General features: G+C 34.3%; 2 protein-coding genes across 2 annotated transcripts in view; both read left to right on the forward strand.

Moving 5' to 3' along the window:
- LOC149534549 (uncharacterized) overlaps nt 1–1,552 on the forward strand; it is a 2,175-nt gene extending 623 nt beyond the window's left edge. The window contains exons 1-3 of the mRNA XM_089804931.1: nt 1–387; nt 827–999; nt 1,299–1,552. The exon at nt 1–387 is cut by the window's left edge and continues 623 nt beyond it. Coding sequence (XP_089661057.1) covers nt 1–387; nt 827–999; nt 1,299–1,371 — 633 coding nt within the window. The 3' untranslated portion in view covers nt 1,372–1,552. The remainder of the gene's footprint in view (nt 388–826; nt 1,000–1,298) is intronic.
- Nucleotides 1,553–15,241: 13,689 nt separating this feature from the next.
- Nucleotides 15,242–86,054, forward strand: LOC149534550 (uncharacterized). Its single transcript, XM_089806034.1, has 7 exons — nt 15,242–15,499; nt 23,616–24,004; nt 24,107–24,209; nt 24,295–24,523; nt 24,952–25,009; nt 25,370–25,437; nt 85,804–86,054. Exons 1-7 carry the CDS (start codon nt 15,242–15,244, stop codon nt 86,052–86,054), a joined length of 1,356 nt encoding a protein of 451 aa, XP_089662160.1.
- The last annotated feature ends 46,313 nt before the right edge of the window (nt 86,055–132,367 follow it).

The raw sequence follows: 132,367 nt of genomic DNA on the forward strand, positions 1-132,367 counted from the left end.
GGTTCTTTTAGTGAAGGAGAATATAAAAGACCAGCAACCCACAAAATGAATCGTGTGCTTCGTGTAGAAGATGAGAAGCCAGCGGTGCGTGAAAGAATATCTGAGAATCTGATGATGAACGGTTATTCCAGTGTAGAAATTGGGGAAAAAGGAATGACTCTGGTTTGTAGTGAGAGAGGTTGCAGACCTGCCGTTTTGGGAGAAGAACAGAGCATAATTGAAGGCGTTGACGATGTAGATGCCGGCGTAGAAGTTGTTCGTGTTGGAGGTAAAAGAGGAAGTTCTTCAGCAGATTCCATCAGCACAGAGGAGTATTACCAGAAGATGTTGGAAGCAAATCCTCACAATCCCCTTCTCCTGAGAAATTATGCCAAATTTTTACACGAGGTAAAGAAATTAATTTCATGCTTTGAGTTTGTGAAGAAGCTCAATTTGGTGGGGATTGCTTTTGTTTTTATATTTCAAACATGGACCTATAACTTGTGACGAGATCGATGTTTAGATTCTTGATGCACAGATAATGCCCTACAAGTATATTCAATAGTCAAAAGCACTGGTGTGAAAAAATCAATGACAGAGGATTATACCCTAATGTAGAACTGCCTTATTCTTGCCAATCTTAAATAAAGAAAACAGCCAATGATCTTAGATTGCTTAGTACCCATTTCGGTATCTGATACTATTATTGCAGTTTTGTCCCCTGAGCACTGATTCCTGTGTTCAGGTATTGTCATTTATACCAGTGTTGGTGTATTCTGAAGAATACTATTTATGCAACGTTGTTTAGCGTGGGGCTCATTCATTTTTACATGATTGGCGTCATCAGGTGAAAGGAGACATGGAGAGAGCAGAGAAATGCTATGGAAGGGCCATTTTGGCAAACCCTGGAGATGGAGAGATCCTCTCACTTTATGCCCAATTCATTTGGGAAACCACCAACGATACCGCTCGAGCAGAAGCATACTTTGAAACAGCAGTGAAAGCGGCCTCTGAAGATTGGTAAGTGGCTCTTCCCCCAATGCTTTATCATTTTCTGGTCCAAATGGATTGTAGTTCCTTTGATTATATGTTAATGTGGCATGAATGCCATTGACATATCATGTTGTTCAGTGTGTGCTTTGAGCACCAAAACCTGGAAATTCATTGATTAAAAAGGGTTCTTCGTAGTCTGTGTTTATGTTGATGGAATATTTCTTTCTCTCGGCTACACAGAATGTCTCTCAGTCTGGTCCCTTTCTTTGTTCAGCAAACCAGAACATCAATTTCGTAACTGACAATATAGGTTTTTGGTCTTGCAGCTATGTTCTTGGAGCTTATGCTAATTTCCTATGGGATTCAGACAATAACGAGGATGAGAATCACTCTCTGTAGAGCATAACATGGCAAATCCCAACAATTGCAGTGTTACAGCTTCTGCTACGGTCTGAAGCTGCAACAATGGCGTGCAGAATACAGCATTCCTCTTGTGGAGGAGATGTAAAAATTGAAATTCGGCACAATGTATATAAAAGATCAGTGTTAAATAATATACATAGAGATTTTCGGTTTTCAAGATTTAAGTGCAGCTGTAATAAATGGGAACTAATGAGCACTTTTTGAGCCAAAAAATTGACCTCTAAAACCTCCAAATCTCCTTCCATACATCTTAGACACACAGGCTTCGGTGGTTTTATCATCTGAAATAAAATAGAAAGAAATATGGGGTCACAAGCTCAAATCATCTTAAATCCAGGGTTAAAATGAAATGGCAATGTAAGCCGTGCAGTTTGACACTGGAGTCATTTTAACCCTAGAAACATTTAGATGTTTTTATTTATGTGATTTGAAATAGTTGCAGAGAACTTGTATTTTCAAAATAGGGTCATAAGTTTAAACTTTACAGGGGTGTCTTGTTCGTAGAACAGGTATGGGTTCATTGTGTACTGTCCAATATCTATTTCTATTTCCAATTCTATATTTGTTTGGAACTGTACCTAAGACTCCAGACTATCACATATCCGACCAGTATAATAAAATCAGCGTACAAAAGAATTTGCTGTTCAGTCCTATGCAAAGTTATAACATGTCCATTAGGTTAACCAATGAGATGTACCAAAATATTACCATGTCTCTGCAGATATAATAGTTTCAGCCTAATCTATACAATGTAAAGAGAAGAGTATTAAAATATACAGAATATGCTCCATATATGGTTCTGGAAATCTATCATTCATTCTGATAAGAAAAAGAAACAAATCCTTTTTATTAGAAAAATAGAATGGCGGATTTAAATCAGAGAAAGGAACTTCCAGTTTATTATTTTTCAATAATAGATGCATATTTATACAATAGATTGACCCACCGACAGTCTTAAATAACTGCTAATTAGATTGACAACAAAATATTTCAAAATTGACAATACACACATAAATTTGATAACTAATTGGAATGTATGGACGCCTAACTCAAACACATCTACAACTAGTCATTGCTGACAACTAATTGGAACCTATGGACACCTAACTCAAACATATCTACAACTAGTCATTGCTTACAACTCAAACTCTATGACTCACACCTCAAGTGAACTTATGTGAAGTAGGAGATTTTTACATTTTTGAGTCAAACTCGTTAACCCATATATCATGAGCAGTGATTCACACATGAATCCATCTCTCATGAGAATAAATGGAACAATTAGCACTCATTGAATTTAGGTAATGTTCATAGAGGTGAAGCACTCCGACTTTTCGGGAGGTCACCCATCCCAGTATACTCCAACTTGAGTGCACTTAACTATGGAGTTCCCTCTATGGTTAAACTCACTCTACTTGCAACCTCATTTGCAAAACCTTCACCAAGTGTTGTGCCCTATAAATCATTCATTAGAAAGCCCCTTAAACTCATTAATTGATAAGTAGGAGATATTTTCTACAAGAAGTTAAATTGTGATATTGCTATTAGGATTCAAGTGTGTAGCTTTTGAGTCAAATTCATTAATCCATATATATCATTAGTAGTGATTCATACATGAATCCATCTCTCATGAGAATAAATGGAACACTTAGCACTAATTGGAACACTTAGCACTCATTGGATCTAGGTGATGCTCATAGAGGTGAAGCACTAAGACTTCTCAGGAGGTCACTCATCCTAGTACTAGTCTAGCTTGAGCGCACTTAACTATGGAGTCCCCTTTATGGTTAAATCCACTCTACTTGCAACCCCATTTGCAAAACTTTCACCAAGTGTTATGCCTTATGAGCCATTTATACCAGTAACTCAAATAAGGTTTGCCACATGTGCAACAATCATTTATTTACTACTATTGGAACATTAACTCCAACAACCTACTTAATGTGACAACTAAAGAAAACATTATGTAAAAATTACACTATGAAAATAGGTCATAGAGGAAGAAGACTTCCTCAAGTTGCTCTCAATTGCTGGTATAGTCACGCACCTATCATCTAGCTTCGAAACACCACTGGACACACCATCTCCACATGAAATGCCTCATAACCCTCATAAAGGTATGATGCCAAGCTTTTAGATTTTCAGATCTCCCTGAACTATTAGACACCAATCCACACATGTGTGTCTCATAACCCTCATAAAGGTATAGTTTCTTCGATCCTATAGCACCTCGAACTATTTGAGCATCCATCTGACCTTGACCACATCTTTTCCTATTTTAAGAGCATAAACTTCTTCATAATCAAACAAATTCTTCAATGAAATCATAGTCATCTGGTGGTTCTTCTCTTGACCTCACCTTCTTAACAACTTCTTCTCTAACAAATATAACTTAATAGGAAGATAACTCTGATACCATTTTAAAAAATAGAACAACAAGAATAGAAAACATAAAATAGAGCAAATGAAAAACTCTCTGATTTTTTCTATTGAGAACAATATAAGTAATGCATATTTATACACAAACTACAACTAACTACTCTCCTATAAAGCTAGAAACAAACTCTATATCTGGTTGTGACTAATTGACAACAAACTTAGCTTTATTGACAACAAACTAGAATTGTTGACAACAAACTAGAATTGTGAACAGATCACTGGTTCATTACATACTCCTATTTGAACTTCTGTCATGTCCTCATTTAAGATAATTTTAATAATAATTAAATAAATAATGATAGTAAAATCATATTCAAGTATAGAAATAAGAAATAAAAATTACACATATAATATATTATCAATGAAATAATACTTAGTTTAATATTTAAAATAATTAAATAATAATAAATTTACAATGAATAAATAAAATTAAATACAAGAGAGCATTGTAGAAAGTATGCTATCTTTTTAAACAATATTTAATAATAAATTATAATAAATATAAAATAGATAAGTAAACAAATAATATAATATAGATTAGCTATATCTAATAAAAAAAGTTAAGAGATGTAATAAAAAGTTGAGACTCTTTAAAATTAAGGTATAAAAGGGAGGAGAGTTCATTTCTAAGAGGAAGGAAGTGGAGAAGAAGAGAAGAGTTAAAGAATGATTATTAGAAGAGGAATGAGAAGAAAATAAGTGGTATTTTTTCAAATATTTTCAGTGATGAAATGATGTGACTCTTTGAAAGGGTTGTAATTATAAATGGTTGTGACTCTTCAAAAAATATTTTAACAAGGGTTCTAATTATGAGGTGTAGTGACTTTTCAATAGACTTTGATTATGAAGTGTTATGGCTTTTCCAAAGGATTGTGATTATGAAGGGTTGTGACTTTTCAAAAGGATTGCGATTATGAAGGTTTGCAACTCTTTGAAAAGAACACGAATAATAAATAAAATATGGGAAGATTGAAAAACAATTATGGCTAAGAGAGTTGAACTACATCAGAGTAGAGAAAGTAAATAAACTAAACTAATATATATTGAATGTTGGGAATTGAAGTTACACACACACACACACATGTTTATTTCATAAATAAATATGAATCATTTGGTAGATAAAATTATCAACATCAAGGATAGAGATGAAAACTTCATAGTTCTTATAGAGATCAAGTAAGAACTTGGTAGAAGACATTCATTAGAATGTCGAGTTTCTTTTAAGAGAACTCAAAAATTAGAGAACATTCTTGATTGAATGTTGGGATTTCCAATTGGAACCCACAGAGAGATTTGTAGAGAAGCTCTTAGAGATAATATATATTGTAGTGGTCAAACATATATGCATATGTTAGAGATAAGAGACTTGGTTAGAGGTGGGATCTCTAAAAAGTAGTGTTACCAGAGATCCCAAAGAGACCTAAGGAAGATGTTCTTTATATGATAATTACCTAGAATCAAGATACAATTCTCATCAGAGTGTTAGGTGACTTGAGAAGGATCTCTTCCAAAGGATTAAGAAGGGTAGTATTTAGATTAATATTTAATCCAATATTTTTAATGTGTTTCACATACAAATTTTCTATATTATACTAACAAATGGTTGCATGTTACAACATTCAAATTTAATCCAGAAGAAGGGACATTATAGTGCTATTAGAGCATGATCCTGCCATCCTATAGGGCAAAAGAGGAGGAAAATAATTCATATGAAATGCTTGTTTATTTGTCAAATAATTTAAATTTTACTCATCCACATAATCTAGATGGCTATATGATAACATAACATTTTTATATGTTATAGACATAGACACATATGGAAAATAATATACCTACTAAACAAAAATATATATTATAAAATGAAACTCATTGATCTATATATCTCTAATTATTTCCACCTTCCATTTAGTAATTCATTTTAGTTTATGCTTTAATAGTTACTATATTTTATTTAATTAAAAACTATACTAAGATTGAAAATAGATTACAACATAATTATAATTTTATTGATATTAAAATGAGAATTTAAAATTGTATTATAAATTCTTTTTTCCTTTATTAGGACACTTGTTAGTATGATCATAAGAAATCAATAGGTAAATAAAGTTGGAGAAAAAAGAGTAATATTAAAACAATCAAGAACTTGAAAGTATAATGATAACGAATCATATTATAAACTTTAAAAATTGATAAGTAGACCAAAACATTTAGTCATTAATTTTAATATGGAAATTTAAGTATACTTTCTTCTCAAATTCAATAGAAGGTCTTTAGATTATAAGCGGTGAGCAATAATATCTGAGATCATGTAATATAATTTAGTAAGAAATATAGAACTAATATAAGGATAAAATAATTAATTCAAGTCAATTAGACCCTTTGATTTTAGAAAATGTAGAAGATAGGTCAGAGCTTTATTTATAAATATCAGTGTCTAAGTAATGGAATCTTAAATTAACTTAATATGAGCTAGGTTCTTAAACATCAAGTTTAAAAGTAGTCCTACATTAGATCTAGATTTCATTTTTTTAAAATTAGAAATAGATTATTTATTGATAGAAAGTACTAACATGTAAAAAAATAAGTGTTGGGTGTTTCTTGGTTGCAGCGAATCAGTAAGAAATATTTCATCGACAAAACATAAAGTATAATAGAAATTTGAGAGGATGATCATGACCTTGATTAGATACACTGACAATTTTGTTTTTTTAAATCCATAAAAGATGAAAAGAAAGAATGCTCTTTCAAAATATAATTGTATCTGAGAATTAGTTATCGAATCATAGATAAAGGAGTAATTTAGCATAGAAAGGTTGTATCATGATAATCAAACTCTAAAACTAGGGAATGCCCCTTTTATTATGTACTTTGTAAAGGACTAAGGTCCTGAGAAAGACTAGATATTTTCTTTTCTGTTCTTTCCTACTAATGCCTGTTTGAACGAACACATTTGAAATTTTATCTTTATTAATATCTAGTATATAAGGCTTCGACCATCTATTCATCAAATTTTTTTTTTTAAAAGTATTATAAATGAAGTAATATAATTTGTTCATTTTCTTCAATGAATTTCATTTATCTCATATAAGAATATATATGTTTTTGAATAATAATATGAAAAATTCTTACAATTTATATAGGAATCTAATTTATGTTGATATTTCTTAAGTGCAAGATTTTTTTGTTTGATGAATACTTTCTATTAATATAAAAAATAAAGTTACTATTTTGACTAATCTTGTACCATACAAGAACAAATTGATATAGCTAGAGAAAAATCCATTTTATTTAAGAAGTCCAATTTTTTCTTATCAAGCAATAAGAACTAAGGTCTGAAACGAGAGGAATCAGGGATGTTCTCTGAGGGCTCACACCTATCTTATTTTGTTTGAGAAGGGTATTTGAAGGCAAAATTATGTTCATTCACACATTTTTTCATCATTACCTTAATTCCTAATTCTTTCTAGACATCATTACTTTGCACAAATGACATCTCCCAATTCTTTGATTGGTTTCCTCCTTCCTAATGAGAGGGATCATTACACCACTTGCTAAAAGAACCCTTCTAAATGTAGTAGATAACTAAATTGCAAAAGGGCATGAACATTTATTAAAACTAGCACACCTAGAAAATTCATACTTATATTTGCTCAAACTATAAGAGAGTAAAAGAAAACTAGGACGGCCCATCAAATAGGAAGAATATCTAAACATCATTTCAGCAATACAAATATGAGGTGACAAGGTCTTTCTAGGTTTCAAAGTATCGTTAGAGTAAAGCATCTTCAACTTAGACTTGAATCCCACAAGATAAACAATGTGAAACAAAAATAGACTCTATAGATGCTCTTCCTTCTAGAGGAATTTTATTTTCCTACTTTTTGTTTTATCCTAGCGGGAGATAACCACAGGGTGACAATGTTACTAATTTTTTAAAATGCGGACTGTTTAGCTCATTTAGATTAGTTGGGACAAAAACTTCTTATTTACTATTGCACTATTCTTGGTCATTTCATTTTCTCTCTGAATGTTGCCTATTTCCTGTACAAACAATACTAACTCTTCTAGTGACCTAAGAAGAGGACACTAACTAAATAGTCAAATATTTGCACCCATGTCGTTAGTTATGGCCACAAAACACACCACTTTTGACAGTCTATCAAAAATTTAAAACATATTTATGCGCATTCCATCACTGTATAAATGATAACTTTGGTCATTTTCAAATTTATGCTAACTTCTTGGGAATTGTGGGAGATCATAGTTTTTAATTGAAAATTGAAATCATATTATGTTTTCTTCAATATTGTAAATGATAAAGTTTTAAATTTATGTTAAATTAATTAATTTAGATCAAAATTTTCTATCTAAAATTGTTATTATTATATCATGCAATAATAGTATGAAGATAATGTAAATATGTTCTATAATAATATGAAGAAAAATGTAAATTCAAATGAAGTTAAAAATAATTTTGAATATAAAATACTTATTGATTTGAAGTAATTTTTTTGAAATAGATGTGTTTGTAATAAATGAAAGAATTTTTAAATCTTACAATTAAAAGTTATTGAATTTAAAATGGATTCTAATATTTGTTTTGAGTAATAAGTGTTACTGTGATCTATTTAATAAGTTATATATATTGTTTACTTTTATACAAAAATATAAATTTGTTCTCTGTTAAGAATTTCAAATTTGAAGTCTTTGTTTGCATTTTTTTTATATGTTGGATGAACACTATAAATAATTGCTATATTAGAATTGTTAATATGTCATAAGGGAACATGTTATATTAAGTTAAATATGTAAGCCTAGTTTTATTTTAATGTATCAATTATAATGTACAAATACAAAAGATTCTATAAAGTTTTCATATGATTTCTAAATAAGTATAGATCCACCTATAGACACATGACTTATTGTACGATCACTAAAACCACATTAAACTATCTATAGAAATTGAAATAGTAAGGAATAGAGTTTGCTATAGAGGCAATATGTGTGAAAAGGAATAGAGGTTGTTGGAATAAAAAGGTTGTCTACAAAGGAGCATAGATTTGTTGGGTATGATTTTTAGGCACCTTTGCATTATATTATATTTTTTTAATCTTACAAATAAGCTTTTTATTTCAACCATATTAGAATTAATATTTCAAAGATAGTATTTTAGTAAATATCTTATTTATGTTGTGGGAGTGTAAAAAGGGATAGAGATTAGCTAGTTATGGGAGTGTAAAAGGGAATACAGATTAGATATAAGTAGAGGATGTCTTGATAGAGACAAAAGTTAGTTACGTATAAAGACTTTTTCTATCTTATATTTATGACCAATAGAGTAATTATATGTGATGTTTAAGTAATTTTGGATGAATTTTTAATTGATAATAATATTATTATTTCAATAATAAATTTTGAATTATTTATTTATTTAACTTTTTATGAGATATATTTATATTTTTAAAATGTAAAATTTGATTTACTCTTACATTTTTCGTTTTCCCCTTTTATATATAAAATCATCTTATTTTTAAATATATGAGAAATAATATTTTTGTATTAAGTATCAATTTTATTATTATTATTTGATATATTCAATTATAATAATTGTTTAAAATAAATAATTTATTATTATGAAAAAATTTATGAGATTTTTTTGTATTTATTCAAAATTTAAATTTAGTTTGTTGTTATGTTTATTTAAAAATCAAGAAGAATCAACGAATTAAACATAAATAAGATTTTAAATTCATATTTGAATTCTAAAATAGTTTTAATAATTATTCTTTATTTAAAAATTTAAAAATTATTTCAAATTTAATATTATATTATAAAATTAAAAAAGTCATTTATTATAAATATACTTCATTTAATAAAATAATCCTATTAAAATTGTAAGAATTGTAACTAAAAATGAAAATAAAAAGGCCTTGAACCCACTACTAAGAAAATTAATAGGGCCCACACAAGCCACACAGTGCTTTGACTATGCAATTTAAATTTCTATATGTACTTTTTATAAGAGGGTTCAGAAGTAGTACATTTTGTGATAAGAACACATGATAACTAATGACACTGGCTAAGCTGGTGCAAATATCATGAAATGGCTATCCAACCAAAAAAAAGGTTGCATAGCCTCAGATGTTTCTAAGGGCCTTCCTGAGGTGATTTGCTTGGATTCCCCGAGGGGTTCTTGGACACAATTGTTGGATTTTGAGGGTATCCCTTTTCGTTGCAGGAGTTGTCTCTTGACGGGTCATATTGCTGCTCGTTGTGCTAGTGGGAGATCCAAATCTAGGCAACCACCTTCTTGGTGGTTAGGGGCCTCCTCTGAGCACTACACAGTAAAACATCCCCGGGTTGCTCCTATGGATTCTAAGACTGAGGCTAGCATCCGTTCTGAGCCGGTGGTTGAGGTGGATGCTTTGGTGGAACATTCCTTGGATGCTCCTATGGTTTTTGTGGCTGAGGATAGCATTCATTCCAAGCCGGTGGTTGAGGTGGATGCTTTGGTCTCTTCCCTTGTTTTGGATGTTCCTCCTAGGGGCCAAAAGTTGTTTGATTTTCATAGGGAGTTTGTTGTGGATTCTGCATCCCTTGGGTTCCATGGGTCTTTGTCTTCTGAGGATTGGGTTGCTAAGGTAGCGAAGTTTGAGGATGGTTGGATTGCAATTAAAAGGAAGAAGACTAAGTCTTTTGCTCCCCTTTTAGATATGATCCTTTAGTCACGAAAGGAAAATTTCAAATCAAAAAGAAAATCCTATGTTCCCTTTTGCTGACTGGTTTTTCTGTGATGGTGAACTGGATGCGTTTCTAGTTTGTTGGATACTAGTTTGGGTGGTTTTTCAGGCTGCTCTGCTCCAGTTTGTTGACTATCCAGCTTCCAGTGTTCTTATGGTTGTTTTTCCTGGTCACATCTATTGGTTACAAGTCCCTGTAAAACCTGATTTAGTTGTTTCGCTAGTTTCAGGTCCTTTTAAAACTTGGTTGTGCTTATTGGTTTATCTCTCTCTTTGATGTAAAGGGTTTCGGGGCCCCTTTACAACCTGCTTTTACCTTAATCTAAATTAAAATGGTTGCATATTATAATTTATTAACCATTTGAAATTTATAAAATAATCAACTTATAATTTTAATTTAATATTAAATAATAAATAAGTACCCAAATATTGGGAGGTAGTGCCTTATAGGAGCATATGCTATAATTTATGAAAATAATTAAGTGATCCCTTCTCTCAATTTGGAGAGATGATATCTTTCCCTAGAGCTTAGAATATTTTTGTATTAAATATTGAAATGAAATAAAAGTTTTTAAGCAAGGTAGTCTATGAGATTTCAAATGATAGCTTTAATCAACTTTATTTTTCTTCCATTTTTTTTATAACATATAATTATATTTTTGATTGTCTTTTATTTTATCATTCTTAATTTTTATTTTTGATTGTTTTCTATTTTACAATCTAAGATTATCAGTGCTATCTGAGTACATTTTTAGCTACATCTTTGATATTTGTGGATATCTAGGGAACTTTGACTTTGGCTTCTAGAACAAATTAGACTTTACTTTCAAAAAATCACAAATTTGATAAATAAATTCTGTTGATTCATATATTTTAAGATTCTATTATATATAAATACATGTTTTATCCATGTTTTCATATAAATATTTAAATTTCTCCATCCCCAAAATCAACAACATTCCCATTGTCCCCGTCCAGAAACTTAGAGAAACATAGTAAATTACTATTCTTGATATAATAAATCAAATGATCAATTGCTCTTGTTAGTCCCTGCCTATTTATAGGCAGGATACTAATGTTTTTTTTTAACCCCCCCTCTATTAATTTTTTGGAGAACAATTACTCTATTTCTAAAGTTATTCCTAAAGTTCAACAAACTTTCTATTTTAAAATTAATTTATATTGATTTATTACCTTTTTCTAATTGGTCCATTGCATTTTTGGTGGGGTTTATTTTATTTTTCCACTTCAAAAAATACAATATTTTTTAACATGCATTAATGAATTCATTAATTGCACTCTATCTTTTACATATTTGTAACAAGTTCATTATTAATTACAACTTTATCTTTTGCATATTTGTCACAAGTTCATTAGAGTTATAAAATAATTACAACTTTAGCTGTTTTGTCACAAGTTGATTAAATTTATTAAAAAGTCATGTTTTTATCTTCCACAACAAAAACAATGTCTTATCAATATTTATATCACAATTTTTAGTTTTGAATATAGTATTTAAAAATGTTAATATATTTTATATTATTTTAAAAATTGGTTTTATATAAATAAATAATTACTAAATTTGATTTTTTATTTAAATATATTATTGCTATTAAGAATTGTATTGTTATATATATATAAACTTTAGTATATATTAATTAAAAAAATTAAAAACAATTAATCTCTAAATTTAACTTATGTAATAAAATTTTAAAAATCTTAAATTTTTTAGTTAAAACTCTATTCTTTCAAATCTCACAATTTTACAATGCATTACATTATGTTGTATATTTTTAGACAATGGCTAGTCGCCACATTATTCTATAAAACTAAAATTTAAAATATAAATTTGCTAAAATTTATAACTTCTCTTTTCAAAACCATAATTTTAACAAATATTACGTCCAATTCGTTTCCCTAAAACCAAGGGACTCCAGCTCTCAAAGAGCTCTTGTTATCTACTTATCTTTCAACAAGATCCTTGTTCTTTAAGCTAAATATCTTCTCAATTCATTCATATTATTACTCTCTTCGATTGAATTATTTAATTCACACGAATATTTTACGCTCTCTTATATATCATGTTTTTCCCCCGGAGCATTTTTCTATCTAATTTGTCCTCAACTATTATTTCAAACCCGTCCATAATCTCCTTCCTTCAATATTCCTAAATAAATCATTAAAAATTATGACTTTCTAGTAAGAATTTCATTTAAATAATAACAATTCAAGACTTTTATTTCTGATTTATCTTCTATTTTCTTATTGACTATGTTTCTTTTGTCATAAAGTCTCACGGGTTCCTGTTGATTCTATTTTTGTATTAAAGTATTATAATAACTGGCTGTATGCTATACAGCCAACTTATAATGACATTTCATTTTATATACCCTTACCAAACCTTGACAAAATTGACAAATCTTATCAAGCCACTCTTCTTTGGGCATTTCCCAATGATAATCTTTGTCCTCAAATAAGAGATGAATGTTGAGAAATATGCGTTGCCATTTGTCCAGGAGTCTTTCAGTTCAAAGATTCCTTCTTATCACTTCCTGCACCCAACTAAAATATCGACCATAAACTATTATTCGTATATATTTTAGTAAATATATTATTCGTGTTGTGCGGGTGTAAAAAGGGATAGAGATTAGATAGTTATGGGAGTGATAGAGATTAGATATAAGTAGACGATGTCTTGATAGAGACAAAAGTTAGTTACATATAAAGACTTCTTTATCTTATATTTATGACCAATAGAGTAATTATATGTGATGTTTAAGTAATTTTAGATGAATTTTTAATTGATAATAATATTATTATTTCAATAATATATTTTAAACTATTTATTTATTTAATTTTTTATGAGATATATTTATAATTTTAAAATGTAAAGTTTGATTTACTCTTACATTTTTCCTTTTCCCTTTTATATAAAAAATCATCTTATTTTAAAATATACTAGAAATGATATTTTGTATTAATTATCAATTTTTTATTTTATTTGATATATTTAATTTTAATATTTTTTAAAAATCAATAATTTACTATTATGAAAAAATTTATTAGATTTTTTTTGTATTTATGAAATTTAAACTTAGTTTGTTGTTATGTTTATTTAGAAATCAAGAAAAATTCAATAAATTGAACATAAATAAAAATTTTAATACATATTTGAATTGTAAAATAGTTTTAATAATTATTCTTTATTTAAAAATTCAAAACTTATTTCAAATTTAATATTTTATTATAAAATTAAAAAAATCATTTATTATAAATATACTTCTTTTGATAAAATAATCCCATTAAAATTGTAAGAATTGTAACTAAAAATGAAAATAAAAAGGCCTTGAACCCACAACTGAGCAAATTAATAGGGCCCACGCAATTTAAATTTCCATACACACTTTTTATAGGAGGGTTGTGAAACGGCTATGCAACCGACAAAATGGCTGCATATTATAATTTATTAATCATTTGAAATTTATAAAATAATCAACTTACAATTTTAATTTTAATATTAAACAATAAATGATGACTTTGCGCTGCGGACCTGCGTTTTGCATGGCTAGGGCCTGCGTGCCCTAAGCATGCTACTCTCGGTGTTTGCTGCGGTCTGGAGCCGTTATTTCTGGTTTTCGCCTGCGTGTTGGGAGTAGGGTCTGCTTAGTAGGAGTGGGGAGCTACGAGGAGAGCATTGATAGTTTATGAGGAGTCAAGGCCGACCAAAATTTGGCGCTTAGATAGGGCTTTCTTCCCTCAGTGGCATGGGGAGCACTATAGGAATATAGTGGGTCTGGTTTTAGAGTTAAGCTTGGAGATAATGCCTTGAATCCGAGCATGGGGCAATCAAAGGCCCCTGGGGCTCAGATTTTGACTGAGGATCTGGACATGGCTGATACATCTTTTCAGATGCAAGGAGGGGCTAATGGCCAGATGGACAATATCCCATCTGGAGAGAACATGGCTTCATCAAAAGGTTCTATCCAAATTAAGAAGACGAATGGGTGTTTGGAGAGATCTGATGATCGACTAGTGCTGGTTATTCAACCGGAGCAAATTTTAGAAGATGTAGAATATTGGGGCAAGCATGCACTCATATGCAAGTTTTTGGGTCTCCGACTCCCTCTACCTATGTTGGAATCTTCGGCTCATCAAATTTGGAATCCAAAAGGGGATATGGAAATTCCACTAGCGGCTAACAACTATTTTATGGTTATTTTATCAAGCATGTCAGACAGGAGCAAAGTATTCGAAGGAGGCTCATACTTTTTTAACCAAGTTGGGCTATTCATCAAACCCTGGCACACTGGATTCAATTCCATTGAGGAGATCCCGTCTCGGGTCCCAGTGTGGATTCGGCTTCCACGTCTACCACTAGAATTTTGGAGAGAGGATATTCTTCATTCAATATCTCTTTTGCTTAGGAAACCAGTTGGGGTGGCCACCCAAACCAAGGATCAAAAGGTAATTTCATATGCATGAATTTGTGTGGAGGTTGATCTTACTAATCCGCTACCGATTCTATGGAAATTTTCTTAGGCCCTTGTTCATGGATTCAGTAGTTGGACTATGAGACTCTACCCTTCAAATGTAGGATTTGTCGTGAGTATGGGCACTTGCAACACAAATGCCCCCGAAATAAATTTTCTCAATCATCAACAACCACGATGCTGACCCCTAAGGATGACAAGGGTAAAACCCCTATGCCAACTGGTCCCTCTGGAGATAAGGAGGGTTTTATCCTAGTGAAGCCGCATAATAAAGGAAAGGGGCAGAAGAGAACTTGGACGAATAGACAAAGGGATGACACCTTCAACAGGTTTAATGTGCTAGAGAACTTGATACAGAAGGAAGGTATACCTGTTGAGACACCCCTAGGTGATGACTCTCTTTTGGAACCCCAGCTAGAGGAAATTGAGAATCTAGTACAGATTCTTGAGGAAGTACAAGGCCAGACAGTTGGCTCAGATGGATTGGTTCAAGAGTTATGTTGTGATATTCTTGGTGGCTCACATCCTCATGATAGTCCAAATATCACAGCCTCTACCCATCCTGGCAAGAAAGGAGTGACTGACAACACAAAAGGCTCTAAAGCTACATCCATTTGAGGCTTACGGTAAAAGCCCTTTAAAAAAGGGACCTCAGAAAAATCTGCTAAGAGTGAAAGGAAAATGGATCAAGAGAAAGTCAAGATGATGGGAGAGACTTTGGTTGAAGCAGGGTTTGTGAAGCCCATTGACTCCCACTTCTTGCAATCTTCTAAATGATTGTTGTTTCATGGAATGTTAGGGGGTTGAACATCATCCCTAGACAAAAGGTTGTTCGTAGATTGATACATTCTCACTCTCCAAATGTTTTTTTCATTCAGGAAACTAAACTTTTAGTTGATGAATTAAATAGTTGTGGGCCAAAGTTATGGCCCCATGGTAGCTGGTAGGCAGTAGAGGCTCAAGGAAACTCAAGTGGTCTTGCTTGTCTTTGGAATCCTAAGAAGGTGACTCCCCTGTGGTGGGTTACGAGAAAATCCTCCATCTCTTTTATGGCTTCTCACTTTGAGACAGGTGAAAGGTGCTTGTTTTCCAATATTTATGCTCCTAATGATTTAGTTGGCAAATCTCTTATGTGGTCACATATTATATTTGTCCAATCTTTAGACCCTTTCCTTCCTTGGATTGCTGTTGGAGATTTTAATGTAATTACTAATCTAGAGGAAAAGAGGGACAAAATTTCTCAATTGGGTCCTTCTTCTAGAATGCTTAGAGACAACATTAGTGCTTTGAACCTTATTGATGTTAAACCCGCTTCTAGCTTATTCACCTGGAATAACAGAAGGAGTGGAATGGAGGCTATCTCTGAAAGGCTTGATAGGTTCCTAGTATCTTATTTTTGGGTGAATATTAGATGGGCTACCAGTTCAAAAATTCTTGACTGGAGAGGCTCTGACTACTGGCCTATCAAGCTCTCTGTCACTCCTTTCAAGACCTCTAAGAATCCCTCTTTCAAGTTTTAGCTGATGTGGTTGAGAGATCCTTCCCTTCAGGAACTTATGATAGCCTGGTGGTATGAGGGTAGGCCCCCTCATGGTACTTCCATGTACACCTTTGAGAAGAGGCTTCAACATGTGAAATTCAGGTTGAAATAGTGGAATAAACAATGTTTTGGAAACCTTCAAGAGCATTTAAGGGGAGCCCAGGCCAGGCTAGACAGTGTCACTTGCCAGATCAGGGACCAAGGAATGACTCCTGATTTAATGTCTGAAGAATCCTCAGCTTTGAGGGAGATTCAAGAATGGGAGCTTCGTGAGGAAATATTCTGGAAACAAAAGTCACAGGTGGATTGGTTGCAGGAGGGAGATACAAACACTGCTTTCTTCCACAACACTGTTAAAGCTCGCAGGTTTGGAAATTCTATTACTTCTCTTGTTTCTTCTTCTGGAGATCATCTCTTTTCCAAGGAGGCAATTTCTTTAGAGGCCACTAATTACTTCTCTCGGCTCTTCTCTAAGGAGGAACCTATTTCCTTGATGGAGACAAGAGCTATTTTAGATTGCATACCTCATCTTGTGTCTGGCAGTATGAATAGAGATCCGTTAAAACGTGTTATGCTCAAAGAGCTGGAGAAGGTGGTATTTGGTATGAAGAAAGGTAAAGCCCCGAGCATAGACAGATTTCCCATTGAATTTTTCCAGGAGTTTTGGGAGATTATTAAATTTGATCTTCTAGAAGTTGTTCAAGAATGATATCAAAATAAACAAATGCTCAAGTCCTTGAATGCTACTTTCCTGACTCTCATCCCCAAGATTGATGGAGCTAACAGGTTGGATCAATTTAGACCTATTGTTTTATGTAATGTCACGTACAAGATTATCACAAAATTAATTGTTGAAAGGCTTAAGCCTTTTCTTGCCTCTTTGATTTCTGAGGAACAAGGAGGTTATGTTGGTGGTAGACAGATTCTTGATGGAGTGGTTATAGCTTTAGAAGCTATTCATTCTATGGCTATGTCCAAGGAAAAGGCTATGTTTATTAAGCTGGATTTGGCTAAAGCTTATGACCGAGTTAGTTGGGATTTCTTGGGTCGTGTGCTTATTGCTTTTGGATTTGATATGGAGTGGGTGGATTGGGTTCTCAGCTGTGTGAATTCCACATCCTTTTCAATCCTTATTAATGGAGAACCTACTGATCTATTATTTGCTTCTCGGGGGCTTTGGTAGGGGGATCCTATCTCTCCTTATCTGTTTATCATTATGGTAGAGGCTCTGGGTAGATTTATAAAATCTCAAGTAGAAAAGGGACTGATTCAAGGGTGGAAGTGGCACAATGATATTCCAGCATACACACACCTCCAATTTGTGGATGATACTGGATTGATGGGTTTGGCTACCATAAATGAAGCAAGGAACTTTAGAACAATTTTGGATACATATTTGAAAGCTTCTAGACAACAAATTAATGAAGGTAAATCATCTATTTATTTCTTTAATACTCCTTATTCGATTCAGGTCAGGATTGCTAGAATTCTCAAGTTTCAGGTTACTTCCCTTCCTTTGATTTATCTTGGAGTACCACTAGCCCTGGGAACTCAGCTAAAATATTATTGGCAAGGTCTGTTGGAAAAATTTCGTAGCAAGGTGCGTCACTGGACTCATAGATGGCTCTCCTCAGCTGGAATGGTCACCCTCCTCAAGATTGTGATTCAAGCTCTTCCCATTTACAAGTGTCTGGTGCAAATTCCTCCTATTGGAGTTATGAAAGATTTTGATGCTTTGTCATGACAATTCCTTTGGTCAGGCAATCTCCTCTCTTCTAAATGGAGCTTGGTCAAGTGGGACACTGTTTGCTTGCCTAAGTTTGCTCAGGGATTAGGCATTAAATGTATGGCTCTTGGTGTCAAAGCTCTAGTAGCTAAGTTATATTGGAGATGGTACAAGAATCAAGATCGAGATTGGGCTAAAATTTTGGCCCATAAGTATTTCCTAGGAGAGGATCTTCAGGATATTCTCAGACTGGAGCTAAATGGTAAGGGATCCTTTATTTGGGACACTCTTAAAAGAGGTGCTCCTCTCATCAAGGACGACCTCTTCTAGATATGTAATGAGGGATCAAGTGTGTTATTCTAGCAAGACTCCTAGGATGGCTATCCTCCCATTCTCTCTAGTCATCCACATCTTTAGCCTCTATGCTCGATTTTCTCAGCTGCAAGATGGACCAAAGTTGTTCACTTCAAAACTATGAAGAGATGTGGTTCGATGATTGTGGCTAGTTGGAAAGATCCTCAGGACTAGCCCCCGGGGGGCTCCTCGGAGATTCGGGCGGAGTTGGCCAATCTTCTCTCTCTTAGGTTGTGCAGTTCTTCTAAGGACAAAGATATCCTGGCTTGGGGTCCTAGCCGTAAAGGTATTTTCAATGTTGCCCAGGGGTATGCTCTGCTGGATAGTCAATGTAATGAAATTCAGGAAATTCCTTGGTGGCAGAAGGTTTGGAATAGATTCTCATGGCCTAAATGTAATTTTTTTCTATGGATGGTTGTTCAAAAAAAGTGTCTTATGTGGGATAACCTCTAGAGAAGAGGGTTTCAAGGTCCTTCGCTCTACCCCCTCTATAGGATGCATGGAGAAGATATTTCTCATTTATTCTTCTTATGCCCTCTCTCTAGAGAAATCTGGCATAAGTGGTGGGAGGCATGGTGTCATGGATGCATTCATGCTGAATCTCTTATTGAGTTCTAGGATAGCTTGGGGAGACCCCCTGCGAAAAGCTCATTCCTCCAGGTGGCTTGGGCTGTTGGACCTTCTTTCATTCTTTGGAATCTTTGGCTGGAGCGTAATCGTCGTATTTTTTGTAACTCCAACCTGGGAGTCACTAAATTATGGCATGTGATCTTGAGCAGGCTTTAGGAAACTATCGGTGCTAAATGTGATATGATGGGGCCAGTGGATCCTGATGACTTCAAGATAGTTTGGAATTTGGGATTGGTGGACAAAGAGTTGGGAAGTAGAAGTAGTAAAAGATCTCAGCCACTGAAAAGAAGAGTGTGTAGGATAGGGAGATGGAGACCTCCACTAGATGGTGTCCTAAAGATTAACACTGATGGCTCCTCCCATGGGAATCTTGGACAGGCTGGTGTGGGGAGGATTGGGAGAGATGCAGATGACAAGGTTTGTTTCATATTCTCTGTTCACAAAGGAGTTCATTCCAATAACGTGATGGAGGCCTTAGCCATTAAGGAGGCTATGGAGCGAGCTTGCTCTCTTGGATGGAGGAGAATAGTGTGTGAATTAGACTCTCAGATTGTTGTGGACATGATAAGTAACCAGAGAATAGAGGACTGTAACTGGCATATTGCCTCTCTTGTTAGAGAGATTCTTCACTTGAGTAGCTTTGTAGATGAGATTTCCTTTTGTCATATTCCCAGAGAATGGAATGGAGTTGCTGATGTCTTGGCTAAATGGGCTTCGGAGAAAGGAACTGGTTGGGATATTTCCAATACGAAGGATCTTCCTGCTGATTTGGTGGGGATTTTCAAGCATTTAGTGGAAAAAGATAGAACTTAATGGTTTTTGGTTAGTGGTTCGTTGGATTGGGCCTGAGGCCTTTGTAATTTGGCTTTTTCTAAAATAAATTTTTACCCCTTTTCCAAAATAAAATAAAATTAAACAATAAATAAATATCCATTATGTCTGCTAGATAGACGCTTTCCAAATATTGGGCTACTTAGCTAGTGCCTTATAGGAGCATATGCTATAATTTATGAAAATAATTAAGTTTTAAAAGTTTTTAAATAGGGTAGTCTGTGATATTTCAAATGATAGTTCTAATCAACTTTATTTTTCTTTCATTTGTTTTATAACATATAACATATAAATCAAATGATCAATTGCTCTTGTCATCTACTTATCTTTCAACAAAATCCTTTTCTTCGTTTAACTTCTACAATTTTTTTAATATGAATAAGCTAAATATCTTCTCAATTCATTCATATTATTCACCTCTTTGTTCTACATAATTTATTTTTTATTCTAGTATAATAGGTTTTTCCCCAAAATCACATGGACACAATTTTAAAAAAATTACTCTCTTTGATTGAATTATTTAATTCACATGAATATTTTACGTTCTCTCTTATATATCACGTTTCTTCCCCTAAGCATTTTTCTATCTAATTTGTCCTCAATTATCATTTCAAACCCTTCCATAATCTTCTTCCTTCAATATTCCCAACTAAATCATTAAAAATTAAGGCTTTCTAGTTAGAATTTCATTTAAATAACACTTAAAAACTTTTGTTTCTCATTTATCTTCTATTTTCTTATTAGTCCCTGCCTATATATAGGCAGGGTACTAATGTTTTTGTTTACCCCCCGCTAATTTGTGCAACTCAAAAAAATACTAAGTTCTAAAGTTCAACAAACTTTATATTTTTAAATTAATTTATATTGATTTATTACCTTTTTCTAATTGGTCTGTTGCATTTTTGGTGGGGTTTATTTTATTTTCCCACTTCAAAAAATACAATATTTTCTAACATGCATTAATGAATTCATTAATTGCACTCTATCTTTTACATATTTGTGACAACTTCATTATTAATTACAACTTTATCTTTTGTATATTTGTCACAAGTTCATTAGAGTTATAAAATAATTAAAACTTTATCTTTTAAATATTTGTCACAAGTTGATTAGATTTATTAATAAAAAATCATGTTTTTATCTTTCACAACAAAAATAATATCTTATCAATATTAATATCACAATTTTTAGTTTTGAATATAGTATTTAAAAATGTTAATATATTTTATATTATTTTAAAAATTAGTTTTATATAAATCAATAATTGCTAAATTTGATTTTTTATTAAAATATATTATTGCTATTAAGAATTGTATTGCTTTATATATATAAACTTTACTATATATCAATTAAAAAAAATAAAAACAATTAATCTCGAAATTTAACTTATGTAATAAAATTTTAAAAATCTTAAATTTGTTAGTTATATTCATTCAAATCTTGCAATTTTACAATACATTACATTATGTTGTATATTTTTAGACAATGGGTAGTCGCCACATTATTCTATAAAATTAAAATTTAAAATATTAACTAAAAATCTAAAATAAATTTGCTAAAATTTATAACTTCTCTTTTCAAAACTATAATTTTAACAAATATTACATCCAATTTGTTTCCCTAGAGGCAGAGACTCCAACTCTCAAAGAGCTCTTGTTAATTACAAATTTATCTTTTGCATATTTGTCACAAGTTCATTAGATTTATAAAATAATTACAACTTTATCTTTTGCATAACTGTCACAAGTTCATTAGATTTCTAAAAAAAGTCATGTTTTAATCTTCCACAACAAAAATAATCTCTTATCAATATTAATATCACAATTTTTAGTTTTCAAAATAGTTTTTAAAAATGTTAATATATTTTAAATTATTTTAAAAATTAGTTTTATATAAGTCAATAATTATTAAATTTAATTTTTTTAAAAAATAAATTATTGCTATTAAGAGTTGTATTGCTTTATATTTATAGACTTTATTATATATTAATTAAAAAATTTAAAACAATTAATTTCTAAATTTAACTTATGTAATAAAATTCTAAATTTTTTAAATTTTTTGATTAAAAATCTATTAATTCAAATCTCGTGATTTTACAATGCATTACATTAAGTTGTATATTTTTAGACAATAGCTAATCGCCACATTATTCTATAAAACTAAAATTTAAAATATTAATAAAAAATCTAAAATAAATTTGCTAAAATTTATAATTTCTCTTTTCAAAACCATAATTTTAAATATTACGTCCAATTTTTTTCCCTAAAGACAAGGGACTCTCGCTTTCAAAGAGCTCTTGTTCTTTCTTTTGTCATAAAGTCTCACGGGTTCTGTTGATTCTATTTTTGTATTAAAGTATTATAATAACTGGCTGAATGCTATACAGCCAACTTATAGTGACATTTCATTTTATATACCCTTATCAAACCTTGACAAAATTGACAAATCTTATCAAGCCACTCTTCTTTGGGCACTTCCCAATGATAATCTACTTGTGCACTTTTTGCATTTTAATTCTCCCACATGTTATCTCTTGTTTTTAAACCAATCGAATCCTTCCATGTTCTCTCTTTTCCCTCAAATAAGAGATGAATGTTGAGAAATATGCGTTGCCATTTGTCCAGGAGTCTTTCAGTTCAAAGATTCCTTCTTATCACTTCCTGCACCCAACTAAAATATCGACCATAAACTATTGAATGAGATTTTCAGCGTTCCATCACAACATTTGTGTACGTGTCGAAAAGATGACAATAACCAAGCAATTCACACTTGGCAACACGGCTTTGAAATTTCTTCTCGAGTGATGGATACGCTCCACAATATGGCTTTTTACTACCTTTATGTAATGATAGATGTATGCCACCTTGTCTAGAACGTGATAGTTTATTAGTTGTGTTTTGCTTTATTCTACAAATTCCAAAGTATATTATGTGACTGAGAATTTTCTAAATGTGTCTCAATTTTCTTTCTTATTTTTTTAATTATCATTGATTATTGTAGAAGAGGAAAGACCTGGATGAGTGTTCTAAGATCACTAAATAGATGTAATCAATATTATGTTCGATGGATAGATTTGTCATTTGATAATTCTAATATTTGAAAATTATGAGAGTTCTAGGATAACTTCAAAATTGAAGAGGGAATTTGATATCATTATTAGTCCCTGCCTTTTAAAGGCAGGGAACTAATGTTTTCTTTTTACCCTCCTCAATTAAAATTTGTGGCTGAGCGTTCACATATTATAAAGTTTGAGTGCAAATATTAAAAAACTCTATTTATCAAATGAAAAATCTCAATTTCCTATTGGCTGGACATATTTTCCTGGGGTTTTTCTGATTTTTTGATTTTGAGAATTTATAATAAACAGCTGTCCAGGAATAGTAAATAGGAGTGCAGATCAAGACAGGTGTGGTTCGCCGCCATTCTGGAAGCTTCCAAGTCTAGATGTTTGTGGAAGCTTTTAGTGAGAGATGGTTGAACGAATGACGAGCTCAGTGAAGAATGACGGTGACTGCGAGCAAAATTCCACCATTTTTGTGTCGGTGGAGAAAGGGAATGAAGATATTATACAGGCTTCTACTCTGTCGAGCCAACAATTTCACATGAATGGAAGCGCCAAGTCAGTGGTAGCGCTGGGAGAGAAAAACAACCCAGGCAATAGTAATGCTAATGAGGATGTTAGAGGATCGAGCTCGGAAAATGATAAAAACTTGGCGAGACCATTTTGTTTGTTTCCAAATCCTGCCGGCATTGGTTCACTTGAATCGACTTGTGGAAATGAGCAAAAACAATTTACACGCACAACTATTCACCCTTGGTTATTTCGTGGTGCCATGCCTCCTAGTTCTCCGACGTATTGGTATGCTCGGAACATGTGCTTTTAATATTTATGTAGATGTTTGTTGACAGAAAATACCCCGCTTTTTGTCTCCATCTTATTCAAGTTCTGTTGTTATTTAAGCTCAGTTTCTGCACCGTCCCAGAAAACTAAGCTTCCCACGACACAACTGACTATTTTTTATGCTGGAATGGTAAACATTTTTGATGATATACCTTCTCACAAGGTAGGCATTTCTTACATTGAGGTAGCCATGTTTTTCTCATTTGATATTGATGATACTTAAAAGGTGATTCATGTTTCAATTTCAGGCGCAAGCAATCATGCTTCTTACAGACGGTGGGAATTCTGCAAGTAATATGTTTAAGAAATTTTCTCAACAGATTCCAATTAATTCATTTATAAGCACCCCTTCAAACTCCATGTTAAGAGCACCTTCATTTCCATCTGCTACTGCTCCTTGTAATAAAGAAGTCTCTATTCCTACCCTGCCTCTGCCAGGTCGTCCCAACCAGATCCAACCCTCGCACTTGCAATCTGGTAAAGTATCTCATGTATTATAAAATGTTGGTCTATGTTTTCAATTACATTATTTGTAGCTAGCATTTTGTTGTTCTGGGTAAAAAGGCTTTTAGGGTCTAGTATTTAACACTCTTAATTTAAATATGTACGTTTTTGTTTATATTGGGAAAGGGTGTCAGATTTGAGGTTGAGGTTGACCCCTTACTTTCTGTATGGTACAAGTTTCCAATTCTTTTGAATTCATATGCAAGAGTGGAATGAATAGTCATTCTTTTAATTACTAAAATGCTCCCTGATCGATGAGTTTTTCCTACAATTGATTACTATAGTCAAATTTTAAATCAATTTTCTGTTCGATCAATTATTTTATTTATTGTTTATTTTTGAGGTATCATTACATCATTTGCAATGTTTAGAATTATCTCAATGGTGTTGTTTTATTGCAGATCTTCCCATTGCCAGAAAACACTCTCTGCAACATTTTCTTCAGAAACACAAGGACAGGTATCTCATCAACTTGTGATTTTATTTTTTTCTCAGCTTGTTAGATATTTTTTAATATCAATAGATTCATGTAATTATGAATTTTTTCGATATATAGAAAATTATTGTTATTTTTTGATTATTGACTTTATTATTATATTAAATATTAGTATTTTGATTATTAAATTAGGCAACTAAAATTAAATAACATATGCTATTAAAAAGCTTTGAAATGTAATTCAAATGTAACAGTAATACATTTGTTCAATTTATATTTTGACTGGGGAGCACGACCGGATTATGAGCCTCTGTAAGATGGTTAAAAGTTTGTTTTTCACACTTTACAACACATTTTCTGATGGGTCATAATATGTTTTTCAGCAGTGTTCCCATAAGGGTTGAAGCGGGTGCAAACATTTTACCTATTTCAAAGATGGAAACCAAACCAGGTATCGAATTTAGCTTTGTGGCTATTTTTCCAACACAACAACTGCAGTGGCAAAAACTTGTTTGAGGTTAGACGAATCATTTGCAGAGGCTAGCTCCTTCACTAATCTATTTACTGAATTCTTAGTATGAAATGCCCCATTATTTCTTAATGATTTGAAGGCCTTCTAGGCATCACTTAGTTTATTTTCATCCAGTGCTATTTGCATATCCTCTTGACATACACAAAATTGAAACTAAAAAATAATTTCCCAAACAATTTCTACATCTACAACTCCATTATGACCCCAAAAGGCAGGGACTCCAGCTCACAAAGAGCTCTTGTTGTATAAAATTAATTTATTACTTTTAAAAAAATAACTTTTTAATTTGATGATTCTCTAATATGATATAATAAAAACTTTTTAAAACAAATTTTTGAATGTAAGTCATGACTACTTATCATTATGTCATAAGTTCAATAGTGCATATTTTGTACACCTTTTTTTGGGTGGTTTTAGCCTATGGTTTTGTAATATCGTTTTGGGTTTCATATTTTATATCTCTTATATATTAGACAAGTGAGATGCATTATAATGTATTTTGAGATTTTGATAGATGTTCAATTTCCTACGGAACAACAACAAAAACAACCCTCAATTGCTACTAATTTGTCTTTATTAAACATCAATTCTTGACTTATTCCACCAATCACTTTCCATTTAATTTAGAAGCGATGATTATAAAACTCCTCTGTTCACCAAGATGATGACAAATAGATATCACACTTCATGTTTTCTCATGAGAGCGTTTAGCTTCCATGTCTAGGGACATCCCTAAACCTAGACCTAAGCCTTGAAGGTTCACTCCTGATGAACCTACCTATGTATCCTCTTGAGGAAGTTAAAGACTTCATAGTTCATAGTTAGAGTGATCTCACTCTCCATCTTGGCAAGATCTCTAATCCCTCTTAGCCATGACTTTAATTAAGTGTAATCTTATAATGTAGTCCATTATAATTAAGATACTCATTTTCATCAAGTATTGGTTCCATAACCATCATTACTAAGAATTAGTTACACTATCTTACACATATTCATACGGGTCATATCACAAATCACACACACTTGGAAATCCTAAGAATACACCACATATACACAAAGGACTAACTCATGCACATTGCAAGTACACAAGATATATTACAATACAATACATACACAATAAGAAGCTCTAACACACACAATGACCAACTCAAATTCACTAGCTAGCCTCTCTAGCTTTTCTTCATTGTCCTTGATACACTTAATTACATCCTCAACATATTTAACTAACCTAGTGCAAGTGACAAAGGCTTTCTTTCCTTCATGTAAACATCCTCCAATATCATTGATACACTCATCAATGACTTGAATGCCATTAGAAATATTTGCACATACTTAATGAAACTAGTATTAATTAAATTGCTTTTCTTCTCTAACCTTAGCTGATTTTGATAATGAAGTAATAATGAGTATCAAATTCTTCACTTACCTTTCTTAGATTCTCTACAAATGTTATTGCCTTCAAGTGTATTGGTGTTGGTAAGGTCTTATGTAATCTATCTAATGCCTTCTCTAAGATCTTTCAAATGTCTCTCTAATATTTTATCTATGTACTATCCCTGACATCAGGGTTATCTTGGGACAAGTAATACCTGCAAAATAATTGTTATAATAATAATAATAACAAAAAATATATTCACATTATTCTACCTTCTAATTTTACCCCAACCTTAAAGACATTCCTAAATCAGTTTTCCTCACCCTTAGTCATTCATATGTCTTCTCTGGAGTGCACCTCCTACAATTCTTCTTGGATAGGCATCCTCTATCCAAGGCCAATCGTATATGCATATGTTAACATCATCAGAATATTCTAGCCATTATTTAATTCTCATCTAGTCATTCATAAAGGGTTATCTCTCACACTGGCATGATAACCATTCATACGAGGATCCCACTTCCTACACTAGCACTATGAAGTTCCATTTATTACTCATCTCTCGCACTAGCATGATAACAATTTATATGAGGATCTCACTTCCTACACCAACACTATAAGGTTTCATTTAGCCATTCATATAGAGATGATTCCAAACTCTACATTGGCACATAACAAGTCATATAAATGTGTGCATAGTCTGTATGATGGTACTAGAGAAGTTTTAATCAATTACTTAAATCCATATAGAACTATATTTATATCTTTCAATATATCAATAAATTATTCATATATGACATAATATCAAATTACTAAACATCATCCTTTGAATTAAAATATTATTCAAAAAATTTCTCTCTCTCTCTCTCTCCCCCCCCCCCCACACACACACACACATATACATATATACACACATACATATATGTATGTATATATATATATATATATATATATATATATATATATATATATATACACACACATACATACATACATACATACATACATACATGGGTATGTGCAGGATCATGGTGTGCCAAAAAGTGGCGATGTGAAAAAAAGAGAGTTTGAAGACGCCTAAAAGTGCTTCAAAATCCGCTCTGACTTTTTTTCACCTATCCAGGAACCAAACTTGGAAGGTAAGGCCGAGCCTTATCGGATATCCGATTTTAAATCGAATAACCGACATGTGACACTATTATTATGCCACTATTATTAGTATTGTTTAATATTATTATAATAATTATTATTATTATCATATAATAGTATGATATATTATTTATTATTATTATTATTATTATTATTTAATATAATATTATTATTAAATAATAATAAGATATAATAATAATATTATAATGTATTATATTATAATAATATAATATAATATTTAATATATTATAATATATAGTAATGTAATATTATATATAAAAGATATTTTATAATGATAAAAAGTAATATCTTATAATATAATATTTAATAAAAAAGTATAATATATTATAAATTATAATAATATAATATTATAATAATATTATTATATAATATAATATTTTATATTATAATATATAGTAAATTAATATAATATATATAAAATATAATAAAAAAAATAAAATGTAACATAATGTAATATATATTATATGTTATATGTTTGGGAAATATCGGATATCCGATATAATATCGAATATCTGATATAGTGTCGGATATCTGATACCTGCGCATTGGATAAATAAAATCACAAATCCGCGGGCCCTCATTTTACGCGAATTTGGGGCCAGTATTACCACTGTGGATCGAACATCAGATACGAGATCGGATATCAGATATTCGAGTATGATTTTTTTCCCCCAACTCATTTTTAACCTAAATTTAATAGATTTTAGGATGATTTTATTTGTTTTAGTTGAATGTAGGGTTTTTTGACAAAAATGGTTAAAATTTAGATTTTTTTTTAATATATATTACGTTTTGGAATTCAATAGGAATGGCTGATCAAAATGATGACACTGAGGCAGGGAATAATATTCCTCATAACCCACCACCAAACGATCCAGTATCCCCACAAAACCATCCACCAAATGATCCTCTACCTCCTCAAAACCCTCCTCGAATCGAGGATTTGATAAATGAAAATCTCACCGAGTTGAGAGGTTTGCATAGAACATATAATAATGTACCTGCACTAGCTCCTATGTTATCCACGTTAAACACCATAGTGGATAACATTGAAACCCTTACGAACCAACAAAATGCCACTCTTCGTTGGCGTGATGAAATGCACTAGATGTTTGATGATGGTTTGGATTATGATGAGGTTGCGGCCCTCAACATAACCAAAGATGATTTGGCTAGCCTTTTTGCTAACCCAAAAACAGGTATACCAATTGACCCAAAAAAAACCAAACTATCGATTAAATGGCGCACAAATGATGCCATACGTGCAAATTTTTGGGATCGTTGGTGGATGGTCTTTGATATCCCTCCACATGGCAATTTAGACATACCATTTTATTTCTTTAGAAAATTATATGCAGAATTTGTGTTGAAACTTAAAGTGAACTATTGGAGCATGAAGCCCAACATGGGCTTAGGATAGGAGCTCCTCATGATAGACCCTCTTCCCAGTGGAAGAAACTTGGCACTTTTGTTACCCCCCCCGATATCTCCCCCCCTCCTTGAGTGCAGCATCTAGATATTATGGTAGAGGCTAGCTCTCAAACCATCAGAGCCATTCATAGGCTGAGTAGCCTAATGATATCTCAGGCTAGGTCAGTCCTGCCTCCTCATGTTGATGATGTTGGTGCCAGTTCATTATCGGGCTAGCTCATCACACATTTGTGTGCCTCACACTTGCATTACATGCAAGAATATTTGTTTGGGTCCCATAGGTGATCTTCCTGAGTATCATTTTGTATTAGATGAGGATACACCAGACGCACATGTAGAGGCTACAAACCCTAATTTGAGAGAGGAGGGGAATGCAGAGGCATCGACTCCTTCGGTGTCGGTATGTGTATACATTTTTTTTGTTATGACATATGCGATTTAAAGTTAATTTTTATAATAGAGTAATTTTAATTTTTAAGCCATACTGACTTTTACATGTATGTGATCTTCATTCATGTTTAGTTGATGACCGAGGAGGAGCTCAGACAGATAGACGATGCTACACTCTCGGCCATTTCATTTGGCCTTGAGACATCTACAGTACATTATGTTGTGTTTGCATTTTTTTTTTTTTTTGATATTGTAGCATATATGGTTGCTAATCTTTCTTTTATCTTAGAGATACCACCTGCCCCGGGGGGACAAAGTGCAGGGGGTGAGCCAGCATGCACTAACAAAGGAAAGGTAATTAGATGTTTTCTAATTGATTAAATATCGATGCATTCTTGTAAAATGTTTGTGGTAATCTCATTTAATCACATTCTTTATTGTATATAGGGTGTGGCTACTGGCGATGAGCCTGTACAGATTTGGCGTCCTAGATCATCAGGGATTTCCATTCGCACAGAGAGCCCCATTGTATGTATAAATATCACTTATTTTTTATTTTTCTTATTGATGCAGAGGAAAGTATGATTGTTGTTCCGTACAATTTTTGTGATTTTTTTCCGTACCAATAATGATTCATGTCTTGCATATGTTCATTACAACTTAAATAGGCTTATATGCACCTATCCAACCGACCAAGTTGGTTACAAAGGTTTATTTAATCAAACAAATACCAAATTACTACTTTCCCTCCAAAACTAATATGATCGTTTGAATTTGAAATTCAAATTTCAAACTATAGTTTTTATGCATTCCCTAACTTTCTAAACTATTCCATTGACTCAAAATTGGTCATATGGATTTATTAAATGCAACTAAGTATGAAACTATCCTAAGACTACCCTATATGGCTCTTTTGGCCATTTTACATCATGTTGCCCTTAGGTCCTTACTAGGACTTTTATAACTTTTGTCTTTCAAAGTACATTGTTTATTACATAATTCTATTATTGGTTTTAATATATCCCAATTAACAATCAATGATGTCTTTGATCCTCTATCTTCATCTCGTACCAAGGCTCTCTTAGATGATTTAATAGGTGCCCCTGCACCAAACACCCCACTTCAAAGCAACTCTTGTCCCAAGAGTTAAGGGGTACTATCTTCTTTCCTCCCATCCTTCAAGAGGGATGTTTGCAACTTTGCACCTGTTATGTATTACCGTGCACACCTGCATACAAATCATTAGAAACAAAAAGCATTGGATCCTTGTTACCAGTCATGGTAACCTTACTGCCTGCTGATTGTGAACAGTCATGTTTTATCCTTGACAAAGGCTGAATAACTTGTTGTCTGAGGTCATGCTGACCCTATCTCTTATCCTCCATGGATATGTTCACTTCTTTGTTCACTCTCGTCACCAAAGGACACCATACTATTCCTATCATCACTCCTTTTGTTGTCACTGTCTGCTTGTAAGCAGAATTCTGAGTTTTGTCTTGAACAATCTCATCCTTCATAACCAAAAGAGATGGCTTCAGTGACAGATCTGTCATATCATGTTTACTCTCCCTCTGCTCCTGCAAGTCCACAAACTCTTTCTTGCCAAAACAAATAACTCTTTCCTCATCATGACCAGTGAAAGGATTTAGCTTAAATTTCACACCATCTTTGTGTACTATATAAACATTTGACAAGCCAAAATGAATAGTGTTCCTTGAGGATTGCCAAGGCCTTCCAAGGATTACATGGCAGCATGTCATTAGAATGACATCACATATAACTTGATCTTTATATTCTCCTATAGAGAAATCCACTATTGCTTGCTCCCTTACAACAATATTTGTGCATCACTGACCGAAGATGCCCTATATGGTCTATCAATAGGATACTTCTTCAATCCTAGTTTATTTACCATTTCATAAGACACTAAATCATCAAAGGAACCAGAGTTTATTATCATCTTAAAAATCTTACCATGGCTCATGTAATTTGTCCTAAAAATGGATGGTCTGGTCTCCTTTTGTTGCTGCATTTGTGGTCATCTTCTCACCATCAAAGATTCTCCTTCAAGTTCAAGGTTTGCATTATCGTACTTCTTTTCTTCCTCTTCTCCTTGGGTCAAGGTGACTCTCCTCACCTCCTTCCTGAAATCCACACCTTTCTTAGGGCACTTTTAGGATTGATTGCCTACTCCTCCACATGTGAAGCATTTACCTGTGAAAACACTATTACCTCTTCCACTTCCAAATATTCCTCCCCTGAAACTTCCTCTTGTCTTAGATGTAATCTCTTTTCCTTTATCTTTGGCTTGATTTTTTGAAGTGTCAAACTAACTTCTTACACCTCTTCCTCTCATTGTTCCACCTTCTCTCTAATTTGCTTGCCTCTCATTCTTTCTTTTCAACTTCTCCTCTGCTCAGATTGCCAACTGAAAACATTCTCCAAGTATCCTTGGTCCATTTAATCCTATTTCATCTTGAATATTGTACTTGAGGCCATTAATGTATCTAGCCACCTTCTCATCTTCATCTTCCAATCCTCCCCTAATACTCAGGGTATGGAATTGCTCAGCATAGGACATGACATCCATATCCCTCTATTTCAAATTGTTCCTTCTTATCTTTATTTGGATTGCTAAATCAGATGGCAAGAATTGATTTCTCACCATGGTCTTCATTCTCTCCCAATCTGAAATCTTATTCAATCCCCTTTTGATGTAGAGTTTGCAGCAACTACCTTCCACAAGCCAATAAATGGCTGTCACAATCCAACTTAGGATTCTAGGACTTCTCACAAGTCCTCTTACCCACTCCGGGTATACTCAACCTCCAAGCCAAACAAGGAAATCCCACTTCAAAAGCCTCACCAACTATCACCAGAAATGGAGACAATCATGGACATACTATTCCAACCCAAAATCATCAATTTCTTTGGTTCCACCAAACTCTCAACACACCTTTGCACTTCTAGGCCTATAAACCTTATAGCCTTCCAATTAGCTTCTTTGCACTTTTCTCCTAGTATCCCTTAATAGCATAGGGACTTCTCCATAGGTACAAACACCCTTCTTGGCACCTACTAAGAATCCAAAAGCTTTTGGGCTGATCTTGCTCCAGCACCCTCCAAACTACTTCTTGGTACCTAGGCCTAGTTGATCAAGTTAAGTTAGGGCTTCAAGGAAGAATGGGAAAGGTGGGTTCCCAGGACCCAAAAAACTTAAGGAAATCTCCAACATAGTCAATGCATCTAACTCCAACACTCAAACTGATCAGAAGTGCCTGCAACCATGACAGTCACCAATTACCTTGCAAAAACCGATCAAGCACATGGGCTTGCTTGACCTAGGGCCGACTTGGAAAAATAGTTGCCCTTCTCTCTAGGCCTCCAACCTATGGCATTATGTTGCCTAGTCTCCTAACTTGCATATCCCTCAGTTTTAGAGGGTGCCACCAGTGGGAATGCAAGTTAGGGATGCATTTGTGGAAGGGTCTAGGAAACAAGGCTTTTCAAACCACCTTCTACTAAAATGCAGATAACTTTTAAACCCCAACTCCTTTTTGAGTCAAACCAAAACCAAAAGTTTCCTAACTCACCCTTGCAACTATTTCATACACTTAGAAATCATAAAATTTCTGTACAGATCCATACCAACGTAACGGCCGAGCGATTACCAGTAAATTTCCAAAAAATTAAAGTTTTTATTATTTTTTCTCCAAACCACCGTACACTCTGATCTCCCCCTTTCAAATGAGATCACATATGACATATATAAATGTCTACATGACCGTTGGAACAACCATATAGGCGTTCCCAACCATAAAACAAACAAACAACCACTTTTTGCTAATACTGTTTAGACTCTAAATACCCTATTCTAAGGCCTTTTGGTCCCATGGAGTCACTTGGTTTATAACCACACCAAAATTCTTGTGGGCCTTACATGTGCCTTTATTACAAAACATAGACCAACTTGTAAAATATAGACCAAACCTTTATTCCAACTTCCTAATCTGCTTGAATCCTCGCTTTCATGGAGTGGCAAGGTGTCCGGCAACATAGATACTTATTCCCCCCTACCACATAGGTTAGGTGCCCTGCACCACTTTTCCTCTCTCTCATTCTGAACACTAGTCCACCAATTGAGTTGTGTTCCTCTCAGTCTTGCTTTTGCTACTTTTACCTTCTTATCTACCTCTATGTCTTCAAGATCAAAGTAGTTCTCAAGGGCCTCTATCCACCCTAGCACTTCTTCACTATCCATTTTACCCTGGCATATTGGCAAATCAATATGGTTCTTCCCACCATTACCTTGTACTACCTTAATGATTCTCATAAATCTCCTTTCTTCAGGATCATCTGTTGTCTCATGCTCTTGCCTTGCATTACCAACCTCTTCTTCTTCATGGTTCTCTCCATGATTTCTTCCTCTAACCTCTTCTCCTCTAGGTTCTTGCCTTTCCTTTTCTAAGGATTCTATCCTTGCAATAAGCTTCAGCCTCTCTCTTCTCATCTATCTTTCTTCCCTCACTCTAGATGCTTCAAGTTCTCTCCTCTCTCTTTTCTCTCTTGCCAACTCTTCTCTCAATTCTTCAAGTTCTCTAGCCATTTGATTTTTAGGAGGCATTTTCACAAAAAAATTTCTTCCTTCCTAAGGGCCAACTCACTAATTATCTTTCTTTCCTCGCCAAGAAATCTCTGGACACCACTTATGTACCTTTCAACTCTGGGACACACAAGGAGGAATTAGACATGCCAAGGCTTCAACAAAAGGACCAGCACACTAAGGATGACAAAGACTCCTATGATGACGAAACCTACAACTTATCTACTCCCAAAAGACCTTGTTGATGCTCTGATACCATTTGATGCAGAGGATGGAGGATCTAACCACAAACTTGCAAATTCAAGCACAATATGGACCCAACCCCTATGTTTCAATGGTGTTCCCAAATGCACACAATGCCACCAAAGACTCCAAACTTGAATTTACATTCACCAAGTATTCCCTCCACCTCTACAAACCTTAAAAAACTTCAACCAACATGTTTCTAAGGTTTCCAAACCCACAAATCTTTAGTAGATACAAAAGAGACCAGTTTTGCCCTTTTCTAGGTTATTTTCTTCTTTGGATCAGCAAACCCTGTTTTCTTAATTTTTCTCCCAAACTTTCCAAAGCACCAAGAAAATAAACTATCTTTTCAGATACCCTTTTTTTAGTTTTATAACATATCCAAAAATTAGATATCACTCCTTTGGAAAGATTGTACGGAACAAGGCAGTTTGTCTCAGAATTAGGCCTAATTAGACCACTTTTACAAAGCAAGTACCCTTCAAACTTGCAATATGACTTAATCCTTTTTCATAGTCTGTATTAATGATCTAAATCAAATTATTTTCAAGATTATAGGTCTTGGTCACACTCCTAAACACCCAAACTTCAAAACCCTCCTTAAAATGGCTTTAAAACTAGGGCCTGCTTGTTCAAACCCCAAAACTCAATTCTAGAACTTCTCCTTCAGCATTCACCATGCATTTACATATCTAATATGATATTATCACTCATTCCAATATCATAAAGCATTTACAAAACAAAGGATTCTTCAAGTTGCTCTTGAAAACCAAGCACTTTTATTCAATTTTCTGAGATAGTCCATACAAATATGACCCTCCAGGCTATACAATCACAATTTATAAGTTTCAAGGGATGGTTAGTAACCCCCTCAACCACCTCCAATCGGTTTCATTTGTTAACTCTTCATAAAATTTAAATTATGGAGTTTCCCTCCAAAAAACACATAACCGTTACTATTCAAATTTCTAACTATTAAACTATGCTTTTTAATGGGCTTATTGAACGTTTTGACTTGTCTAATGACAAGATATGATCATGAAAACCTACATGAACCTATCAAATGACTCATCTACCATATGAAATCCTAAAATCCTATCTCATGCCCAATTACAACTTTTTTCCACATATGAGTCCAACATTATAACTTTGTATGCTTCCATGAGCCATAATTGGTGCAAGGATTGCCCAATTGACTTCAAGAGATGCTCCATGACCTCTGTAATGCCTTGGATCTTCAATATTCCCCTGATGAGCATGGGATGCTTCTGCATCACTTATCTTCATAAATAAATTCAAAACTAATTTCTGTGATATTAACAACTACTATTTTGTATCTCATAGGAGACTCCTAGTGCACATGAGGTCCGATGGGATAGTTATGTAGATTTGATGATGCGGCCACTCACTCCCGAGGAGGAGCCTACAATAATAAGTTGTAGTTTGAATTCATGATTAAATATGTTATAAATTTAGCATGCTATGAATTATAATGTTATAGTTTAAATTGTAGATTCATTTGACAAAGGTATTTGAACATATACAACCCACAATCAGAGAGGTACCAGCATTGCCAAGGGCATACAAGAGGACTCCTGACCAGCGCAGGAGGTCGACGAGAGAGGTATTTATTATGAAATTTTGATAGTATTAATGTCCATTACAAAAAAGATCATTATGCATTTGAGTAATTCAATGTTAGATATGTAGAATCATATAAATTTAGTAGTCTAACTTTGGGTTTTCCTTTTTTTTTTTTATGTAGGAGGCATCCGATCCACCTAGTGTAGCGAAGAGGCTGCATTTTGATCATCCACCAACACCCTAGGATAGTATAGTTTTCGTAGGATGCATCATGAGACATTTTGAGATGGCATATGCCACATTGTATACAAAAACATTGATATTATACACATTCTGATGGCATGATCAGCCACATTTTGTATATGGATCTATGTATTTTGATATATATTTGAGTACTTTTTCTATGGATACATGATCTTTGATATATATTTGTGTAAAATTTTGTCTATGGATACATGTATTTTGATATATATTTTTTTCATTTATGTGCACAATGATATACATATTAATTTAGTATCTAGTATTGTTGAATTTATCGTGGATCATGTGTCATGCCCTAAATTTTACTAGTAAAAACACAACAAATTTTTATTTGTTTTGTAGCTTATGAAGTCGCATAAGAAATTACATATTGTAAAACAAGGTTATCATTGAATAGGAGTTCAAGACTCATGTGGATAGTGTCATCCGGTTGTAACATTTTAGTCACAGGTGGTTTTCAAATAGATTGGATGATAGTCTAGTTCAAGTTAGCATCACGAATCAAACGAGAAAGTTCAAGATACAACACTCATAAATTAGTGAGGTAATTCATGTCCTAACAAGCCTCTGATACTAATATTCTATTAGGGTTTGTCAGTTGTATCATATGGACTATGTCGTGATTCTAGCATGTAAGGAAAGGGGATCAGAATTACTTATTATCCTCATTACCAATGTACACACATTCATTAATCATTACAATATATATTAATGTGACAATTATTATATGGTGTGGAAGTGTAGTATATCTTAATCGATTAAACACATGTATCTAGAGAATTTAGATTTAGTACTCATCACATGAGCACCCTTAGTCAAATAAGAAAATGTGCACTTATCTACCACACTATATCGGATCTAACCATTGGAAATTAGAAAAGATATGCCCTAAAGGTAGCTTCGAAGTCTACATGATGGAGAAGGGGCCACTTGCATTGATAGTATCCATCATTCAACACATTAGTTACACAACTTATGGAATAAACAATTTGTTTTATGTGCCAAACGTGTATCATGTGCTTGCATCCATATCTTACTGGTTACATGTCCTCTCGAAGATTGGACTAATACCGAGTCATTTTCTCCCTCTTTACTCTATTTAGTCATCCTTGTGCATTCTATCAACATTGCTTCCTCACCAAACTAGCACTCACTACAGTTTCCTAAACACAGAAATTACTATTTCAATACATAAATTAAACTCACTCTAACAAAAGACAATTACTAACTATCTAGCTCATCAACTACTAACTAATCTAGCTACATTGCCATGCTTTTACATTTACTATTTTAATTACTATAATTACTATACTATTACATTTACTTTTTACATTATTACATCTAATTATTCACCATAAGCTCACTTTCTCACTATCAATATTATTATTATCAAAGCATATTAAGATTCAAAGTAGTTTCATAGTACGAATTAGTAAGCACATAAAATGAGGAACTCTTAGTAAGTCTACGGGCCAATTCAAAGTACTTAACTCAATAATAATTCATGATCTGTATTTAAACACATCCTACTACACCATCGTATTGAGTGTGTCAATTTAAATTTGTTAGATGAATTGTTTATGCAAGGATTAGGTGCAAGCGTATAAATAAGGTTTGAATATAACATAGCTTGTCATTCTGACATATATGTATTCATCGTTTCATGCAAATAACATAGTAAAATGTGGTGTACATGAATCATATTATCATTAATTATATATAGGATACATGAGCTGACGAGCTACCTCTAATGACATGCCTATTGACCCTTATTACATACTAGCTAACTAATGCTTTATTCCTACACTACATTTTCAAATTGGTATTTATATTCTATCAACTTTGATATTCTACTAATATCTTCAATCGAATCCACAACATTCATTATCTAACTAACATTCCCTCAAGCCAAATATAAAATTCACTTGACATTAAATCCAGCATCTACACAGGTTTGTCATGCATTCAATTCTATCTAGTAACTCTTATCTATCAATGTGCTTTATTGACTAGATAAAACTAGATTTGAGTTATTATTTTAATCCATCATCCATCCTTATCCTTGATTCTCCAATCCCATCATTCCAACAACTTACTTCATACTAACCCTATTATATGTACATCCAACTATCCTAATTTATAATCTTAACACTAATTTAATTAAACCCTCCATAATTAACATCATGTTCAATTATATATGCATTCTCGTAAACTTATTTATTTCATTTAATTTATTTTCCTATATTGAGCTTTTCCATTACCATATGGTTTAATTGTTACATGTTTCTAAATGAGCCCCCTGATATAAACATTACCCTTAAACTAAGCTCAAATACACTAAGTGTCATTATCCTCTATTCAAGACTTGAAATGATTAAATAATTATCTGATAAAAATAAAACCAAATCTAAAGGGTGAATCTCCTATCTATCTTAAATCATCATCATTCCCTAACTCTTACCAAGGCTACATTTCTTCCTACATGTGGTCCCCACAAGGTCCCACGTGGGTCATGTGCAGAATTTTGACTAATCCAAGCCTTAGGACATCTTTTTCTCATTCCTCCAATCAACAATCCTAATGTGAACAAGTCATATTAAATGTCAGCTTCACATTCTCCTAAGTACAAATCCCTTGGGATTGCTATCCCACTCCCCCTTAATTTCAATTCAACTACCTATGCTTGGGAACACATGACCACTGCTGCAAGAAATTTCAAGTCGACTACCTATGCTTGGGAACACGTGACCACTGCTGCAAGGAGGGGACGACTAGTGCATAAGACAAGGATGTGACATAAACCCTTTCTCCTATGCACCCAAGTATATTAATGGGAATGAAACCCCTTTTCAAGGAGGCAAGCTCAAGGATAAAATTTTTGACATGACATGTCAGAATGAATGTCAGATTTAACAATATGCCTTGGGGAGTGGAGAAAACTTTTTGCATTATGATGGCTTAGGAAATGTTGGGGGCTACTCTAGAAGGGCAGTCAAGATCAATCTTGGCTTTTATTTTATTTTTGAGTTAAATATTTAAAATTTTCATATTCTCTAACATGCACACTAATATGCCTTTATTTATTTAATTACTAATTCATTATTTAAGAGTTGGATGTGACTTAGAGGTCACAAGATTGTAATGTGTACCATTCTGTCAATTAGGAAATATATTAGTCTAGGAAACTCATTAGTCTCTATATGCTATTATTATTTTTATTTTTATTGGATAGCAGTCTAGAATCTGGGAATATTCTTTAATATGTTATTGCTCTATATTAAGGAAGGGATTTATTTGCCTTTACCATACATTTTCCAAAGAGGAAAATGCATGCCTACAGCAATGTATCTCATAGATTTTATTATGTCTTCTCTTACAACAAACTTCATTTTGTTATATCATGAAATTAATGTGATGATTTCCTTGCTTAGAATTGCATTAAGCTTGGTAATTAAAATCAATGTTATCCATGCATGTGATATGAACATAAAATTTTCCTTCCAAATTATTGAGTGCACAACAAGATTGTAAGCAATCTACTAAGTTTTAAATTTATACAATCAATGGTATCACATAGCATCTATGGATTGTTATTATCAACTAGTCATTTACAATACCACAAGGAGAAAACTTTCTTTCACATTTTCAAATGATAACAATGATGTCAAAGAAAATTTGTGACTCATACCAATGCTTTCATAACAATATAAACTCCAAATGAAACATGCATATACAACCTTATCAATTATTTCCTCTACACGTACATTAGGTAACAATGATACAATCTCCTTCCATCACAATGGAGCAACATAAGGGACTTTTCAAAATCATAAGGAACATGAACATTGAAAGATATGGACAATGAGTCACAATACAACAAGATGCACAATGGTGTCACACAAATCTACGTGGAATGAACACCATTCAAGCACTCACATGAATGCTACTCCACAATGCAATGCAATGCATACTCCATTGATAAACTCCACACTTGCATATTTGCTTAACCATGCTAAAAGAAAGAAATGGAAAAGAACCAAGTTTGAGATACCAACCTTGGTCCAAGCTACGGTAAGGATAGTTATAGTACAGCTCCCCTAACCTCCCTCCAAAACCTAACTGTCTCTAAAATTAGAGAGTGGGCAAACACCCCACTAGTTTGGCCAAGACCCTCTAATAAAGTCTTCCCACTAACTTATTTTAGCAAAAACACTAAGCCACTCCATCCTTACAAACTTGTCTCCTCTAACAGTTCATTGATAGCCCTCACAAGCTCTGAGTTATGACCCTCGAAGGATCGACCTCAAAATGCACTTAGAGCACCTTGGAGACTCCTCGGTACGAGGTGGCCGCAAATGATGGATGGTCTTTGTGGCCAGAACAAGGGTGTGACTAGGGTTCACCTGCCCATCCGGAGCTAATGGAACTAACGATTTGATGCCAAGATCAGTGGTTTTAAAGTTACGCTATCGTGCACCTATGAACTGAGGCACACTATGGTTTTGGCATCGAGCGAGATCGCTATGCTAAATCCAAATGAAATGTGATCTCTCAAAAATGAGATAGGTTATTTTAGGCCTCAATATCATTGTCCTGTAGCATTTGACAGTTCATTGATAGCCCACACGAGCTCTGAGTTATGACCCTTGAAAGATTGACCTCAAAATGCACTTAGAGAACCTTGGGGACTCCTCGATACGGGGTGGCCTCAAATGATGGATGGTCTCCATGGGTAGAACAAGGGTGTGACTAGGGTTCACCCGCCCATCCAAAGCTAATGGCACTGATGATTCGATGCCAAGATCAGTAGTTTCAAAGTTACGTTGTGGTGCACCTACGAACTGAGGCACACTGCGAGTTTTGGCATCGAGTGAGATTGTTGTGCCGAATCCAAATAGAATGTGATCTCTCAAAAATGAGATAGGTTATTTTAGGCCTCAACATTAGCGTCTTGTAGTATTTGATAGTTTATCGATAGCCCTCACGAGTTCAAAGTTATGACCCTCAGAAGATCGACCTCAAAACACACTTAGAGAACCTTGGGGACTCCTCGGTATGGGGCGACCATAGATGATAGAGGGTCTCCGTGGTTTGAACAAGGGTGTCACTACGGTTCACCCACCACTCGGAGCTAATGACACTGACTTGTAGCCGTTAGGAGTTAGATTTGGAAAAGTTGTCAAGAAAGGTTGACCCCTTTGACTTGTATCATGAAAGGTTGCTTTGTGCCTTGCTTGATTGTTTGAAGACTACTCCATGTGTCACTATCTTTCTTGGAAAAAAAATTGCTTTTGAACATCAAGCTTGCAATATTATCAATTATTGTCAAACTTTTTCAACCAAGTCAAAACGTCAAGTGCAAATATTTGTTTGCATTTTTCGCTAAGGGGAGTTTCATAAATTGACTTTGATTTTCTATGTCTCTAGTGCTTGAACATGCTTAAAATGGCTCTTTGGTCTTAGAGCTATTGGTATTTTCTAACTTCATGGTCTATGATATGCATACTAAGAATTTCTTTCACTAAATGGTTTCCTTGATCTATTGACTACACTTATATTTGTTCACTTGTCATCTCTCTTTCTTTATCTACATTGCTATTTTGGATTTTTTCGTAGCTCTTTACTTGAGTCACTAGTGTTGTAACCTGCTTGGAAAATTTGTTTGACAAGTCACTCATTCATTTCTACCTCTCTTTGACATGTGAACACTCTACCTCTCTAGTTTGGACATCAAGTTATCTTGTTTCACCTTATTAGCTTCCTCTAGTCTCCTTCATGCTTTATTATCTATCTACCACTATGGTATTAAAACCTTGTTCTACCAAACCTCAACCAAATCTAGATGCTCATGATATCCTCCATGCCACTAAAGAGTTTCAAGATCTATATGTTCAATACAAAGAGCTAGAAGAGACAAATAATCTTTCTTACCTTCATCTCTCTAAGCACATGATAGAAATCAATTCTAAACTTGAGAAAAGGTTAGAGGAGAATATTGCATTCTTAAATTAATCTCCCTTAAGACCTTTACATACACACGGGTCATATTCTTCAAGGTCTACATATTCTACACCAAGACATCAAATATCTTCATCTTCTAGATCTAAAGACCTCTTTAGAGAACAAGCAAGTGATACCTCCTTTGAGCCTATGCCAAACTTTCATTTTGGACCTATCTTTGACCAAGATAGTGATGAAGACATGGATGCAATCTATTCACTTAATAAACAACAAAATTATCATGGAGAAATTTTTGAGAGAACTTTTACTCCATTGGAAGATTCTCATGATAACATCTTTCAAACACTTTTTGATAATGAATCCATCACATTACTAGACAAATCTAGACCTTATGAACCCAAAATCAAACCTCCATGGTGGAGAAATTATCATTATTGCCACTTCCATGGAAGAAAATTTCATAAAACTAAAGATTCCATAGTGTTGAAACATAAAATCGAAGATCTCATTTATGATGGGATTGTTGATACCTCTAATGACTCATGTGTCACAAGATCATGCTAATGAACCTATGTCAAGTGCTGATTTCCTTGACACCTTCACTTCTTATAACACTAATGAACCTCCTAAAGTGCCAAAGCTTTCAAAAATGCCTCCACCAAACAAAGAACCTAATTCATTCCATATAGACCATGCGTACCCTCAAGGGCTACAACTAAAAGAAAATCAAGCTAACCTTCACTTGTCTGCAAACCTTTTCCATGCTACTAAGACTAAAGATCCTCAGAATTCATGCAATACTATGATTACTATGCCCACATTAGCTAATCCTGCATTATTGCTTTAAGATTCTATCATGCACACCTCACATTTTCCCTTGTCCTTAGAAGGTGCTCCATATCAAGATGACTCTCAAAAGGAAAAATATATAAATAAAGATCAAGATCAAACACCTTTTCATCTCATCCAAAATTTCACCTTTCTATATCCTGTGTGTTACCCACCTCCTACATATGATGAGGATACCATTTCCACTACCTCCATTGAGCTTACTGAAACTTATGGGAAAAGTGATATTTCTATGCTATACAAAGAAAGATGTCAAGATCAAAGTGTCCCCTCATGTTCTACTTCTCCATATCCAATTCAAAACTATGCTCAAGATTCAAACACTCCTATCAAAGGTCTTTCTCCTATAAAAGGTACTCATGAGTCTATTGATGACTTTGGTCATGCTACTCACTCTAAAGATGTTGAAATCCCTAGTCACTATCCCTTTGCATTTCGTAATTCTATCCTTGGTCCTTATCCATCTAATCTAAAGTCTTCAAACCTTCTCCTACACTTTCTACTTCTAGCTCTCCAAAGTCTCTCTTGAAAGACTTTAATACTGAACATAAATCTAAGTTGACATTCAATATTCCAAAGGCTTCCACTCCATTTTCTTCCAAACATCTTTCTCAAAAGCTTACAAATATTCCACTCAATCGTCTTCTAACATTGTCCTACCAGCTCATACATCTAAACCTTGATCCATTTCCTCCATAATTCGAAAACCCTCCAAGGTGTGTGTAAATGTTGATCTTCCCCACTTTGTCACCTACCCTTATGCAATGTTTTCAAAGCTACACTTACCTACTATCCATACTCATACAATCCTTCCAAGGAATGAACTCTTATCCTACTATCATCTCACTTCCTTCACCCTATCAACATCATTGAGCATACTTATCTATGGTCTTGGCTTATCATAACTTATCTTTCCTTTAGGAACACTATCTAACTTGAAAATAGTTGACCTATTTCTAAAATTTTTAAAAAAAATAGAAAAGAAGATAAAAAATGTGCCTTGGTGAAAACCATTATCTTATCCATGAGATTCTCTATTTTACTTTCTCATTCACTCATAGCCTTTATATCCAACTTCATATCATGTCATTATGCATGTGCTATCTTTCTTATTGTCTTTAATTGCGTATCCTACATGCTATCTTCTTTCATGGATTTCATGGCTTATCCCAAATGTGCTTCATACAACTTTTTAATATGAAAGTCTTTCAAAACATTATACAATATTATGACTCTTTATGCTTTCAAATGCTATGATTGGTTGCAAAATGGAAGAAATCAAGTATTCTAATTGTTCATCCATACTTTCAAGATTTTTCTTATTTGATTAGTTTGATAAAAATAGTTTTAATAATCATAATGTCAGCTTTATGTCAAATAAGGAAAAAACCAAATTTGTGATAAGATATCCACATGCAATTATCTTTCATATAGTTATAAATGCTCTTAAAATTGTCCTTATAGCCTTGTATCACATGCAAATATGATTTGCAAGAACTTGTTCAATATCTTCCTCTTATAATTCCTTACAAAGAACCTACCAATATACAAAAAAAGTACACATTTTACATCATAATACATCATAAATTTTAGAAATTCTCCCCAATATCACCCCCCTCCAACTCTTCATGATGTACCTACATTCCAATATCATTAAAAAATTAGTAACTTATTGTATTAAACAAGATAATCATCAATTCATTAAATCATTATGAAGAAAATAACATAAGAAGTATATATACCTAGTCGAGTATTTCAATAGGGTCCTCTCTCTGTTTTAGGGTCTCCAACAGGGCTTCATGATTAGCATTAGCAATAGTAAAAAGTTATTTTACTTTTGGTCTTCCTTGATGCTTCAATAACTTTACATTTGTTGCTATAATAAGATGCAAATATATGAGAATTACTTTGTTCTTCTGATAGTCTTCGAATGCAGGAATTTTGTTCCTTCTAAGCATGTATGTCCGTAGCCATGTTCCAACAACAACCACTGAATCAGTAGGATATGTGAATCCATCATCATCTGTGATCAGTTGTGCAAGTTTTTGTTTGCCTCTTACACAATGTGCTAACCAATAATCGGATTTCTCATCATTCCGCTGTGGTGCAACCAATGCAAAGATATGTCCTGGCTAAAGTAGATCTGATAGATGGTTATGCTCAAGTAAACTTTCCATGTCATCATTTTTGATAGAGGGTATGATAGACAATGGAGTAAGATAATGTGGAGCCCATGCGTCCACCCACTCAATTGACTCATAGTGATCCCAATCACATTGAAAATAATTACGACAAAAACAAGCTAGTTGTCATGTCCAAATGGTCCATGTACTAGAATCAGAGCTTCGAAATGAATGCATTTTTTATGAGTCTCTCATTGTAGCACAATCTGATCTATCACCTATGGACCCTTCCTCAACCAACCAAAAGAACCTGCTTACCACTGAATCAAGAGTCCCCCCCTATGATAATGCTAAACTACACAAATCAACAATGCTACAAGCATCAAGAAGCTCTATTGTTGAATTCTTCAGTTGATCCTTAACTAGAGCTCTCTTCACACATGCCCCTACTCCATCATGTTCCCCTTTTCCATGGCCAGACTCAAAAAAACTCCAAATATGAGGCACCCCTCTCTCTATGTGCATCCTACACAACCAATAAAACATGCGAGCATTTTTGAATTGACCTGTACAGTTATCTGACCAAATGATATGTATATCCATAGCAATTGCATGCTCATGTAAGAAATCAAAAAAATTCTCAAAACAATGTTGCACAAACTCGTGAGAGTGAGATCTATCATCACTCATAAAAAAATGATACTCTCTAATAATCTTTTGATTGTCTTCCGCACTATCAGGGGCATGTCTATATGTTATGCGAACAAAAATTGCAATCTAAATAGAGTTGTAATACTGAGATTGTGTCTCATTTTGAGGTTGCAATGTGTAGTTCTCAGCAAAATCAACAATTGATATAATAGTGCCAATGGGAAAAGTCTCCTTACACGTTTTAAATTGTTGATCCAACCACTGAGACTTGTGACTATGTCTTGCATACTTATAAAAAAGATTTGCCTTGAAATCTGAAATAAAACTAGCCACACTGATATCTTTTCCAACCAATTCACATCTAGAGCTCTCACTCCCACTCTTCAATGTGTATTTCACCATTTCATATACCCTTTTTTTCAGTATTGTCTTTCCAAGATCTTGTGCGCACCCCTCATGGAAACATGTGTCAAACTTGGATAAGCCACCACATTCTGAACACTTCTCATTTAAGCAAGAATTTCTATAAAAGGAACAACCATCAACTCTACGACATAAGAGTTGATCTAGCAAGTCTCTTGACGATTTTGGAAGCCCACTAGCCCCACAATCCTCCAACATTTCTTTACTATGCAAAGTAGAAAAAATGGAGCGTAATAGTTCATGGTGCATAGAAGATTCAACATGATATTTGCAACAACATGTATTTCAAATTTTGAGTGGCACACAATAAAATGGCTTCAAAGATTCAAAAGCCCTTTGTGATATATGAAGACTTGGATGACTCTCTCTAAATTGTTTGAACAACATAGTTAGACTTACCTCTAAATGGTGTTTAGGATGTGGCGTGCGGTCTCTGATGCCAATTCTCAACTTTAAGACATCTTTAGCATTGGGTGATACTCGTGAGTTAGAGTGCCAAAATTGTGTAATTTCTTCCTTCACATTTTCGGATAGCTTCTTATCAAAACGTAGAAGTCTCCCACCAAATGCCCATCTTTCATTTTGAAGAGGATCATCAATTTTCTCTCGTCGACTAAGTGCTCTTCTCAAAGTAGTACGATTTAGATTCAAATCAATACAAGTTTGTCTCATATATCTACCCTGTCTCAAATGATGACTTACCAAAGAGGTTGTAATGACCCTTCGAGCAGCTCTATTATCCTTCTCTCTGCTATTTTTCCCAATGCTATTGAGAGCACTGAAAAGATTCTTCACGATAATGGCATTTCTTTCCAACTTTTTATTGACACGAATCTTCAATTTGGAAAGCATAGGTCTCATCTTTTGCATCTTTAATAAGTGCATGAAAAGCTGACATTGCTCTACCACTGTCTTGTTGCCGAAAAAAATCTGATATAGTCTTGAAGCCCATAACCGAATGGTTCTTTCTGATTTTTTTCCTTCCAAACTAGTAATAATCATTTCATCTATTTCAATTATCCATTTTGGTGTTTTAGAACCTTCATGTCGATTATAATTAGGAGATATGTAAGGTTCTTGTGCATTAGGTTCCTATGCATTGTCATCTTCGACATGGTCAATTATGCAATTTGGATTATGACTTGGTGGCATTTCTTCTTCAAAATTTTCATTCTCCAAATTTTCAATTTCGGCATTATCGTTTTCAATAAGTACATTTTCATTCCCCAACTGTACATATTCATTATCTAACTCTATGATTTCACCTTCGATTAATTCATCATCAACTTGACTGATATTTAGCATACCTTGTCTTTTTCTTCGGTGTTCCATTTTGTCCCTTTCCCTATATGCCACAATGTCTTCATTGGATATCTTCCTTTTGCATTTATCCTTTCGACGACTGCTACTCCCCATTCAGATGACAAATTCAAAAACACCTCAGGTTTATTTTCGAATTTTTTTTGATTAGTTGGGCCCCAAAAAGTGACTTTTTCCAAAACCTATGAAAATAGAAGTGAAAAAGTGATGTTGTCGGGTTTGCAGGGACAGGGAATTATTGGGAATTGGTGCCAGTAAAATCGGATATACAATTATGTAAAATAAATTTTTGGGGGAAGAACTTGCTATAATTTCCCTCCTTTGCCATAATTATATTAATATTATGAAAATCATTGGAGGGAAACCGACTTTGGTTTATTATTAAGCTAATAGTATAGTAATATTAATATATAATAGTATCAATAGTATAATAGTATTAATATATAGAAATATTAATATATAGTATTAATATAGCTATAGTATCAATATTATTATTATACCCATAATAGTATTAATATTATTACTATAGATATAATAGTGTAAATATTTAGTGTTTATTTATATTATTATTATTATTATTATTATTATTATCATAAAATAGTATAAATAGTATATATATCTTTTCATTTTTTAACCCATATACATACGAACGATTAGAATATGTCCCTATGGGTCCTAAGACCCTTAGGGACATATGTCGTCGATTAATGGGTCAAAGGGGGTCATAGGTCACCCTATGACCCCCTTTGACCCATATGAACGATTCCAATATGTCCCTAGGGGTCCTAGGACCCCTAGGGACATATGTCATCATTTAATGGGTCAAAGGGGGTCATAGGTCACCCTATGACCCCCTTTGACCCATAGGAACGATTCGAATATGTCCCCAGGGGTCCTAGGACCCCTAAGCACATATGTCGTCGTTTAATGGGTCAAAGGGGGTCATAAGTCACCCTATGACCCCCTTTGACCCATATGGCCCATTCGAATATGTCCCTATGGGTCCTAGGACCCCTAGGGACATATGTCGTCATTTAATGGGTCAAAGGGGGACATAGGTCACCCTATGACCCCCTTTGACCCACATGAACGATTCAAATATGTTCCTAGGGCTCATAGGAACCCTAGGGACATATGTCATCGTTTAATGGATCAAAAGGGGACATAGGTCACCCTATGACCGCCTTTGACCCACATGAACGATTTGAATATGTCCATATGGCTCCTATGACCCTTAGGGACATATGTCATCGTTTAATGGATCCCCCTTTGACCCACATGAAAGATTCGAAAATGTCCCTAGGGGTCCTAGGACCCCTAGGGACATATGTTGTCGTTTAATGGGTCAAAGGGGGTCATAGGTCACCCTATGTCTCCCTTTGACCCATATGAATGATTCGAATATGTCGTTAGGGTTCCCATGACCCCTAGGGACATATGTTATCGTTTAATGGGTCAAAGGGAGTCATAGGGTAGGTCACCCTATGACCCCCTTTGACCCATAGGAACAATTTGAATATTTTTTTAAGATTCCTAAGACCCCTAGGGACATATGTCGTCGATTAATGGGTCAAAGAGGGTCATAGGTCACCCTATGACCCCCTTTGACCCATAAGAACGATTTTAATATGTCCTTAGGGGTCCTAGGACCCCTAGAGACATATTTCGTCGTTTAATGGGTCAAAGGGGGTCATAAGTCACCCTATGACCCCCTTTGACCCATATGGGCCATTCGAATATGTCCTTAGGGGTCCTAGGACCCCTAGGGACATATGTCGTTGATTAATGGGTCAAAGGGGGTCATAGATCACCCTATGAATCCCTTTGACCCATAGGAACTATTCGAATATATCCCTAGGTGTCTTAGGACCCCTAGGGACATATGTCATCATTTAATGGGTCAAAAGGGGCCATAGGTCACCCTATGATTGCCTTTGACCCATATGAACGATTCGAATATGTCCCTATGGGTCTTAGGACCCCTAGTGACATATGTCATCGTTTAACGGGACAAAGGGGGTCATAGGTCACCCTATGACCCCCTTTGATCCATATGAACGATTCAAATATGTCCTTATGGGTCCTAAGACCCCTAGGGACATATATCGTCGTTTAATGGGTCAAAGGGGGTGATAGGTCACCCTATGACCCCCCTTGACCCATAGGAACGATTCGTATATGTCCCCAAGGGTCCTAAGACCCCTAGGGACATATGTCATCATTTAATGGGTCAAAGGGACCTATGAACCCCTTTGACCCATATGAACGATTCGAATATGTCCTTAGGGGTCCTAAGACCCCTAGGGACATATGTCGTCATTTAATAAGTCACCCTATGACCCCCTTTGACCAATTTGAACAATTTGAATATGTCCTTAGGGGTCATATGACTATTAGGGACATATGTTGTCATTTAATGGGTCAAAGGGAGTCATAGGTCACCCTATGACTCCCTTTGACCCATAAGAACAATTCAAATATGTCCCTAGAAGTCCTAGAACCCTTAGGGACATATGTCATCGTTTAATAGGTCAAAAAGGGTCATAGGTCACCCTATGACCCCCTTTGATGCATATGAATGATTTTAATATGTCCTTAGGGGTACTAGAACTCCTAGAGACATATGTTGTCATTTAATGGGTCAAAGGGGGTCATAAGTCACCTTATGACCCCCTTTGACCCATATGGCCCATACAAATATGTCCCTCGGGGTCCTAGGACCCCTAGGGTCATATGTCATCGATTAATGGGTCAAAGGGGATCATAGGTCACCTTTTGACCCACATGAACGATTCAAATATGTCCCTATGGGTCCTAAGAGCCCTAGGGACATATGTCATCATTTAATGGGTCAAAGGGGGGCATAGGTCACCCTTTGACCCTCTTTGACCCATATGAACGATTCGAATATGTCCCTAGGGGTGGTAGGACCCCTAGGGACATATGTCGTCGATTAATGGGTCAAAGGGGGTCATAGGTCAGCCTATGACCCCCTTTGACCCATAAGAACGATTCGAATATGTCCTTAAGGGTCCTAGGACCCCTAGAGACATATGTCATCATTTAATGGGTCAAAGGGGGTCATAGGTCACCCAATGACCCCCTTTGACCCATATGTATGATTCGAATATGTTCCTATGGGTCCTAGGACCCCTAGAGACATATGTCGTCGTTTAATGTGTCAAAGGGGGTCATAAGTCACCCTATGACCCTCTTTGACCCATAAGAATGATTCGAATATTTTTTTAAGGGTCGTAGGACCCCTAGGGACATATGTCATCGTTTAATGAGTCAAAGGGGAGCATAGGTCACGCTATGACCCCCTTTGACCCATAGGAACGATTCAAATATGTCCTTAAGGGTCCTAGAACCATTAGGGACATATGTCATCGTTTAATTGGTCAAAGGTGGTCATAGGTCACCCTATGACCCCCTTTGACCCATAGGAGCGATTCGAACATGTCCTTACGAGTCTTAGGACCCCTAAGGACATATGTCATCATTTAATGGGTCAAAGGGGGTCATAAGTCACCCTATGACCCCCTTTGACCAATTTGAATGATTCAAATATGTCCTTAGGGGTCCTAGGACCCCAAGGGACATATGTCATCGTTTAATGGGTCAAAGGGTGTCATAGGTCACCCTATGACCCCCTTTGACATATTGGAACGATTTGAATATGTCCTTAGGGATCCTAGGACCCCCAAGGACATATGTCATCATTTAATAGATCAAAGACCCCCTTTGAAACATATGAACGATTCGAATATGTCCCTATGAGTCTTAGGACCACTAGGGACATATGTCGTCATTTAATGGGTCAAAGGGGGTAATAGGTCACCTTATGACCCCTTTTGACCCATAGGAACGATTCGAATATATCCCTAGGGTTCCTAGGACCCCTAAGGACATATGTCATCATTTAATGGGCCAAAGCCTTTGACCCATATGAATGATTCTAATATGTCCCTAGGGGTCCTAAGACCCCTAGGGACATATGCCATCATTTAATGGGTGAAAAGGGGTCATAGGTCACCATATGACCCCTTTTGTCTCATATCACCGATTCGAATATGTCCCTACGTGTCGTAGGACCCTTAGGGACATATGTCGTCATTCAATGGGTCAAAGGGGGTCATAGGTCACCCTATGACCCCCTTTGACCCATATGGCCCATTCGAATATGTCCCTAGGGGTCCTAGGATCCCTAGGGACATATGTTGTCATTTAATAGGTTAAAGGGGGTCATAAATCACCCTATGTCTCCCTTTGACCCATATGAATGATTTGAATATGTCGTTACGGGTCCCATGACCCCTAGGGACATATGTTATCTTTTAATGGGTCAAAAGGAGTCATAGGTCACCATATAACCCCCTTTGACCCATAGGAACAATTCGAATATTTTTTTAAGATTCCTAGGACCCCTAGGGACATATGTCGTCAATTAATGGGTCAAAGGGGCTCATAGGTCACCTTTTGACTGCCTTTGACCCATAGGAATGATTCAAATATGTCCTTAGGGGTCATAGGACCGCTAGAGACATATGTCGTCGTTTAATGGGTCAAAGGGGGTCATAAGTCACCCTATGACCCCCTTTGACCCATATGGCCCATTCGAATATGTCTTTAGCGGTCCTAAGACCCCTAGGGACATATGTCGTTGATTAATGGGTGACCTATGACCCCTTTTGACCCATAGGAACTATTTGAATATGTCCCTAAGTGTCTTAGGACCCCTAGGGACATATGTCATTTTTTAATGGGTCAAACGGGGCCATAGGTCACCCTATGATCGTCTTTGACCCATATGAATGATTTGAATATGTCCCTATGAGTCTTATGACTCCTAGTGACATATGTCATCATTTAACGAGACAAAGCGGGTCATAGGTCACCCTATGACCCCCTTTGACCCATATGAACGATTCAAATATGTTCCTATGGGTCCGAGGACCCCTAGAGACATGTGTCGTCGTTTAATGGGCCAAAGGGGGTGATAGGTCACCCTATGACCCCCTTTGACCCATAGGAACGATTCAAATATGTCCCTAGGGGTCTTAGGACCCCTAGGGACATATGTCATCATTTAATGGGTCAAAGGGACCTATCAACCCCTTTGACCCATATGAATGATTCGAATATGTCCTTAGGGGTCCTAGGACCCCTAGGGACATATGTCGTCGTTTAATCGATGAAAAGGGGTCATAAGTCACCCTATGACCCCCTTTGACCATTTTGAACAATTTGAATATGTCCTTAGGGGTGCTATGACCCTTAGGAACATATGTTGTCGTTTAATGGGTCCAAGGGAGTCATAGGTCACCCTATGACTCCCTTTGACCCATAGGAACGATTCAAATGTCCCTAGAAGTCCTAGGACCCCTAAGGACATATGTCATCGTTTAATGGGTCAAAGGGGGTCATAGGTCACCCTATGACCCCCTTTGACCCATATCAACGATTTGAATGTCTTTAGGGGTACTAGAACCCCTAGAGACATATGTCATCGTTTAATAGGTAAAAGGGGGTCATAAGTCACCCTATGACCCCTTTTAACCCATATGGCCCATACAAATATCTCCCTAGGAGTCCTAGGACCCTTAGGGACATATGTCGTCGATTAATGGGTCAAAGGGGGTCATAGGTCACCCTATGACACCTTTTGACCCACATGAACGATTCAAATATGTCCCTATAGGTCCTAAGAGCCTTAGGGACATATGTCCTCATTTAATTGGTCAAAAGGGGACATAGGTCACCCTTTGACCCCCTTTGACCCATATGAATGATTCGAATATCTCCCTAAGGGTCATAGGACCCCTAGGGACATATGTCGTTAATTAATGGATCAAAGTGGGTCATAAGTCAGCCTATGACCCCCTTTGACCCATAGGAACGATTCGAATATGTCCCTAGGGGTCTTAGGACCCATAGAGACATATGTCGTCATTTAATAGGTCAAAAGAGGTCATAGGTCACCCTATGACCACCTTTGACCCATATAAATGATTTGAATATGTCTTTATGGGTCCTAGGACCCCTATGGACATATGTCATCGTTTAACGATGACCTATGACCCCCTTTGACCCATATGAATGATTCAAATATGTCCCTATGAGTCTTAGGACCCCTAGTTACATATGTCATCGTTTAATGGGTCATAGGGGGTCATAGGGCACCCTATGACCCCCTTTGACCCATATGAACGATTCGAATATGTCCCCAGGGGTCCTAAGACCCCTCGGGACATACGTCGTTGTTTAATGGGTCAAAAGGGGTCATAGGTCACCCTATGACCCCCTTTGACCCATATGAACGATTCGAATATGTCCCTATGAGTCCTAGGACCCCTAGGGACATATGTCGCCATTTAATGAGTCAAAGAGGGTCATTTGTCACCCTATGACCCCCTTTGACCCATAAGAACGATTCGAATATGTCCCTAGGGGTCCTAGGCACATATGTCATCATTTAATGGGTCAAAAAGGGTCATAAGTCACCCTATGACCCCCTTTCACCCATATGAACGATTCGAATATGTCCCTATGGGTCCTAGGCCCCTAGAGACATATGTCATTGTTTAATGGGTCAAAAGAAATCATAGGTCACCCTATGACCGCCTTTGACCCATAGGAACGATTTGAATATGTCCCTAGGAACATATGTTGTCATTTACTGGGTCAAAGAGGGTCATAAGTCACCCTATGACCCCCTTTGACCCATAAGAACGATTCGAATATGTCCTTAGGGGTTCTAGGACCCCTAGGGACATATGTCGTCGTTTAATGGGTCAAAGAGGGTGATAAGAGACACTATGACCCCCTTTGACCAATTTGAACGATGTGAATATGTCCTTAGGGGTCCTTGGACCCCAAGGGACATATGTCATCGTCTAATGGGTCAAAGGGTGTCATAGGTCACCCTATGACCCCCTTTGACATATTGGAACGATTCAAATATGTCCTTAGGGGTCCTAGGACCCCCAAAGACATATGTCCTCATTTAATAGATCAAAGGGGGTCATAAGTCACCCTATGACCCCCTTTGACACATATGAACGATTCAAATATGTCCCTATGAGTCCAAGGACCCCTAGGGACATATGTCGTCGTTTAATGGGTCAAAAGGGGTAATATGTCACTCTATGACCCCCTTTGACCCATAGGAACAATTTAAATATATCCCTAGGGTTCCTAGGACCTCTAGGGACATATGTCGTCATTTAATGGGTCAAAGGGGGTGATAGGTCACCCTTTGACCCCCTTTGACCCATATGAACGATTCTAATATGTCCCTAGGGGTCCGACATATTTCGTCATTTAGTGGGTCAAAAGGGGTCATAGGTCACCGTATGACCTCTTTTGACCCGTATGAACGATTTGAAAATGTCCCTAGGGGTCGTAGGACCCCTAGGGACATATGTCATCATTCAATGGGTCAAAGAGGGTCATAGGTCATAGGTCACCCTATGACCCCCTTTGACCCATATGGCCCATTCGAATATGTCCCTAGGGGTCCTAGGACCCCTAGGGACATATGTTGTCGTTTAACTGGTCAAAGGGGGTCATAGGGTGACCTATGACCCCCTTTGACCCATATGAACAATTTGAATATTTCCTTAAGGGTCCTAGGACCCCTAGGGACATATGTCGTTGTTTAATGGGTCAAAGGGGGTCATATGTCACCCTATGACCCCCTTTGACCCATAAGAACGATTCAAATGTGTCCCTAGGGGTCATAGGACCCCTAGGGACATATGTCATCTTTTAATGTGTCAAAGGGGGTCATAGGTCACCTTATGACCCCCTTGACCCATATGAACGATTCAAATATGTCCCTATGGGTCGTAGGCCCCTAGGGACATATGTCATCGTTTAATGGGTCAAAGGGGGTCATAGGTCACCCTATGACCCCCTTTGACCCATAAGAACGATTCGAATATGTCTTTAGGGGTCCTAGGACCCCTATGGACATATGTCGTCGTTTAATGGGTCAAAGGGGGCCATAGGTCACCCTATGACCCATATGACCCATATGGCCCATTCAAATATGTCCTTAGGGGTCTTTGGACCCCAAGGGACATATGTCATCGATTAATGGGTCAAAGGGGGTCATAGGTCACCCTATGATCCCCTTTGACCCATAGGAATGATTCAAATATGTCTCTAAGTGTCTTAGGACCCCTAGTGACATATGTCATTGTTTAGTGGGTCAAAGGGGGCCATAGGTCACCTTATGACCCATATGAACGATTTGAATATGTACCTATGGGTCTTAGGACCCCTAAGGACATATGTCACCGTTTAACGGGACAAAGATGGTCATAGGTCACCTTGTGACCCCCTTTGACCAATATGAACGATTCAAATATGTCCTTATGGGTCCCAGGACCCCTAAGGACATATCTCATCGTTTAATGGGTCGAAGGGGGTGATTGGTCACCCTATGACCCGCTTTGACACATAAGAATGATTTGAATATGTCCTTAGGGGTCCTAGGACTCCTAGGAACATATGTCATCATTTAATGGGTCAAAGGGAGTCATAGGTCACCCTATGACCCCCTTTGACCCATACGAACGATTCGAATATGTCCCTATGGGTCCTAGTACCCCTAGGGACATATGTCGTCGTTTAATAGGTCAAAGGAGGTCATAAGTCACGTTATGACCCCCTTTGACCAATTTGAACAATTCGAATATGTCCTTAGAGGTCCTATGACCCCTCGGGATATATGTTGTCGTTTAATGGGTCAAAGGGAGTCATAGGTCACCCTATGACCCCCTTTGACCCATATAAATGATTCGAATATGTTCCTAGAGGTCCTATGACCCATAAGGACATATGTTGTCGTTTAATGGGTCAAAGGGGGTCATAGGTCACCTTATAACCCCCTTTGACCCATATGAACGATTCAAAGTTGTCCTTAGGAGTACTAGAACCCCTAGGGACATATGTCGTTGTTTAATGGGTCAAAGGGGGTCATAAGTCACCCTATGACCCCCTTTGACCCATATGGCCCATACAAATTTGTCCCTAGGGATCCTAGGACCCCTAGGGACATATGTCATCGATTAATGGGTCAAAAGGGGTCATAGGTCACTCTATGACCCCCTTTGACCCACATGAACGATTTAAATATGTCCCTATGGGTCCTAAGAGCCCTCGGGACATATGTCGTGATTTAATGGGTCAAAAGGGGACATCGGTCACCCTTTGACCCCCTTTGAACCATATGAACAATTCGAATATGTCCCTAGGGGTCGTAGGACTGCTAGGGACATATGTCGTCGATTAATGGGTCAAAGGGGGTCCTCTTTGACCCATAAGAACGATTCAAATATGTCCCTAGGAGTCCTAGGACCCCTAGAGACATATGGCATCGTTTAATGGGTCAAAGGGGGTCATAGGTCACCCTATGACCCCCTTTGACCCATATGAACGATTTGAATATGTCCCTATGGGTCTTAGGACCCCTAGGGACATATGTCATCGTTTAACAGGACAAAGAGGGTCATAGGTCACCCTATTACCCCCTTTTACCCATATGAATGATTCAAATATGTCTCTATGGGTCTTAGGACCCCTAGGTACATATGTCATCGTTTAATGAGTCAAAGTAGGTCATAGGGCACCCTATGACCCCCTTGGACCCATATGAATGATTCGAATATGTCCCTAGGGGTCCTAGGACCCTTCAGGACATATGTCATCGTTTAATGGGTCAAAGGGGGTCATAGGGTCTTTGACCCATATGAATGATTTGAATATGTCCCTATGGGTCCTAAGACCCTTAGGAACATATGTCGTCGTTTAATGGGTCAAAGGGGGTGATATGTCATCCTATGACCCTCTTTGACCCATAGGAACTATTCAAATATGTCGATAGGGGTCCTAGGACCCCTAGAAAGATATGTCGTCGTTTAATGGGTCAAAGGGGGTCATAGGTCACCCTATTAGGAATGATTCAAATATGTCCTTAGGGGTCCTAGGACCCCAAGGACATATGTCATCGTTTAATGGGTCAAAGGGGGTCATAAGTCACCTTATGATCCCCTTTGACCCATATGGCCCATTCGAATATGTCCCTAGGGGTCCTAGGACCCCTTGGGACATATGTTGTTGTTTAATGGGTCAAAGGGGATCATAGGTCACCTTATGTCTCCTTTTGACCCATATGAATGATTCAAATATGTCGTTAGGGGTCCCATGACCCCTAGGGACATATGTCGTTGTTTAATGGGTCAAAGGGAGTCATAGGTCACCCTATGACCCCCTTTGATCTATAGGAACAATTCAAATATTTCTTTAAGATTCTTAAGACCCTTAGGGACATATGTCATCGTTTAATGGGTCAAAGAGGTTCATAGGTCACCTTATGACCACCTTTGATCCATATGAACGATTCGAATATGTCCTTAGGGGTACTTGAACCCCTAGAGACATATGTCATCGTTTAATGGGTCAAAGGGGGTCATAAGTCACTCTATGACCCCCTTTGACCCATATGGCCCATTCAAATATGTCTCGAGGGGTCCTAAGACCCCTAGGGACATATGTCCTCATTTAATGGGTCAAAGGGGGTCATAAGGGTCATAAGTCACCCTATGACCCCCTTTGACCAATTTGAAAAATTTGAATATGTCCGAAGGGGTCTTATGACCCTTAGAAATATATGTCATCGTTTAATGGGTCAAAGGGAGTCATAGGTCACCCTGTGACCCCCTTTGGCCCATATGAACAATTCGAATATGTCCCTAGGGGTTCTAGGACCCCTAGAGACGTATTTCATCATTTAATGGGTCAAAGGGGGTCATAGGTCAGCCTATGACCCCCTTTGACCCATATGAACGATTCAAATATGTCCTTAGGGGTCCTAGAATCCCTAAAGACATATGTCGTCATTTAATGGGTCAAAGGGGGTCATAGGTCACCCTATGGCCCCCTTTGACCCATATGAACGATTCGAATATGTCCCTAGGGGTTATAGGACCCCTAGAGACATATGTCGTTATTTAATGGGTCATAGGGGGTCATAGGTCACCATATGACCCCTTTTGACCCATATGAACAATTCGAATATGTCCCTAGGGGTTCTAGGACCCCTAGAGACATATTTCATCATTTAATGGGTCAAAGGGAGTCATAGGTTACCTATGACCCCCTTGACCCATATGAACAATTTGAATATGTCCATAGGGGTCCTAGGACCCCTAGAGACATATTCGAATCGTTCATATGGGTCAAAGGGGGTCATAGGTCACCCTATGACCCCCTTTTACCCATATGAACATTTTGAAATGTCCCTAGGGGTTCTAGGACCCCTAAAGACATATGTCCTCGTTTAATGGGTCAAAGGGGGTCATAGGTCACCTATGACCCCCTTGACCCATATTAACGAATATGTTCCTAGGGGTCTGAGGACCCCTCGCGACATATGTCATTGTTTAATGGGTCAAAGAGGGTCATAGGGTGACCTATGACCCCCTTTGACCCATATTACCCATTCGAATATGTCTCTAGGGTTTCTAGGACCCTTAGAGACATATGTCATCAGTTAATGGATCAAAAAGAGTCATAGGTCACCTTGTGACCCCCTTTGACCCATATTACCCATTCGAATATGTCCCTAGGGGTCCTAGGACCCCTAGGGACATATGTCATCATTTAATGGGTCAAAGGGACCTATGACCCCCTTTGACCCATATTACTCATTTGAATATGTCCCTAGGGGTTTTAGGACCGCTAGAGACATATGTTGTCGTTTAATGGGTCAAAGGGACCTATGACCCCCTTTGACTCATATGAACGGTTCAAATATGTCCCTCAGGGTCCTAGGACCCGTAGGGACATATATCGTCATTTAATGGGTGAAAAGTGACCTATGACCCCCTTTGACCCATATTAACCATTGTAATATGTCCCTAGGGCTCCTAGGACCCCTAAGGGCATATGTCATTGTTTAATGCGTCAAAGGGGGTCAATGGTTGACCTATGACCCCCTTTGACTCATATATATTAATATGTATACATATTTAATTTAATAGATATGTATATTATTAACATATATAATATACCTATGACGTTATTATATATATTTATTACTTTATTATATTTAATGGAAATATTATGTTATTATATATATATATATATATATAACATACATATTAATATATATATATAATTATAATACATATTATATATTTATATTTAATATATTACGTTATTATATATATATATATATATTATTATTATACATATTAATATAATAATATAATACATATTATATTTAATGAAAATATTATGTTATTATATATATATATTAATAACATACATATTAATATTATAATATATAATACGTATTATATATATATATATATATATATATATATATATATATATAAATTACGTTATTATATTTAGTAAAAATAATAATAATAATATAAATTATATTTATAGATTGTAATAAGATTAATATAATATATTATTATATATTTCTAGATTATATTTTATATCTTTACATTACGTTTATATATATATATATATATATATATATATATATATACGTCTTTACATAGTAATATAAGTGAAATAATTTATAAATAACAAGCTATGATGTTTAAACCCAATTTTCCCTCCAAAATGGGTTGGGATTTTTAATTTGCCAATCGCAACATATCGGATATCCAATTAGGCTTGCTATTTACCAAGCCTACCCAGTCAACCCAAAAGACGTGTTTGAAGAGGGTTTTAGTGATACTCAGACTTCGGGTAGCCGTCTAACAATGATATTTTGATCGAAATTGAATAAAATGAAAAGGGTTTTTTAATATCGCTCTCTAGATTCCATCTATATAATTTTTGTCAAATTCTGAGTTCGATAAATATTTATTAGTTAATTATCAATGAAGATAATTGTAAAGTGCTGATTGACATACTGATTGAAAAATAGCTATAACTTTCAAACGGTATAACATTTTTTAAATCTTAAAGTTGCGTCACATTCTATACTTTGGCTAGTATAGAAAAAAAAAAAAAAAAATTTGGTAAAATTTTCTATTAGTTAGGGTGGTCAGACACGGGACTTTTTTTTTCCAAAAAAATTTTGGTAGAAAATTCATATTTACGTATTTATTTGGAATAAAAATACCGAAAAATATGTGTCACATCCGAGCATGAGTCTACTTTTCATATCTATAATTATATTAAAAAAATATTATGATTTGATTTTGATTAAGGTGGTCAGACATACACCTACTTTTTATTTTCGCCCTAAAATTTTTCTAGTACTGCATTAAAATTCAAACTTTTGACCAGTTAATTATTATTATTTTCTTATAAGGCCTAGTAGTTTAGAAACTACATTCAATTTCTTACAGATTATTTTCTTACAACTTTTTGATATAAAGTCCATAACCACTTCAAAAACCTGATTTGTTGATTTTTCATTGCCACTTAAGGCCATAGTTTGGTACACCATGATCTTGAACACACACACACACACACACACACACACACACACATATACACACACTAATACTTATTAATATGCCTATAGTATATTTCATGCATAATAATGGGAATGGAAAATATATACAAATATAATAACATTAATATAAGTAAATTACTTTATAATATTTGAAATTATCATTACCTCCACTTACCTTGGTGGTGTGTCCCCCTAATCCTTGTTGTAATATGTATTTTTGTGCTTTACTTTGTTTCTCCCATTTCTATGTAAGTTCACTGATCACCTCATTTTTAGTGATTCCCCATAATTTTAGGATTCCTTGAGCTTATCTTCTTATTCTCATTTCCTTATTAGAGTACCATGAGCTCTAGTAAAAAGGAAGATGGTGCATTTCTACTTTTTTGCCTTGTCTTCATAATAACATGATATTTATAGTCCACACACCTCAATGACGTGTCACATCTCTTGTCTTGTGTGCGAGGTGACTAATTAAAGGATTAGGTTTATTTTAGAAATGTTTATTTTAGTTTACTTTAAGGAAATTACTAATGTGAAGCTTAATATGATAAAATCATAGTTTTATTAATGTATTTTTAGTTGACCATTAATAGTTAGTTGATCAATATATATTGTACAGTATTTACATGGATTGATATTAATATTTAGTCTATAGGATATGGGTAAGTTCACAAAGATGAGTCTCAATTCCGTGGAAGTTCATTTTGCAGAATGAGACTTCTTCAGAAAAGGGCATCTAATTTTTTAGAACCAGGTATCCGTTATGGTTTGGGTGCCCAATCAATAATAAAAAATTGGGCACCCAATTTTTTAATATGGATTGGGTGCCAAGACGATATTTAAAAAATCGAGTGCCCAATTCTTAAAAACATAAAACCCTTTTTTTGGGCTTTCTTTTGTCATTTTTGCTATTGGTAGTGACTTTGGAGTTGAAAGCCTGATTTGAGTTTGAAAATAAGAGCCCAATTTGAGTTTTCTACTGACACCATATTGATTTTTCACTCTTCCAGGTATTTTAATTTGTTTTATATTATTTTATTTCATTATTTTTAGTCATTTGTTTTACAATTTGGTCAATTTATTGGTTTTTTGTTCATGATTAATAGTTTTATAAATGTAAAATTCTAGATTTTCATTGTAAATTATTGTTTTTTATGGATTTGATTCAAATTATATTTAGATTATGTTTTCTCTCATCCCTTACTCTCTCCATTCTCTTTATCTTTCATCTCTTCGTCTCTCCTCCCTTGAATCATCTCCTTCTTTCTTCTTTCTCTCTCATCTCTTCCTCTCTCCTCTCTTTCTCTCTTCTCCCTTTTTTGATATTTGGATGTTCATTTAAATTTTTTTTTTGTGGATGCTCATTTAAATTAATATTTTAGATGTTGGATGTATTTAATTTTTATATGACACATAATTAAAGTTAAAGTGATGGATCATTCTAGATGCATTAGATGTTTAGATTGTTTAAACATGCATTTACATTGATGTTTTCGATTTATTTCAACTAATTTTTTGTTTTGTTTTTGTACATATTAATTATTAACGAAAGTTTTTGTATAGGAATTGTATAAACCCTATACTTGAACCTATACTTTACACTTAAATATATGTTTATGAAATATTTTTCTAAACCTAATACATTAACTTATTACCATATTTGTATCCCTAATTCAATTATAATCCAAATCTTAGGTATATATTAGACCTTGAATTTAATAATCAAACTCTAACCATAATCTTGAACCATAACTATAATTCACTTTTTGACCTTAACTCTAACTAGTTCATATTTTCCTATAATTGAACCATAATTTTATTCTAACCTTAAGTCTAGTAAAAATTATTCTTCAACCATAAGAGGAATTGAACGATATAACTCTATTCTAATACGAATCCTAACCATAATCCAATCTTAACTAGAGCCATAGTAATACTGAGCCTAATATGTACATCCTAATTGAACCCTACCTAATGCATAATCCCAAACCCTTAGTTTAGTCCTAAAACTAGCTCTAAACTATAAATGCCTAGCTAGATAATAAGTTAAGTTTCAAACCTTATATTCCTAACCTACCATAGACACTATATTCTAAGCATAAAAGTAAACCATGATGTTAGCCCATATCCATACCTTAACACTAAACCTAATCAAGTTTTATGTTCATACCCTAAAATGTTATTTTTAAAACTCAACCATAACCATAATCCTCTAACCTTAACCCCTAAAATGCTTCTTTTATACCTCAACCTAAACCCTAACCCTATATTCCTAAGCCATAATCTCCTACCTAACTCTTATCATAATTCAAATACATTATTCCAAAACCTTTTTTAAAAACACTTCTAATCCTTAGCCTAATCTTGACCCTAATCTAAATATAATTTTAATTCTAATGCATACTCTAACCCTAGTCCTTTTTGTAATAATAATTTTAACTATAAGCACAATCATACTAATGTAAGCCATAACCTTAATAATAATCCATTATGTAAATTTAATATCTCTCCTCCTCTTTTTGATATATTCAAGTAGTTAAATATGTATTAGATACAAATATATAGTTATAAAGATGCATTTATATTCATATTTTAGATTTATTTTAACTAAATAGTAATTGTAATTTAATTTTATGTTGTACATATTAAACAATAACCAAAGTTAAGGGTTAGAATTTACTTAAACCATATACTTAAACCTACACTTTACAGTTATGCATGTTTATCATTCAATATTTCTTTACCCTAATATATGAAATCATTAGCATGATTCTATCCTTAATTCAACTATAATGTAAATTGTAGGTATAAATTAACCCTTCAATTTAATAACCATAATCTTCAATCATAACTATAATTCACTTCTTGACTCTAACTCTAACTCTAACTCTAACTCTAATATTCCCCTTTACTTGTACATAGCCCTTTTCCATCCTTAGGTCTACCACAAATTGTGCTTCAACCATAACAAGATTGAACTGTATAAGTCTATCCTAGTTTGAACCCTAACCATAATCCAATCCTTTAACTAGAGCCACCATAACCCTCATTGTAATATTGACACTCTGAGTAAACCCTGACTAATGCATAATCCCAAAACTAACACTAAACCTTATATGCATAACTATAATAAGTTAAGTTTCAAATATTATTCCTAACAAAATTATAATTAATGCAAAAATTGAAGATTTAAGCCTAACCCTTAAATCCTAAATGCTAAATTGTAACCTTGATTCTAAATGGCAAAATTTTAATAAAAAATATTAAATCCTAAATCTTAACCAACATATATTAATGCTTAATCTAGTAAAACCTAATTTTGTAAATGTTAAGTTCCATATTTTTAAATCCTAAGCCTAAAAGTAAATGTCAAGCCCTAATTATAATTTCATAATTTAAAAAATTAATCTTAAATGTACTAATCCTAATTATCATTTAATGATCTAGGATTAAGATTTAGAGTTTAATATTTACGATTAGGGTTTAACATTTAGTAGATCATGGATTGTATTCAATTTTAAAACCCTAATAGTTCAAAACCTAAAGTCTAAGCACAATCATAACACTAACTATACTAATAACTCAAATAATAAACATAATATAAATACATAAATTATATGAAAATGTAGACATTAAAATGCAATATATAAACCCTAACAATTTAGAACCAAAAGTCTAAGCATAATCATAATACTAACTATAATGCTAACTTGAATCATAACCCTAATCATAACCTAAACCCTAACCCTAGCACTAAGAATTAGTACCAACCTATCTATGACAAATAGGTTTACATTACATAATTGAAAATCCAAGTACCCTAACTATGACATGTATTTTAAGATGTTTAAATAGCTTTAAAGACATATAATTAGATTTATATGTTTTAGATTTTTTTAATTAAATAGTAATTTTGTAAATTTTGATGTTGTATACATATATGTAGATTAAATTTCATGGACAACATATTTGATAAGGACCCACCCCTACCCCCATCCCCGACCCTCCATCTCCACCCCCACCTCCATAACCACCTAGTGCTCCTCTTCCACCACCTACCCTAGAGGAGTTGTGCAAGAGAATGAGGCACAACCTTCATGACCTCATGTAAGACATACAACCTATTAGGCATGAGACCCATCCCCCCTCACCTACTTCACCTTGTAGATAGCATGCAAGGAATTGTACAGTTTATAGAGGACTTAGACTCTAACATATATAGCTTCAGAGCATGGAGGCAAGACATGTGTGCCTTCTATTCTAATAGCTTGTCTTATAGACATGTCCACAAACTGAAAATAAATAAAGGAAATTTAAAAAGATATTTTGTGAACTAGAATATGGGTGAAGAGATAAGTGGCAAGAAGCCTCATATATCTATTAGATGGTGCACACACCCTCGCACATCATTACACTTTTGGGAGCGGTGATGGATGGTATTTAACCATCCACCACATGCTAATCATGAGGTGCCCATGTACTTTCTTAGTAAATTATGGGAGGAGTTTGAAACATAATTATTTTGACATAAAATTATTTCAAGGGGTTGGTGGAGGGACGCCTTAGGATAGTTCTAGGAAAAATCTCAGTGATAATACAAGGAATCACTAATGTCCCCAACCTCTTGTTCCTCTTCCTAAACTAGTTGTTCTAGCGCCTCTCCATCGTCAAGCAGTGTCATCTAGTCTTAGTTCTTTGAGTGCCCTTTTGGGTAATTTAGTAGATCAGTGGATGCAAGCAAGGGATATTTGTCCCCTTGGACATGTTTGTACTAGTTTTGAGGGGTATATGTAGAGGCCCCTAGAGTGATGTCATACAACACAAGATGCCCATGATGCCGAGGGTGGTAATTTTGACAATAAGGCATATGATGCTCATGGTGGTGCTAGTGATGATATTGATGTGTTGTCATTTGTTAACCTTATTTGTGGGGAGGGAGATAGTTAGGAGCAATAGGTAAAAATTTTATTAAAATTTATAAAGTACAATATTATTTACTTTCTATATATATGCATAATTGTATTAACCATATTAATGTATGTTGATTTTCAAATTAACAAAGGATGGATGATATTGTTCCTTCTAGCAAATAGTGTAGTCTTTATTCAACACCTTCAGATGTTTGCATCTCTAATACGGTATGCACTTTTATTTACACTTAAAATAATGTACATTGGAACTCGAATTTAATAACATGTGCTCATATATTCTTTTTTTCTAATTTTGTAGGGATTGTCATTAGTTACACAATTAGATGCTTGTAAAAGTCTTGATCCATCAACCAATGAGGCACAACCTCAAATACTTATGGTATGAACTTGTCAAGAAAAATACCTTTTTACTATTTTTTATGTACACATTGTTATTATCTTCAACTTTGATTCATGTATGATAATGTATGTTGGTTTTACGAATAGGGGATGGATCATATTTTTCCATCTAGGCCTCATTATATTCTATTTTTGAGTCCTTCATCTTTTGACCATTTCAAACATGTCAATGCTTCTAATAGTGAGGCTTGGCCTCAAATGCATACTATGTGTACTTTTTCAAGATTTTTTTGTTGCATATGTATGCTTACTAACTCATATCTAAAACTCTAATCCATAATTCTATTTTGTAACTGTAGGCCATTGTAGTACGTGATCATCATGGTAGCATATCTCTTGACACATCTATGACACTATCTAGTACTCAAGTATGATATATATGTTTTTATTTCAATAAATTGTAGTGTAAATTATGTACTTTTTAATTCATGTATACATAATTTTGACTCCAGGTTTATGTATCCATGATTTTAGGATGATGTTACCATGAGTGTTGGTTGGACTATAGGACTAAGCTAGATGGAGATATAAACATCATCCTTTGAGGTCAGTATTGTTATTTATACATAGTTCATTATGATCTTTATCAAAAAAATTAAAATTATGTATTCTATTATAGGACCTCACCATTGCCACATTTGGTAACAATAACAGTGCACCTCCTCCTATTACAGAGGGACACCTATCTCATATGGTATTATTTTAAATAAGTACTAAATATTTTATTTTATTTGCAAGCTAGATTTTGAAACCCATTTCAATTAAACATGTACCTATTGTCTTCTTAGGATGCCACAAAGGATGTGACACACAATTCCCCACATGATGAGACACATCATGTTATATAGGATGATCCATCTAAATCCTCTTCACATAGCATAAAGAGGAGTGGAGTTCAGATAGATTAGGTTTTTTGGCACCTTTACATTGTGTTTTATGACACATTTGTTTTTATGATACACTTTGTATTAGAACAATTTATTTGAAACATAAGAGGAGTAACTGAGAGGGGTGGGGTGAATTAGTTACTAAAAATATAAATCCCAAATCCCTTAAATATCAATACAAATCAAAACTCTGATTAAACTATATTTTTCTATAACTTAGCAAACACACATGCACTCAATTTACATTAGCAAATATTGTAACTCGACAATAACTAAAATAACAATAGTAACTTGGCAAATGAAAATCATAAGATGTTTTATGTGATTAGCCTTAAGATTAACTTAGTTTCATACAAATAAAAGAATAACATGAACACAAGCGACACCAAGATTTAATGTAGAAACCCAATTTGGGAAAAACACCAATGGCAACTAGTTTCTAATTTTCACTCTTCTGAAGTGAGCCATGTTAGGAGCTTGTATGTCTAAATGTGAGCACACTTCTATGAGTCATTATATCCAAGATTGCTCAAGAATGAGGTCTCAAATGGCAGCTCATAGCTCTCTATTCATGGAGTGCAAGGGTTTGTAATGGAGGCCCTTAGTTTGACCTAGTTTGTGCCCATACAAGTACACCATAAAATGAGGGATTCAAAGATCCAATATGCAAGAAAATGGAGATGAAAGCTAATCTATATGATAACAATGCAAAATATTGCAAGATCTAATCTACGAATGCAAGATCTAATCTATCAATGCAAGTTCTAATCTATGAAAGCAAGATCAAAGCTAATATGAAAATACAAAGATGGATCATGATGATGGAAGCCATGGATGCATGAGAGAAGAAGACAGAAGTTTTTTTACAAAATGATTTAGTATTCAAACTCCTTCAAAAATTGCTCTCCAAACTTGCAGCATAACAATAGCCGAGAGTGTGTGTATGTAAAATGAGGAGAGGGCTCTCCCTTATAAAGAAGAATAGACGATTAAAATTAAGAGGCAAAAAGATTTAATCAAGGGTGGAGAAAGAATGATTCGTGTGAAATAAAGATCCACCAATGAGAAAATAGGAAAATAATTAAATGGAATCCCACTTAGAAATATGTGCATTTAAGTGCAGAGGAATTTTTATTTTTTATTTATTTTATTTCCTCTTTAAGTGGGGATTCATTTAATTAAAAGGGAGCAATTTCTTTTAATTAAATAGGAAATATTTAATTAAATTAAAAGAGGGGTTTTTCTCTTAATAAATCAAATGTGAATGAATTATTTAATTAAAAGAGAGGTTTTCTTTTAATTAAATGGGGACTTATTTTATTTAATTAAAAGGGAGATTTTATTTTAATTAAATAAGACGTAGGATAAACCGATCAACCTTAGAAATGAAATAATTGAATTTGATCAAGGAAATTGATTTGATTTGATTTAATAAAATATTGCAAACCATTGATTCATAAAATTGATAAATTGATAATTTGAACAATGGGTGCCCATAGTTTGGGTGACCATTTTAGGGTGCATACATCTGGCCCTCTTTGACTAATGTGTGATCGATTTGGGAACACATGTAGTCAAAGAAAGAAATTGAAGTGTGAGGTCAATTCAGGATCACAAAACAACCTAGATGTATGGTCGATTCGAGAACACATCAGGACAAAAAAATACAAATAAATTTTGACTTTAAAAAGTCAAGGATAAAATTGATAAAATTGAATCAAGGATTGAAGTTGATAGGTATTTTCCCCTCATGATCAAAATCGAAATGAGATAGAGGAGAAACAACAAATTGAACAAAAGATAAAGTTCTTAATGTAAGATGAAAGATATAAGGGTCGCAGGGCCAAGGTAGATCATCAGGCATGAAATATTATGCTCCAAAGTTGAATTAGAAGAAAAGAAGTGGGGTGAAAGCGAATGGAACGTAAAAATTTGGAAGATATGGAAAGAAACAGAAAGAAGAAAAGAAAATTTTTCATAAGAAATAGAATGCCCCAAAATCAATCAACTGTTGAAGATAGAAAATTTTGATTGACATCATGAAAGAAGATAAGGAAATGGAGATCAAAATGCAACCACAGTTGAAGAAAAATCTAAAAGAAAGATGAAGGGAAAACCCTCTCAAACTCGTAATGTAGCCTAAAAATGCAAACTAACATGAAGCCTACCAATGCAAGCTACATGAAAATGAAAAGGTGTACTTGTAATAGAACAACTGTAACATATGATTTTGTGTTCATCTTTCATTAGAGAATGTAAAGGAACTTATTTTCATCTTTGGGCCATTATTAATAGACATCAAAAAATCACACAATCATCACTAGTCACAAGTGCAACTATAAAGATAGGAATGTGATTTATTTCATATTAGAATGTGGAAAGATTCTAACATGTAAGCATCAAAAAGATAAAGGTCAAGATGACTTCAATGTTAGCTTACCCAATTTAATGTAGCAAATAAAACATATGCCTCATGCCCCAAGTCCTCTAGCTGTGTATCCTAGAGAGACTTAGGAACACTTAACAAAAATCAATAATAGTCAGCACACAATGAAAAGATCATGACATAGCTCAAACATTAAGTGTTTATGTTTAAAAATTTAAGTGTGTTAACTGATATCAAGTTCAAAGGATAAGGATCAAATGCTTGCAAATAGTAAGATTACATGAGGAAACTGGGTAAGACCAAAGTAATAAGTGTTGAAAAACACTCAATATCGGGGTTGTATTGAAAAATATAATTGAGGTGGTGTTTAAAAACACCATTTGTGAGGTGTCCTAAAGACTAATGCATCCAAGAGACTGAAGCTAACATAGTTATGCCCCCAAAAAAGAGACTAATTCCAAACCAAGACGACAAGGAAAATGTATGATGGAGAAAGGCTAAGTGTCGAGGATGTGTGCTAAGAAACAGGAGTGCAAAGGCCTCAAGTAGTGTGAGTTTCCAGGTTTTCACCACTTAGATTTTTTAAATTTTTTTTACTTTTATTTTCTTAAGACTTTTTTTTCCAAGTTTTCACCAAGGCACTTTTTCTCTATTTTTTGAATTTTTGAATTTTTGAATTTTTTTTGTATTTTTGGAATATATAATTCTTTTTGGAGATACATCAAAGTGCCTATTGCTAGGTTTTCACTAAGATGATCATCTTTTTCAGGACATTTTCCAATTTTTAGAATTTTCACTATATAACATTTTTTTTTATTTTTGAAATACATCATTTTTTTTGTATTTTTTTAGGATCAATAAACATGTACAAAGATGCCCCTAGAAAAAATGAGCATCACTTCAAACCAAGAGCACATCATTTAGTCCCAATTTCTAGCAAGGTAGAGGACATGATGGAGCAACAAGCTCGTGGATATGATGAATAAGCAAGGAGTGTATGAAGCAAGTGAAAGAGATCTTCAAATACTAACTCCTCAAAAGTACCCAAGCTATGGAAAGATAACCATATAAAGCATGTGTTGGATAAGAAAAGAAAGGCCAACATAGGATAATTCACGAAAGCATAATGTAAAAGTGGGAAAGATGCAATCCAAAGGAGTAGGCATGTCAAGAGGCTTCATAGCATCATATTTTACTCTTTTTTTAGTAGATCAAGACCAAAGGGCTAAATGGGAAAAGGATAGTGAAAGACTAGAATGAATGGAGAAAAATAGATATGAAGGGAAAACATGAAAGGAATAAAAACAAGATCATCATAAGATAGCTCACAAGATAGCCAAATGTTTGTGTATAGGTCAACATTGTCAAGATCAAAGAGAGAAGATAGAATGAAAGAAGAAAGATGTAGAAGAACTGCACACGATGCCTGATTGTCAAGTTTTCATCATGGTACTTATCCAAGGTTCCATAAGGTACCAATTTTCACCATAGGATGAATTTATTTCTCTTTACTTTTGCTACCAAGGTGCCTGATTAGCAGGTTTTAACCAAGGTGCATTTTTTTTACTTTCTTTTTAATTTTTTTTTTCTTTTTAAATTTTTAGAAAGAGTTCAAGTTATTTTAATTTAAATAGTGCTCCTATAGGAAACATGATTCATGATAAGCCAACACTATAGAAAGGTATGCTCAAATATACTAATAGACTGATGGAAAGGAGATGGTAGATAATGTATATGGAGGACAAGGTTTTATGCTTTGGAAAGATAGAAGGAATATGGATAGTAGGTAAGTATAGGCTTGAAAATATTGCATAAGGGTAGGTGAGAAAGTAAGCAAGATCAACATTGACACATAACTTGAAGAGCTACAAAATGATGAAGTAATCATGGAGGAAATAGTTTAAGGTTTAGATGTATGAGGAAGTAAGAGAATTTTGGAAGGAGATGGAGTGGAAGTCTTTGGAAGCTTCTTAGGAATATTTTTGGAAGAAGATGGAGTAGAAGCCTTTGGAAGCTTGAATGCCAACTTTGAAGTATTTTCAATATTCAAGTCTTTCAAAAGAGACTTAGAAATCCATATAGCTTTAGATTTTTCTTTTCCTTTGGATGATTTAGAATGCATTTCTTGAATCATAGGTTTAGGAACCCATATTTTCTTTGATTTAGCTATATGGGTAGTATACTTTTGTGGTCTCTTGAATAATTGTTCTTTCTTTTCATTCACATGTTGATTAGATGGGACATAGTGATATTCATTTTTAAATGGATTCTTATGTTTGTTTTTAAATTTATCATCCAAATTGCTTCCAAAAGACTTGGGATTTGTGGATGAATAAGGATTATATGATTGGTTCATATGGATAGATGAATAACAGTTCATCAAGGATGAGTGTCTTTGTTGATCTTGAGGTATGATAGGAGAGATAGGAGATGAGATAGGAGTGAAAGGAGGACATGGAGGAACATAAAGTACCAATATAGATGGAAGGTTTGAAGGCTTTATCTTTGATGGATAAGGACCAAGGATAGATTTAGGAGAGGTGAAGGGATAGTGAATAGGGATATTAGCATCTTTAGAGTGGGAAATGTGACCAAGGCCATCAATAGACTCATGAGTATCTTTAATAGGAGTATTTGAAGCTTGGGCATAGTTTTGAAGTGAATATGGAGAAGTAGAACAAGAAGATGGAAGACTTTGATCTTGACAAGTTTCTTTGGATAAAATAGGCATAGAACTTTGTCCACGATTTTCAGTATGCTCAAGGGAAATAGTAGAAGTAGTTTATTCATCATACTTACAAGGTGGATAAGACATAGGATATGGAGGGGTGACATCTTGATCTTTCTTGACATTTTTATTTTTATCTTTTTGAGAATCCTCTTGACATGGATCCACTTCTAAGGACAAGTGAGTATATGAGGTTTGCATGATAGGATCTTGAAGGGGTAATGAAGGACTAGCTGAAGTGAGCATAGTAGACATAGCGTCGCATGAAGGTTGAGATTATTTGGTCTTAGAAGCATGAAAAGGGTTTTCAGCCAAGTGTAGATTTGCTTGAGTTTCTTTAAGAAGTAGCCCTTGAGGATAACTATAGGGAACTACATGAAAAGCATTAGGACCTTTGTTTGATGGGATAATGTTGGTTAGCTTTGAAGTTTTGGGAGATGAATAAGTATTGGAAGAAATGGAGATATCAAGGAAACCATCACTAGACATAGGTTCATCAACATTATCTTGCTCAAGAGAAGCATCTTCATTACATAGGTCCTTAGGAATTTCAACATCAATGATTTTGTCATCAATAAGATCTTGAATTATACATTTAAATGCAGTATAATCTTTAGTTTTATGACATTTGCATGTATGCTAGCCACAATAATGATCATCTCTCCACCAATAAGGGTTTACCTTAGGTTCATAAGGTGTAGAAAATTTGTATGATAATGTAATGATCTTTTTTTACAACTAAGGTCTCAAGCACCATGTCATATGAAAATCCCAAAGGAGTAAAAGTTCTCTCAAAAGTATGTCTAAGACCATTTTTGTCATTTTCATCTTCATCAAAGATAGGCTCATCATGAAACATTCACATATTCTCAAAGGAGTTATTATTCACTTTCTCTCTCAAGAGGTCTTTGGATCTATAAGATGAAGATAATTGATGTCTTGCAGTAGAAGATGTAGACCTTGAAAAGGATAAACTAGCAGGTCTAGATATTTTTTAATGGTAGAGGAAAACTCACAATCATCTAGACTTGATTGAGGTTTGGTAGCATACGGTTTGAAGCCCATAGTGGTTTTAAAAGCATATAAAAGGAAAGAATCCTTAAGGCTCAATTTAATGGATGTGTCCCCTTTTGTTCAAAGTGGGGAAGGTTCTAAGTATTCAAGCACATCAAACATACCAACAACCTATTTAGGTTTCTATAAGGATGCACAAGCTCAACTAGGGAATGTCCTCGACATACACAAGGTATGTGAGGCCCAAATCCATAGATGAAAGAGAATACTACCAAACAGCTGGGAGGAAATGGTAACCAAATCTCCACATTCACTTCCCAAAGGTATAAAGTTCTTTGGGGCTTAGCCATGATTGATAGTATTTCTACTTTCAATAGACTTGTCTTTAGATTCAAGTCACGCTATTTATACTCTGCCAGAATATGGGAGTTGAGGTCATCCCCTAGAGTGATCACTTCTCTAGGTAGACCCTCTAAAAATAATAAAAATCAAGATCCCTTATTTAGGTTCCCCTCAAACTCCTTAAGAAGGATGCAAGAAGAAAACATCAATAAAAAAATCTTAGGGATTAAAAGACAAAAGGGGTTTCTTATTTTAAGCTCAAATCCAAATGTGAATGATTCATTTCAAGCCCTTTTTTTCACTGTTGGGAAGACACACCAAACAATTTAATAAAGAAAGAAAATTATTACACAATGAAAAACAACACAATGATCACTTTTTATAATTAAAATGAGAAGGTTTGGAATGTGTGCACCTTGATTTCACACTTTCAATTTTTTTCTATTTTTTACTCTTTAGACCTCCAAATTACCTTCACAAACTTCAATCAATTGGATGAAATCATGAAAAATAGAAAAATTTATATGAAAATATATTAAAATATTTGACTCTATGAAAAATGACAACTCATATCATGCATTGAACTTTGTGCAAATAAAGTGCAATTTAATCATGATTTTTTACCTAGTCAACAAGATTGGACCTATATGTTATGAATTTGGACCCAAAACCCTAAATGAAAAAAAGAGAACCCTATCAAAAATTAGAGAGCTTTCCAAAAATCTCATAATTTCAAAAATATCATTTCATTTGTGCCCTAGGGAGTCATTTTTTAAAAATAGACCATTTTTTGAAAATTGAATTATTGAACCTTAATATGATCTCTAAAATCAAAACACAAAGAACTAACCCTATTTAGAATTTAGATACCTTTCCAAAAATGAAATTTTTTCTTAAAAATGTGCTAATTTTTTCCCTAAAATAGTTTTTCATAAAAAATAAAGAAAAAATTATAAAAAATCAAAAATACCTTGGAAAAATCTAAAAATTAGATCGAAGCTTTTCTGATGTGTCGTCAATTTGCAAAAATAAATTCAGACCAAACTAAATCCTAAATCCCTTAAATATCAATACAAATCAAAACTCTGATTAAACTGCATTCTATTGTAACTCAGCAAATACTAGAACTTGACAATAACTAAAATAACAATAGTAACTTAGCAAATGAAAATCATAAGATGTTTTCTATGATTAGCCTTAAGATTAACTTAGTTTCATACAAATAAAAGAAATTACATGAACACAAGTGACACCAAGATTTAATGTGGAAACTCAATTTGGGAAAAATCACGAATTGCAACTAGTTTCTAATTTTCACTCTTCTGAAGTGAGCCCTGTTAGGAGCCTGTATGCTTAAAAAGTGAGCACACTTCTATGAGTCATTATATCCAAGATTGCTCAAGAACGAGGTCTCAAATGATGGCTCATAGCTCTCTATTCATGGAGTGCAAGGGTTTGTAATGGAGGCCCTTAGTTTGACCTAGTTTGTGCTCATGCAAGTACACTATTAAATGAGAGATTCAAAGATCCAATATTCATGCAAATGGAGATGAAAGCTAATCTATATGATAGCAATGCAAGACCTAATCTATCAACGCAAGATCTAATCTATGAAAGCAAGATTCAAGCTAATAGAAAAATGCAAAGATGGATCATGATGATGGAAGCCATGGATGCATGAGAGAAGAAAACAAGAAGATAGAAGTTCTTCACAAAAAGCTTTAGTATTCAAAATCCTTCTTCAAAAATTGCTCTTCAAACCTAAAACATGACAATAGCCTAGAGTGTGTGTATGTAAAATGAGGAGAGGGCTCTACCTTATAAAGAAGAATAGACTATTAAGATTAAGAGGCAAAAAGACTTAATCAAGGGTGGAGAAAGAATGATTTGTCTAAAATAAAGATCCACCAATGAGAAAATAGGACAAGAATAAATTGGAATCCCACTTAGAAATATATGCATTTAAGTGTAGAGGAATTTTTAATTATAATTTATTTTATTTCCTCTTTAAGTTAAGATTTATTTAATTGAAAGGGAGGAAGTTCTTTTAATTAAATAAGAAATATTTAATTAAATTAAAATAGGGGTTTTTCTCTTTATAAATCAAATGTGGATGAAATATTTAATTAAAAGAGAGGTTTTCTTTTAATTAAATGGGGACTCATTTTATTTAATTAAAATGGAGATTTTCTTTTAATTAAATAAGACTTAGTATAAAATGATCAACCTTAGAAATGAAATAATCAAATTTGATCAAGGAAATTGATTTGAATTGATTTAATAAAATATTGCAAACCATTGATTAAGGAAATTGATAAATTGATAATTTAAAAAATGTGGGCCCATAGTTTGGGTGACCATTTTAGGGTGCATATAGAGCCAACCCTGTTAAAGGTTACAAAACACATTGTTAGGCATGATCCTATTAGAGGATTTAATCACCCTATTATAAGTGGCCTTGTTAGAGGTCTTTAGACACTTCAAATAGAAATGGCATCTTGTTAAAGGATTTACACATAATTGTTAAGCCAACTTAGTTAAGAGATTTAGATCACTACTACAATAGTTAGAAAGTAACAATGAGATGACCTGATTTCTGATGAAACTAAATTGTTTATTATAGATCTCAATTCTAGCTTGTATACTTCATCCTTCCTGATTGAATGTATCTTTACAACTCAACAAGGATATTTTTCTTATCCTTGTAATTCACTTCTAAGAATCATCAAATCTTATATTCCCTTATATACATTCAATCCTCAACTTGACCTTATATTTATATCTTAGCTATTGTTAAGTTGGCTTAAATACAACTTAGAATACCTAATATCATCTTCTTAGTCGGCTAGAACCAATAACTAAATTAATTGAACTCAATATGCCAAAATAAGAAAATCTTTCGTTAGTTGGCCATGCTCGATAGACACTGACTCAGAAGTGATTTTCCTGTGTTAAGCAAGTGAACTCTATTAACACTACATATTCACAAATTTCCTTTGGTAATCAAGTGGGATGACTTAACACTAGTTCCATCCAACATTTTTTTCATTAATAGAGTGGGCTCGATTAACACTCAACTTCTGCAAATTTTCCTTGGACGACCAAGTGAACTCGATAGACACTATCTTCTAAACTAGGAAAACTTTGGAATGCTTGAAAGACATAGGAAACTATCTACATCTCTCAAGTAAACTCAGTATACACTGACTGACAATGATATGATATTTTGTGTAACATCAAAGATAATACACAATTAATCAATTATTTTCTACAATCTTCCTCTTTGGCATTGATGGCAAAACAACATGTCATAATACAATGGAAATTTTAGAGAAAAAATAAAGTAAGGAACATATCCTTAGTTTCATTCTAATTCTCATCCATGAGAACTACCTCTATTAGTGTGAACTCCCTTTGCTTTTAGTTTCTCCCTCTGTTAACAAAACACTATGTTTAACATCTTCTTCTAATAGAAAACTTTCCTTATTTGATATATGACCAAGTTCTTCCTTTGACATCTCTGAAAAATTTATGTAAGATATGACAACAAACTTCTCCCTTCTTGACATCTCATGCCAAAGACAATATTTAGTGAATATCAATGTACCTCATGTACTAATTCATGTACTTACCTCTTAGATACAAAAATGCATCCTTAGGTAATGTCTTAGTGACTATTTCTGCAATTTCCTCTTTAGTATTCACAAGAGTCCAAGTTTTGTTCTTTTTTATTTGTTCTATTTCTTCGTTCATTGCCTTAATCCAAATTTCATTTTCTAGAGCATCCTTAATACTTCTAGGTTTAAAATCAATAAGTAAACATGTACCTTTTAATTTGCTTCTTGTTATAGTACCTCTTGATTTATCTCCAATAATTTGATCAGGTGCATCATGCCTTCTGACGTACTTGGCCAATACAGGTTCTTTGCCAGGCTCGAGTCATTCAGACTTGATAGGCATTGACTTGGTAGCTTCAAAATATGACTTGGTTTGTACTTCTTGCAGCTTAGTAATTGTAGAAGACTTGGGAGGTGAAGTCTCCTTATTGTTAGCTATGCCTAGAAATATATCAAGTTCAAAGTAAACAATTTTTTTGTAATCTTCTGGTTCCTTTTTGCTTTCTTCTTCAGGCTTTTCTGCAAACACATCAATTCTCACATGTGCACTTTCTATGACTTTATGAGTAGAAAAATTCAAACATTTATATGCCTTACTTCTATAGGAATATCTTAAGAATATACATTCATCACCTTTCACATCAATTTTTCCTTTTGTAGACTCTTTCAAGATATAACATTTACTACCAAATACTTTTAGGTAACTTACATTGGGTTTGTAGCCATACCATAATTTATAGGGAGTTTTATTTGAGTCCTTCATCAAATGTACTCAGTTCAAAGTATGAACTACAGTGCTGATGGCTTCCTTCCAGTATTTGATAGCAACATTCTTTTCAATCATTAGAGTTCTTGCACAATCCATGATGGATCTATTTCTTCTTTCAGCTATTCCATTCTACTCAGGAGTGACAGGGGCTGATACTTGCCTTTTGATTCCTCTTTCAATGAGGAAATTATTGAATTTATTAGAGATGAATTCACCACCTCTATTTGATCTTAACCATTTTAATCTTTTTCCTGTTTCTTTTTCTAGTTTTGCTAGATACCATTTGAATTTTTCAAATGCTTTCAAGTTTTCTCTAAGATACATAACAGTCATCATTCTAGAGTAGTCATAAAAAAAAGAATAAAGAATTTTTCTCCACTATAACTTTCTACTCCAATAGGTTGACATAAGTCAATATGCACAATTTCCAAGACATCTTCAGATTGGTACCTTTTGCTCTTAAAACTAGTCTTTCCCATTTTGTCGATCTGACAATTTTTGCATAAACCAACATCTGGTTTCTTCAAACCAAGTATACCTCTTACTTTTCTAAATTGTTTTATCTTGACCATATTATCAAAGTTTACATGACATTTTATTCTATGCCATAACCACCTTTCTTCCATTTGAGCAATAAAACATGAGCAATCACCAAGATCAAGATAAAAAAGGTGACCTCTTGTTTGTTTGCCTGATCCAATCAGATTTCCTTTGTCATCCAATAGTCTTGCCTTGCTATGCATGAATTCTACCTTGAATCTAATGTTGATTAGCTATGCCACACTTAGTAGGTTATGTTTCAGTCCTTCAATCCAATAGGCATTGTCACATACAAGTTCATTGGTTAATGAGATGTGACCTTTCCCTTTTATGCAACAAGATTCATTGTTTCCAAACCTTACACTACCTCCATCATAGTGTTCAAAATGCACAAATTTTGTTTTGTCTCCAGTCATATGATGTGAACATCCACTATCTATGATCCATGTATCATTTTTATTAGCATGAGAAATAAGTGTCATCTTTTCTTCTTCTTCATTAGATTCATCTTTTACAGCAATGTACACTATTTCTGTTGGATACAATTGTTCAGTTGTGTGTTGTCTTTGATATTACAAAAATGTCATATCAGTTATCAAATAGAGTCTACTGAGCTTAGTTGGTTAGCAAAGCAAAAGACAAAGTCTACCAAGTTCAGATGGTAAGCAAAGTGAATTATAGAGTTTACTGAGCATTTTTGGAAGTTACACTATGAAGGCAATTTCTACCAAGCTCACTCGAGCATCGAAGGCTTTTGTGGTAGAAATCATATTCTACTGAGCTTGCAAGGTCAACGAAGGAAAGTTAGTGTTTACCAAGTTCACTTAGTCTCTAAAGGATTTTGTAGAGTTTGTAGTGTTTACCGAGCTTCACTTGGTTAACACTGGAAATCATTTCTAGAGCAATGTTTATCGAGCAGGGTTGGCCAATGAAGGATTCCATTGTTTTGAAAAATAAAAGTTTAATTGTTTCATGTAATGATTATAGTCGACTAATATAATGATTATTGGTAAATGTAACTTGTAAATGAGCTAACTTGACAATTTGTAATGTATAAATAAAAGGTCAAGTTGTGAATTCTAAAGTATGAATGGATGTATGAATGAGCGAGTATGAAAATGATTTGATTGTGTGAAGAGTAAGTGTGAGTGAATTTTGAAGAAGGATTAGTTATCCTTGAGGAGTAGAAAAATTGTATTTGATTAGAGAGGATCTAGTGAAGTAGAACAGAGATCTATATCAGCAAAGTTCAATTGCATCTCATTTAGGTCACTTATTGTTACTTTCTCACCATTGTAGCAGTAATTCCTAAATCTCTTAATAGAGTTGGTTTAATGTCCATTTTGTAAACCCTCTAACAAGGTGGATAGTTCTATTGAATTGTTTTAAAAGTCCTCTAGCAAGGCCACTCCTAGCAGGGTGATTAAATCCTCTAACAATGTCACACCTAATAGTGTATTTTGTAACCTTTAATAGGGTTTTCTCCTAATAGGGCTCACTTCAGAAGAGTGAAAATTGGTAGCTAGTTTCTTGGTGGTTTTTCTCATATTAGGTTTCCACGTTAAATTTGGTGTCTCTTGTGTTCATGTTATTTCTTTTATGCATGCATGTTAAATATTTGTGAATGCTTAATAAGTTAACTTACATCTACCGAGTTACAACATTTTTTATGTGGCTACCGAGGGACAACAGTAACTATGTTTTAAGACATCTAAGGGATCTGTGGATTTGTTTTTGTGGTAACTGATTCACACCCCCCCTCCTCCCAAGTTAATCCATTTTATATTTCCAACAATTGGTATCAGAGCTTTTGGTGCTTGCAAGAAGGATTTCAAGGATCTAAGCTAAAGATTAGGATGTCTTACAAGAAGGAAATTCTAAGGCTTAACAGGAATAACTTTTCAGCATGGCAAGGTCTCATGAGACTCCATCTAGCTTCCATATGAGATACAAGATTAAAATATCTTGATCAAGCATATGTAACTCCTTCTAGCACATTATTTGCTAATGAAATTGCTGAGAAGGAGACTTATAACACTATGATGATAGACATTGCATCTATCCTAAGCTATGAAGAATTTGATGATGTCAAGGACTACAAAACTGCCTTTGAAATATGGAACAAGCTAAAAGATATCTATGGAGGTGATGATAATGTGAGAAGAACCAAAGCAGAAAGTCTAAGAGGACAATTTGATCAAATGAGGATGAGAGAGGATGAAAACATTGCCAAATATGTTAAAAGAGTCAAAGTAGTTGTCAATGTAATCAAGGCTTCTAGAGAAGACATTGAGGAGGAAACAATTGTAAGTAAAGTTCTTAGAACATTACTTCCCATTTATGCAATTAGAGTTTTTACAATTGAAGAAAGAAGATGTGAAGCAAATCATAAGATAAATTTAGAGGCCATAGTAGGAATATTGACTGCATTTGAGCTAGATAACTATGACAACTATGTTCTAGCTTCCAAGAACATTGAATCAGCATTTGAAGCCAAGCTATCACTCAAAGAGAAAGGAAAAAAGATAAAGGAATCTCAGTCAGAAAGTGAAGAAGAATTAGAATAGAGTTCTGATAGTGATCTTGAGGTGGTTGAAGCTCTACTAGCAAGGAAATATTCTAGAGGTAGAGGAAAATACAAAGGTAAGGTTCCTCTAATCTATTTTTCATGTGAATAAATTGGACATATTGCTGCTAGGTGCCCAAATAAGTAGAACAAGGATGAGAAGAAAGGTCACAAGTGCATTGGCAAGAAAGACTTCAAATCATTCAAGGACAAGGGTAAGAAAATATGTTTCATGGCTAAGGATTCTAATGAAAAAGAAGATGAAATTATTTACATTGCTGTGAAAGATGAATCTGATAATGATGAGGAAGATAAAATGGCACTTATCTCTCATGTGAGCAAAAATGATACATGAATTATAGATAGTGGTTTCTCTCATCATATGACTGGTGATAAAATGAAGTTTAAACTATTTGAAGACTATAATGGTGGTAGTGTGAGGTTTGGTAATAATGAACTTTGTTGCACAAAAGGAAGAGGAAGAATCTCACTAACCAAAGAGCTTGTATGTGATAATGCCTATTGCATTGAAGGTCTAAAAAATAATCTATTGAATGTGGCACAGCTACTCAATAATGGATTCAAAGTGAAATTTATGCATGAGAAAGCAAGACTGTTGGATGACAGAGGAAAGCTAATTGGATTAGGCATACAAACAAAAGGTAACTTGTTTTATCTTGAACTTGGTGAATTTTCATGCTTTATTGCTCAAGTTGAAGAAAGTTGGTTATGGCACAAAAGGTTATGTCATGTGAATGTTGATAATTTGGTGAAGATAAGCAAATTCAAGAAAGTAAGAGGCATTCCTAGTATAAAGAAACCTGATGTTGGTCTATGCAAGAATTGTCAGATTGGTAAGATGGGAAAAACTAGCTTTAAAAGTAAGAACTATCAGTCTGAAGAAGTTTTGGAAATTGTGCATACCGATTTGTGTGGACTTATTAGAATTGAAAGCTATACTAGAGAAAAGATCTTCATTCTTTTTGTTGATGATTACTCTAGAATGATGATTGTCATATATTTGAGAGAGAAATTAGAAACATTTGAGAAGTTCAAATGGTATTTGGCCAAAGTAGAGAAAGAAACAAGGAAAAGACTGAAATGCTTGAGGTCAAACAGAGGTGGTAAATTCATCTCCCATGAGTTCAATAACTTTTGCATTGAAAGAGGAATCAAAAGATAGGTATCAACACCTAGAACCCTAGAGAAAAATGGAATAGCTAAAAGGAGGAATAGATCTATCATCAACTGTGCAAGAACTTTAATGATTGAAAAGAACATTACTATCAAATACTAGAAGGAAGCTATTAGCACTACAGTTCATAACTTGAACCAAGTACAGCTGAAGAAGGACTCATTCAAAACCCCCTATGAGTTATGGTATGGCTATAAACCCAATGTAAGTTAGCTAAAAGTATTTGGAAGCAAATGTTAAATTTTGAAAGAATCCAGAAAAGGTAAATTTGATGTGAAAGGTGATGAAGGAATATTTTTGGGATATTCTTGCAAGAGTAAAGCATATAGATGTTTGAATTTGTCTACTCATAAAGTCATAAAAAGTGCACATGTGAAAGTGGATGAGTTTGCAGAAAGGAATGAAGAAGAAAGCAAAAAGGAACCAAAAGATTACAAGAGATTTGTTTTCATTGAACCTGATACAGTGCCAGATACATCTGTCAATCATGAATCTTCTACTCCTAAGTCTTCAGTAACCAAATTATAGGAAGTTCAAATGGAGCTACAGGAACTTGAGTCACATTCAAGTGCTACCAAGCTAATGCCTACCAAGTCTAAAGGACCCGAGCAGTAGGCAGAATGGCCAGGACCTAAAGTTGAAATGCAAGAGAATGACAATGCAATTCGTTCAAAAGGCAAGGAACCTATTTTAGTCAAGTATGTTAGGAGACATCATGCACTAGATCATATTATTGGAGACAAATTTGAAGGTGTTATGACAAGAAGTAAGCTAAAAGGTACTTGTTTACTTGCTAATTTTGAACTTAGAAGTGTCAAAGATACTTTAGCAAGTGAAATTTGGATTGAGGCTATGAATGAAGAGATAGAGCAAATAGAGAAAAATAAAACATGCACTCTTGTACCCAAGCCTAAAAATAAAAATGTGATTGGAACTAAGTGGGTATTTAGAAATAAGTTGAATGAAGATGATAAGGAGTCAAGGAACAAAGCTAGATTGGTATGTAAAAGATACTCTCAAGAACAAAGAATAGACTATGGAGAGACCTTTTCTCTTATTGTAAGATTAGAAAGTGTCAGGAACCTACTTGCATATGTTGCATACAAAGGATTTAAGGTATATTAGATGGATGTCAAATAAACATTTCTCAATGGTATACTAGATGAAGAAGTCTACATTGAGCAGCCTAAAGGTTTTGTTCATCCAGACAAGAAGGACATGATTTGAAAATTACACAAAGCATTGTATGGTCTAAAACAAGCCCCTAGAGCATTCTATGAAGGATTGCATAACTATCTTATTCAGATTGGTTTTCAGAGAACTAATAATAATAGTAGCTTGTATATCAATGAAGGACCAGATAACAAGATTGTTTTGGCAAAAATATTTGTAGATGACACTTTGTTTACAGGAAATGATGATCTTTGCAAAGAGTTTTCAGAGTAAATGAATAAAGAATTTGAGATGTCAATGTTTGGTCAGATCAAATTCTTTGTTGCTCTTCAAATTCAGCAGAGTTAAAATGGAATCTACATCACTCAGTCAAAATACATCAAGGAGATACTAAATTTTTTTGGTATGAAGGATTGCAAACCAGTTGGGACTCCTATGTGCACTGGTCTAAAGCTTACCAAGGATGATGAATCAAAAGAGGTAGATCAAACATTATATAAATCAATGATTGGAAAATTGTAGTATGTAGTTCTAATAAGGCCAAATATTGCTCTTACAGTTGGTACTATGGCAAGATTTATAGTAAAACCAAGAGAAAATCACATGATGACAATCAAAAGAATCATGAGATACTTGAAAATAATTGAAGATTATGGATTATGGTAAAAATTTGGAGGTAATCTGGATTTGAAAGTGTTTACTAATGCAGATTGGGCAGGAAACATTGATGATAGAAAGAGTACAAGTGGAGGAGATTTCTTTCTTGGAAAGAGGTTGATTTCTTGGACAAGTAAAAAGAAAAATTGTACATCCCAATCTACAGCTGAAGTAGAGTATGTTGTAGCAGCAGTAAACTATTCTTATATTGTTTGGTTCAAACAATTATTGGAAGGCATGAAGGTGGAAATCAAAGAACCTACTGTGATTTTTTGTGATAATACAAGTGCAATCAACATATCTAAGAATCTAGTGATGCATTCAAAAACCAAGCACATTGCAATAAAGTATCACTTTGTTAGAGAATTGGTACAAGATAAGGAGATTAGATTGGAATATGTTCATACAAAGGAACAAATTGCAGACATATTCACCAAACCATTACCTAAAGATGCATTCTTATAACTAAGAGGTAAGTTAGGAGTCATTCCCCTATCTAAGGCTCATTAAAATGAAGTTTTAGTGATGCATCAATAGGTATCAAGTTGAAAATCTATCAGTTGGTGTAGTATAGTCATGGGAAAATTGCATATGAATTAGTACTCAAGGTACATTGCTACTCATTTGGTTTGTGTTGTCTTTGACATGTGTTGTCAAAGAGGGAGAGTATATTATCATAACTTTCTAAAATTTGAACTTTTTTGTGGAGATTTTGATGTTTGATAAGAAGCTATGTAATTCCTTCACAAAGGGAGATTACTATATTTGAGAAGTTTGTAGAATAAAATTTAAGAGGGAGAAATGTTCTGTCAAAAAAAGGCTTGTTCTCAATTTTCATTCTGCTATGACATGTTGTGTTGCCATCAATGCCAAAGAGGGAGATTATTGGATACAATTGTTCAATTATGTGTTGTCTTTGATGTTACACAAATGTCATATTAGTTATCAGACAAAGTCTACTGAGCTTAGTTGGTCAGAAAAGAAAAAGACAAAGTCTATTGAGCTCAGATGGTAAGAAAAGTGAATTACAGAGTCTATTGAGCATTTCTATAAGTTACACTATGAAGAAAGTTTCTACCGAGCTCACTCAGGTGTTTTTGATTTGGAAAACAGGTTTTACAGGGATCCTGAATCCCAAAATTTTATAGCATTAAACAACTTAAAGCATAAAAAGTCAGAAAAAACATAAACAACCTCAAAAGGCCAGAATCAAAAAGGCTCGAAGCCAGGGAAACAAAGGCTAGGAAATGAGCCTGGCGAGCAGACTAGTGTCCCTTCTTCTCCATTGCCTGCAGGATTTCTGCAGCATCGCTTTCCTTTTGGATGGCCTCCTCCTCCTATATCGCGGGGGGGAAATGCAACTGATCCCCCTGGCTATCCTGGATTCCAGTCTCTTTCTGAGGATCCTCCCAGCTGGTTTCATTCTTTGTACTCTGCTCCACGTTCCCCATAAGATCAACATTGGTCAGATAGTCCCCCAGATTAACAATGTTTTCATTCAATGTATGGAGGGTGTCCACAATCTGTTTAGTCACAACCTGGTGGACGGAGTCCAACCTTTGGACCTTCTGCTCGAGCCGGGTGATTCTGTCCTCTTGATTGTCATTGGGGTCCTTGCTTCTATCTTTTTCCTGGTTGCCCACTTGGTCTTTATTGCCTCTGGCCTCATGATCCTTGAATTCCCTCCTGTTATTGGTCTGGTTGGACCTATCCTTCAGAGTCTCAATTTCTTGAAAAAGCCACTTGATGGAGTGAAAATTGTCAATCAGGTTGTTCTTAGCATTGTTGAGGAAGTTGAAACCTGTTTCACGAGCATTGTCAGAGAGAACCAGAAGAGTCGGGTCAAGGAGCTCGTCATAGTGGGTGCTACTGTCGAGATCCCCCAACACCTAGATTTTAGTAGGTTCTCTAACAATGCCCATACTAACACTATCCATATTGAAATTTCACCAAGCTCTTATCTTATTTTTCTTGATGGCCTCCCCTCCCTTTTCAACCATAATTTCTATCATCTCCTCTGGGGGCAAAATGGGGATCTCCAGGGGCGAGGTGGGCGCAGTGGGGCTGGGGGGAAAATCAGCGTTATCGCTGAAATGATCATGGGTAGAGGGGGAAAATCAGCGTTATCGCTCACTCAGGTGTTGACGGCTTTTATGGCAGAAATTAATTTCTACCAAGCTAACAAGGTTAGTGAAGGAAAGTTAGTATTTACCGAGTTCACTGGGTCTCCAAAGGATTTTGTAGAGTTCATAGTGTTTACCGAGCTTCACTTGGTTAACACTAGAAATCATTTCTGGAGAAATGTTTACCAAGCAAGGTTGGCCAATAAAGGATTTCATTATTTTGGAAAATAAACTTTAATTGTTTCATGTAATGATTATAGCCGACAGATGTAATGATTATTGGTAAATGTAACAATTTGTAATGTATAAACAAAAGGTCAAGTTGTGAATTCTAAAGTATGAATGGATGTATGAATGAGAAAACATGTAAATGATTTTATTATGTGAATAGGAAGTGTGAGAAAATTTTGAAGAAGGATCAGATATCCTTGAGGAGCAGCAAAGTTGTATTTGATCAAAGAGAATCTAGTGAAGTAGAGTATATATCTGTATCAACAAAGTTTAGTTGCATCTCATTCAAGTCACTTATTGTTACTTTCTCACCATTGTAGTAGTAATTCCTAAATCTCTTAACAGAGTTGGTTTAACAACTATTTTGTAAACCCTCTAACAAGGTGGACAATTCTATTGAATTGTTCTAAAATTCCTCTAGCAAAGCCACTCCTAGTAGGGTGATTAAATCCTCTAACAAGGTCACACATAACAGTGTGTTTTGTAACCTTTAACAAGGTTGGCTCCTAACAGGGGTCATTTCAAAAGAGTGAAAATTGGTAGCTAGTTAGTTGGTGATTTTTCCCATATTGGGTTTCCAAATTAAATCTGGTGTCTCTTGTGTTTATGTTATTTCTTTTATGCTTGCATGTTAAATCTTTGTGAATGCTTAATAAGTTAACTTACATCTACCAAGTTACAACATTTTTTGGGTGGCTACCGAGGGACAACAGTAACTAAGTTTTAAGACATCTAAGGGATCTGTGGATTTATTTTTGTTGTAAATGATTTACCACCCCCCCCCCCCCCCTCGAATTTACTCCATCTATATTTCCAACAATTTCATTTTCACTATTATCAAAATCTTTAATAGCCATAAAACAAGTCTTCTTACCTTTGTCTTTGATGGATTTGTAACTTTTTGGATTCCTTCTTGCCTTTGTATTTGTGGCTCTTCTTCTCATCCTTTCTTTCTCTATTTGGACACCTAGCAACAATATGACCACTTTCTTCACATTAAAAATAGATTAACAAAATTTAACCTTTATACTTTCTTCTACATCTAGAATATTTCTTTGCAAGTAAAGCTTCAGCAATTTCAATATCACTATCAGAACTTTCCTCTATTTCCTCTTCACTTTCTGACTGATTGTCCTTTATTTTCTTGCCTTTTTCTTTCAGTGAAAGTTTAGCTTCAAATGCAAACTCAACATTTTTGGAAGCTAGAACATAATTGTCAAAGTTGTCTAGCTCAAAAGCTGTCAATCTTCCTACCAGGGAATCCAAGCCTAGCTTGTTATTTGAATCACATCTCTTTTCTTGAATAGTGGATACTCTGATTGCATAGATAGAAAGGAATTTTTTGGGAAAATTTACTTATAATAGTTTCTTCCTTGATTTCTCCTCCAAAAGCTCTGATTGCACTGACATTAACTTTGATTCTTTCCACATATTTGGCAAAATTTTCATCTTCTCTCATTCTCATCTGATTAAAATTTCTTCTAAGGCTTTTTGCTTTGGCTCTCCTTACATTGTCATCACCACCATAGATATCCTTTAGCTTGTTCCACATATCAAAAGTAGTTTTATGGTCTTTGATCTAATCATAGCTGAGAGCAAATGCAATATTAGATATCATGATGTTATGGTTCTTTTTCTCAGCAAGAACTCCAATAGATAATGTACCAGTAGGAGTTTTGTATTCTTTATCGAGGTATTTGCAGCCTGAATCACTAATGCTAGCCAAATGAAGTCTCATGAGCCCCTACTATGCTGAAAAGTTGTCTCTATTTAGCTTTGGAATCTCTCTCTTGTGAGACATCTTGTTCTTTAATTTAGATCCTTCAAACCTTTCCTACAAGCACCAAAAGCTCTAATACCAATTGTTGAAAATAAAGAAGGAGTAACTGAGAGAGGGGAGGGGGGTGAATCAATCACCACTAAAATAAATCCTAGATCCCTTAGATGTTAACAATAAAATTTAGACTAAGAAAACTTATTGTTGTTGATGCTCGATAAACAAACATAAATTGTTATAACTCGATAAATGCAGAGTGAATTACTTTTAGTAGATCTTAAAACATTATTAGTAATTAACATGCAAGCATAACAGAAATAACATGAGCACATGAGACACTAGGATTTAACATGGAAACCAGATTTGGGAAAAATCACCAATGTAACTAGTTACTATTTTTAACTCTTTTGAAGTGACCCCTGTTAGGAGCCAACCCTATTAAAGGTTACAAAACACATTGTTAGGTGACCCTATTAAAGGATTTAATCACCTTGCTAGGAGTGTCCTTGCAACAGGTCTTAGAACAATTCAAATAGAATTACCACCTTGTTAGAGGATTTACAACTGGCTATTAAACCAACTCTATTAAGAGATTTTAGATCACTGCTACAATGGTTAGAGAGTATCAATAAAATGACCTGATTGTGATGCAACTAAATTACTGAATCTAGATCTATTTTTTGCTTAAACTTGATTTGTCCTAATCAAATATTACTTTTTTGCTCCACAAGGATACCTGTTTATCCTTCAAGTTCACTCCCTCTCTTTTCTTTTCAATTCAATCAACACACACTAGAAATCTCAACTTGACCTTTTATTTATACCTTCTAAATTGTCAAGTCAGCCTAAAATCAAATTACAATAACCAATATTCCTCATCATAGTTAGCTAGAATCAATACATAAAGTAATTAAGCTTCATGTGCCAAAATAAGAAAAAATACTTCGTAAGCCGACCCTGCTTGGTAGAAACTAACTTTGGAACGATTTCCTGTGTTAACCAACATAAGCTCAGTTAGCACTATGAACTTGTAGAAATCCTTTGGCAACCGAGTGAACTTGGTGAATACTAACTCTGTCCAAATTTTCCTTCATTAACCGAGTGAGCTTAGTTAAAACTCTTTCTGCCTAAGTTCTATTGACACTAGAATGAGCTCAGTAGACACTATAATCTGCTTAGAGTAAAATTGTGAATGCTTGGTAGACAAGGAAAGCTATCTTCACTAACCAAAAGAGCTCGATAAGCACTGTATGTCAATTGATATGACATTTGTGTAACATCATAGACAAAACACAATTAATCAATTGTATCCAACAATCTCCCTCTTTGGCATTGATGGCAACACAACATGTCATAGTATAATGAAATTTGAGAATAAGACTCTCTCTAACATAGATTTTCTCCCTCTTTGATTTTACACAAGAACTTCTTTATGTTGTATTCTTCCTTTATGAAGCAACTGCATAACTTCTTTTCAAACTTCTCCCACTGCAAAATTTCAAAAAGATAAAGATATGATAGAAAACTTCTCTCTCTTTGAAAACACATGCCAAAGACAACACATGCCAAATTTGTATCAATGTACCTTGAGTACTTATTCATATGCAATATTCTATTGATTACGCCACATCAACTGATTGATCTTTAACTTGGTTCTTGTTAATGCATCACTAAACTTTATTTAGTGAGCTTTAGATAGGAAAATGACCCCTAGCTTACTTCTTAGATACAATAATGCATCCTTAGGTAATGGCTTAGTGAATATGTCTGCAATTTGTTCTTTTGTATGGACTTATTCCAATATAATTTCTTTGTCCTGCACCAGTTCTCTAACAAAGTGATATTTTATAGCAATGTGCTTTGTTTTGAAATGCATTAATGGGTTCTTTGATATGTTAATTGTGTTGGTGTTATCACAATACATGACTACTGGCTCTTTGATGTCAACCTTCATTCCTTCCAGCAATTATTTGAACCAAACAATGTTACAACAATTTACTATTGTTGCCACATACTCTACTTCTACTGTGGATTGGGATGTGCAATTTTGCTTCTTGCTTGTCCAAGATACCAACCTTTTACCAAGAAATAAAACTCCACCACTAGTGCTTTTTATGTCATCAAGATTTCCTGCCCAATCAGCATTAGTAAATACCTTTAGGTCTAGGTTTCCTCCAAGTTTGTACCATAAACTCTAGTCTTCAATAGCCTTCAGATATCTCAAGATTCTTTTGATTTCCATCACATGATTTTCTCTAGGTTTAGCTAAGAATCTTGCCACTATCCCAACTGCTAAGGCAATATCAGGCCTTGTGTGAACTACATACTGTAATTTTTCAATCATTGATCTATATAAGCTTTGATCTACTTCTTTGGAGTCATCATCTTTGGTAAGCTTGAGTCTAGTACACATAGGGGTACAAACTTGTTTTGAATCTTCCATTCCAAACTTCTTGAGTATCTCTTTTATATGCTTGGATTGAGTGATATAGATACCATTTTTGTTCTATTCTATCTACAATCCAACAAAGAAATTTATTTCACCAAACATGCACATCTCAAACTCTTTGTTCATTTATTCTAAAAATCCTTTGCATAGGTCATCATTTCCTATCAATAAAGTATCATCCACAAATATCTCTGTCAACACAATTTTGTTATCTAGTCCTTCCTTGATATACAAACTATTGTTGTCATGTGTTCTCTGAAAACCAATCTCTATCAAGTAGTTGTGTAGTCTTTCATACCAAGCTCTAGGAAATTGTTTAAGACCATACAATGCTTGATGTAATTTATGTTAGAGTAAATAATTAATATCTAATTATTTATTCTATTGCTTAAGCTTACTTAGGTCATGCATTTATTTAATATTTCATATTTAATGCATGTAGTGGTTAGTTGTTGACAACTCGGGAGTTTGCTCCTTTTTTAGCATATTCCACTTTTTGTGGATATGTGCTGAGTTGTCAATCTTATCTTCTACCTCCTTCCAGCTTGTTCTACAAGCTTCCATGAGCTCTTTATATTCGGGCTCTCTCTCATTGTATTTTTATCAAGATCATATTGCATATTGTAAATACATTTCTTATTATGTTTGCATAATTTGCTCTCATGTCCGTTTAGGGTTTTTGCCCTTGCTCCATGCTCTTCCCCTTTCTTGGCTTCTCTTTGACAGGTTTTGCATGCAGGTGATTTTGGGCGTCTTCGAAGTTGGCTTTCCTCAACTCCAACATGGTATCAGAGCCTTCCTGCTGCAGCTTCGTTGAAGAAATTTTGAAGCCGTGATTTGAAGTCACAAACCCTAGTTTGTTTGTGCATTTTTTCTTCAAATCAGGGGATCAGCAATTTTTTGGAGCACTTTGGGACCAAACGGACATCACCATTGGATCTGAAAGGCCGTTTGCAGTCAGGATTCATATAAAACTTGTCGATTTTGGAGACAGAGCTCCGGGAGGCAAAAAAAATTCATTCCAGAGCCGTACGGACGCATTTATTGCGATTTTTGGCAAATAAAAAATAAAAAAGTTTTTTGCAGAGCGCGCCACCGTGGCAGCACCTAGCGGCCACCATGGGGCCACCCGCGGCTCCTCAATAACCGGCGGCTCGGCCGCTGCCTCGCCCGCCACTCGTGCAGAGCTCCGCCTCCACCGGCAGCTCCGTCCGCCACCGGTCTGCACACTCTCCGCCGAAACTCTCAGCCCCGCTCTGCCTGTGATAGCTCAGCGCCACCTGTGACAGTTAGACACACTGCAAGTGTATAGTCAGCGCCAGCGTGGAGGATCTGCCTCATCAACGTTGTTTTGAGCGTGACACGTGGTAGGCGTACCACGTGGCACATTGCCACGTGGCCCCCTACCACGTCATCATCCATACTGCCACGTGGCTATGCCACGTGGCACCGTTTTTTGTGGCGATGGCCTCTAAGTTGTCAAATTTAATCGTCTGACTTGCCGATGTCAGCGCTGTGTCATCAGACCTTGCATGCACCTCTCCCGATTTGCTTTTGGACCTACCTTTGGTTTTTTGGCCATAACTTTTGCATACGGAGGTATTTTTCCGATCCAAAAGAAGCGCCAAAAAGCTGGTTCTGAGACAGAGATTTTGGTGCAAGTATTTTTTGGTTTTGATTCTTTTTTATTGCTTTTTTTTCTGTTGAAGTCCGAAGTCCTATTTTTGACTCCGGCATGCATATCTTTTGCGTCCCATGCCTATTTTGTGAAAAATTTATATTTCTGAAAAGCTGGTTCTGTGTACTTTTTAGAAATGTAGTCCTTTTTCTTCATTTTTGGCCTCTAGTCTTTCTATCATAGTTTTGACATTTTTGCTCTATGGTAGATTTTTTGACTGTTTTAGGCCCGAGGATCGTTTTCTTGGCATGGTTTGCTTTATTTTTTGCTGTAATTTCTTTTGTCATAGCTCTTTTTCCATTTTGATCATTGTAGCTATCATTTTGAAGCACTTCTTTGTATCACACTGAGATAAAGTGTCACTTTTGCATTCTGGGAGTCATGAACGTTGTTTTGAGTCAGGTGTACTTGCACTATTTTCATAAAGCACCATGAGGGGGATTATTGTTTGCTATTTTAGGCATTCTCCCTTTGTCAAGTGAGTGTCCCTTCCATGAAATTAGCCCATGCAAAGTCAGTTAGACTGTGTCTTTATCGGTGTTTGTACTTATTTTCCTATCTCCTCGTTCTTGGTTCGTTTGCAGGAGATTTTGGCTCACCTTCTCAGTTTCCTGTCATCACACCCCGTCTACATTAAGGGGGGGTTATGTTGTTGTTCTAATGCATCCATGGTTCGATGGTTCGATAGTGTGAACTATGTATTCAGTGGTTGATCCTATATACAAGGCGATTGCAGTGGCTGGCTACCTATGCATTTTGGTGAGATGGATCATCTACCATATAGACATGCTCGGTTCGTGCCTTCTTCTTCCATGGAGTTTCTTTTGATCAGCAGTTTGACAGATTTGCAGTTCTTCATGCTTCAGTGATGCTGCTTCTTCATGATCATTCCTTGTTTCTGTTTTAGGGGACATTTTCCCTAGTTGGAGACTTCTTCAGCTCTTCACTGGGCTCTTACCTCTTTTTGGGGGAGGGTTTTTCCCACGTGGTTTTCTCTCTTTCCTCACTTACAGAGGTTGCATTCTTCTTGCATTGTACATGGGTACCTAACATGGCCTCATTGCCGGGACCCATTATGCATTTCATCTTTGTTTTGTGAGCTTAAGGCATTTCCCTAAGTTGCACTTAAGGGGGGGTGTTAGAGTAAATAATTAATATCTAATTATTTATTCTATTGCTTAAGCTTACTTAGGTCATGCATTTATTTAATATTTCATATTTAATGCATGTAGTGGTTAGTTGTTGACAACTCGGGAGTTTGCTCCTTTTTTAGCATATTCCACTTTTTGTGGATATGTGCTGAGTTGTCAATCTTATCTTCTACCTCCTTCTAGCTTGTTCTACAACTTCCATGAGCTCTTTATATTTAGGCTCTCTCTCATTGTATTTTTATCAAGATCATATTGCATATTGTAAATACATTTCTTATTGTGTTTGCATAATTTTCTCTCATGTCCGTTTAGGGTTTTTGCCCTTGCTCCATGCTCCTCCCCTTTCTTGGCTTCTCTTTGACAGGTTTTGCATGCAGGTGATTTTGGGCATCTTCGGAGTTGGCTTTCCTCAACTCCAAAAATTTATAGACCATGTCCCTTTTGTCAGGATCAACAAAACCTTTTGGTTGTTCAATGTAAACTTCTTCATCAAGAATTGCATTCAGGAATGTAGATTTAACATCCATTTGATATACTTTGAATTCTCTATGAGCTACATATGCAAGTAGGGTCCTAACAGCTTCTAATCTTGCAACAAGGGAAAAAGTATCGCCATAATCATTTCCTTCTTGAGAATAGCCTTTACACACTAATCTAGCTTTGTTTCTTGATATTTGTCCATCTTTATTCAGCTTATTTCTGAATACCCATTTTGTTCCAATCACATTTTTATCTTTAGGCCTAGGAACAAGAGTCCAAGTTTTGTTCTTTTCTATTCTTTCTATTTCTTTTTTCATTGCCTCAATCCAACTTTCATTTTCTAGAGCATCCTTAATACTTCTAGGTTCAAAATCAGCAAGTAAACATGTACCTTTTAATTTGCTTCTTGTCATAGTACCTTCTAATTTATCTCCAATAATCTGATCAAGTGCATGATGCCTTTTGACATACTTGGCCAATATAGGTTGTTTTCTTTTTGAATGAATTGCACTGTTTTCATTTTGAATTTCAACTTAAGGCTCGGGTCATTCATACTCGATAGCTTCAGAATGTGACTCGAGTCCCTATAACTCGATTTTTACTTCTTGCAACTCAATAACTGTGGAAGACTCGAGTCCCTATGACTCGATTTGTACTTCTTGCAACTCAATAACCGTGGAAGACTTGGGAGGTGAAGTATTCTTATTGTTAGATATGCCTAGAAATGTATTAGGTTTGAAGTAAACAAATCTTTTGTAATGTTCTGATTCCTTTTTTCTTTCTTCTTTAGTCTTTTCTGTAAACTCGTCAATTCTCACATGTGCACTTTCTATGGTTTTATGAATAGACAAATTCAAACATTTATATGCCTTACTTCTATTGGAATATCCTAAGAATATACCTTCATCACCTTTCACATCAAATTGGCCTTTTCTAGACTCTTTCAAGATATAACATTTACTACCAAATACTTTCAGGTAACTTACATTGGGTTTGTAGCCATACCATAATTCATAGAAAGTTTTACCTAAGTCCTTCCATTTGAGCAATCATCAAGATCAATATAGAATAGGTAACCTCTTATTTGTTTGCCTGATCCAATTAGATTCCCTTTGTCATCCAATAGTCTTGCCTTTCCATGCATGAATTCTACCTTGAATCCAATGTTGATTAGCTATGCCACACTTAGTAGGTTATGTTTCAGTCCTTCAACCTAATAGGCATTGTCACATACAAGTTCATTGGTTAATGAGATGTGACCTTTCCCTTTTATGTAACAAGGTTCATTGTTTGCAAACCTTACACTACCTCCATCATAGTGTTCAAAGTGTTCAAATTTTGTTTTGTCTCCAGTCATATGATGTGAACATCCACTATCTATGATCCATGTATCACTTTTACTAATATGAGAGATAAGTGCCATCTTATCTTCTTATTCATCAGATTCATCTTTTACAGCAATGTACACTATTTCATCTTCACTGTTATTAGAATCTTTAGCCATAAAACAAGTCTTCTTACCTTTGAAGGATTTGTGACTTTTGGATTCCTTCTTTCCTTTGTACTTGTAGCTCTTCTTCTCACCTTTTCTTTCTCTATTTGGACATCTAGAAACAATATGACGAATTTCTTCACATGAAAAATAGATTAAAGAAACTTTACCTTTGTACTTTCCTCTACCTCTAGAACATATCTTTGCAAGTAAAGCTTCAACAACTTCAAGATCACTATTAGAACTTTCCTCTATTTCCTCTTCACTTTCTATTTGATTCTCCTTTGTTTTTCTTTCCTTTTTTTTTAATTGAAATTTCAGCTTCAAATGCAAACTCAACATTTTTGGAAGTTGGAACATAATTGTCAAAGTTGTCTAGCTCAAAAGCCGTCAATCTTCCTACTAGGGCATCCAAGCATAGCTTGCTATTTGAATCACACCTCTTTTCTTGAATTGTAGATACTCTAATTGCATAGATGGGAATAAAAGTTCTAAAAAATTTACTTACAACAGTTTCTTCGTTGATTTGTCCTCTAGAAGCTTTGATTGTACTAACACTAGCTTTGATTCTTTCCACATATTTGGTGACATTTTTATCTTCTCTCATTCTCATCTGATCAAACTATCCTCTAGGGCTTTCTGCTTTGGCTCTCCTTACATTGTCATCACCACCATAGATATCATTTAGTTTGTTCCACATATCGAAATAAATTTTATAGTATTTGATCTCATCATCACTGAGAGCAGATGCAATATCAATCATCACGATGTTATGGTTTTTTCTCTCAACAAGATCTCCAATAGATAATGTACCAGTAGGAGTTTCGTATTCTTCATCAAGGTACTTGTAGGTTGAATCACTAATGCTGGCTAGATGAAGTCTCATGAGTCCCTGACATGCTGAAAAGTTTCTCTGTTTAGCTTTAGAATCTCTCTCTTGTAAGACATCCTGATCTTTATCTTAGATCTTTGAAACCTTTCCTGCAAGCACCAAAAGCTCTTATACCAATTTTTTGAAATATATAAAGAGTAACTAAGAGGGGGGGCTTGAAACAGTTACCACAAAAATAAATCCCAGATCCCTTAGATGTCAACAATAAAATTTAGACTAAGAAAACTAATTGTTGCCAATGCTCGGTAAACAAATAGAAATTGTTGTAACTTGGTAAATGCAGAGTAAATTACTTTTAGCAGATCTTAAAACATTATCAATAATTAACTTGAAGGTATAAGAGAAATAACATGAACACATGAGACACCAGGATTTAATGTGGAAACCCAATTTGGGAAAAACCACCAATGTAACTAGTTACTATTTTTCACTCTTTTGAAGTTAGCCATATTAGGAGCCAACCCTGTTAAAGTTAGGGTTGACCCTGTTAGAGGATTTAATCAACCTACTAGGAGTGGACTTGCAAGAGGTATTAGAACAATTCAAATGGAATTGCCACCTTCTTAGAGGATTTACAACTAGCTGTTAAAGCAACTCTGTTAAGAGATTTTAGATCACTGCTACAATGTTTAGAGAGTAACAATGAAATGACCTAATTCTAATGCAACTAAATTGTTGAATCCAAATCCCTTTTCTACTTAAACTTGATCCTTCCTGATCGAATATTACTTTTCTACTCTACATGGATACTTTCTTATCCTTCAAGTTTGCTCCCTCTCTTTTCTTTTCAATTCAATCAACACACTTACACACACACTAGAAATCTCAACTTGACCTTTTATTTATACCTTCTAGATTATCAAGTCAGCCCAAATTCAAATTACAATAACTCATATTCATCATCATAGTCGGCTAGAACCAATACATAAAGTAATTAACCAATACATAAAGTAATTAAGTTTCATATGCCAAAATAAGAAAGAATCCTTCGTAAGCTGATCCTACTTGGTAGAAACTAACTTTGGAATGATTTCCTATGTTAACCAACAGAAGCTCAGTTAACACTGTGAACTTGTAGAAATCCTTTGGAAACCGACTGAACTCAATAAATACTAACTCTGTCCAACTTTTCCTTCGCTAACCGAGTGAGTTCAGTTAACATTCTTTCTATCTAAATTCCTTTGACACCCAAGTGAGCTCGGTAGGCACTGTCATCTATTCAAAGTAAACTTGTGAATGGTTAGTAGATAGGGAAAACTATCTTCACTAACCAAGTGAGCTCGGTAAGCATTTTTTGTCAATTGATATGACATTTGTGTAACATCAAATACAACACACAATTAATCAATTGTGTCCAACAATCTCGCTCTTTGTCATTGATGGCAACACAACATGTCATAGCATAATAAAATTTGAGAATAAGACTCCATCTGACATAAAGTTTCTCCCTCTTTGATTTTACACAAGAACTTCTTCTTTATTTTGTATTCTCCCTTTGTGAAGGAACTACATAACTTCTTTTCAAACTTCTCCCTCTACAAAATTTCAAAAAGATAAAGATATGATAGTAAACTTCTCCCTCTTTGACAACACATGCCAAATTTGTATCGATGTACCTTGAGTACTGGTTCATAGACAATATTCTCTTGATTATGTTGCATCAACTAATTGATCTTTAACTTGGTTCTTGTTGATGCATCACTAAACTTTATTTAGTGAGCTTCAGATAGGGGAATGACCCCTAGCTTACTTCTTAGATACAAGAATGCATCCTTAGGTAATGGCTTGATGAATATGTCTATAATTTGTTCTTTTGTATGGACATATTCCAATCTGATTTCTTTTTCCTGCACCAATTCTCTAAAAAAGTGATATTTTATAGTAGTGTGCTTTGTTTTGGAATGCATTGTTGTGTTCTTTGATATGTTAATTGTGATGTTGTTATCACAATACATGACTATAGGCTCTTTGATTTCAACCTTCATTCCTTCTAGCAATTGTTTGGACAAAACAATGTTAGAACAATTTACTGTTACTGCCACATACTCTACTTCTTCTCTAGATTGGGATGTGTAGTTGTGCTTCTTGCTTTTCCAAGATACTAGCCTTTTACCAAGAAAGAAAGCTCCACTACTAATGCTTTTTCTATCATCAAGATTTTCTACCAAATAAACATCAGTAAATACCTATAGGTCTAGGTTCCCTCCAAGTTTTGTACCATAAACCATAGTCTTCAATACCTTTCAGATATCTCAAGATTCTTTTGGTTGCCATCATGTAATTTTCTCTGGGTTTAGCTGAGAATTTTGCCACTATCCCAACTACTAAGGCAATATCAGGCCTTGTGTGAACTACATACTATAATTTTTCAATCATTGATCTGTATAAGGCTTGATCTACTTGTTGTGAGTCATCATCTTTGGTAAGATTGAGTCTAGTACACATAGGGGTACCAACTGGTTTTGATTCTTCCATTCCAAATTTCTTGAGTATCTCTTTTATATTCTTGGATTGAGTGATATAGATACCATTTTTATTCATTTGTATCTCCAATCCAACAAAGAATTTTATTTCACCAAACATGGAAATCTCAAACTCCTTGTTCATTTGTTCTGAAAATGCTTTGCATAGGTCATCATTTCCTATAAATAGAGTATCATCCACAAATATCTCTGCCAACACAATTTTGTTATCTGGTCCTTCCTTGATGTACAAACTACTATTGTCATTTATTCTCTAAAAACCAATCTGTATCAAGTAGTTATGGAGTCTTTCATACCAAGCTCTAAGAGCTTGTTTGAGACCATACAATGCTTTGTGTAATTTACAGACCATGTCCCTTTTGTCAGGATCAACAAAACCTTTTGGCTATTGAATGTAGACTTCTTCATCAAGAATTCCATTTAGGAATGTAGATTTAACATCCATTTGATATACTTTGAATCCTCTGTGTGCTACATATACAAGTCAGGTCCTAACACCTTCTAATCTCACAACAAGGCCAAAAGTCCCACCATAACCAATTCCTTCTTCTTGAGAATAGCCTTTACACATTGATCTAGCTTTGTTTCTTGATACTTGTCCACCTTCATTCAACTCATTTCTGAATACCCATTTTGTTCCAATCACATTTTTATCTTTAGGCCTAGGAACAAGACTCCAAGTTTTGTCCTTTTCTATCTATTCTATTTCTTTGTTTATTGCCTCAATCCAACTTTCATTTTCTAGAGCATTCTTAATACTTATAGGTTCAAAATCAACAAGTAAACAAGTACCTTTTAATTTTCTTTTTGTCATAGTACCTTCTGATTTATCTCCAATAATTTGATCAGGTGCATGACGTCTTCTAACATGCTTGGCTAGTACAGATTCTTTGCTCTTTGAATGAATTCCACTGTCTTCATTTTGAATTTCAATTTAAGGCTCGGGTCCTTCAAACTTAGTAGGCATTGACTCAATAGCTTTAGAATGTGACACAAGTCCTTATGATTGGGTTTGTACTTCTTGCAACTCGGTAACTATGGAAGACTCTTATTGTTAGATATGCCTAGCAATGTATTAGGTTGGAAGTAAATAAATCTTTTGTAATCTCCTAGTTCATTTTTGCTTTCTTCTTTAATTTTTTCTACAACCTAATCAATTCTCACATGTGCACTTTCTATGATATAACATTTACTACCAAATACTTTCAAGTAACTTACATTGGGTTTGTAGCCATGCCATAATTCATAAGGAGTTTTATCTAAGTCCTTCAACTATACTTAGTTCAAAGTATGAACTACAGTGTTGATGGATTCCTTCTAGTATTTGATAGAAATATTCTTCTCAATCATTAGAGTTCTTTCACAATCCATCATGGATTTATTTCTTCTTTCAACTATTCCATTCTACTCAAGAGTGCCAAGAGATGATACTTGTCTTTTGATTCCTCTTTCAATGCAAAAATTATTGAATTCATTGGAGATGAATTCAACACCTCTATTTCCTCTTCATTTTCTGATTGATTGTCCTTTGTTTTCTTTCCTTTTTCTTTGAGTGGAAGTTTAGCTTCAAATGCAGACTCAATATTTTTCTAAGCTAGAATATAATTGTCAAAGTTCTCTAGCTCAAAAGCTATCAATCTTCCTACTAGGGCATCCAAGCCTAGCTTGCTATTTGAATAACAACTCTTTTCTTGAATAGTAGATACTTTGATTACATAGATGGGAAGCAAAGTTCTTAGAAATTTACTTACAACAGTTTCTTCCTTGATTTCTCTTCTAGAAGTTCTGATTGTCTTCACACTAGCTTTGATTCTTTCCACATATTTGGCAACATTTTCATCGTCCCTCATTCTCATCTGATCAAACTATCCTCTAAGGCTTTTTTCTTTGCCTCTCCTTACATTGTCATCGCTACCATAGATATCCTTTAACTTGTTCCACATATCAAAAGAAATTTTACAATCTTTGATCTCATCATAGCTGAGAGTAGTTAAAATATCAATCATCTTGATGTTATAGTTGTTTTTCTCAGCAAGATCTCCAATAGATAATGTACCAATAAGAGTTTTGTATTCTTCATCAAGGTATTTGTAGCCCGAATCACTAATGCTGGCCAGATGAAGTCTCATGAGTCCCTGACATACTTAAAAGTTGTCTTTGTTTAGCTTTGGAATCTCTCTCTTGTGAGGCATCCTGATCTTTAGCTTAGATCCTTGAAACCTTTCCTGCAAGCATCAAAAGGTCTGATACCGATTGTTGGAAATACAAAAGAAGTAACTGAGAGGGGGGGGTGTGGTGGGGCGTGAATCAATTACCAATAAAATAAATCCCATATCCCTTAGATGTCAACAATAAAATTTAGATTGAGAAAACTGAATGTTGTTGATGCTTAGTAAACAAACAAAAATTGTTGTAACTTGGTAAATGCAAAGTGAATTACTTTTAGCAGATCTTAAAACATTATCAATAATTAACTTGAAAGCATAAGGGAAATAACATGAACACATGAGACACCAATATTTTACATGGAAACCCAATTTGGGAAAAATCACCAATGTAACTAGTTACTATTTTTCACTCTTCTGAAGTGAGCCTTGTTAGGAGCCAACCTTTTTGAAGGTTACAAAACACACTGTTAGGTGTGACCCTGTTAGAGGATTTAATTACCTTGCTAGGAGTGGGCTTGCAAGAGGTCTTAGAAAAATTCAAAAGGAATTGCCCCCTTGTTAGAGGATTTACAACTAGCTGTTAAACTAACTCTATTAAGAGATTTTAGTTCACTACTACAATGGTTAAAGAGCAACAATGAAATGACCTTATTGTGATGCAGCTGAATTGCTGAATCTAGATCTCTTTTTTGCTTAAACTTGATCCTTCCTAATTGAATATTACTTTTCTTCTCCACAAGGATACCTAATTATCCTTCAAGTTCACTCCCTATCTTTTCTTTTCAATTCAATCAACACACTTGCACACACACTAGAAATCTCAACTTGACCTTTTATTTATACTTTCCAAATTTTCAAGTTAGCCCAAATTCAAAATACAATAACCAATATTCATCATCATTGTTTGCTAGAATCAATACATAAATTAATTAAGCTTCATATGCAAATATAATTAAAAATCCTTCGTAAGCTGACCCTGCTCAATAGAAACTAACTTTGGAATGATTTCCTATGTTAACCAACAGAAGCTCGGTTAACACTGCAAACTTGTAGAAATCCTTTGGCAATCGAGCGAACTTAGTGAATACTAACTTTGTCCAACTTTCCCTTCTTTAACTGAGTGAGCTCAGTTAACACTCTTTCTGCCTAAATTCCTTCGATATGCAAGTGAGCTCATTAGACACTGCCATCTGTTTAGAGTAAACTTGTGAACGGTCAGTAGGCAAGGAAAACTATCTTCACTAACCAAGTGAGCTCGGTAAGAAATGTCTGTCAATTGATATGACATTTGTGTAACATCAAAGACAACACATAATTAATCAATTAAATCCAACATATCTTGTACTAATTCTTTCAAAAAATGATATGTAATAGCAATGTGCTTGGTTTTGGTATGCATAACAAGATTCTTAGATATATTAATTGCACTGGTGTTATCATAGAACATAACCATTAGATCCTCGATCTCTATCTTCATACCTACCAACAATTGCTTGAACCAAATAATATTAGAAAAATTAACTACTATTTCCACATACTATGCTTCTATTGTGGAGTGAGAAATATAATTCTGATTCTTGCTTGTCCAAGATACTAGTCTTTTACCAAGAAAGAATGCTCCACCACTTGATTATTTTTATCATCAACACTACCTACCCTATCAGCATTTGTGAATGCTTTCAAATATAAATTGCCTCATTTTTTGTACCATAATCCATAGTCTTCAGTACCTTTCAGATATCTCATTATTCTTTTGATTGCTAGCATGTGATTTTCTTTGGGATTTGCTAATAATCCTTACACCATACCAACTATTAATGCAATATCAGGCCTTGTGTGCACTACATACTATAATTTTCCAGTCATTGATATGTATGTGGTTTGATCTACCTCTTTGGAATCATCATTTTTGGAAAGATTATATCCAGTAGACATAGGTGTTCCAATAGGTTTTGAATCTTCCATTCCAAACTTTTTTAGTATATCCTTGATATATTTGGATTGAGTAATATAGATGCCATCTTTCTTCTACTAGATCTACAATCCAACAAAGAATTTTACCTCTCCAAACATGGACATCTCAAATTCTCTACTCATGTCTTCTAAAAATGCCTTACATAAGTCATCATTTCCTATAAATAAAGTGTCATCCACAAATATTTTTGCCAACACAATCTTTGTGTCTGGTCCTTCTTTGACACACAAACTGTTGTTATCCTTTGTTCTTTGAAAACCAATCTTTATCAAGTAGTTATGAAGTCTATCTCTCCAAACATGGACATCTCAAATTCTTTACTCATGTCTTCTAAAAATCTCTTACATAAGTCATCATTTCCTTTAAATAAAGTGTCATCCACAAATATTTTTTCCAACACAATCTTCGTGGCTGGTCCTTCTTTGACTTACAGACTATTGTTATCATTTGTTCTTTGAAAACCAATCTTTATCAAGTAGTTATGAAGTCTTTCATACCAAGCTCTAGGAGCTTTCTTGAGATCATACAATGCTTTGTGTATTTTGCAGATCATATCTCTTTTGCTAGGATCTACAAAACCTTCAAGTTGTTCTATTTAGACTTCCTCATCAAGAATTCCATTCAAGAATGTAGATTTTACATCCATTTGATAAGCTTTAAATCCTTTGTGTGTTACATATGCTTGTAAAGTTCTAATAACTTCTAATATTGCAATAGGAGAAAAAGTTTCACCATAATCAATACCTTCTTCTTGAGAATAACCTTTACAAACTAACCTTGCTTTGTTTCTTGAAACTGTTCCATCTTCATTCAGCTTATTTATGAATAACCATTTTGTACTAATTACATTTTTATCCTTAGGTCTAGGAACAAGAGTCCAAGTCTTATTCTTCTCTATCTGTTCTATTTCTTCATTCATAGCTTCAATCCAAAAAAATTTCATTATTGAAAGCATCTTTAACCTTTTTAAGTTCAAATTTAGCAAGTAAATATGTACTTTTCAATTTGTTTCTTGCCATTATTCCATTCGATTTTTCTCCAATGATCTATTCAAGTGCATGGTGCTTTTTGACATATCTTGCTAGCATAGGTACTTTGGATTTAGAACATGTTCCATTAACCTCTTCATGATCTTCTATATCAAGCTTGGGTCCCACTACCTATGACTTTGGTCCATCTAACTTGGTTCGTTTAGGTACTAGCTCGATTGCTTAGATGATTGTGACTTGGGTCCTTTGGACTATGACTCAGGTTGCACTGGTTGTAATTCAATAGCTTTTGGAGATTTTGGGGACTCGGGAGGTGAGACCTCTTGGCTTCCAAATGGATTTGGCATTGTATCAAGTTCATATTAAATAAAATTTCTGTAATTCTCAAGTTTTTTATTGCTTCCTCTTTGCTCTTTTTTAACAAATTCATCAATTCTCATATGTGCACTTTCTATGATCTTATGAGAATTCAAATTCAAACACTTGTATGCTTTACTTCTGTAGGAGTATCCTAGTAATACGCCTTCATTACTTTTAACATCAAATTTACTTTTCCTAGATTCCTTCAAGATATAACATTTCCTACCAAATACTTTCATGTAACTTACATTGGGTTTGTAGCCATACCATATTTCATAAGGAGTTTGATTTCAGTCTTTCTTCAACCATACTATGTTCAAGGTATGTACTGTAGTACTAATTTCTCCCTTCCAGTATTTGATTACAACACTCTTTTCTATCATTAAGGTTCTTGCAAAATCTATGATGGATCTATTCCTTCTTTTAGCTATACCATTCTGCAGAGGTGTACCAGGGGTTGATTCTTGTCTTTTAATTCCTTTTCCAATGAGTTCAATGATGACTATTTGTTCCTTTTCTTGGTATCTCCTTCATCACCAAATTCATCTTTTACAACAATATAAACCATTTCCTTATCTTCACTACTATCTGAATCTTTAGCCATAAAACAAGATTTCTTACCTCTATCCTATTTCTTACTTCAAATGTTGTCAATCTTCTAACTAGAGCATCCAAAGTTATAGTGTTATTTGGATCACATCTCATTTCTTGAATAATAGAGACTCTAATTTCATAGATAGGAAGGATGGTTTTGAGTACTTTTCTTACCATAGTTACATCATCAATTATTCCTCTAGAGGCTTTGACATCATTGACACTGGCTTTGATTCTATCAACATATTTTGCAATGGTTTCATCCTCTCTCATTTTCATCTAATCAAATTGTCCTCTAAGACTTTCAGCTTTGGCTCTCCTTACATTGTCATATCCTCCATAGATAGCTTTTAGCTTGATCCACATTTCATAAGCAATTCCACAATCTTTGACCTCATCAAATTTGGCATAGTTGAGAGATGAAGCAATATGAATCATCATGATTTTACAACTCTTCTTTTCTGCAATTTCTTCAATGGTCATAATTCCAATAAGAGCTTTGTATTTGGCATCTAGATTCTTTGGCCTTGTATCTCCAATGGTTTTTGAGTATAATCTCATGAGTTCTTGCCATGCCTTGAAGTTATCTTTGTTCAACTTTGGGAGTTCCCTTGTGTAAGACATCCTGATCTTTAGCTTAGGTCCTTGAAACCTTTTCTGCAAGCACCAAAAGCTCTGATAACAATTGTTTGATATATAAGAGGAGTAATCAAGAGGAGAGGGGTGAATCAGTTACTACAAAAATAAATCCCAAATTCTTTAGATGTCAATACAAATCAAAACTTTGATTAAACTATATTCTGCTATAACTTGGCAAACACACATATGCTCAATTTACACTAGCAAATACTATAACTCGATAATAATTGAAATAATAGTGTAGTAACTTGGAAAATGCAAATCATAAGATGTTTTCTATGATTATCCTTAAGATTAACTTATTTTTATACACATAAAAGAAATAACAAGAACACAAGTGACACCAAGACTTAACGTGGAAATCCAATTTGTGAAAAACCACCAATTGTAAGTAGTTACTAATTTTCACTCTTCTGAAGTGAGCCTTGTTAGGATCCAACCCTGTTAAAGGTTACAAAACATGTTGTTAAGTGTGACCCTATTAGGAGTGGCCTTGTTAGAGGTCTTTAGACACTTCAAATGGAAATGACACCTTTTTAGAGGATTTACAAATAGTTGTTAAGCCAACTTGTTTAAGAGATTTAGATCACTGCTACAATGGTTAGAAAGTAATAATGAGATGATTTGAATTTTGATGCAACTAAATTGTTGGTTATAAATCTCAATGCTAGCTTATATATTTGATCCTTCCTAATTGAATGTATCTTTGCAGCTCAACAAGGATATTTTGCCTATCCTTGAAATTTGCTTGTAAGCATCATTAAATCTTCTATTCCCTTGCACACATTCAATGCTCAAATTGACCTTACATTTATATCTTAGATATTGTCAAGTCATCTTGAAAACAACTTAGAATACTTGATATTCATCTTCTTAGTTAGCTAGAACCAACAACTAAATCAATTGAACTCAATATGCCAAAACAAGAAAATCCTTGGTTGGCTGACCATGCTCAATAGACACTAACTTAGAAATGATTTTCCTGTGTTAACCAAGTGAACTCTATTAACACTACATATTCACAAAATTCCTTTGGTAACCAAGTGATTTCGGTTAACACTGGTTCTATCCAAGATATTTTTCATTAATTTAATGATCTTGGTTAATACTCAACTTCTACAAACTTTCCTTTGATGATTGAGTGAACTCAGTAGATATTGTCTTCTGAACTAGGCAAACTCTAGAATGCTTGATAGACATAGGAAACTATCTTCATCACACAAGAGCGCTCGACATACACTGACCAAAAATGACATGACATTTTGTGTAACATCAAAAAAAATACATAATATACAATTATTTTCAATACAATTATATGTATTATATATATTTGACTTCATAGATCATGTTATCACATCTTAAGACCAAGTTATATTTTTTACATCTGGTTATCATGCTAGTATATCCAGTATAGATTCTTATGCTATCATATTGTGACATATTTTATTCATGTTATGACACGTTTTGTTAGTATATTGTACATGAACAATAATTTTAATTAAATATAGCAACATTAATTTAAACATGTTTGAAAGTAAAAGTAATGGAAAAATATAGGAGGTCATTACTTGAATTGACAAAGAATTTAATATCAAGTGCACACCATTAACTTTCAAATAGAAGCGAACTCCTATATTTTACATAGTTGAACTCATATTAAAAATAAAAGTGAACTCATATATTTAAAACAAGTGAAGTCATACATATGTAACACAATGTGAAGGTCATAAATAGAAGTGCACTCTTATTTTTAAATGTTTAGAACATGTTTCAATTCAAATAAAAAACTGGTTGAACACATTTCTGAGAATGTGGTCCTACAAAATAAAATTTAAAAAAAAATACAAATTGAAATGTTAGTAAAAAAATAAATTAATAAGACCTATATGTATTATGTAAATATGTTTAATGTATGTACCCACTATGTGTGATTGCACAATATATTGCTGTTGGATCCACCTAAAACATTTAACTTTGCATGAGTTGTACTTGAGACCTAAATAAGAGGTATATATAAGTTCTATAATTTTCTATTGACAATACATACATACATTTAAATTATATAATTATATATATAACAGGAGCACAAAAAAGAAAAAAATTACATGTGTGTATTTTGTAGTCATCCTACTATACCGTCTACATCCTATCTATACCAAATGAGAATAGTGTAAAATCTTCTTTTCTTATTGGTAGTCTTCAAATTCTAGTAAACCATTTCTTCTTGGTAAGTATGTACATAGCCAGGTGCCAGGTACAATGACATATCCAATTAGATACTCAAAACCATCATCATCTATGTGATGACATATCAATTTTTATTAGGTTCAACAGATCTAACTAGCCAATACTTAGTCTGTTCATCATTATCATTAGGTGAAATAACAACATAAACATGTTCTGCAAGATAAGATAAAGAACATAAATAATAATGACATTTGTCCATAAATACATAATATAAATTAACGCATGATCACAACAAAATTTAATTAAATTGTGCATACTAGGTTGTATGATGTCTGAAATATGACCATAGTCTTCTGATGCAAATGTAACATTTGGGCCGTCATTTACTATGTCATCTTCAATATGTGTGTTAGTAGGTCCTAATGATTTATATTGCCAACCTATTCTGTATTCTCACATTCTTCCCATTCACCTAGGAGACAAAAATGGAACTCCTAAATGAATTCCATTTAGTTGACTCACTAACTGTCTCACAGTCATATCGTGAAAGGATATTCTTCTCTTCAACTAGGCAGAAGAAACATTTTGTTGTAGACTGACTTGATCTGGTGTATAAATATTTGTTACACCATTCCACAATGTCATGTTCTTTTTGAATTTGGTCGTTTCCTCTTATTTTAATTGCTCTTTACAAAGAGGTCTCTTCACACATGCACCAACATCATCATGTTCTCGTTTACCACATCCAACATCAAAAAACTCCACATATATTGGATATTAGTTTTCTTGTGTCCTACTCAACCAATAGAACATTCTAGCATTATTCAATTGTCTTTTACAATTATCTAACCATATCCAATGTTGTGTCATTTGAATGTCTATCTTAAATTATCATAAAAGACCTTGAAACAATATTGGACAAACTCAAATGAATGAATTTTATTATCACTCATATAGAAATGGTACTCTCTCAATATTTTTTGATCCTCCTCTATACAATCAAGTCTATGCCTATAAATTATATGAACAAAAGTTGCTACTTGCATTGAATTGTAATATTGTGTTTGTACCTCATCTTGGGGTGCAAGTATGTAGTTCTTTGCAAAGTCAACAATTAAAAGCATAGTACCAATTGGAAACTTATTCTTACATATGCAAAATTTTCCATCAAGCCATCTAGCACATTGAGAGTGTTTAATATATTTTGGTATGATCACACTCTTAAACTCATCCATAAATGCATGAAAACCAAGTTTATTTGTAAATAGATCACACCTTCTTCCAATCTTCCCATCCTTCAATAGATATTCAATACTTTTGAATCTTTTTACATTAACTAATTGTTGTCCAAAAGTACTCAAAGAATTTTAATGCAAACATTCATCTAACAAAGAAATATTATCACACATATTGTTGAAAACAAGATTGTTTTGATACGTGGAATTTGGAAACAATCATTACATTGTCAATGATGTCAAACTAATTACTTGTTGGTGAGACAATTTTTTGTTTGGTCTAAATGCTATCATTTGTTTGATTGATCAAATATACTAACAAGAGCACCTAGAGGAAAGGTTGAGTTATTTGTTATAAAAAAGGAGTAAGATTAAGTAAGACATAGATGATATGTTATATTGTTTATCTACTTAAAGTTGAAGTTGATGGATACACTAACTAAGTTAAGAAGAACAAGGAAGAAGAATTGTGTCTACTAAGCTTGACCAATTGAACAATTGGTGTCAAGCAATGTTAGTGCAAGTCGAGAAAAAAATTAGTTGGTGCCAAGCAAAGTGAAAATACAGTGTATGCCGAGTGAATTGTAGTATGTGTTGAGTAATTTCTAGACAGTGTTGAGTGACAATAAAATATTGTTTGTGCCAAGTGAAATTTTAGTGGATGTCGAGTGATGCAGTGCATTTTGAGCATCAAAGATTAGTTAATGCCAACTGACTACATTATGAGTTAGATCATGAATTTGATGAATTTGAGCCGACAAAGTTAAATTCTTAGATTGTGTGAAGTGTGTGGAAGATAAGCTTAATGAGATGGAGGCACAGAATTCAAGGTAAACCATTTTGAGGTTCAATAAATCTGACCTAATCCTAGAATGGATGATTTTGAATGAGCAAAAAAAAAAAAAAAATTATCTTTATAAGGGGATACAAGGCATGAAGCAAGTGTTGGAATGTGCAAGAACCCAAGGAAGACAAGAAGTCTAGGGTGTTGCTTCATATGGTGGTCGAACTATAGAGTCTACAATTTGAATGCAAAGCAAGAAGGCTTAAGAGGATGATTTGTTAATGGGTGAACAAGGTTTCAGAGCTAAAGTGAATGAATCCAAGCATGATGGAGGGCTAAAATAGAGATCTGTAATCTACAAGTGAGTTTTGATTTATTATTAGATCAAAGCCTTACTAGTAATTTCTAACCATTGTATCAGTCTAGGGTAAATCCTTTGGATTAAGGTTGATCTAATAGTTGTAAATCATTTAATTGGGTGACAATCTAATGGAATAGTCTAAATTCCTCTAACAAGGCTCACTCCTAATAGGGAAATTGAAATCCTTTAACTAGGTCACATTTAATAGTGTGTATTGTAACCTTTAATAGGGTTGGTCTGTCATAGGACATCACTTCATAAGAGTGAGAATTAGTAGCATGTTACTGGCACAATTTTTCCCAATTTGGGTTTCCATGTAAAATCCTCGCATCATATGTGTGAATGATTATGTTATGTTTTATGTTTACATTTCTACAAAGTGATTTTGACCTAGGATAGTAAGCTACAAGTTTAAGTTTTGAATGATCTAATGGATGCATGCCTACAACATTTCTTTACTATGCATCATACTACAAATAGATCAAAATACATCATAATGGTAATGAAATTAAAATGAGTTTTACAATAACATGTGATTCCTTCCTTGTTAATCCTTACATACCATGGTTTATGTCAGCCTCCCAATTAGATCAATAACTTGGTTTACAAACACAACTCATGGATTAGACATCCAAAATGAGCAGTTATATTTCTAATAGAGAAGGTTCATTTAAATTGTCAACCCGAGGATGTATACTTGAAAGAAGTATGCAAAGTATATGCACCATGAAACTCTCTAAGTTATTCTATTGTTGCAAAATAACAATGCTGGAAATAAACTAAATACACAGTAATGGTTGCGTGAAACTGCATAGTAGTTGCTGCAGGAACTGTATATTATCTAAAATTTTTACATATCTACCTCTACCTCTACCTCTCTACATCTCTCTCACTACTTAACAAGTTTCCCCATCATCCTTTTAAATAAGGAAGAATCTTATTACAAAAGTAATGACAAAGTGTTGAATTTCAGTTCCACATTTTCAACAGTCTACTTCAAATGCATGGTTCTCTTTCATTATTGTGAATTAGTTCAAACCCCTTTGCCATGTTATGATCCTCCATTTTATATTTCTATATCATTTTGAAAATATGAATTTCCTTAAGTAATGTGGAAGTTATGGTCATTTTTCTGAAAGTGGTTTTATGCTGCCTAAAAACGTGCCACTTTTTCCTCAACCAACTTCTGATCTATGTTGCTCATTAACTGCTTCGAACCAACTCAAACGTTCAAAAGGGTTTATGATCCTTTGTCTTATCTTTCCAAAATCATAAGACATTCTTAATTTCATTAAGAATTGAGCAAGATATGCCTATTTTTCTGGAACTGGCTTTTAACTTTTTCTTCATTTCCTGCACTTGCTGAATATTGACAAGTGTCAACTTTCTTTTCCTTCTTTCCAGCTGCATGAACAACCCAAATAACTCACATACAACATGTTAACCACCTCAAGAATATTATTATTCAATGTTAACCATTTTTCACAATAAATCATCATTTCTAGCATCAACTAGCTATACATGCAATTGTTAATCAATACATCATTTATCATAGTTAATGCTTCATAAACCAAGTTAATATGTGGAAATGGCTTGGATATATATTGAAACTATGGTTTAAAGTTTTATAACAAATGGATATAGATATGACATTTTATAGGTTCATCATTTCCCCCCTGCTGAAATCTTGCTTGTCCTCAAGCAAAGGATAGGCATTAGTTAGTCATGAAAGCTCTCAACATGGAATCTTGTGACAACTTTAATCAATCATCAAGAATTTCAAAGGTGGTATAAAAGGTATACATGAAAGGTCATCCTCCTATGGTCTGTGTCAATAAAATTAGGTATACATGTGCTCCCCCCAGCTAAAAGATTGTTTGTCCTCAAATGAGAATGTATGGATGAGGGTAGAAGAAAAAGCACCTATGAAGCATATAATTATAATAATGATAATTAAAAATTAAAATGTAATGCATAGATAATCAATTACTAAAAAATGATAAATATTATGAATAAATAGAAATCATAAACATAGTACCATTTGTGTTGTTGTGAGAAACTTCAAACTTTGCAAATCGCTGAAAGTACAGGTCCCTTTATTGATAAATATTTAGGTCCCTCCAAGAATGTTGCATATATAATATGATTATTGTCTTCATACTTTCTGAAAGTTGTCTTTTGGATCACATCGTAGTTGCTGCAGGAGTGTCTATTGAATCAAAGAGCAGTGGCTGCAGGACTGACTGTTACAACCAAATAGTAGTTGTTGTGGGACTAACTCTTACAACATGAAACTTACAAATAAGACCAACTAGACACCATCATTGAATAGAACATTCCTGACATCATGAAGACTCAACTACTCAATAGAGTGTTTGGAAACATATGCAAAGACTTTCTTCCACAAGTAGAAACTTGACTCACTCACACCCTTGGAAAAATGATTTGAAATATGAGCAACCAACCAACTATGAACTCCTCCAAAATAGTCATTAGAACAACTAGTAAACAAACTATACTAGACAACTACTAACTCTAAGACACTATGCAAGCACACTTATTGAATGAAAAACCTACCCTACACTAACCAGATTACATGACTTTCTGAAACAAAACCATTTACTGGTTCTTTGAAATATCTTCCTCTTCTCAAAGTCTTCCAATGCTTTACATGCTTATGCACAATGAGAAAGAGTTGCAGTAGCAGTTGAAACTTAATATGAAACAAAACTTTTGAAATGACATTAATAGACTCACTTATTACTTCATGTTGATAATATATATTGCTATACTGAAGTATATAAGTAAGCTGAAATGTGTCTCCTTTAGGTGCAGATGCATGTGTATCTTTGTCTTCAACTACAAGTTCTTCTTTCGCTGCAACCTTAGCTTGTGATAATATCTTTTCCTCCATATGAATGAGATGACTAATTGGACACCCTCGTGATAGTACAAATCTTGAACTCTCCTTGCTGGCTTGGTGTAGATGAGTTGTTTCTCCATCCTCTTCTTGACTTTTAAAAACCAAATTTTGTGGCTGATTTGATAAAAGTACAGGAATTTCTGCACCATCTTCATAGGGTTCATAGTTTTTCTCTACAAAAGATGTTGTTTTAACATCTAATGTTAAGTAAAACTCCTCTAAATCATCCCAAAATTGATCTTCTTCAATATCTTCTTTACTTTTATGCATGAAAGGACTGATTTTCACTTTATTGCAACTCTCTTCTTGAAGTAGGAGTTTTGATTTGACATCACATTCATCTTGAACAACAACCTTATGCATAGTGATTTCTTCATTTTGCAAAGCAAGGTTGTATTCCTTTTCCTCCTCATCAATCAGCAATTTTTCATCAATATGTGAACAAAATTCCTCTATTATGCTAGAGAACATATCTTCATTGATTTTCAAACTTGCTGAAAATGATATTGGATCTTCATTCTCATCCTCCATGGATCCAAAAACCATATTGTGTTACATGAAAACTTCTATAATCCTAAGTGCTTTGAAAAGAAACTAAGATTTTAGAAAAACTACAATGAGTAGCTAAAAATTCAGAGACTCTCATAGCTTGACTTGTCCCCGGCAACGATGCCAAAAATGTCAACCTCCTAATTAGATCAATAACTTGGTTTACAAACACAACTCATGGATTAGACATCCAAAATGAGCAGTTATATTTCTAATAGAGAAGGTTCATTTAAATTGTCAACCCAAGGACGTATACTTGAAACAAGTATGCAAATTATATGCACCATGAAACTCTCTAAGTTATTCTATCGTTGCAAAATAACAATGCTGGAAACAAACTAAATACACAATAATGGTTGCATGAAACTGCACAGTAGTTGCTGCAGGAACTGTATATTATCTAAACTTTTTACATCTCTACCTCTACCTCTACCTCTCTAAATCTCTCTCACTACTTAACAAGTTTCCCTATCATCCTTTTAAATAAGGAAGAATCTCATTACAAAAGTAATGACAAAGTGTTGAATTTCAATTCCACATTTTCAATAGTCCACTTCAAATGCATGGTTCTCTTTCATTATTGTGAATTAGTTCAAACCCCTTTACCATTTTATGCTCCTCCATTTTATCTTTCTATATCATTTTGAAAATCTTAATTTCATTAAGTAATGTGGAAGTTATGGTCATTTTTCTGAAAGTGGTTTTATGCTGCCTGAAAACGTGCCACTTTTTCCTCAACCAACTTCTGATCCATGTTGCTCATTACCTGCTTCGAACCAACTCAAATGCTCAAAAGGGTTTATTCTCCTTTGTCTTAAATTTCCAAAACGATAAGTCATTCTTAATTTCATTAAGAATTGAGCAAGATATTCCTATTTTTCTGGAACTAGCTTTTAACTTTTTCTTCATTTCCTGCACTTGCTGAATATTGACAAGTGTCAACTTTCTTTTCCTTCTTTCCAGCTGCATCAACGACCCAAATAACTCACATACAACATGTTAACCACCTCAAGAATATTATTATTCAATTTTAACCATTTTTCACAATAAATCATCATTTCTAGCATCAACTAGCTATACATGCAATTGTTAATCAATACATCATTTATCATAGTTAATGCTTCATAAACCAAGTTAATATGTGGAAATGGCTTGGATATATATTGAAACTATGGATTAAATTTTTATAACAAATGGATATAGATATGACATTTTATAGGCTCATCAGTTTACACTTTTCAAAAGATCTCTGACTAATGGTAATAGTTAACATCTTATCATCTAAATTTTTTCTGAATATTTCAATTTGAGTCATGTCCAAAAGATGTTTTGGATGTGGATCACATATTTTTGAGCCAACTCTCAATTTAAGAACATATCTTCAATTAGGTGATACTCTTGTAGTATCATGCCAACAATTTTCAACCAAACTTTTGACTTCAATAGTAAGTTTCATATCAAATCTCAGGAGTATACCACTAGAAGTTCACAAACTATTTGTTGGATCACATTCAAAATTAAACTGTCTCTTTATAGATCTTTCTAAAATTTTACGACTCACATTAAGATATCCACTTATGTTACTAATTAGTATTTTGTTAGTAGTTGATTTGTTAACTAAAGTTATTTTTATTACTTGCCATGCTACATTCTTATCTCTAGAACAACTTATCTTTCTAATAACATTAAACGCTCCAACAATAGTGGATACAACTTGTTTTAAGGACTCATTTTTACTCTTGGGTTTTGCATACATTCCCAACCTTTTCAATACTTTTTACATTTTAGACATTTTAATTAGTTATAAAATCAACTGATATTGAAACCCAAATTTCTTATAATAAAAAAATTATCTATATAATCTATTAGCATGTGTCCTAATCTATCTCCATGAAACCAATCCATCAAGATTATCTAGCACATCATTAGAAAAATGAAAATTATGTTCATGCACTTCAATATCATTCAGACATGTTTGTTCAATACTTGGTGTTTCCATGTCTACATTCATAAAATTGTTGTTTTCAAGTGGCATTTCATTTTTAATGTTATTTGGAATTTGAATCTCATTTTCATTTTTTCATGGTGTTTCTTTTGGGGCTTGTATTTCCATTGGAGTTTTCTTTGCATGATCATTTCAAAATCTATTCTCATGAAGAAAATGTAAATCGATTAAATTGTAACCTACTTCTACAAAATCACCAATTTCATCATGAGAATAAACTTGAGCATTTGGAGACACATACGTATTGTATTTTTGTTTACAACATGCATCTTTAAAAATATCCTTGTATTGGGTTCTCTTCTTCAGCCTCTTTATCCATCATGGTATTCTCAATGTCTTTCTCTTCTGAAACAATATTTTAAATTGAAGACCCAACACTATTCAACTCTCTAATTCTTTTTCTTCTCTCGTGTTGACATTGTGCTTCCTTCTCTTTGGTTCTTGCAATCTCCTCATTTGTCAAAAAAATTATTTTCTTCTGTCTTCATTATTTTGATCCCATGTTTGCACCAACTTTGAATTCAAATCAATTAGAGCTTGCAAATTGTAGAAGATGACAAGAAAGTAGAATAATATGACATAAATTTGTTATTGTAGTTTAAAACTATCAATCAATCATTGCAATGATTGTTAAGTGTTTTGTGGGTCATCTTTTGGGGCCCAATGGGTACTTAAGAACTGGGTGCTTGATTCCTAAATTGGATCTCCAATGTTTAAATAATCAAGTAAGTGATTTTAAGAATCAGGTACCCGATTATTTAAAAATTAGGTGCCCAATTCTTACAATGGCTAAATTTATAGAATTTGGCACCTCATTTTTGAATTAAGAATTGGGTGCTTAATTCTAAAGTCATGGGCCAAAATTTCCCTTTGGCATCAGGTTTTGCCTTGGGGAAAGGCATGGTATAGGCTTGGCGGGACCAGGCTTGTGACTTTATATATCAAATTTTGACTAAGGCAATTATTTGACAATTTTAGGCATTTTCATAATTTTTATAGGGTCTTCCTTACTGAATTTTTTGACAAAATGAAAACTCATCATAGGTCTTACTGTTCTAATTTCAAAAATGTAAATTTTATAGTGTTATGAGTTCATTTTCTATTTTTGCATTATTTATTAATCAAAAGTGTCACTTAAACGTAAAATACCGAGATTCGTTAAAACTTTAATAGCTTTTTTAATTTTTCATATTTATTATGTTAACTTAGATGTCATCAATCTGCACACAATTCTTTTGAAGTTAAACAAAAATCAAGAAAGTTAAATTTTGATTAAATTATGGTGTCTGTATAGGAGAGGTTTTAAAAATTAACTTAACCATCAATTAAAAATTAATAATAAAAAAATATTAAAAAATTAAAGAAATTTATTCTCATCATTCTTTGGTGTGTTGGGAAACTTATTTTGAAAGTATTCACAAAAAACATTTAGTTTTGTGAGATTAAGGTGTTTGTACATGAGTGTGGTACGGTCCAGAAACAAACATTTTTAAAAAGTGTTTTTAAAAGATCCATACCAAAAAAAATCTATCATATGGGTATACAAATAAATTACATATTAAAAAAGAAGATTTTGGGCACTACAATTTTTATTTCTAAAGTTTTTTATATATTTAATCTCTAAATGCCTCAACTTTTGGCATCAACTAACAAGATGTTTCAAAAAAAAAATCCACTTTTTGGCCAAAAGTGAGACCCAACTTCTTGCACTCACCCATATATTAGAAATGAACATTTCACTCAAAACATATTTTTCCAAACTAGGCATCATTGATTATTTTAATCTAAATTGAAAAGTGCTCATCAAAGAATATATCAAGATCCTTATACAATCTCATACAACATTGACCACATTAATTTGACTTTGGATATTTTCAATCTATCTTAGATGGAAAGATCTCAACTAATCTTTGCATGTTAGCTAGAAAGATTCTAACTGATCTTTACATGGTTTTTGAAATCTTCAGATGGATTATATTTTAGGAAGATGTTTCTGATGGATTAAGTCTCTAGCTAAAACATTGAATAAAATTCTAGCCACCTACACAATTGGAACATGTTCACACATTCACTCCTAGCACCCTAATTTTGATCAAATAGAGTCACTGGTTTAAATTTATTGTAATAGGCTATTTTCTTGAGGAAACTCTTTAGTACCAAATTGATAGTAAGACCCTCCCTATCATCTTATAAATCAATTCATTTATTCTTGTTGAGGGAGAAGACCATAAAATAGTGGGAAAATTTGGCACTTGGGTGGTAGTTATGTTGGACTTACAACAAACAAAGTTAACAAAGAGTGGATGTGGAAATGGGAAAATTTAGACTTTTTGTATTTAGGATTCACATACTTTATTCTCTCATAATTTGGTGTTAGAAGGACCTTGATAATCTCTACGAGTTGGTCGACCAAGATCTCTCTAGGAAACAAAGGATGGCCCAACAAAAGTTAAGAAAGAGCACAACCTAGTGACCACCTTTCAATGGCAGTTGTGTACTCTGTGGCACCTAAAAAGAAAGAGCTTAGGTGCTCAATGATATTATGAGGAATAAAAGATAAATTAGGTTCACTCTTGAATTAAATTTCAACACTGTAAAAGTCATAGAGCTTACCTTGATGAGTGTTTAAATCTAGATTTTCTTTTTGAAAGAACTAGTAATTTTCAATACATAAGAGATTCCTTAAGTAGTTATGAATACAAGCACTTTAGTTAGGGAAAGGAGATGAAGCATAAAACCACCCCTCATTCTTCCCATACATACATTCACCAAATAAGAGATAAGAAAAATAGTCACACAAAAGAAACCAATCAAATTACTTGCATGCTCGATATCTTGCTAACACTCCAATCTATATATATTCTTCCTCCATAATCTTCTTGTCAAGAGCCTCTAGGAGGTATGGAGCACTAATGTTCCAATTTTATTTTTTCCTTCCATGTCTTGTAGTTAAAAATCATAGATCAACCAAATTGAGAAGTTGAATTAGATGTAGTTTCTATAGAGCTACCTGCACGCTTAAAGAATAGAGACACGTGGGAGCCAAATCTCTTTGGAGAGAGGGTATTTTTGTGATTTTAGTTGGTGTAACTACCATCTTGATTGACTCCTAACTTGTGTGGAAGGAGGAAATGTAATGTCAACTACATAAATTTATTGACAAAGATATCATAGGAAACCCACTATATTTGGTGCTTGAAAGCAATTTGGATTCACAAACAAATCATGTGATATGTTTGGAAGAATGCTTAGAGGACGTGAAGTCTGGTACCTTTCTCTCTCCTAGTAAAAAAAAAAGGAAAATTTGAGTCTCATGTATGATATAGAAAACAAAAATAATAAGATATTTCCCCCCACTAATATCATCTTTTCTTTCCTAAATATACGTGTATTATATGCAAAAGTTATTGGAAAAATAGAAGAAAAAATTTAAAATAGAGAAAGAAGGAAATTCCAACTTTTTTTATTGAATAATAGGTACAAATTTATACAATATCTTGACCCAAAAACATTCCTAATGACTACTAATTAGATTGACAACAAACTACTTCGTGTTTGACAACACACACAAACTTGAAAACTAACTGAAACTTATGAATACCTGACCCAAACACATCTACAATAAGAACTTGATTCAAGCTAGAACTCTTTGGCTCATACCTAAACTAAACTTGTGCTTCTAGTAACTCAACAAGGCTTTCCACATGTGCAATAATTATTTATTGACTAGTTGGAAGATTAATTCCAACAACACCACTTAATGAGACAACTAAAGGAAACATTATGTAGAAATTATGCTTTGAAAATATGTCATAGAGGAGTAAGACTTTCTCATAGTTATGCAGCTATCATCCAACTTTGAAACACCATTGGCCACACCATCTCCACATAAAATTTATCATAACCCTCTGTAGTAGGACCAGAAAATAGGCTAATGTCTAACATACCATGAGCAAATCACAAACTCAATAAACATACATTGAAACCTTCTAGTCTACCATGAAATCCAAATAAACAAAAGGAAGAACACAAAGTTAAAACTCCCTCTTTCACTTGTAGGTCCTTTTTCCTTCTTTATTCTCCATGTGATATAGGTCTAGTTGCCTATAGTGCACACAATTTGAAAGAAAAGCCTGTGGTAATGATAATGCTAGAAGATGTGATTTAAGCTTGAGAGAGAGAGAGAGAGAGAGAGAGAGAGAGAGAGAGAGAGAGAGAGAGAGAGAGAGAGAGAGAGAGAGAGAGAGAGAGAGTAAAAAGCTAGGGACTTGAAGGACTTAATTAGAGACTCAAGGACTTGAAATGAGAGGAAGAATGCTCATTTTAAAATCAACATGAAAGATGAGAGCATTGGACTTGTCACCTTGGATATGCGACTTGGCAAGAGATTCCTTTGAGAATCCATGACACACATGACACAAGATGCCAAATGTAGGATTGTATGACACTTTGGAAGTCAAATGTGGCTATAAATGGAATAGGACCTATGATGCATCATATGACACCTCAAACTCACTTAAAGCCAAGAATCTATGACAATGGAAGCCAAATATGGATGTGCATAAGGAATAAGAATATATGGATTATGACATATCTTAGCCAAGTGTAAATGGAGATTCCTCGATGTGTCATTCCCATGTATCATGATGATGTCAATATTATGTGGAATATTTGAATTAAAAATCTATTATTCCACACAAATAGAAAATAGTTAAAAACAAAATTAATGGTGGAAAATATGGCTTAGGAAATTGAGAATTTCCATGGTTCGTGAATAATGGATCAATTAATTAATAAAATTAATTAATTGATAAGGTTAGTTAGGAAAAATAATTAGTAATGTGAGATGAAAAATGATTGGAATTGACATAGGATTAAACTATGGGTTATTTAATCTTGTAGAGAAAGTTAGTAGATGATTGGCCAAACTGATTAAATAAGTGTGACAATATCCTTTGATGAAATGTGACAATAATGGAGATTGACTAAGATGATGATAGATAGACAAAATTTATCAATTGATTGAAATTGATAACATGCTAAGGACACATGACATGAATTAAGGACGCATAACATTTATCTGACATTGTAAAATGCTACAAGATTGAGATTGGTTGATAAATAACATCAACGAGCACTTTCAATATTATTGAATGGTTGAAAATTCTATGATCCAACACTGAGAAACTCAATAATGTCAAAGATCAAATGATGTGAATGACAATTTTACCTAGCACTAAGATCCATGATAGTACTAAGGTCAAATTGATAACATTTGATAGATTGATAGGTTTCTAAAGCACTAAGAGCCATGACAATTCCTAGGGTTAGACAAATGATAGATTTGGATGTTGGACCCATTCTCGATCGATTAAGACTGATTCTAAGTGATTGTAGGTTGATTTGGGGTGATTCTAAGTTGATTTGATATGATTCCAAGTTGATTTGATATGATGTGAAAGAGGATATGAATGATGAGATATGATCAAGTTGGCAAAAAGATCAGAGTTAGTAGAACGAGAAAATGGGATGAATTAGTATGAAAATGTGTAGATGTGAACCATTTTTTAGCGTATACACCCTCATAAAGGTATGATGCCAAGCTTCCAGACTTTTAGATCTCTCTAAACTATTAGACACACCATCTCCACATGGAATGCCACATAACCCTCATAAAGGTATAGCTTCTTTGATCCTATATGTAGTGCCTACTCCTAGTTTACTTTTTTGTATTATATTGTCGAACTCTTTTAGGCTAGCTTTACGATTATGTTTGATGATTAGTGACATTTTTTTCCTAAATTGTTGGATAGTATTTCATACTCAATTGATTATCTGATGAGTTACTTTGGTATAAGTTATTTCATGTGTGCATGATTATTCTTCAATTATGATGATTGTATATAGTGATTTTAATTATTTCATGATGATAGTTAGATGGATGATTTATATGTGCTTTCTATGGATACTTACCCCATACTTGCATGTGTATGTTGTGCATATATGTTTTTCTTTATGTATGATGTTTTTGATGTGGTTGAGGGAGGGATTCGTAGTAACCTACTAGTTAGGATCTACACAATGCACCACTTCGAACCATCATTGCCTATTTAATTTAGAATATATGAGTATGTACATACATAAATTTTATGCAAATTGCAGGTACCAAGTATCGACTTCCCTAAATTACCAGGATGACCGTACCCTATCATAGTATCTCAATGGTAAAAGAGGGGAGATAATTCTTGAGTCTGAATCCTAACCTTAAACCAATTGTCCTAAAAAGTGGACAAGTATCGAGTTGTTTACCCTTTTCAATTCGTCAAGCGATGTAAACTCATGATTTTGACCCTTGAGTTTGATCTAGTATTATGTACTTTATGATGGGTTTTCATAGTTCATCTTGTGAGTCTATTGTGATTTTCAGTTATAGTTAAATCAAATCAAAAGAGCATTTAATGATTTAATTTAATGAAATTTTTATAAAGAAAGCTCAATATTTAATTATATTTAATTAATTAAAAAATAATTAAATAAAAGAATTAAATTTAAGGATTTAGTTAATGTTCTAATCTATTTATTTAATTTAGTAATAGTATATTTAAGAGTTTCATTTTTTATAATAAACTCTAAATATGATTATTTGTTAGATTAATTTATATTTTATGAAAAATGTCTCGTGAATTAATAAAAGAGGGAAAGGAATTGATTTAAATAAAGTTATTTTAATTTAATTGCAAAAGGTTGCACATGAAAATTAAAATATTATAAAATAATAAAGGGAAAAGGGTTTCACATGATTGCACAATTGAAGCCCTAATTTGGGGAAAAACACTTTATTAGGAAATTAGAGTTCATCTCTCCATATCAAGATTCAGAGGAGCAAGCGTCTAAGAAGAAGGTTTTCGGAAGAAGGGGAATTGCTTGCAAGCTCTATGTATTCATTATTTTAGCATTAGATTCAGGTAGGATCTTGTGGTTTTTGCACAATAGTTTTCATTCTTTGACTTCTTTGTCTTCTCCGTGTTTGTTGTGAAATTATTTTCAAAATTTTCAAATTTCATTGTTATTTGTTTCGAGATCGTCTGTGTATGAATTTTGAATTAGAAACCCTTGTTTTGTAAAATTTTAGAGAACTATATTTTGATACAAGTAGGGTTTGGAAAAGAAGTCAAGATTATTTTATGCAGATTCGATTGACTATCCATATTTCTTCTCTCAGATTTAATTTGGGAAATATTTAAAACATATATTTATATATAATTATCATAGTAATTAGTAATTACTATTATAATTATTAAATTATATATAATATAAATTTTTAAAAATGGAATTGAAAATTTAGAGAAACTTTAGGTTAATTTCTTTTGGGTTCCCTCACAAGGTGTTACATCTGGTATCAAAGCCCGAGTTTCCACATTGGGAGCTCTAGGCATATTGTAATGTCACTAGATGACAACTAGTTGAACTAAAAAAAAACTTAAATTTTTATATGAATATTTTCAAACTTGAACACTTGAACTTCAAAATTGAAATTTATTTAATCCTAAAATAGGCAAAACTGGATTGGATCTTGTACTGTATTCAAAACATCTTTCATATGTGTATGCTTTACAGTAGAATGTTCATATGGATATTATAGCATCTTGTTGTTCTTGAATATTATTTTAGGATGGTATTTGAGATGAGATTGATAGTTAGAGGTCATAGCTTAGGTTGTAGTAGAGGCTAAGGGTGAGGCAGGGATAATAGTGTGCATGAGCTTGTTCCAAAAAGTCTTGGTCGGGAGGAGAACAAGGAAGAACACAATGGGGGCAATACAGTTAGATGGATGATTTATATATAGTTTCTATGGATACTTACTCCATACTCACATGTGTATGGTGTGCATGTATGTTTTTCTTTATGTGTGATGTTTCTAATGTGGTTGAGGGAGGGAGTTATAAATATAATTTTAAAAAATGTTTGGAAAACTTAGTGAAACTTTAGGTTAATTTCTTTTGGGTTCCCTAGTGGGGCATTACATCTGGTATTAGAGCCTAAGATTCTACATTGAGATCTCTAGGTATATTGGAATGCCACCAGATGACAAGTAGTTGAACTGAAACAAAACTTAAACTGTTATGTGTATATTTTAAAATTTGAACACTTGAACTTCAAAACTAAAATATACTTAAACCCAAAATAAGAAAAGCTCGATTGGATCTTGTATTGCATCAAAACGTGTTTCTTATGTGTATGCTTTATAGTAGTATGTTCTTAGGATATTATAGTATCTTGTTATTCTTAGATATTATTGTAGGATGGTATCTGAGATGAGATTGACAATTAGAGGCCATAGCTCTAGTTGTAGTAGAGGTCGAGGGAAAGGTAGGGATACTAGTGTGCATAAGCATGTTATAGATGATGAGGACCATTATGGATTTCCTACCTCCTCGTTGAGGTGTTGATCATCAAGAGTCACATTATGTAGGGAATGAGGAGAGGCATAGGTCCAGGAGTCCTCAGAGATACCTTAACAATGATAGGCAGAGGTTTGTTGTGGCTTCTTAGATGAAAGACCTTCAAACATCCAAGATCAAACATTTTAATGGATTGGGATTAGGATATATGTTCGAGCAATGGCTAATTGCTCTAGATAGGTTTTTTTCTATACAATACTTTGACTCTAATGTCAAAGTAAGGTTTTCCATCACCCACATAGAACTTTTTTTGGGCCACATGGTGAAACATTGAAGAGAAGAAGTTGGTGTCAACATGAAAACTGTCACATGGGAGTTATTTCTAAAAAAATTCCATGAGTGTTTCCTACCAAAGGAATGACATCAAGAGAGAGTAGATGAATTTTACAACCTAAGATAGTTCACTATGACAGTAGTAGAGTATGAGCAAAAATTATATGAACTCATTCCCTATGTAGGGATTAGTGATAGCTCACATTCATGGAACATCATTTTATTAGGGGTTAGAATAACCATCTAGTTGAGGGTGTTAAGGTGTTTCAACCTAAAACCCTAAAGGATGCAGTACATCAAGAAATGCTGGTAGAGAAAAGTGTTATTCTAGGACATGGTGGCTTTGTTGGAGCACCTACAACATCAAGATCCAAGGGTAACTAGAGAATAGGTGGCAACAAGAAACCCCTTTATCCTATGGGAAATAAGAACCAACAACAACAATCGCAACAACACCAACAACAAAAGGGATCCTATCCTCCAACACAGAGTGGTGGCAATAGTTCCAACTCTAGGAACTAGCTTAACTCACAAAATAATAGGAAGAATCAAAACACTCAACCTACGTAGAGAAACCAGTCTTTTGCTAGTAGGGATAGCAACCAGTAGTAAACAGCACCTTCAGTAGGGTGAGGATCTGGCAAAGGTGTGGGATGCTATTCGTGTGGATAGTTTGGGCACATTGCATCCAACTTCTCACAATGTACATCTGACTATTCAGGACCTAGGTCAACTACATCTAAGCCTACAATTTGAGATGTAGATAGATCATATAGAGTGGCAGATCATTAGGAGACCATGATTGAGACTATGGGAGATCTATGAGGTACACCTCTCCATATTGTTTGATTTAGGTGCTATAGAATCTTTCATTTCACCATCCATAGTTGTTAAATATAATCTAGAGGCAATGAAGTAGGGCTTGGGTTGGCAAGTGGAACTAGCTTTAGGAGCTAGGTTTCCTATAAATTCCTTAGTGCAATAGTGTAAACTAAACCTAAGAGTGGTTGTTACATCAGTAGACCTTTAGGTCATCCCTCCTAGTTCTTATGATGTAGTTTTGAGTATGGATTGGCTTGTCTCTCATAAATCTAGTATTGATTGTAGAAAGGAGATAATTTTGTCTAAACATGATCAAGGGAAGAACTTGGAGATTGTGGGTATCTAGAGACCTATATCTCTATGGATTATCTTTGCTATGCAATTAAAGTAGAGCTTTCATAAGTGATGTTAGGTGCTTTCCAATGCTATAAGAAAACTAGAGGAAGAAGACACTGAAGGGAATTAGACTCTAAACCAACCTATCTTACAAGAATATGTGGATGTCTTTCCTAGTGAGATTCTGGGTATGCCTCCAAAGAGGGATACCAATTTTGGCATTGATCTTATTCTATGAGTGGAGCCTATCTTTAGAGCTCCTTATCGGATGACCACTCAAGAGTTGAGTGAGTTGCACCTATAGCTTGAGGACATTCTAGCCAAGGGTTGTATTCAACCCAGTATTTCTCCATGGGGAGCACTGGTGCTCTTTGTGAAGAAGGATGATTCCTTATGCTTGTGTATTGACTATAGGTAGTTGAACAAGGTGATGATTAAAAATAGGTATCCTTTACCAAAGATTGATGATTTATTTGATCTAATCAAGGGATCCATAGTGTTCTATAAGATTGATCTAAATTTAGGATACCATCAACTTTGCATTCAAGATGTTGACATTCACAAGACCGCCTTCAACACTTGCTATGGACACTACGAGTTCACAATGGTCCCATTTGGGTTGATGAAAGCTCCATCAATTTTCTTTTTTTTTATGACTGGAGTGTTCCATTCTTATCTTGATCAATTTGTGCTTGTTTCCTTGGATAATATTTTGATATATTCTAGTCCCAGAAGGAACATGAGGAACATATACAATTGGTTTTGCAATGCTTGAGAGATAATAAAATTTATACCAACTTAGCAAAGTGTGATTTCTTTCAATTAGAGATACAATATTTAGGCCATATCATATCGGGGGATGGTATTTTAGTAGACTCTGCAAAGATCCAGATAATGCTAGATTGGCTTGTACCTACTATCATGTCAGAGATTTGTACCTTCATGGGTCTAACCAATTATTATCATAGGTTCATCCAGAATGTTTCAAGAGTGGCATATCCCATCACTTCCCTTCAAAGGAAAGGAGAGAAGTTTATTTGGATAAAGAAATGTGAGGAAGTATTTTATAATTTCAAGGAGCTTCTGACCAGTGCACTAATATTATTAATACCTAATCCAGCAGGTGACTTTATGGTGTGTATAAATGCTTCCCTAGAGGGGATTGGAGAAGTATTGATCTAAGATGGATAGGTGATTACTGAAGGATCATGAGTTGAATTATCCTACACATGATCTAGAGTTAGCTACAGTAGTTCATTCCCTAGTGAGATAGAGGGACTTCTTGTTGGGACACTATTTGAGCTTCATCACAATCATCACAATCTACAGTATATATTTACGTAGCCTAATATGAAGGATAGGAAATGGAGTTGGATGGAGTTTCTTTGTGAGTATGACTTTGAGGTGAAGTATATTCAGGGAAAGGGGAATGTGGTAGTTGATGCTTTGAGTCATAGGAGACATGAGACACTATGTCTTAGGATTAACCTCAGACAGAAATAACAATTACATGAAAATATAACCAATATCATAAAATAATAGATTGCACATAAGAGAACACAAGACACCAAGATTTAATGTGGTTCACCCAATCCCTGGGCTATATCCACCAATAGCAAGTCTGATATTATTATTATCTAGTGATTATAATTTGATTACAATCTATAATCCCTTACAACTCAATATAGCTGCAAGAACCAAACTTTGCATCACACATTATGAAAATCCCTAAGTTTAAGCCTTTTTATACAAGCTTTTTGCTGCTTAAAAATTAGGGCTAGAGTAATAGAAAAATAGTAGCTGAAGCCTTTTACAATATAAGGTCATTTTTTACTTCAAAGGCGTTGTCCCCCAAAACCCTCGAAGGGGTGTTGCCCCTTGGCCCCACCCTATATTACAATAGGGAGCTCACCTAGGGCACTGCCCCTTGACCCTATCTTGGGGGCACTACCCCCAAACCACCATAGAAATAATATGGGGAGAAATTTTCACCTAATAAACCTCCAAGTCTAATTAGGCTCCACATCACAACAATGTCCCACTTAGAGACTAATTAGGCTCCACAAATGTTAGGATTAAACCACAAATAGAAATAACAAATACATGCAAATAACAAATAATAGAAAATAATAGATCACACAGAAAAGAAAAAAAGGCACCAAGATTTAATGTGGTTCACCCAATCCCCTGGGCTATGTCCACCAAATAGAAAGTTTGATATTATTATGATCCCGTGATTACAACCTAATTACAATCTGTAATCCCTTATAGCTCAATACAAAGAACTAATTTCACATCACAACTTAATGAAAATGCCTAACCCTAAGACCTTTTATACAAGTATTTTATGCCTTTTTAGGGTTACAACATGTTGGCCATATGTTGATGATATGTTGACTACAATGTCGGCCATGGCCCAAAATAATTTATGAAGTATGTACAGTACTTTTTTTGATCAATCACCACAATCTAACAATCTCCCACTTGGGGATTGATCAGGCTCCACACTCAACAATAATCTCGCACTTGGAGACTAATCCTATAGCAATAATACTATGACATTGGGCTCCCACTAGATCAAACCACCCTGGGTTCTGTTGTTCTTTTATTCATATTCAATCTAGGAGACCAACCAAACCTAAAGAGGAGTTTAGCTTCTCCCTTGTTACTACCTTTGTCAACATATCCATTGGATTGTCATTGGTATGTATCTTCTCTAGTTTTAACTATCCATCTCCAAAACTAACCAAATGAAATGATACCACAGCTGTATGTGTTTGGTCTTAGAATGCAGAGCTGAATTCTTTGCAAGATGAATGACACTTTGACTATCTGTAAACAAATAATTATCCCTCTAAGGGTGTCCCAATTCTTCTAAGAAGAATTCAAGCCATATCATCTCCTTGGCTATATCTGTAGCAACAACATACTCTACCTCTATAGTGAATAAAGCATTAACCTTCTGTAACTGAGAAACACAACTCACGACTACCCCACCAATAGTAAAGACATAACCTATAGTACTTCACCTGGTATCAATATCCCCTACCAAATCTGAGTCAACATAGTCCTATAAATCAGTAGTAGAGCCCCCAATGTGTAAACACTTATTAGATGTTCCTCTCAAATATCTGAGAATCCATTTGACGGCATTCCAATGCTCAATTCTTGGATGACTCATATACCTACTAACAACTCCTACTGCATGCACAATATCTGGCTTGGTACATACCATAGCATACATCGAGCTTCCTACAGCTAAAGCATAGGGTACCTTTGACATCTTATCCTCCTCATCCTGTGTCTTGGGACACATCTCCTTAGTCAACTTCAAATGACCAGGTAAAGGTGTGCTGACATCTTTAGCATTCTCCATATAGAAATGTTGCAACACTTTCTCCACCTAATCAACCTGAGATAGTGTCAATGTTCTGTTCTTCCTATCTCTACAAATCTTCATACCAAGGATTCATTTTTCTGCCCCCAAATCCTTCATAGAAAATGCACGTGCTAATTTTATTTTTAGCCCCTTAATGTGATCCATGTTAGACCCAACTACAAGCATATCATCAACACATAAACATAAAATAATGTAGCTATCATCATCCAACCTCTTGAAGTAGACACAATGATTTGAATGACACCTACTGTAACCATGCTCATGCATAAAACTATCAAATTTCAGATACCATTGCTGAGGTGCTTGCTTCAAGCCATGTAAACCTTTCTTCAATTTGCACACTAAGTTCTCCTTACCTTTGACTGCAAATCCCTATGGCTGAGCCATATATATCTCTTCATCCAAATCACTATGAAGGAAGCTTGTTTTAACATCTAGCTGCTCTAAATGCAAATCTTCAGTAGTCACAAGACTTAAAACAGTATGAATAGAAGTCATTTTAACAACAAGAGAAAATATCTCATCAAAATCAATTCCTTTTTTCTGTGCAAATCCTTTTACAACTAACGTGGCTTTAAATCTTGTCTTACCCCCTTCCTCTTCTTCCAACCTGTAAACCCACTTATTCTGTAAAGCACTTTTCCCTACAGGCAACTTGCACAAATCTCATTTCCTATTCTTTAGAAAAGATTCCATTTCATCTTTCATTGCATACTCCCACTAAATCTTAGTATCCACCTACACAACTTCATCATAATTTTTAGGTTTACCAGCATTTGTAAGTAAAATAGAATACAAAGAGGGAGAGAATCTTTCTAGAGGTCTAATTAGCCTTGTTGACCGTCTAACATTCATCAGTGTGTGTGGCATTTTTTGTTGTGGTTGTTACACATCATGAAGAATGGCTGGAACATCAGCTTTTGGAGTATCATCTAGCACCACATAATCATCTTCTTTCTTCTCATGTTGCTGCAACAAATCTTTGTACAACACTTTTGTGAGGCCTCACCCCAACCCTTCGTAGCCTTAGATGTTACTCTATCATTTTGATACTTATGACTCGAGATGTCGAGACATTATCAGATACTTGAACATATTATATTATCTTATGTTGTGTGATGTTATGTTTAGATATTTGATGTCTATTATTTAATGCTTTATGTATATGTATGTTGATGAATTAAGTAAAATGTAGGATTAACACATTGATTTTGGAATCATTATGATTAAGGATATTAGTAGGATGCAAGAAACCCTGATGATGTATGTTTCAATTTATGTGAATTTCTGATACGTATATATGTACATGTGATTTTTGGGACTACTGATGTGTGTAATGAGTGTGCAAATATTTTAGTCAAGGCAACTAACGGAGGAACAGAACTGATCTCTATGTGTTAATTTTGGAAACCTTGTTGTTCGTAATTCAAGTATTGTACTGTGAGATATGTATCTCTTTGTGATTAGTAAATGTTAATGTTCGTAACTATGTTCTTTTAAGTGTCGCTTGACACTCGTGAATTGTGTATGCTTTTCAACGTGCTGATTAGGGTTAGTTGTTCAACCTTTGGACCTTAGTCAATTTTAGTTGGTGTCAGTTTGCTAATTTAGTTGTTAATTGAGTTTAGTCATCCCTAATTCGGATTAGTGCTTAATTTGCATTTTAGAGTTGTTAGTTGGTCCTAATTAATTCTTAGCTTTTATTTGGCTCTAAACCTTTTCATAAGGCTTTAAAACATGAAATATTTATACCCAAGGGATATGGGTATGGGTTAGAGGTCTTTTCCAACCCCTAAGCCCCTTTTGTTGACTTTTGAGATCATTCAAAAAGTCTTTTTTTGCCTATGTGTGAAAATTGCAAGTGGTTATCTTGAGTTGTCTTACCCCACCTCCTCTTAGTGTTTAACCATAGTGTAGGTTGAGTTAGGAGTTTCTAGAATTGTAAGTGGGTGGGAGAAGTTATTGATCTTTTTAGGTGGTTGAGTTTGAGGCTTATTTAGAGGCCTTTCTTGGCTAGTTGAGGTTGTTACCCAATCTCTACATTTAGAGAGGAGTTTTGAATATTGAAGCAAGGAAAGGGAAACTCTACTCAAACTTGTTCATTACCATTACCTCTTGTGAAGGTAGGAAATTCTCATCTCCCTTGTTCAGTTTCCATGTTTGTTTCATGCTTATGCTACCTTGTTGTTGTTTCAATGTTTGTATGTTTGTGGGTATGTTGGGAAGCTTTGAAAACAATGTTATTTTTGGATGATTTCCTTTCATGTTTATGTTGCAATTTTTGAGATTTTTCTTGCATGGGTGTTTTGGTATTACTCACCCTTGGAGAGGGCAGAAGTGACCAATTTTGGGAAAGGTCTATTTAGTCAGACTCTAACCAGTGTAGAGTCTCTTCTCAGGATGATAAGAGGGAGAAAGGGTAGGGTGTTATGGGCCCCTACCTATCAGCACAAACCTTGTATGATTATGGTATGTTGAAATGGAAGAACAGAAGTTCTTGGTATATAGCCCTGATTGGGCATTTGTTTGGTGTTGTGCTTGACTTCTCCTAGTTGGAAGAATCCACCTTTCCCTAGTGTTGATGTATTGTGAATCTTATGGTGATAACCTTGTGTGAATATGCATGGTTGAATGGTTCTTGGTCATGCTTGTTGTCACCTGATCAGAATTATGTTCTCTCCACGGTTCTTAGAAATGTGTTGCAGAAAATGATGTTGATCCCTTGATAAGGGACTTGAAGGAAATTTATTTGATTGTTGTAATTGGGATTGATTTCCTATGTAATTTGTAATTTTTCAATTTTGTTGTAGTGGCCACGACGCCGAGTTTTCTTCCTGGTTCTTTCCCGACTGAGCCCTTGAATCAGGTTGTTAATAAAATAAGTGATTGAGTAATCTTTGGTTCTCTTGAAGTTTTTGTATTTTATTTCGTCACTTGAATGTATATTA

This window comes from Cupressus sempervirens, chromosome 10 (assembly GCF_028749045.1).
Source record: "Cupressus sempervirens isolate cs-2001-9-10 chromosome 10, ASM2874904v1, whole genome shotgun sequence".
NCBI classification, from domain to species: domain Eukaryota; kingdom Viridiplantae; phylum Streptophyta; class Pinopsida; order Cupressales; family Cupressaceae; genus Cupressus; species Cupressus sempervirens.

Bases quoted from the DNA above. Each gene is read 5' to 3' on its own strand.
- LOC149534550 (XM_089806034.1), top strand. From the start codon at position 15,242: ATGCTGACCCCTAAGGATGACAAGGGTAAAACCCCTATGCCAACTGGT. The intron at 15,500-23,615 runs GTACAGATTCTT...TTTTAGTGAGAG, and splicing joins TAGAGGAAATTGAGAATCTA to ATGGTTGAACGAATGACGAG. The intron at 25,010-25,369 runs GTATCTCATCAA...TATGTTTTTCAG, and splicing joins CTTCAGAAACACAAGGACAG to CAGTGTTCCCATAAGGGTTG.